Below are 122,728 nucleotides of genomic sequence, written 5' to 3'. Positions count from 1 at the left end.
CTAAAATCTTTGGCTTTTGAAGGGATTATGGTTTCAGAGCTGAAACTTAAAGAAAGTGCAGATCATAAGCTCGTGTTGATAAAGTAAAACTTGTACTGTTGGAGGGGCGAGGTGGTTCAGCGTGCAGTGCTACGTGGAGGAACACCTGTTAAATATTGTTTAATCAGTCTCCCTTATTTATGTAGTAGCACGGTGGGACCAGAGAGAAGTGGTGAGTGAGACTGGTGAGAGGACAGTGGGCAGAGCACAGACGGACATGGACTGAGCACTGTGAAAAATACATAAAAGAACATCGAGCACTGCACAACCGTGTCCGCATCTGATGTTAGGAAGTCACAGCAGTTCTCACCTGTTACAACTCGTAACAAAGTTTCTGCATTACCTGGGAAAAGATAATAACTGCTAATTAGGACCCTTAGCCTAATTTCTAAAAATACTAAATACAACTAACCTAATTTACATTAGGTAGTAACTTAGTTACTAGTTAGCAAAACTTGTCATACCTAGCCCATACCATCTGCTTGGATAAAGTAGTTCTTTTGACTTTAGAAGATTTTTCAGATTTTTTTAGCATTTTGTCAAAATTTGCATGAGTCTTTACTTAGTTGTGTTCAAATATACAGGTAATATTTATGGATACAAATACCAAGAGGTTTTTCCTGTCAGAGGTTTTCTTGGAGTGTGTTTATTTACATGGCACCAGTTGGCCTGGCAGGCAGTCAGACAGACCTTTACTACTGCTGGCTTGCTGCTGAGCTGCTGGAGACCAGCAGGATGCCCACACTAAGACTCCGTGGAACCAAATTTCACCAAAGTGACCTATGATCCTACCCGAAGGTCAAGCGTGTAGCATGCTTCAGATGGATGAATGATGTTTTAATAGATTGCTGTGATCAGCACAACCTTTCAGCCTTCTTTAGCTTAACTTGAATTGCTGACAAATCAGGAGCGGTATCTTGTAGTAATTTCATTCATATCTTGTAGTATTCATTTTTGCACTTCCTTGGCCAGAGATTGAATACAACATGGGGAACATTTTTCATGACTTTAATGTGATGCCCTAATCTATGCCTTTTCAGTTGTGGCTAGCTGCTTGTGCCAGCTATGAGGTTGACAGACTCCTGAAGGTCAAATTCTCACGATTCATTAAGTGTATGAAGGAATTTTGCATTTTGCTGATTAATATTCAGAATTACCACCGGTACTAATGATGCTCGTTCAATTTATGAGTAAAGATGATGAAAGGTGTTATTGATATTTCTGGTGGTACGTGTGCGTATCCAAATCAATTTTCACTTGGACAGAGTTTGGAAAAGTAAACTTAGCACATAGGTGCGTTTCTAAAGTTAAGTGCAGTTTTAGTCAGTTTGTATTTACCTGTAGAATTACAAGAAGCGGCACCATTTAATTTCATCAAGGCTTGACACTTAATAATAATGGACTGGATTTATATAGCGCTTTTCAAGGCACCCAAAGCGCTTTACATTGCCATTATTCATTCACTCTCACATTCATACACTGGTGGAGGCAAGCTACAGTTGTAGCCACAGCTGTCCTGGGGCAGACTGACAGAAGCGAGGCTGCCATATCGCGCCATCGGCCCCTCTGGCCAACACCAGTAGGCGGGAGGGTAAAGTGTCTTGCCCAAGGACACAACGACCAGGGCAGAGAGCCCAGGGATCGAACCGGCGACCTTCCGGTTACAGATGCGCTTCCCAACCCCTTGAGCCACGGTCGCCCCACTGCCAGGCACTTTAGGGGCTCCTCAGGTCTATAAAATGTTCACAAACACTCTCTGGATCACAGCTGTTTAAAGCTTCTCATGTTTAGACCTCAAACCATTTACACAGGATCCCGTGCAGCTTCCACCAGTGGTGTTAGTGTCATTCAGGTCTATAAAACATTAAGGTGTTTATAAACTTGCTTCTGCTTTTGGCTATTTAAAAGACATCTTTTTATGCCCCATACATACCAGTAACACTGAGAGATAGTGATTGCGTTGTTGTGTGTCACAGTATAAATTTAGTTCAACAATAAAATAATGCAAGCGCCGTCCTGCCACGAACAAAGGAATTTACAAGCTGTTGTCAGTGATCGTTGCAGGCTCATTCCTTTTTTAAGCTCGTTTTATGAGGTCATATGTTCTTTGGGTCTCTGGCCAAATGTTGATGACTGATTATAACTTCTAGCCACAAGGGCACCGGCATCTAAACTGTGAGTTCATCCCTTTTTGAAGTCTTTTTAGATGAAAGTGCCTGTAGTCTCTTAACTTTTTGGTGTGCATGTGTTTATGAATGACCTGGATTTGTAAGCCGAGCAGCTTCAGCGCTTAAAAACTCTCCTGCTATACCTTTAAGACCTTTAATTAGGCAGCAACTGTTCTTCACTTGGGGTAATACAAAGCCTTCCGTGGCTGTGTGAATTGGGGGAAAAAAATGGGGGAAAAACATTAATCCGTTGAATCCCAGATAATCACAAATAATTTAAAAAGATATCTTAAACAGCTTCAGTCCAAACCACGATTAGCACTAATGCCCTCTGTGTTTGTGTTTGCTATTTGTGCTAGCTGGTGTGCACGCAGTCAAAGAGATCTGCTGAAATAGATACGTTCTTCTCATTCAACGGCTGTAAGCACATTTGACCTTCAGTGTGCATGTGTGTGTGCCACATGTGGCAGCGAATGAATTTGTGAGCGCTTACTTGTCGCATACTATAGCCTGCTCACATCTGAGTGCAGAGGTCTCGCTGTAATGAGGCCAAAGGTAGAGCAACAGAATGAATTTAATTAAGAGACTAAGTCTACTTAATGGCTTCACACATGTCGGCTTAAATCCTCTGCAAAATAGGCATTCCCTTCTTCATGGGAATGCTCGGCTCCACAGAGGCATTCTCAGCTGCACTGGGAGAATTTTCTGAAAACTGATCGCTTGGAAAGGGAGTTGCTTCTTACTTAGCACTGTATTACTTGGGTATTTCACAAATGGTATGGATGCATATGGTTGTCTTTGTTTCACTAAATTATTGTGTCACAAAACTTAATGGTGATATTGATACGGAGAAGTTGTGGTGCCATTACATTTTCCATCCAGGGAGATTTCTACAAAGGCTAAACCACATGCCTGTTCCATTTATCCCTGTAAAACTAGAGACGCTCTTAGTTTTCTCATGACTGCATGCATGGTAAAATATACTGCTCTGGTTTCAAATCTGCATGTAGAAGTTTGGGGACACATGCTGAAAGGTTAACCTCAGAGTTATCCCTCATGTGTTAAACTCTGGTGCCTCCACACCCAGTCATTTTTTTTTTTACATTTTTCTAGGAAAATGAGAAATAGGTGCAGTGATTTGTTGAAATGTGTAGATATACTTAAAAATACAGTATAAAAGGCAAAAAAAACAGTTCTCACAAGCTTGAAAGTCAGTGTTTGGTATGGCCACTTTTATTCTTCAGCACGGTCTGAACTCTCTTAGGCAAGATTTCTTACTTCAGAAACACTTCTCCAGGTTTATTGAAGGACTTTCGAAGCTCTTCTTTGGATGTTGGCTGTCTTTTGTTCCGTTTCTGCCAAAACACTGCTTCAATATCTGATGTCCAGGCTCTGGGGAGGCTAATCCATGACTGATAGTGTTCCACTGTGTGTCATTACTGCATGGACAGTGTTTTTTGGAACAAAGTCATATACTGAAAAATATCATTGCTAGTCAGATTACATGGTGGATTTAACTCTGACAGTACTTTTCCGTGGTCCTAATTCCATCAATTTTGACAAGATCCCCAAAGCCACCGACTGAAATACAGCCCCAAACCACGACAGAGCCTCCGTCATGTTTCACAGATGGCTGTAGATGCTCATTGTTGCACCTCTCTACCAACCTCCTCTGTAAATATTGACAGTTTTAACCAAAAATTTCAAATCTGGATTCATCACTCCATAAGACATGCTGCCACTGATTTTCAGTTCGGTTCATGTGTAATTTTGCGTACCTCACTCGATGCATCTCTCATCCTTTGAGTTCCCTATTTCTTAAGGACATGAGTTTTAGATACTGATAATCTGGTATGGATATACTGTACCTATATATAATAGCTCTTTGTAAATCACATTGGTGTTGCAAAAATAAAATGTTATCCAGTCAAACTTTGTACTGGGGATTATTTTGTAGATTTAACTAAAGAAACTGGAACAAAATGTGTGTCTTTGTGACAGGCTGCTAGTAAGAAAGCTAAGTTGTCTGCTATGTGTAGACAGACACTGGTTGATCCCTTGAGTTAGGTGCTTTTTTATGCTTGAATGACTCACAGGTCAGTTTAAATTAGCGTAACAGACATAAACACTTTAGTCTGAAAATGATCAGGTACAAGGACTGGACCGAAAATGATTGAAGAAGGAAAAAGTTTGTATTTGTCTGAATATACAGAGCAACAAGTGCAAAACTGGCAGAAAGTAAAACACATTTAATGAGTAACAAATGTGTCCAGAGACAGTTTAGCTTCCTTAACCGCTCTGACTGGTTGATGAGACTCAAAAAGCACCTTTACATATCGCTGTCCATTTGCCATTTTTACCCTGCAAGTGCTGTGAAGTTGTGACTTGGACAGCACTTTGTCACTGATTCGTTCTTTGCGAGGCCTCTTGTTGTCACTCATTATCATCAAAAACGACTTTTCATCACTCGGCTTTCCAACCACAGCTGGCTACACTGAATATGACAGATCACTTGTCACTGTCGTCTCAGTTCACATGACGGTGCTACAGTTAGCTCTTGTATTGGTGAATTGTGGGAAATGTGGTTTTATGCCACACACTGAGATGGATATATTCTGATACCTTTCACCTCACACGATCGTTAAAACCAGAGCGCATTTTTGTATAAAGACTACACACAGACTCACTTAGATGGATAATAGTGAAGTACTTGTTGTATGTGATGTATGTGAAAAGTGATAAGTTATAGTATGTAGGTATTAGTTTTATAAACAGCATTCCCTAAACTGCTCCAGCTGCAGTTTAGTGGCTCTTTGGCTGCAAGTCAAAGTGCCCAACCTAATGTTTTAGTGTGACTACATGTAAGACAAAGTAATAGCAATTAGCCGTTATTTTTTCTGTATTCTAATATTGTTCTTCTGTTGTGTAAAATTCCCTTGATGCATCACAACTGGAATGGATAAGAAAAAAAAAGGAACAAATTTTTTAAATAAAATATAGGTAACTTTAGCTGTCAAGTCTTTTTTACTGTTTTGTTTTGTTTTTTGAAAGATTCAATACAGAATCGATACAGTTTAAATGTATTTCACCTCTCTAACTGCCACGCTTATCATTGAGCCATCCAGGCACACACCATTATAGAAACCACTTCATGCTACAGTGGTATCTGCTTTCTCACAGCGCCAAAAATAAGTGTGGGGGATTGTTATGTAGAGTTGTCACATGCATATATACACACGCGCTTGCACACACGCAACGCATAGCGATAGTTTGTGGTTGTCAGCAAGGTGTGTCAGATATTTTTCAAATTTTGCCATTCATCATTTAAGCAGTCAATGCGAAGATGTGGCATCTCGTGGATGATTAGGAATTGCCTCCTGCTTTTCTGTGATTTATCATTTCAGTCTTGAATATAGAAGACGATTTGACTTGAATTTGATTGCCAGACTGTTTCTGCGCACTACAATTATTTACCATAAACGGCTGATCAGTCAGGAGCAGCTTCCTTGAACAACCATGAGTGTAGCGGGTCTGTTTACGTTTTAGAGTAACGGCTTAGACACAAGCTCCAGCTCCTTATTTTTTCCTCCAGTCTTCATTTTGTACAAGTAGATTTATTAAGCCAAATCCAGATGAGCTATGAAACTCTAATCCACTTGGAAAAGCATATTGTGAAAGCATTTCAATTACTTTGCTGAAAATCTTTATTTCGTGTGCAATCAGATAAAATAGCAGGTGTATCTAAATGATATGTTTGTCTATGGGGAGACATGGTTTAGGTTTCTTTAAACAAACATCATCTCTCAGATTCTCTGACTCATTTCTTGGAAACTTTTTTCTAGGTTTGTCTTCACAACTTAAATCCCCCTGCAAAATTACAATTTCCTTTCCAATCTAAATAAATACCCCAAAATCCAACCACGTAGCACGAGCAAGACCCTGAGGATTGATGTGTTGTCACTCTGTATGAGCCTTTTCTTAATGGTGATTTATTATCAAGCACACCCTACTTTTTGGCTGACAGATGTGAAACCTCAGCCTGTCTGACCATTGCAAAATGTTAATAATCTGACACTGTGTTCCAGGCCTAGAGACTGGATCTCTCCAATGATTCAGCAGCTAAATTGATCCCGACACCTACTGAGTGACTGATGGCATTCCCAGAACCGCAGTGCATCCCTTCATCAGCCAGACTATGCGAGCGTGCGTGTGTCTGTGTTTCTGTGTCAGTGTAGAGGTGATAATCAGCGGTGGCTGGAGAGACTTTCTCGTCCCTGTTGTTGTACCGCGTGGAGCTGTCCTGGGCAGGGACTCCCTTTTAGTCTATTTAACTCACACACCCCCTTATGCGGTCCCCTGAGCCCACCTCTTCTGTTATTCCCTCTTTAACTTCACTCAGTCATCCTCCTGTTTCTCTTTGAGCAGGCGCTACGCTGATTTCCCCATCTCTTGCCCCTGGAGAGAACACAGGAAGTGTAGGGAAGTCTTGGAAGTGTATGTAGCATAGTTTATAGGGAAAGACAGTTGGATAGCCGAGGGTAAAGGGGGCTTTGCTGCCTTTGCTGCTGTCGATCAGGAGTAGCTGAGCAGCAGAGACCCCGCTGAAGTGCTCAGCCCCCAGTCTCTTCCTGCCTGCTGGTATTTCTGTGATCTGGCCGTTCAGTGAAGAGAAAGAAAAAAAAAGACAAAGAAAAGCAGGCTGGAGAAAGTTGCCAAGATCTGGTGTCCTTGGTCTGAGGTGGTTACTTCTGAGGGGGGTGACTGGAAGGGTGTAAAGGCTGGGGGTGGTGCTAGGGAGTTTTGTTTTGCCATGCAGAACGTTTGGGATCGGACAAGCAGCGTTGACAGTGACATAACAGGTCATATAATAATGCTGGGAAAAGGACAAAGCAGTGGATACCCCCCTGAGACAACAAGCAACACCTTACAGAGGTAAGAGCAAAATCTGTAAACCACAGAATCAGACGGGATACAGTACAAACACATGCCAGGTGCTCACGTGGCTCTATGAAAAAAAAATGTCCACAGCACGTTTTTGCAGTGGTATCATGAATATCCTGAAAAAAAAGTTGTGATGTTGGAAAAATGTCTGCATCTGTGCTGCAAGGTCTTCCTGCATGAAATCGAATTTGATAACCTTACAGCTGCCGTCTATAATGTGTCTCAGTGGATATTACTACAGTACTGAGGATTTTATACTCTCCATATATAAAAAAATAACAATATGCAACAATATAAAAAAGTGCTTATTAAAATTTATTAAAAAATATCTGCACTTTAAAAGAACCTTGTAGAGGCTCTAAGGCTCTTTTTTTGGAAAAAGCAATGTAAAATTAAATAAATGGCAAATTGTTCAGTCAGCAGATTTATCTGAATATACTAAGCATTGAGCTAACACATTTTCCCTTTTATCTAAACATATCCAGGATTCATATCAAAAAGCAGAAATCCGGCCTTGCTGTGATTTTTTTCCCTGCATATTCAAATCTGTGGTTGTCTTGTTCAAAATATTAGATGTGTCGAAAACAATCCTACAATTTTTAACATTACACGTTTGCTGCTGCTCCTTAAATAGGAATAAATTATATTTTGTTAACTACTTAACTTTTTAAAACCAAAACAATTAAATTTGGAAAATAAGCTGTTTTCCACATGTACTCTGTACCTAAGACCGCTAAATTCAGTTGATAAACATATCCATTAAATTTGGAAAATTAGATGTAATTTATAAGCCAAACAATGTGCGGTGAAGTCACTGAAAGGCCTTATATTAAATTTGTCAGCAACACAGTATCACTGAGCTCAAGCTCTGCAACCCTACAATAAAACTGTAAAATGTATGCGATCATTTCTGTAACAAATGTTGATTATATATTGATCATATTTTTGTATTTGTTGATGATTTTTCTTTGAATTACTGTACAGTGTGTGAGGACAGAACTGTGCAATTTGTTTTTAAATATTAATATAAATTGGTGGAAATACTATATGCTGGATATTACTGGAGACTTTTATTGGGTAGAGAGTTTCTACTGAATGAATACATGAAAATTGTTGTGTGTGATTGTGTCAGTAGCTACATTTTATTTGGTTAATTGCAAATCAGCAAAGTAAAAGAGTTTGATAGCACTTTAATGGACTTCCATTCTGCTGTTTATTCAAGATCGTCATTCAGTTAATTATTATTAAAGGAAAAGTGTTTAAGGGAAAAAAAGTCTAAATATTCCAAAACCAGAAACAAGCAACGGTAGGATTGTACAAATGTTCAAATCTAATAGATCGTTATGCGCTTTCTTAAACATCGACCAGGGTGTTTTCAGTTACACTGTGACACGCTTCTTGTCTTAAGTGCTATAAATAATTTCTCTAATTTTCAGCCCAGGCATGGATATCATTCATTTAAGCATGTCAGAAAAAATCTTTAAGATATAATAATCTGAATTTTGTTAGATATGAGGAATTTGTACATTTGTACATAAGGCAAACTATTAGCTCAGATTTTTTTCTGCGTAGTCATCACAGACTGAAATAAAATACAAGTTTTTTTACTTTTAGCTCTGGAAATGTCTGAACATGTAATGTAATTATTAATTTTTTTTAATGGAGCAAATTGATTTTCCAGAGCTTAGTGAGTCTATGTGCAGAGTTTTCTCGGTTGCAGTGACTATTACGCATTCGGACCGCTGTGCAAACGTCTGCGAAACAAGAAAAGTACAAAAACAAAAAAAATTCTGCCAGACTTTCTGTGTTTCTGCAACATATTTAAGATCATCACATGAATAAGGCTGTACAAAAAATAAACATGAAAAAAGCAACAATAGGAATGTACAAATATGTACTAAGATCATTATAATGCAGCAAATGAATATGTGCAGTAAGAAAAAATATCTGTTCTTTGGGTAGCAGACTGTAACAAGATTGGTGAGACTTTTTGTTGTTATTGTTAAAAGAGCCATTTTAACTGCTTTCTTAAACACCTACCAGGGTCTTTTCAGTTCTAATGTGACAGATTATCCCAGATATAAGACAGATATAAGGAATTTGTTCCATCAGGAAACGTTTTCTTTTACGTATCATCACAGGCTACAATAAAATAAATGGATTTTCCAGAGCGTAACATGTCCACATATGCAGTTTTCTGACTTGCCGTGAATGTTAGGCATACGGACCACTGTGCAAAGATCTGCACAAAAAATAAGAAAACTGTAAAGTTGTAACATGTTGTTACAAAAACATCCAGCCAGAATTTAGGACAGGACCGAAGGATCTGGGTGACTAGACTGAATGGTAGTTTTGTGTGTTTGTGGTGGTTTAGTGATGAGTAGCCTGTGACGGATTGTCCTGTAACAGATCAGCATGCTTGACATGCTTTGTCACACCATCTATGCATTAGCATTCATACCTTCCCTTATTTTGCCATTTCACTTTCCTCATCTTATGACTCTTTCCCACCTGCCACGGCTCTATATCACTGTGACAGCGCGTCACAGAGGGGAAAGTTAAATGTCTGAGCGAATTTCACCTTGTACCACAGACCGTGCGGCTCCGCATCGGAAGTTGATATGTGAAAATGCAGCAGGAAAGGTAAAAGCCGGTGTTCTTCCATCGATGTGCTCATACTTTTCTTCAGTGCTGTGAAAGCCACATTTCAGGACAAAACTCAAAGGCATTACATGTTGTAATACGTTACGGTCTAAAACTCAGCTTTGTAAAGAACAACTTTGTCTTTAACAAAGTAGTGAATATATTGCATTTGATTTTTGGGTTAGTTGTAAAAAACATTTGCGTTTGGGAGTATCCATGGATTTATAAATGAAGCTATAATCGTGTACTTATATATGTAAAGTATTTATTTGTTTGTCCACTGTCAATCAAAACAGCAATGATATAGTTTATTTTATGCTCCTCTTCTATTTAACGTTACATTGGTACATTGTTAAGCTCATAGTAGTTAGCTTTCTTATCAGGACAGAGAATGTTCTGCATTGATAAACATGTGCAATTATAATATTTATGTGTGTTTTATTTTATTCGTCGACTGATCTGTGATCTTTTTTGCCTGTCTTAATGTCTTTGTTCTCAACCCTTAAATATAATAAATAGCTTTCAGTGGAGGCAGTGTAAGTGTAAGAGGGAAGCCAATTGAGCTGAAGGACCATTTTGCCATGTGCCACGCTCGAGCCTTAGGGAAAGTGTATAGCCACAGCTGTCGAAAGCAAAATATTGAAAATAACTACGTTGTGGTTCAGGGAAACAAAGCATCCTCTAATATCCTCTGGAGATCTAGTTTTTAAAAATTTGAAAATGAAGTTTCACAGATATTTACTCTTTTGATGTCCACCTCTGATGACGTGCTGTTAACATCTTTTTTCTGTTGTTTAAATCTCATAGATTTTAAGCCAGTAAACACAGATGTCTGAAAATTTACAACAATAGAAAACTATTGATGTGTTTTATCAAAGCAAATTCACATCCTTTAGTTTGCTGCCAAGTGTGTCATGTTTAAAAGCGCGCTTTGCACCGAGTCGTCAACTTGAAGTTTCAATCATCCCTGCAATCCCCTGCAAGGTCATTAACGGGAGCTAATTTAGACTTTCCCACACTTTAAATGGATCTGGCCAAATGGCCGTCTGGACAGAGAAGTGTTGAGTGATTGGTGTGGTCGCTTTGCAGATCTGTGATTGTGCGGGATCCCTTTGAAACCCGTGACATTGGTTGGCACAAGGCTGAGCAAATTAAAAATACAGAGTAGTAAATTTTGCACAAAAAGAAACACCAAAAAATGTTTTGAAATAACATTTGATATTAAAATACAGCCATCAGTGTCCCACTTAATATATCTTGTCTCTCCTTAAGGAAGACAGAAAAGTTGACCAAACAGATTAATTCTGTTTGGTCACTTTTTACCAGCAAGGTTTGTCCTTTCTGTTGCTTACAGAAAATCTTAATTTCTAGTGTCACCTATTTGTGTCGCGGGACCATCTACCTCCCCCACCAACACCTCAAGCATGTGTTCACTGCCTTGTTGACACGTGGCAACAACTGTGGCTAATCCTGATGTTAAATGGCTGACAGTTGCATGGCACCGGAGAGAGTCTTCGTAGTTACAACGGCCACGCTGGTGTCCACTTTCAGCCAAGCGTAGGTGCATCGTGTAATTGGATCATTAAATTAGGATGAGGATGTTACCACAAAATGCACCATTAATATCAGCCCAAGGCACAACAAAGAAGTTCCATTCTCTATAACTTTAACATAGCCTCTGTGACTTGTACACAAAGATCAGTGTCTATAATGCAGAGTAACAAAGCATAACAGTAAAAACAAACACGTAACAGTTTATTTGGCTGGGCTTTACCTAATTTAAATGAATTTTAAGCTTGAGTACACCTACTTAAGGATGCTTTTCTAAAGCTCTGCAATATTTCACTTAATTCAGCACTCTTTCTTCTTTCTTTTACAGCACAAGGCCATTGCCAAAACTATTAAATGCACATTCTTCAAGCTAACAGTCTGTGAAAAGGCTTTAGAAAAACATTGTTACAAGCAGGATTTGTGACATGCCACAATGGTGAAAGAAAGTTTAGGTGGTTAACTTTAAATGGCAGACTCCAGCAGTATCTGCTGTAGCTTTAATGGCTGAACCAAACAGTAGATCCAAAGGCTAGATAAAAGTCTCACAGAGCAAAAATCCAAAAGTTCCGACAAGGACATTTTACAGGAAATTGCGAAACAAGTCACAAGAAAATACTGGAAAATGCTGAGATAGTCTGACAGGAAACAAATGGCAGCATGGCTGTATAAATACTGCCTGAGTAATTAAGTCAAGGGAAACAGGTGTTGTGGGCAAACAGAAACCAAAGGAACAAGTACAATAAACTGGTAGAAAGTTTCAAAATAAAACAGGAAATGATCATACAGAGTCTGTGCTGGTTGTGACAGTAAATTCATGTCTGTGGTTCTTCTCCTGCACCACATGGGGTTATGTGCTGGTGGGAAAGGGTTTATAGGCGTTGAGTTGGTAGACTTAGCGAGGCTAACTATTTGGAAGAGTGGGAGTGGTCAGAGTTAAAGGGGTTTAAATGTCTTTACAAATGGTATCCACATTAAAAGACAGCAATGATAAAAGAGCATTGTCAAATATCTGCATCTGTATATATTTACCAATGAGATTTGCACGCAACTTAGACGGGCTTCAGAGGGATCCACCACTTAATCCCGAAATCATCACAGTTTCAGTTTAGTTCTGGTGTCTCTATAAATGAAGCGGTAATATGACGCCGATGCTGTGATGGTCTTCTTAGCTGATGCAGAAAAAAATCACAGACGCAGCTCAAACAATATTAATAAAATGAGAGGCGGTAATTGTTTGTGACGTTTGATTGCAGTTGCTTGGATTCATCAGTAACACAGTATCAGCTGCACATTACTGAGAATCACACAGACTTTTGCTCTTCCAATGGATGGACTGTAATTCTAGCACTGTCCTCTGCAGCATGAGCACAAAACTGAGAAAGATTAGCAGGATCGCCTAGAGAGAGTCATAATGTTAGGATGGTTACAGTTTGTTCGGCGTAGAGCTTAAAGTATCCAGTAGCTGTTTGATGTTTTTACTTTTTTAAAAGTTTGTGACTATTTTTTCTTGAAAATTTTTCAGTTACAGTTACATAGCATAACATTAACATTTTGAGCAGTTAATCCTAGCTCTAATTACAAGAGGCAATCAGTCGTCTTTGGGATCAGCTCTTCATCAGTACCTTTCCAGCTCTTAATGCTTAAATATATGAGCTGGCAGAGTTTAAAGGTCTCCATGTGAACACAATCTAAATTTAAAGGGTTGTTCATTTGAAACGGATGAAGTGTACTTCCCAGCGGGGGCTGCAACATTCTTTTTTTCAGATAAATTCTTCAACGTGTTTGTAAGATTTGCTCCGTGCATTCGAACAGTGACTGCTTTTATATGTTTGTGATGGTGCCTTTGTGGGGTCCCGGATAACGTTTCACTCTCCTAATACAAATAAGCCTTTGTCCATTTCCAAAAAACAAAAATGGGAAGATTATGTGAAAAGTTTAGTAAGGAAACATTCTCGTTATGATCCACTGGCAGCTCATCAAACACCAAACTGGGCACTTTTTATGGGCGATCGTGGCTCAAGAGTTGGGAGTTCGCCTTGTAATCGGAAGGTTGCTGGTTCGAGCCCCGGCTCGGACGGTCTCGGTCGTTGTGTCCTTGGGCAAGACACTTCACCCGTTGCCTACTGGTGGTGGTCAGAGGGCCCGGTGGCGCCAGTGTCCGGCAGCCTCGCCTCTGTCAGTGCGTCCCAGGGTGGCTGTGGCTACAATGTAGCTTGCCATCACCAGTGTGTGAATGGGTGAATGACTGGATATGTAAAGCGCTTTGGGGTCCTTAGGGACTAGTAAAAGCGCTATACAAATACAGGCCATTTAACGCTGACTATAAGGCTTGTTTTCCATCTTTATGAGTCCTTGCATAATCACTGTTATTAAATAAACTATGCATTTTTTTATCAAACCATCTGCTGCTGGACTACACATTCCTACTTGTTCTAACAAATTATGTTGGGAAAACAGCTCTGCGGCTCTTCTGCAGATGTGGGGGTTGCATCATCAAAGTATTGAATACATTTTTTGTATCTTGTGTCCGTGACAGTAATCAAATGACTTTAGTTTTTCATAATTTTGTATTTTGTTGTTCAGGTAGCGCGTAGGTAGTGTGCTGCATGTAAGCTTGGGTACGTGGGCACTTTGCTTGAATTCAGCATAATTAAACCCCACATTGGATTCAATGAGTCATAAATGAGTCAGATACTGTTTTAAGGTCTTGTCAATACTGCTGCTGCTATGCTATTTTCTTCTGACAAGGCTAACACGAGTAGGAGGCCTCTGGTGCTTGTTGTCAATCAGTCGTTTAGTGGTATTTGTTCAAGATATAGTAAAGTGAGGGAAGAGGGAGGATTAAAGGCTGATGCCACAAGCATAGTTTATTTTTTGACACTCTGGCATATAAAAACTTGATTGACAAATTTGCTGCTATCAAAACCATCAGACAGAAAGTTTAATGCTGGATGTGAAAGTTTTTCACAAAGTTAGACGATTTTCCTATTAATGCTGAGCACAATATTGATTTGTTTTCAACTTTTCTCACATGTGGGACCTTGACGGATAAAGAAGTCCCTGTCAAGTTAGCAGGGAGCTTTTCTGTTTGCAGAAACATGTGTGATTGGTGCTTACAGTAACCTGTTTTGCAGGTGGCAAAATTAACATTTTGACTTTAGTAGATAAAATCATATGCCAGTTAAAATGAACATTTGCAGGATTTGTCAGCCAGTTATAGCACTGTTCAGCTGCATTAAAAGCCTTCAATACAAAATATTCTAAATGTCTAAAATCTTGAGAATTAAAATGAATAAGTTTGTCTTTCTCAGCCTTTAAAGCTGTGGTTTAACCTGAAAGTAAGCTATTTTTCGAAACAGGAAAGGTCTGAATAGACTGAATAGGTCTGGGTCTTCTGATTGTCCTAATTAATATAAATAAATGTCACCCTGCAGTGCAGCTACTGTATGTCAGACTTCAGTGCAAGGTCACACATTGCACACACACAGTTAGAGGAAGCAGCTCAGTTCTGAATTTGGAGAATGTACTGAATGCATGTTGCCCTACAGGTTTAACAGAAGGAGAGTACGGGTGTTTAAGTGACACATAAACCCACACAGTATCACACAGCCACTCTGCTTTGCTCTGTTAGGCTGGCATCAACAGCTGAGGCCAGTGGAGATTGTAGCACGTGTGCTCACCCCAAAGGCATCTTCCTTTCATCCACATAGTGAGCAGGCCAGAATCCAGGAAATCAAATTCTCTGTATACTTGTCATGCACAGGTGGAGCTCGCACACACATACACAGACAATACCTGCAGATAAGAACTTTATTTGTTGATTTATCTTTGTTCTATATGAGGACAGTTTCTTTTAAATGTTATGTCACATGTGCACACCAAGATTATGTCACTATGTCATCCGTGGGTTTGCCAAGACAATCTAATCCTTTGTGATGTGTGCTTTAAAGGCATACATACATTTAATCTCTATTTCATATATTTTAAAGATATTTCATATCATATTTTATATCATATCACAGTTTTTTTAGGTGTTGTTTATCTGTTTAGTTGTGTCTACGCACTTGGTGTGTGGGTGTATTTTTGTTTTTTTATGTGTTAGCGTGCTTTTGTTTATGCTGTGTGACTATGTACTACTGTAGCTCATTATATGCTTGTCATTATAGAGCAAAGTAATCTGGCACAACATATTACCAGCAATGGATTTGTTATTGCATGGTGCTAATGTCTTCTAATGCAGTCTCTTTGTATCGTGAAAATAAATAGGCGGCGTTGGACATAGACTGTTTAGCCTAACCTTGTGCTTACGATTTAAAATTAGTTGGTTATGTAAATTAAAAGAGCTAGTCTATTACTGGTTGTTGAATTTGGACTTGAATTCTGTCAGTATCTGGGTAGGGATGAGCAAGTGGCCCCCGTCCCATTACCGGGGTTTGGCTATGTATAGGTCCTTAATAGCAGAAATACCACACTCAGCTTCTCTGCGTTAAAGGAAGGGCTGCTCAGTAGGGAACAGCATGGCGAGCAGAAGAAAGGCAAAAGGTGATAAATACCTTTGTATAATTATTTATAATCACCATATAAATGAACTGCGTGTGAAATTGGATTCATTCATCCTGACCGTCACAGGCAGTGGAGTGGTGCCTGATTGTTTTTGCTGGCTGTTTTTCCACCAAGGAGATGTTTACGTGTCTGGTTGACCACAGAAAGTCAGGTGGTCTAAGCTTAAGTTGTTTTTAATGTTTAATATGATCCAAAGCATACTCATAACTTTGTCAAGTTTTGGTTGAGTATATAGTGAAAGTGCTCTGTGTTTATAAGGTTATATGTCTCCCTAATTTATAAACCATCCATCCATCCATCCATCTTCATCCGCTTTATCCGAGGCCGGGTCGCGGGGGCAGCAGCCTAAGCAGAGAAGCCCAGACCTCCCTCTCCCAACCACCTCCTCCAGCTTATCCGGGGAACACCAATGCGTTCCCAGGCCAGCCGAGATATAATCTCTCCAGCATGTCCTGGGTCTGCCTGGGCCTCCTCCCGGTGGGACATGCCCGAACACCTCACCCAGGAGGCGCCCAGGAGGCATCCTTGTCAGATGCCCGAACCACCTCAACTGGCTCCTTTCGATGTGGAGGAGCAGCGGCTCTACTCTGAGCCCCTCCCGGATGGCGAACTTCTCACCCTATCTCTAAGGGAGAGGCCAGCCACCCTTCGGAGGAAGCTCATTTCTGCCGCTTGTATCCGCGATCTCGTTCTTTCGGTCACTACCCACAGCTCGTGGCCATAGGTGAGGTAGGGACATAGATCGACCGGTAAATTGAGAGCTTCGCTTTTACACTCAGCTCCCTCTTCACCACGACGGACCGGTGCAGCGTCCGCATCACTGCAGCCGCAGCACCAATCCGTCTGTCGATCTCCGGCTCCCTTCTCCCATCACTCGCGAACAAGACCCCGAGATACTTGAACTCCTCCACTTGGGGCAGGAACTCATCCCGACCCGGAGTGGGCACTCCACCCTTTTCCGGCTGAGAACCATGGCCTCAGATTTGGAGGTGCTGATCCTCATTCCCGCTGCTTCACACTCAGCTGCGAACCGTTCCAGTGCGAGCTGGAGGCCTCCACCTGATGAAGCCAACAGAACCACATCATCATCCGCAAAAGCAGAGATGAGATTCTGAGGCCACCCAGGCGAAAGCCCTCCGCCACTTGGCTGCGCCTAGAAATCCTGTCCATAAAATTATGAACAGAACCGGTGACAAAGGGCAGCCCTGGCGGAGCCCATCACCCACCGGAACGAGTCCGACTTATTGCCGGCAATGCGAACCAAACTCTTACAACGGTTGTATAGGGATCGAATGGCCCGTAGCAATGGGCCAGACACCCCATACTCCCGCAACACCTCCCACAGGACACCCCGAGGGACACGGTCGAATGCCTTCTCCAAGTCCACAAAACACATGTAGACTGGTTGGGCAAACTCCCATGCACCCTCGAGTATCCTCGAGAGGATAAAGAGCTGGTCCAGTGTTCCGCGACCAGGACGAAAAACCGCATTGTTCCTCCTGTATCTGAGGTTCGACTAGCGGACGAACTCTCCTTTCCAGCACCCTGGCATAGACTTTCCCAGGGAGGCTGAGGAGTGTGATCCCCTGTAGTTGGAACACACCCTCCGGTCCCCCCTCTTAAAGATGGGGACCACCACCCCGGTCTGCCAATCCAGGGTACTGCCCTGATCTCCACGCAACATTGTAGAGGCGTGTCAACCAGGACAGCCCTACAACGTCCAGAGCCTTCAGGAACTCGGGCGGACCTCATCAACGCCAGGGGCTCTGCCACCAAGGAGTTGTTTAACTGCCTCAGTGACCTCGCCCGGAAATTGGCGGGTCATTCCCTCATCCCCACACTCTGCTTCCTCCTCGGAAAAGCGTGTCAGTGGGATTAAGGAGGTCCTCAGTATTCCTTCCACCGCCTGACAATTTTCTCAGTCGGCGTCAGCAGCGCTCCGCCAGCACTATACACAGTGCAGGTAGAGCACCGCTTTCCCCTCCTGAGACGTCTGACGGTTTGCCAGAATCTCTTCGAGGCAGTCCGAAAGTCTTTTTCCATGGCCTCTCCAAACTCCTCCCACACCCGAGTTTTTGCTTCAGCTACTGCCCGAGCCGCATTCCGCTTGGCCTGTCGATACCTGTCGGCTGCCTCCGGAGTCCCACAGGCTAACCAAGCCCGATAGGACTCCTTCTTCAGCCTGATGGCTCCCTTCACCTCTGGTGTCCACCATTTGGTTGGGGATTACCACCACGGCAGGCACCAACCACCTTGCGGCCGCAGCTCAATGCAGCAGCCGGCGGCGATGGAGACGCTGAACATGGTCCATTCGGACTCAATGTCCCCAGTCTCCCTCGGAATGCTGTTGAAGCTCTGCCGGAGGTGTGCGTTGAAGATCTCGCGGACTGGGGCCTCTGCTAGACATTCCCAGCACACCCTCACTACGCGTTTAGGTGCACCGGGTCTGTCCAGCGTCCTCCCCGCCACCTGATCCAACTCACCACCAGGTGGTGATCAGTTGACAGCTCAGCCCCTCTCTTTACCCAGTGTCCAGAACATATGGTCGCAGGTCTGGTGATACGATTACAAAATCGATCATCGACCTGCGGCCTAGAGCATCCTGGTGCCACGTGCACTTATGGACACTCTTATGTTCGAACAAGGTGTTCGTTATGGCCAAACTGTGATTTGCACAGAAGTCCAATAACAAAACACCGCTCGGATTCAGATCAGGGAGGCCGTTCCTCCCAATCACGCCCCTCCAGGTCTCGCTGTTGTTACCCACGTGAGCATTGAAGTCTCCCAGCAGGACAACAGAGTCTCCAGATGGGGCACCTTCCAGCACCCCCCCCAGGGACTCTAAGAAGGCTGGGTACTCTGAACTGCCACTCGGCGCATAAGCGCAGATGACAGTCAGGACCCGTTCCCCGACCCTAAGGCGCAGGGAACAAACCCTCTCATCCACCGGGAAAAACCCCAACGTACCGGCAGCAAGCCGAGGGGATATTAGAATACCCACCCCAGCCCGCCGCCTCTCACCAGGGGCAACTCCAGACTGAGACAGAGTCCAACCCCTCTCCAGGAGACTGGTTCCAGAGCCCAAGCCATGCGTAGAGGTGAGCCCGACTATATCTAGCCGGTATCTCTCAACCTCACGCACTAACTCAGGCTCCTTCCCCACCAGAGAGGTGACATTCCATGTCCCTATTGCCAGTCTTGGCAGCCGGGGATCAGTCCGCCAGGGCCTCCGCTCCTGGCCGCCGCCCAGCACACAATGCACCCGACCCCTATGGCGCCTCCTGCGGGTGGTGGGCCTGCGGGAGGATGGGCCCATGTCTCCTCTTCGGGCTGTGCCCGGCCGGGCCCCATGGACTAAGGCCCGGCCACCAGACGCTCGCCCTCGGGCACCCTCCCTGGGCCTGGCTCCAGGGCGGGGCCCCGGTAACCCTATCCCGGGCAGGGTAAACTGTTCCCTCGATATTCTCTTCATAAGGGTCTTATTCTCTTCATAAGGGTCTTATTGATAGTGATAGATATTTGGAAATAAATCTATTCACGGCTGATTTTAATGACTAACAGACAAAAACACTCAGTTGGTCTGCAGATCTAGCAATAGAACTGCTTTTTGTAAGAAAGTCATCTGTTTGTGGTTCGCTGGCATTCATGCTGGAGGTTTCTTCCTGTTAAAAGGGAGTTTTTCTTTCCCACTGTCGCCAAAGTGCTTGCTCATAGGGGGTCATATGATTGTTGGGTTTTTCTCTGTATGTATTATTGTAGGGTCTACCTTACAATATAAAACGCCTTGAGGCGACTGTTGTTGTGATTTGGTGCTGTATAAATAAAATTGAATTGAATTTAACTGTAAAAGCTGATATGTTATCAAAGCTCATATTCAAATTCAAAATTTGGCTTTTTCTTTTGTAAATATAACCTGATGAACTTCCACTTGAACTAGTTCATGACCAACGTACTTTGGAAGCTACAGCTCAAAGTCTTTCTGACTACCACCATGTTTTCTTGAACAGTTGACATATTTTCTAATAGTGAAAAGCATTCAAACTAATGGAAGTTTTGAAACTATAACTCAGTTCAATTCAGGTTTATTTATATAGTGAAAAATCACAAATCACAAGGTCCTTTATGCTGTTTTGTAAGGTACAAAACAAAGTGCAGCATTTCATTCAGAGCTGTTTAACTGCCTTTATGTTTATATATCTTCTCTTGTTTGCTGAATTTCACACAGAAGTGGGTTTGCCTTTTTGTTGTAGGCGATTTGTGGCTCTTTGTATTCTCTTTACATCTCTAACTGGACATTTTAGTCTCATCAGATAAAGTTCTCCAAACATTTTTCATTATTAATGTGATTACTAATCTAGTTCTGTTCTCAAGTGTCCAGAAAATACAAAACAAACTTGTACAAAAAAACTTTCTCACTGGAATTTACTCTATCTTTGTATTTTACCATGTGTTTTACCAAATGACAGGACTTTCATCTATAAGGCAACTCAGCACTGTTCACACTCTTTTGACTATATGTGGAAATGAGTGACAGCCTGAAGAAGCTTGATGATTTGTGGTGGTATTAAGATAGAGTTGGACATTTAATAGGGTTGGCTCATGTTGCTTTTTGACCCATTTCTATTTGTTTTCACCCTCACGAGGGGAGCGGGAAAGTTGGGCTGAGGGAGTAGATGACAGAAACTGTTCTCAGTGTGGCACGTTCAGACCCTGGGATATGCGGAGGACACCAGGTGGGCAATATATAAATTATCAGACATGCCAGGAGAGAGGACTCTTATAGTTAGAGCTAATATACAACTTTACAACTCAGCAATTGTAATTGTAGATACAGTCTGCACAAATGTTAATGGGGAAATGCCTGATATCCACTCTGGAGTTTGGCATAGCAGGTGAACAGAACAGCTGATAGAGTATATATGTTAAGAACAGGTTGCTGTGTCAAGAAAAATGATGAATGCTCTTGTATGGAAATGAAGGCAAATGAGAGATGTCAGAAGGCAGTCTTACAATAAATACAGGACTTTGCTTATAACCCGTTTGGGAGAATAATGAAGTTTAGTGGAGTAGTTAGGAACAAAATTGAGCCCTAAAGATGATATAAGGATTAAATAAATTTAACTCATTTGGACAAAAGCTATATTCAAATTTAAATAATTAAACGGTGTTTGATAAGCTCTCCATCACAGAATGGCTTACTGTTTGAGTTTGTGTGTGGCTGAACTGCAGCCAACGACAAACAGGCCTCCAATGTTTCTGTGAATGTGAGAGAGTGAGTAAGCACACGTTATCTGTTTATTATTATCTGTTTAGTAATGTTATCATTACATAAATATTATGTAGTACTATTAAATTATTTATAATATTGTCACAATTTAATTTAAAGGGTAGATCTTTTGTGATTTCGTTATGACGTAACGTTCAGTAAACATTCAATTCTTTTCTGTTAAAGACGTCTATGAATGATTTAATAAAAACATAACTAACTGAAGAATAGTGTCCTTAATGCTATAATTGTAATCAGATCACTTTTAACACGTAAACCTTTACATTAAACCCAACACCCCTGCTAGTTTGGAGTAGTTCTGGAGTACTTAGTATTACATATGCTCAGTACTTATATGTATAAATATTGAGCAGTGAAGTTCTACAAAAAAGTATTTTTGTGACTTTATGAGGCCATTAAAGACTATAAAGTTTCTGTGACCACTTATATATTTAAGCTCCTCACAACTTTATTAATTATTGTCTTTCATCTTAAAATTAAAGGCTACACATGTTTAATGGGTTAACTTGACAACATCAGCACTCTAATTTATCCTTTTTTCAATTATTTTCTATTTTCCTGGAGATTAAAGTCACTTTTTGCCTCCCTTAACTTTAAATAGTGACTTGGTAATTTGTCTACATAATGGAATGGGAGTGTTTCTCATGAGACCACATTACTACTAGTGAGAGCCACTTTATCTGTCATCTAGCCCCCTTTGTGTTATCTTTCATGTAAGCATCAGAAGCATGGCACTTTGCCAGACTCTCGGCACCAGACCAGTAAATGAATATTATTTAAACATACAATTCAAAAACTCAAAGAAGAATGCGTCTAAAGTATATGTATACTATCATCCTAAATATAAAACAATCCAAGTTTTTGGACAAAATTTAGAAAATCCGAAAAATAAAAATAGTTTCTACACTCTGTAAATTAACATCGGAAATAACATTATTTATGCTACCAAGAAATGCTGAAGTCTTTCAGGCCCTTACACCAAGCTTTGAAAAGTTTGTGTCTTGAAGTGAAGTGGAAATTATGGCACTGCTGAAAGGGACAGTACAAGTAATGATGTGTTCACACCAAATGTGAAGAGAAGTTTTAGTTTATTCACATGAGCGCAGCTGCATGACTCGAAGTGTTTGAAACCAACAAATAATCACCCCTAAAAGCCAACGAGGAGTACAACTGAAAGCTAGAACCAAGTTGCAGTAACAGATTTTCAGAAGTTACCATAACTTCCTGCAGTTTTGCTCATATTACTCCAGGCACCAGTGTGTGATTATATATAGTATGAGGAAACTCCAATCTGATGGGTTTTCACATATTAACTATTTTAACTACTGGCATTGGCCCACACAGTTGAGTAGTGTTTGCATGTAATCGCAGCACAAGAAAAGGTACCTTCATGTTTGGTGTAAATGCACAATGTATCTGCTAACTGCTAAGGATAAGTGTCTTGCTTAAGAGCATCCAAAGTGGGGTAGTAAGCAAGGGTATTTCTTTTATGTTACCACATAGATTTTATACTGCAGGACTATATATCATCAACATAAACTTTAAAATCTGTGTATATAAATTTCTGAGGAGGAGAATGCCAGGTCAGAAGCATTATATGGTAAGCTTTAACAATGTGATGCAGAAGCATGAATGACCACCATCCAGATGACCTCTTTTTAGGGGAAGACTTTGCTTATTTTAGTAAGATAATACTGTCATATTCTGCAGAAATTACAAAAGCTTAGCTGTGAAGTCGGTAAATCGGAGTGCTAAACTGGCCTGCAGTTCATTTCTGACATGCATCGGCGCATTATGTTACAAAAAATACATGAGGTCCAAACTGTGGAGCAGATCCTTAATCAGTCACCCAAGAAAGGGAAAACATGTTGAAAACTACTGCAGCTGTGCTCCTCAGGTTCAAAATGCATACAGTGTGTTTGAACAAGGCTTAATCTTTCACCAGGATAAATGGCTCCTTTTCCAACTATTGAAAGGTGCTGCTGGCATCAAATTCAATGTTAGAATAAATTTCCTCATCGTACATGTTTTTGCACTGTGTTCAGACAGATATAGAGTATACCATCCATACCACTCAATGCGAGGATTATGGCACAGCTGCTCCACATTTTTGGTCATTACCGATTTTTATTCATTTTTTATTCATTTTTTAAATATTTCTGTCATGGTTTATCCACCAGTATGTGCATGCTTTCTCAAATGATATAAAAATGTGCATAAAAGTGGGAATTTGGTTCAGATTTTCAAGGGCTGTAGTTTAAATTATTTGCCTGTCATTAACTTTGCTTTTTTGTATTTTTAACAGCATTATTTTTGGTATTGAGGTTTTATCTCTACTTTATAATTCTCTCTTAGTTGTAAGAGTTTGATCAATTATAAAACCTCAGCCTTCTCTTCAAGTTAAGTGCTACCGATTGTCCCAAAGTGTGGAACAGCAGGCATTCAGGACTCACAGTATTTTTGGTGTAGTGTTGAGTCATGGAGAGGTTTTGGGGTCTGGAATGAGTCACTGCCCTGTCTATCAGCACAGACCTTACATAACACTAAAACAGTCTTTTTTTTTATATTCAACTTGGCAAACTAGGTCAGGTCATCGTCACTGTGTTGATGTAACATCTAACTTTTCTTTTTTTTATCGGTGTGGGTTGCATTATTAAAAGGCTTTGAGCTCTTTGGCTTTAATAAGATGCTTATTTTCAACTTTGTAGTTCATCTGTCGTTATCATATGTAGGTTAATGACAAATGAGAAGCTGAAAGCAAAACGATCATCTTCATTTTGTCATTACACTTGACTCATCACTGCTATGTAACTCTTTTGTACACATTCTTTTTGTGCCATCATCTTATCGTCTTTTTAGAAGCACATTTGTGTGTATGTAGATTGACTCACCCACACTAGGTTTAATTACAGCATAGATCTTTGATCATGCCTCTTCTTTACCCTCATCTGAAAGGTTGGCATAATGTTTTTGTATGTTTTCATTTCTTTAGCTTTGCTCTTGGTTTGAAACTTTGTTTGAGAGCGGTGTAAGATGGAGTCTTATTCCAGTCCACTCAACTCTGTGTAAGACCAATGGCTGTCATTATGGGCGTTAGAGAAGACCGTGTATGATCGAGTGGTGATGGTGAGGTAGAATTGCAGCTTGCTTTTTTCATTTCTTTATCTTATTTGCTTTAAAATAAAAAATAATTAACCACATGCACAGTTTTAACACAGACATAGTTTGTGTCTCTTCCTAGAAAATTTGCTAACTCCTTTTTGTGTAATGGCAACTTCGCTTTCAGGTGTTTACAATGTCCAACAATTACTCCACAGTTCTGTGTCCAAGGCAGAAACAATCATACGTCAGGCAGCTATTTCTGGCGTCTGCTATCATCCGCTCTCCATCCCCTATCATCGACTGACAGACAGGGATGATAAAGAGATGTCTGTGTGGATGTCTGGGATGGGGGAGGAAGGTGGCAGTGGTGGTGATGGGAGGTAAACAGTGGCTAAAGCACAGAACAGCCCCAAACAGGAAGAAATAGTGAGATGGGGTGTAGATACATAGCAAGCAGGATTTTGAGTAAGGGATTAGAAATCAAGCATGCTAATGGGCAGTCTAAAATATCCAGTGTCATAAGGAGGAAGTGACCTGGAAGATTTTTGCTTGTCACCACAAGGCCAGTATCCATGCCAAAGAGCTTCCTGTCAATTAACTTCCCAGCTAATCAATTGCACCGCAGGGAGGTGGGAGAGGTGGTGGGCTGACATAATAACTGCACAGTTGGCCATAATGGCACTACTCGTTTTAATTTGTTCTCTCCGTTTTTCATTTGTCTGAGAAACACGGACTGTCAGCGCAGTGCACGAGGAAAAAAAAATAAAGTTACACTGGTGTTTTTGTGTGTGGGTCTGGAACAGCTCAGACACAGCTGTCAGTGACTCATCAGTGTGAAGATAGCAGGGCAGTAACCTTCCTGACTCCCTGTGGTGTGTGGATTTGCCTGTTCCCCTTCGCAGGCAGTAAACTGAAGACAAAACTCCCTCAGACTGCTGAGGCGTTGTGTTCTCAGTAAAAACCTCTCTGGTTTAAATGTATGTTTGTGTGTGTATGTTACACATAATTTCTAACTGCAGTGTGCTGCAATGCAGGCATGCTTTTTCATGTATATTTCTATGAGGGTTCTCTTGAAAAGATGATGATGGTAACATTTTTTTTAAGTTGAAAACACACAGAAATAAAGCTCCTAGTAGGGCTTAACAGCATATGGTTAATCAATTTAAAATTGACCTGCTGTGCTTATTTGCTTATTTTTGTATTTATCACATATTTATCCCGGGAATGGAACTGCAGGTTGGTGCAGCCTCTTACGTCATCATGTGTCTGAACCAAGCAGTTTCAGCTACTCTTGCTTTAAGGACACCTTCTTTCGGTTTTCCGATTGGCTGCCATTCATAAACAAAAATGTTTTGTGAACTATTTTCCAGACGCAACCATATTAAAGAGACCGGCTTTGATATTGTACCGATCCAAGAGAATTATTTGAAACTTTGGTAATGTGAAATATTACAGAAAACAAGGAAAAGCATTAAACTTTCAGTTTGAAGTTTTGGAAAGTTATTGTATATTGTGGCAAAACAAGCTTGTCTAATGTTTGGAAAAACCCAGTAGGCATTTCATAATAATATTTATCATGAGTCCTCCCACAGCTGTTTCTACCAGACTAAGTTTACAGTAGTTTTTGTAGCCTCGTGGCATCTCAGATTGTTTTTGTATTGCAGTTATCGTACCTTATGGTGCTAACCACACACAGACTACCTCAATAACTGCTGCTGATCGAGGCGCATCATCAGCCTTATGCTATCAGATCATTTTGCATTCAAAAATACAGAGATGCGACTTTCTGTACATGCAACTGTATATTGTGCAAATCTGTGAACATATTAAGTCAGTCTTTGTAATAAAGGGATTTTCTTTCATATGACTATACCGTAATTTTCTGCTCCATGACTAATGTGTCAGTTTATAAACACAATTTTTTGTTATTCAATATATGTGTGTGTGTGCATAGCAGTTTTTTCAGAATTTCACACTGAAGCATGTCACAGATGCTGTGTGGATTTTTTTTCTTTGACTTTGATTTAGTTTATGTGACTGAAAGGAAAGACGTGACTCAGCGCTGTGTGTTTGTAGCTATAAAATGATAAAGTACAAGACGAGTAGTCTTAGTTTATCGCTCGAGTTTTATTAGTATGTATTACTCCAATGACCAAGCTCTGCAGAGAAATCCCTCGATGGTCATTACTCCAGGGCATAGCCAACCCATTCTGTCCACTGGCTTTGAGGGGGATTTCTCACTTACACTGGGACGACTGTCTCTTCTTTCCCCTTTGGTTCATTTGTCATTTTAGGGTTTCTGAAGAGCAGCTGTTGGAAAAGGTGGTAAAATCGCTTGCTTTCCCTGTTTAGGCTCATTTCTACTAATGGTTCTTTGAGCAGCCTGAGATGCCAACAGTTTCCTGAGATGAGATATATTAAACCATATGGCAGCAGTGGCCTCTCTATCACTGTCAGCTTTGTGTTATGTCCACCGCTGTTTTACTTTTAGGGTAAAACAGTATGACTGGCTGTTTTATCCTTCTGTCGTCTTCACTTTGACTCTCATCTTTATTGCTGTGCCATGTGGTGTGTGTCTTGACTGTATTTCAATATCACAATGAGACAACCGTGTTAAGCCAATTTTATTGTTAAAATAAAAGATGACTGAACCATTACTCAACATGCAGTTTAGACTGGAATAATATTAGAGCTACAAATAAATAATAAATAACTATTAATAAAACATGAAATTCGTAGCAGATTATCCCTCTTTTTGCATGAGACCAGTATTTCCAGTGAAAGAGAGAAAACAAGAAAAAAAGTCTATGTGTGCAATCACTTTCAATGTCTTTTGTTGAATTCGACTCCCAACCCACTCCCAAGTGAAGCTATTGAATTACCTTGTATTTAAAATACTAGTAAAAATGATATATTTATTCACACTGTGAGAAGTAAAAGAACAGGGGTAGTAGATTTTTAATTGCTTAAAATTTGGGCTGTTTTAGCCCATTTGTAGGTAGTTTGTAGACATTTATAATTCAAATTGGACATAAATGAGATGCTAATGTATTGACATTAAAGTAGTGGATGCTTTAAAAGCATTCATTTTAGCCAATTGCTATGTTTTTGTCAGGCAATGCAATGACTTCATTTTATAGTATGTTTTATTCCACGTTTATGGATGTAAATTACAGATGTTTTTGTTACCAAGTAAAAATTGTTACGTTCCCCTGAGGGGTCTAGGCGGTGAGGGGGAAGTAACAAAAAGTATCCGGGTCAGAAAAAGGAGACAAGAAGGCAAAAGGGTTGAATTAAACAGTTTTATTAAAGTAGCTCAACTAAAAGAGACGGACAAGCCGCTATCACCATTTAGGGAAAACAAACAAAACTCAAGTGTTGGTCAATAAAATAAAAAGTCAAAAAGAGAGCAGCTCACTAGCTGCAAACGCTGCAAACACCCTCAGCTCACAAGCTGTAACCACTCACATGGCACTCTGGCCCAGAGCTCACCATTGCCTGGGCTTAAATCCCTTTAATTACTGACGAGAGTCAGCTGTGTAAAAGAAAAGAGGTGGCACCTCAGGCAGATAGGAGATTGTAGGACACACCCACACAGGCACCTTCAGGAGGAGGCCCTGCTAGGGCCGTAACACCCCCTCCCATAAATACAAACCCGTGGTTTGTCAAATTATTACGATAACCAAAACAAGTCCATAACCGTTTCATCACCAAATTGCAGGCTTTCCACCTACCAAACCCTATAGCAACGGTTAGGCATTTCCTGCGGAAGCTGCCAACCCCATCTCAGTGGGTTCACAACATTGACAGAGAGTGGCCCCAGACCCTCGAAACAGTCTCTCATGTGATAGCCAGGGCTTTGGACCATCACATGTCGAGAACCGAGCAGGCAGCTAGTGGGCCTTCCAGAAACACTTCGCAGACGATTCCTCAAGTCAGGGGTACAAGCATGTTTGTTAGCCAGTGGTGCAGATCTGAGTGGTGGTGCTATACATGACTTGTCCCCCAGTAGGCCATTTTGAGGACCTGGGAAATTGTCAACTAGCATTAGCTTGGGGCCAGCTGACCCCTTACACTGACCACAGGGCGCTACTGAGCAATTATGCTCCAAGTTTAGCCTTTTAGTAGGCCTGGCAGCCTTGTCGGTTTGAGAACTACGACTGACCTTTCTCAAAGCAGGCCCTTTTTGCTTTGAGTGGGCTTCCTGTTTGAGTTCCAACTTCAAACAGTTAGCAACAAGGTGTGCAGGTTTGTGGCAGAAGAAACAGAGCTTCGCTTTGGGTCCCAAAACCACAACTTTTTCAGCCTTGCTAGCTGGCTCCCTCCTAGCTCTCCACAATGTACTATGGTGAGAAGGGATGTCACATTCTACAGCATTTGTTTTATGAGTAAGGGTAAACTCATCTGCCAGTGTGGCAGCCTGCTGTAAAGTGGAAGCCGTAACAAAATGATACAAAGCTTTTATAAGGTGTTATTGGTGCATGAGTGCTAAAACAGGTTTCTTTAGTCTGTTGCTAGGCAGTTGCAGCTGTTTCTGATACAGATAAGAATCTTCAGGGATTGAAGCTCATCCTTTGTACCAAGTTCAGTTGCTGAACTCCTGATTGTGTATGAGGACTGTTATCAATACTCGTAGCTCTCCCACCCCTTTTATTTTATCTTTGTCCAGTTGTGTGCAGTCACCTTCCTGCAGGGAATCCTGTGCATGCTTCACTTGGTTTGCAGTGGTTTTACTGAATTACATTGCTGATTGGACTATTTATCGCCTCTAATGGAATTTATTGAATCATTAATGGTGCATTTCAGCTTGCTTTGAAAAGATGCAATTTTATAATGTAGGTCAGGAAACACTGTGGCTAGTATAAGTGCTACTCACGGGTAGATGGAGTAATTTTAAAAGATGATGGGAGGTGAGAAAGGAGCTGCACTGCCATTGGCTGGGAGGTCAGTGACTGGGATGACACAGCTGGGTGCGATTGATATTTGTGAGGCTGGCAGAAGTGACAGATGGCAAAATGCAATGCTTGCTTTGGAAGGAGATGGAGGAGAGTGGGAGTGAGGTAAGACCGTGGAGAGAGGGTGAAAGGAAGGAAAGAGAGAAGGAATGAAGGAGGGGTTGTAGGAATCATCGCTACATCACGTTGCGCACCAATATAGCTCTGATGTTGCTGACCACAGTCAGGGAAGACTAAACTTACGTGTTCCTTACTGTACCCCGCAGTTTCACATCAACAGAAGTAATCAGTAAGCTTGTGGACATGTTAAGCTTTATTTTTATGTTTACACTGGGAATTTCACGGAGAAACATTAATGTGGTACGGCACAGCAGCTTCCAGTGAAAAGTAAATTTACTGTCTACACCCAGACAGCAGCTATAAATAACTATTTCAGAGCAGCAGAAAAAAATGGCTGGTAAAGCTCAGCTGTCAAAGCCAACACACACCCCCATTCCTCATATTACTTCACCTCTGAGTCTTGTGACAGTTCCTGTGCTTAAATTCCCACATTACAAATATTTGACTAATCCAATTTAGACAGGATTAACTTGCCAAAGAAGAAAAAAATACTATTTGGGCTCACTGTATTTCTTATATAGTATATATCTTTATTTTAATTAAGGGAAATTGATCATTTTTTGTCTAGCTGTTGCTAGTTTATGAAGTTTAGACTTTCCCTATGAGGTTGCCATCCTTCTTTTCGCCAGCAGCAGCTCTGACAAGCCAGCTGGATCGCTGATGTCACTCTGTCCAAAGTCCAAGCAAGCTGACTCACCTGGCCCCCAGCTCTCAGCACCCAGTTTGACACTCAGTGTCAGCAGATCCCAGGTAACCGAAGGGCTTTTCTTAGCTCTTGTCAGCACTGCTGCATCAAAACTAACCACAGAACATCCGATAGACTAGAAAAAATGGACAAGTGTTGATAAAAGTTTGGCATTACAATTCATGGGTTACTTGTGATAGGTTTTTTTTGTAAATTTAGTGAATAGTGAGCACATTTTTTGTAGTAAAAAAATTTTTGCATTCGCTTTAAGCAGGTGTCCCTTTAAAGTCCTTAAGTGGGCACCATGCCATGGGGGCTTTGACAACTAATTGCTGATTTCCTGCTAGGAAACATATTTTTTGGAGGGCTCTTAAAAGTTCACAGTTGGGAGACAGCTGTCAAGTAAGACTTTTGACCTGCATGTTTCTCCATGACTCCAGTATCCTACCAGCCTATGCTTGAAACAAGATCACCTTCAGCTACCGTGTGCATGTGAGAAGGGGAGAAAAATGTTTCTCCTGCATAAGTCTCTCAACGTGTAGTTGCATATCTCCTGTTCACTTTTGGTGTAAGTCATTGATTTAAAGGTTTGTTTGATGCTGATTAGCCTGGGCGGGGTGCATGCGATTGAAGTTGCCCCACAAACTTTAGTTTACATTTTAATACGACTTCATAAAACCCTGTGACTGATCCCCTGCATAAATCTTACCATTTTACAAGCATCACCAGAGAAACATGGTATGGATCAAAGTGATGCCTTTGAGTAGATGTGTCAGCTTTACGGGGGTCGTGATGGGCCAGACCCTATGTCTCTGTGGCCGAGATACCTCACCCGTTGCTAGAGACCTATAAATCAGGAACCATCATCTGTGCCAAATGTGGATGAAGGCAAGCTGACCCCGCTTCCTAACACATATCTCACCATGTGACCGTCTTTCGTTGCTTGATAGGCTGCAGCTATGTGTCTCATTTGTTGAAAAGTTAAATTAAGGTTCTGGAGTGTCAGTAACGATTTTGCCCTATTAGGAAGAGCAGAGGTTACACGTGCTCCTCTTGATTAGTGTCTTGAGTCATGCATTCAGCAGTATCCACGTATACGCATCTCTCCACATTCTGTCTGCATGTCACATCTGTGCAATGGATTGGAAAGCCTTTGTTTCCTATTCCAAGGCTACCATACCACCATCATGGCATTTCATTATGAGTCACACTTTCTAAATCACTGCCTGCAAATGTAAACACTGTATGTCATATTCTAGGAACCTGGTAAGGACCTGCTAATTAAAATGAAAACAGTGCCCTCATATGGCAAAATGATGAATCCTTATCAGACCACCTGGGGCTACTTATGTCGATATGTGGCACCACCTAGTGGACAGCAGAAGTAATGTTTCGTAAGGAACCTACCTTGTAGGTCTTCTTACTAACAGTGTATGGACAAAAATAACGTCCCTTTTTAGTCAAAATTTTGTAAATTATTACATTTTATGGTAAAGATATTGTGTAAGTGGGATTAGGCAAAACAGATGTTCAACTCTGTCGGTTGGTACAGTCATCAGGAAATTAATACAAGTCAGTGAAGCAGTAGAGACATGATTTAATGTGTCTAATCCTAAACTGTTTAAGAAATTTCAAATCAGTAAAACAAAAAAATAGAAGTGACAAAAAACATACTTTAAGTGTAACAAAAATAGTTTTGATAATATGCAGAATAAACATTACATTTACATTTTAATGGAATTAAAATCATCTGTGAATAGAAGAATAAATACCAGTGACAAACTTTTGTGTGATACTTCAGGCTTTCCGTTTACTTCCAGCTACAGTTTATAAGCAAAAAGTCTGATTTTCTAAGTTGTTCCACACTGTAAGAAAACAGCATCACAAGACATTGCAGCTGCAAGTACTTACAGAAAAAGTTCTCAAGCTAAATCAAAAACTAAAGGAGACAAAATAAAAATCTATGTTTAGTATTATTATCAGTTTGCTTTCTTTCTTCACTAACACACAATTTGTTTTTGCATTAGTCTGCTGGATCCAGTCAGAAAATGCAGTTGTTTTAAATATGTTAGAATACAGTACTTGAAAGATATTCTGCAACTTTTTTAGTGGATTTTAACAACAATAATAATACTTTTACTGCTATTAAAAAAATAAGTGTTTTTTTTTCTTGATAGTCATAAAGTGTGGCAGTCAAACAAGCAGCTTGTTCTCTCCCTGCCATCTGGTTGTGACGCTAACAGATGGAGTGACTATAAATCTCTCAAACTGAAGGCTCCTTGGGAGTTGAATGCATGTGTGCTTAGGTAAAGATTTTATTTGCAGCTGTAAAAAAAATTTACTGATAGCACTTTACAGAAAACCCCAATAAAAAAAAGTAGGCTTACATATATTTTTACTTGAAAACTTTATTCAATGAAAATTTATTTGTATTTTAATGTATATGTTTTTTTATAAATTTTATTTTATCTACAGTAGACTGGAGTATAGTGTCGTGTTTTAAACATGTGTTTGTTTTGCCTGACAAGCGAAAGATCCCGGCTTCGATCACGGGAGGACACAGAAACCTCTTTGTGGGTCAGTCAGGAAAAGCATCTAATGTGAAAATCTGTCAAATCAAAGAGACATGACTACCCGTGGTGACTTCTTAGGAAAAAGGAAGCGGACAAAAGTAGCAAAATGCATTATGTAATTCTAATGATCTGGTTTCAACAACATAAATGCATAACAACACAAAAAAAACAAAAAACAAAAAAAGAAGACAAAAAAAAGTAAAAGTTAATCTAAGGAAAAATGTTCTGAAAGTTTTATTCTTTGTACATGCCCAGACAGCACATTTGTTAAATGAAAACTTCTATATAATTTTATAAATATACTTAAATGTGTATCCTTTTTCATAAATAGAGTTAAGTTATATAAATATAAAAACAAATGCAATATTATAGTCAGATGAACAACAAATAATTGTTATTTCACTTTATTTACTTCATAAAATAAAAAAGACAACTTTTGGTGTAGAAATGTAAATGTATTCAATTTTTTCACAGTGTTAATAAATCTTACAACAACAGCTTTTCTGGTTGCCGTGAGTTTCATGCATACTTCACTTGTTTACCTGATAACCGTTGGATAAAGCACAAATTAGAGACAAGTCTTTGCCAATTAGTTTATTTAGGCAAAACAAATTTTTTGTATGTGCACCTTATGCCTTGATCTGTCCACACATTTCAAGAAGCTAATGTTTTTTATTGTTAAAATCACACCACATGCATACCCTTCAGATTGGAGGTATTTGAATATGCATGTTTTGTGGTTTTTTTGTTTTCTTACATTCATGTTTTGCGTCGCAAAACTTCCCGATTATGGTTTTGCTGGTGCGAAACACGCACGAGGTGGTTGGTTGGTAGTCTCGTGACAGCTTTTACTGTTTTTTGTGACTTTGAACCTGACAGTTGACTCCACACCAAGCTTTACAGCTGCCATTGTGGAAGCAACAGATTCAGGATTGCACTGCATTACCCAAATGCCTTCTCTGTAAATACTTTCTCCCTGTGCTGGTCTGCCCTGTCCTCACACACACATGCCGACCACTTGTGACTTTTCATCACACGCGTCTCTGCCTTTCCCATTAACACAGGGAAGCAGCGTCACTCATGCTGGGGTAAAGACCTCTAGCAGTGATGTTATGTTAGTGTACATGTACTAGCATTAGTCAACATGTTAGAGGACAAAGACGCAGTCTCAGCTGCTGGGCAAAGGTCAGACTATGAAGAAGCAGTGCAGAGTTTAGCGTCAGAGGTGTAACTCGGACCTTCACTGTCTAACTTTTCAAGGTTTGTGCATTTCTTCCAGTACGTCAAGGTTTGCTTGTCAGTTTTGGCTTGTTGGGTATTATAGCTGCAAGTGTTGTCAGCTGCACGGAAGCAGGATTTATAGCTAATCGTGAAGATGCAACTGTTTTGGACAATGTTGCATTTTGTTGGATGTTTTACTGGACTCAGCGGATGGCTATTCTTGAACCAAACTGGACCTAAACCCTTCCTCTAATTTGTTACTTCCTCCGATGAGGCTTTGTAGACCGACCGGATCGACGCTTCAGTTTTTGACTATGATGCTGTCTTAGAACTTAGAAATTGTGAGATTTGCAAAGATGTGGTTGTTGTAGTTTGTCATGTGCCCCAAATGACTGTGTTATTATTGTAAGTTTTTAAAATAGAACAGGAAGCAACTATCAGTCAAAGTTGCTTGGTGTTTATGGCAGCTGTTTTTGACTGATTTTTCTGAATCTGCTGCTTTACGTATGCTTCTCAACCTACAGTATGCACGAATGAAGTTTCAGCTGGACATTAGGATGTCGTCTTGTATTTGTATAATACTTTGTTGAGCAGAATTAACAAGGAATCAGCGCTCCAGGTGCAGAATAGCTTACCTGACTGTTTTCTGAATAAGGAAACAGATGGGTGTTTTTCTTTTAACATTCATATGAATGTTTCACTGAAATATAAGACTTAATTAGAAATAATTAGATTCTTGAACTACAGTGAAAATATGGTGGAGGACATCATAATGCACAATGTATGTGCCCCTGTCAACAAGGGGGGGGGAGAAGATATTTTCTTAATAAAAGGGATTCATATTGTTTTGGTTTTGGCATTGTATATTGGTTTATATTATTAGAAACACCATATTTTCTGGTGTTAAGGAATGTTTTTTTCAATTTGATTTTAAAATATGCTGATGACACTCAGCCTTTAATTGTCTGGTGTTTGGGTTGATGAGGGTAAAATGGTTAACCTCTTTTTATTGTCCTTTTTTTTCTTTACCAAAAAGGTCACTATGGATCTTTATTATGTTTATGTGACGGCTTGTGCTTCCCTATCAGAAAAAAATGAATAAGTGAGCATGCATAATTAGCAGCAAATTCACTTGTAAATGATGCAAATCTGATGTATATTCTCTCGAATTATGTATTTTTAAAATTAAACCTTGTGGGACGCAATAGAAATACCACATTTAAACCTGTACATGTATTTATGTGGCTAAGAACACATGAAGCTATTCTGAAGACTGAGCTAATGCTGTCTGCTATGAATCTGTACTGCGACATGACTCTGACTGCGAGAGGCTGTTTTCAGCGTGTCACTCAGAGCAGGGAACTGTAACAAATGCACACCAAAAAACACACTGGCACACTACCTGAAACAAAATAAAAACACATCACAGAGGATGATTCAGATATATTCTATATTTGAATATTCAAATATAGAATAGAAAAGAATAGAATAGCCCTTTGTTTTCATTGTACATGTACAACAAAATTGTGGGACTGGGGGTGCTGTGCAGCTGCATACGTGCCGCCATCTTACATTTATATAATATATAATATCAATATTATATTTGTATTTCATACATTTGTGATGTTTTTATATATGATTTGCAACTGTTTTTTCTTTTGGATACTATAGTACAAGAGTGTATTAGGATTGAAAATTGCACAGGCATGTTTCAAATCTAAGCTCTCTAGTCCCTTTGATAAGTTTGATAAATTGGTTATTTTAAACAGAAATGCATGTTTTTGTTTGCTTTTGCTGTTTTAAATGATTTGTCTTCAGATTAGATTTGTTTGTCACTTTATAACTTCCTATTTACGTTTCCTGTCCATTCCTGTAGTTATTAAATATTCTTGATATTCTTTTCCACTTTTCAATTAAATATAGAAAGTCACATTGAATGTTTAATCTATCTATCTATCTATCTATCTATCTATCTATCTATCTATCTATCTATCTATCTATCTATCTATCTATCTATCTATCTATCTATCTATCTATCTATCTATCTATCTATCTATCTATCTATCTATCTATCTATCTATCTATCTATCTATCTATCTATCTATCTATCATGATATGAGAAAGCTACAGAAACATATACGTATAAATAGTATATGTATACATACATAGTGTTACATAGTGTTAAACCCTTCCCTTCCACAACTGGTTGAGGTTATTTTGACACCTATATTCCCTATCGTCATAACAAGATTAGTTTGAAGTGTCTGGCACACTGTGCCAGGAGCCCAAGAGTCCATATTAGTCTATTAAGGACACTGTGTATCATGATGGCAGAGGGCAACTCTAGTATTTATAGCTTTGAGTCATAAGCTGGAATGGTGTAAGTGTATCTCTCCATCAGCATGCTTGTTCACTTAAGAGTGTGTACAATCGTCAGAAGAACTGGGAGCTGTGAATTGTCCAAAATGAGCAAAATATCATACGCACAGGTATTATAACTCCACAGACTGTGCTAGATTACTTTCCTTTGTATATGTTGCAAATACATAAATTATTTCTTAACAAAGTTCCAAAGAGCTTCACAGACAAAGAACAATCATAAAAACTGTTTACTAAATTATGGTAATAAGCCAAAACACTGAGTATGACCAATAACTGGAAACAGAAAGTTGTATGATGAACTAATTGTGATGTACCACTTTGGACACAAAATAAGTTAAATGAATGGTTTATTATCAGATTTGATTGAACTAGTAATCTTTTTTATGATTTGATGGTGTTATACATCAGCCATTACTCTTATACTGTAGAAAATACACCACCTTTAATACAATATTTCAACACAAAGTGTACTACAATATTCTCAAAGTCCAAAACAAACTCACAAAGTTTCATTTGGAGAGGTGGGATTTTAGGACCACAGTATATACAGCAAGATGATTTATGGCTCATTTGAAGTGTGAGTGATGGCTGTGATATGACAAGTTTATGATGTGGCGATGTAATCACAAGACTGTATCACAACTGAAGAAGCCAACAGGATGACTGACATGAAGGTGATAATCCTCTGCAAGATTCTGTTTCATAAATTAATTTTTGAAAATGCCTTTTGACTTTTGTTTGTTTAGAACAACCAAAATCCATTTTATAATCTCTCACTTCTTATGCACAGTACTACCTTTTATGAAAGAATTACAAATAATCCAGATTCAAACGCTTCATAATTGCTGTAAACAAAGTTTTACGGCTGTCGCTGCTTTGTCTCTGACAGACTGTTTGCACAAATATTGAGGCAGTGGCCAGGCAGGCCGGTGTCAAGGGCTTAACATAGATAATGTGATGAATAGTCAAGTAGACTAAGTTTAGATCTCCTATAAGAGCACTCATCAGAAACTGAAACGGCTGACCAGTTAAACAGGGTCATGGCACCTGTGGGTTGTGTTGTTCTATTACAACAGTTTGTGTTGTAGCAGTCGGTAAACAGATAGCTACTCACGTGCTAACTTTCCTACATCTTTGTAAAAATTCAATGGAATTTGTGTTTTATATGGATGCATAATGTTAAATCTAATATTAATATGCAAATATTATGATTAAAAAACATACAGGACTTAATTGTACATAGCTCATTTCAGTGTTTATGTTTTGTACTTGCGTTTGAACTCTGGCTCCCCAAACTTGCTTTTCCCAGTGCTTTTTCTTTGCATTGTGAGGCTATAATTTCAGGAGGTGGAGCATCGTTTACATAAGTAATCTGCTGATTGAGCTCTACAAAGCCACACTGGAAGATCCCAAATCCTCAATGAGTTAAAGATGATACCCTGTGAATGCAGGGCTGCAGCCAAGATGGAGAGCAAGGTCTAGAAAGTATAACCTCTTTCTTCAGTTTATTTCTTATAGCAGACAAAATTGAGACAGTAGCTGCACTGACTAAGACCCAGAGGGACATTGGGATTGTAGGATCATGTGCTTTACTGAGATATTTTTGCAGGAAAATCTTCCAAACTCATACTCAGCAGTTTTCAGATCTAACAGGCAGACTGGCAAGAGGAAAGGTGTGAGGATTGCAGTACTTGTGATGTAGGATTAACAGATGGTGTTATTCTGGACATGTTAATGTGAACTGCTTGCTGCGAGGCTCCAACCATGTCATTGGTCGAGGGAGTTCACATGTGTTGTTGCTGTTTACATCCCGGTTGGGGCAGATTGAGTATGTGTAAGGCATTAGTTGTATTCAAACGGACAATACCCAACTACTTCAGGAGACACTCATGATACACACTGACCCCGCTTCATTTGCTGTGAGTAGGATGTCACAGGTTGCTAATGGAGGTCTGCAGAGACCTTTTAAGGGTTTTTCTGTGTTCTGTGAGCATGAACATGAAATGAGCTCCCTGGTTAACTGCATAACTGGTCTTAAAAGGTTAAAACATAGTCTGTGTCCGTGTCCATATGCACACTGATTAGCCACAATGTTTATACTGTGTAGGTCCTGAAAAACAACTGTGACCCGTTGGGGTATGGACATGAACCTGGCAGGAGACCTGATAGTTTTGGTTTGGGACCTCTGGGAATTATGTTTGATTCAAGACATTGTTTCAATGCATAAACAGATGGGAATCTGCTTATCAGAAGCAAAATGCTGTGTAATTACATTGTTTGGTTTGCCTTAATCCCAGCAGCAATGACAACAGGCTAATGGCAGTGCTAAACTCTCATTTTCTGGTTTATTGCTTGTAAGATTTTCCATGTGTGCAGATATTAGCTGTGGAGCACATAAGTGTGTAAAAATTTAAAGCTGAAACTTTGAAACTTTAAATCAGCCAATATCAGCAAGAAAAGGAAAAACTGTGAAGTATCTGATAAATCTTTCTTTGTAATACCAGCAATATATGGTATTAGTTAGTGTAATGAAAGCTAACCAAAAATGAGCTGCCGGTGGGCATTTAGCCAAATATAAAATCAGTGCTTATTAAGCTGTTGCAAAGGACTGTGCAAACTGTGCATAATGTGTCATTATTTGGTATCAGTACACAACATTTGCAGAAAAATTTAAAAAATGCTCTGTACACAAGAGCCTATGTTATGCAAACTGTAGAGCCATGGTTGTTACTTATATATAGGTGTGGTAAATAATAAGTGTACACATATCAATCCAGATATTGAGCCAGTATTGTTATCGGAGCAATACTAGCAAGATTGAATCGATGGTTTAGTGAAAGCGGTGTTTTATTGTGTGACCTAAATATTCTGGAAAGTAAAAAATGCTTTAGTGGTCATTAAAATGTGTTCAGAACTTGCAAACTGATGATGATTCATGTCATAAATCATGACACAGCTCTCTGCTCTACATAAGCTGCTTTTTAAGCTAAAGGTATATATATTGGTTCTTGGTATCAGCAAAACTCAGTGTCTTTACTTGGTATTGGATTGCTACCAAACCTTGCAGTATTGCAGATCACTAGTAAATAATTATCAAGCTATAAAAGAAAATGGTTTGAAATTATCATAAAAATCTCAGTACTGGCCACACATTTTATTAGAAATTAAAAATATGTTCACATCCTTTTTGTAGGTGATATTAAGTATAATCACTGTTCTAATGTGTAACTGACACTTTACAGACAGTTGTAGACTAAATCCACATTGTCCCATTTTTAATGAAGAGCAGAGAAAAGATCTGTTCTGTAGCCTATAAATACCAGTTAAATTTGCCCAAATCTTCAGTTCCTGAAAATGTCTGTGATCTTTTGTACCCTGCAGCATCACTCCGGGACCTTTGGACGGTGCTGACAATAAGGGTCTCCAGTTGGGTGTCCAGCTCCCAGGCAGTTCGCAGACAGGTGCTCAGCAGCAAAACCAGCAGCTCCTCTTGACTCCAGCCAGCCTCCAACTCGCTCAGCTCCAGGCCCAGCTTACCCTCCATCGCCTGAAACTGGCTCAGGAAGGCAACACAGCTGCTGCGGCCACTGTTCTTAATCAGGTTCTCTCCAATGTCAACATGTCTCAGCCCTTGTTTAATCAGTTACGGACTTCAACAATGGTTGGAAGTCAACAGAGTGCCTTCCCCACAGGAGTGCTAGGTTTCCCCTCTTCAAATTCAGCCTTGGGAGCCTTGGTCAGTGGGGGATTCAACCAAAATCCAGGCAATGTTAGACTGAACCATCCTTGTGGAGGAGACGCGATGGGTCAACAGGGCAATGAGTATGGGAAAAAGTCTGGGTCGACTTACCCCTCTGACACTGACAGACGACTTCAGTACAGCTTATCTGGAGGGACATCTGCAGCATCAGCCACTGCTGGTAACGGGCTGTCCACAGTGATGAATACTCAGGCAAGCAACATGACCAATGTTGGTCTTCAGCGAGATTTCTATAGGCAGGATATGCAAGTACAACAAGCTGGGTTTAGTGAGCAGAAAATGAATGTTTTTAACTCCATGGGACATAAAGAGCAATGGCAAGGTCACACCAACTTGTCTCACACCGGTATGGTGGATGTGGGTTCTAATCCTCCCCCTGCGTGGACACCGGCTGGACAGCCGGCTCGAGCTAGGACTGAACTATATAACCCAGAGGAGCCAACCCCTGATCCGAAGTTAAACTGCAGTAGTGCAGCAGTTTCCTCTTTTGGTCCAAGTGGCATACAGGCTTTAGGACTCTACCAGCGCCTGCATGGAAAAGAGGAAGCTTTATCGTCAGGTACCAGGACACTTCAGCCTTATCAAGTCAGTGATTACCATGCTGTTACACCCACTCAGCTGCCACACCAGTGTAGCATTTGTGACAAGAAGGTCTACAACCTAAAGGTGAGCAAAGTGATGAGTGTAAATCTTAGCACGTGACCATTATATGAATCTATGCAGTTGTATATTTGAAACAGGAACAGAACAAAGTTATTTTTCTTGAACTAAAACATGAGTTTGTGTGATGCTTAGAGGATTTTACAAAAATTAAACAAGTCCTGACTTTCTGAATGAGCATTAAGCAGATATTAAGAATAGCTAATATACAGTAGTTAAGTATTTTTGTTCGATGGCCTCCAAGTCCACAGTGGTGTCTCTTTAATTGGTTTCAGCCATGAGGTTATACAAGGGGTAGCTAAGAGCCAACATGGGAGGGCAAGTATTGGGCTTCCTGTGTCTAAGCTGTTTGAGTCTACATGTTCAGACAGTGTTTATGTGTGTGCGTGTGTTTAGGACTGGGAACAGCACGTGAAGGGAAAACTACACCTCCAGAATCGAATGTTGTATGCAAATGATGGGTGAGTCATTTACAACTCCAAAAACTCACTGCACAGAGTCTAAATTAGACTATCATTGCAGACTTTCCTCTCCTATTACTTTACCTGTCATTGATGACTGAGGACGTTCAGTAAGCCTGTGTGTTGATGTGATTTGTTGTGGTTTTTGTTTTGCTGAGTTTCAGACTACTATAAGTAGAAGACGTTTTTTATTCTGTATTATTCTTATAGATGACGTAGTTTCTTACCAGTGTTTTTTACACAGCTTTAAAACGATGTCGATCAGTTCAGAGCAAACCTCTTTTAGCAGTTGGAAATATGTTAGTTTCCTTTTCCTTGCTTCTTATGCAGCTGTCTTAATCTTTCTATGAATATGAGCTCTGTCATAAGATATGAGCGAGCAAGGCAGGGGAGAGGCAGCTAAAATCAGCCGTCTCTGATTGTTGCAGTTCAGCGGTGGTATCAGCTGGAGCTACTCACTATGCTGTCGGCAGGCCTTCTGATGGAGGTCTGAACCCCGCAGGAACAAACCCCATAGTCTGTTCTGCTGCGAGTCAAGGTAGGATAACCCACCACCAACACCACCAGCTGTGTATCTCCTTACATTAGTGCAAAGTGTAAAACATCAGTCTTAACTCCTGCTGTAAGAGTGATATTTTACTCATCACTTGATTATGAGAAACGGGGTATTTTTAGGACATGAGGCAGCATGTTTTTATAGTTGAACACCTCTTATTTTAACACATTGAAGTGCTGTGTGCAGTTAGCATGAAGTGTTTTGAAGTCCTAAAACAGTACTGCACTGTGCCAAATCATCTTTTTTTGTACATGCTGGAGGAGTAGCAGTAAACACAACAAAGCCGAAGACTTCTACGCACTGCTTTTCTGACAAACTCTCTTGATCCTATTATATATGCTTCATGCATTCACTTATGTATAATTACTAACTACAAACTGCCAACAAGCCCATACAGCATTAATAATATTTGTGCCTAATTGCCTAACACAATTTTTATTGGATGAGTAATCTGTTAGAAGATCTCGGTCTCAGTATTGAATTCCCATTGCTCGGAAGGGTGGTGAAGAAATGCCTTTAAATAAAATGGAAACAATGTGTTTTGAGCTACCCAAGACTGGGTAGCTGTTTGAACTATGCTAGTACTGTGTGCCAATTTCCAATAGTTCTGAGGTCATTCCATCATAGTTACAGCTCCTATGGCACATTCAACTGATTTTAAATTTAGACTATCTTCTCTTTAGGGTTTAAATAAATCTGAACCTAACATTTGCATATCTATTATGGAGGCACTCTGCACTTAAGATTAAACCATCTGGTTTAAATAGTATTGGAGCTAAAATCCAAGTGATTGGATGGTCCCTTATGAGCAAGTATTTACACAACAATGGGAAGGAAGAGCTCCCATGTAACAAAAAGAGGCCTCTGGCAGAACCAGGCTCAGCGAAGTTCAGCCATCTGCTGCAACTGGCTGGAGCATGAGGGGAAAGAGACAAGAAAACATAATCACCACGAGTTAGCTAGGACTAATGCCTGCGCGATTCTCACATCGGCCAAAATGGCAGAAATCTGCTTAATCAGACACCATGTGAACCTTGTGGTGCAGAGAAAACAGCAGAATGAAGACTCTAATCTGACTCATCAAACATTTGCATTCTCAGCTGCATCTCCATCTGGTAATATCTATAAAGCTACAGGGCTTGTGTGAAAATGGGTTATGCGTATGAAACTGCAACTACATCTGCATCACAGTGGAGCATCATTACTTTTTTCCAGATGTTTCTCAAGAGTTTGGCAAAGCCTTTTCTTCCAGCTAGGTGCTGATTGGGAAAAAAGACTTTGAACAAAGAGGAAATTAAGAAAAAGCAACAATAAAAAAAATATATAAAAAATTTTGAACAAAATATTTAACAGTTTGAAAATTTACTTTACTAAAGCAAAGTTGTTCCCTCGCACTGGGTTTACTGTTTCAGGACAGTTGTAAGTTCCCATGTCAAATTGTTTCCACAGATGTATCCTCAGGAGCCAGTATGTCATACTTGCCAGCTACAGCCATGAAGACTTACCCCACGCCAGACACAGGATTTGCCTCACACCAGCCAGAGTCAAAGGTCAGACAAATGTTTGGGTTTTTTGGACTGGATACATGGTTCTTCGTTAGAGTTTGCCCAGAGCACATAAATCAAATTTTAAGATAAGTTGGAAAGAATGCTAGTGACAAAGAAGCAGCTGAAATTCTTGATTTTTCACTCCCTATAAAAAAAAGATTATATATTATGGTTCAAATTAGATTTTTTTAAATTACATTTGAACATCCAACGGGATGTTCAAAAGGCTCTTGTACCTTTGAGATGATCTCTTCATTTAGTTTTTCTGAGCATTTATTCTGCTACACTTCTTTCATGTGACATCTAAACATGAAGAAAGAGTGAATAAGTAAGAATCAACACTGAATGTGTGCTGCTTAATGAATGGATTCAGATCACCTTGTTGACAGATGCTCGGGCCCAACACCAGGTTTCATGTTGGCGCTCTTCCACTGAACTTTAATAGTTAGAAGACTACTTCCAAATTTATCAAGCGCATGAATTACGAAAGCTCTAGGTTTAAAGACCACAACAGCAATAAATACTGGGAACATTTATCCAGATTTACTCAAGAATATATTTATATTTTAAGAATAAGAGATTTTTTGTAATTGCTTGAACACTTTTTCTTTTACTTCTGTTTTCTGGTTATGCCCCCTAATTTGTAAAGACACTTAGATTTAACCACCTGATGACACTGAAGGATTCAAACATAATTAATATCAGCAATGTAGAGGGTTACCAAATGTGTTGCGAAAGCAAAAACTAATCCTAACACTGATTTTAAAGTATTTCTAAGAGATGAAGGATAGTTGTCCTAACTGTGGTCCTGCAGTGAGTTTGCCTGACTTAAAGAGTCTGTGTTTAAATGGGGTTAAAAAAAACAGCAGCTGTTGATAGGCGTCCATCATGAAGGCAGGTCTCTTGAAAAGCACAGTGCAGATGATGAGTGAAGAGAAAGGACACCAAAATTAGACCCGGCAAACCTTCGGAAAGCCTACACTTATGACTAGCATGCAGCTTTCAACAGTCTGCGGGCATCAACACACACCCAGTGCAGGGACACATACATTGGATATGTGTTAATATGGTTACACAAACACACTATATGGACTCGTGCGGTCTATACTTTATTTTAGCTTCAGTTTTTCATAATGCATAAAGCAAGGCATACAACTCCTTAGATTATATTTCCTCACTTTCTATAATTTCCCTTAAATTCTGAAGTTAAGTTATTTTTGAAAATACATCATCCGGCATTTGCCTGATGTCTTTAAAGCCACTTGCGGTTTATTAGCTGTATCTTTAACCCTTTAAAGTCTCAAACATTCATTAATAATTGCAAGAAAAGTGTTTTTTTATTTTTATTTAGTGTTTATTGAACATTCTGACAAAAAAATCGAATATTAATTCGAGTATATGACTTTGAATTTGTCACAAATTCAAAGTCAAATTCAAAGACAAGACAAGCTGATCCAGAGCTGGATGCCTTAGTGTTTAAACTAGATTCCTTCTCCTCTAAAGCCGCTGTTTGTTCTTTGTTGCCAGGGTAACTGTATAACAGGAGGCTGAAGTTAGTGATTGAACAAGCCGTGTGCGTCTTTGGTTGGTTATTGACAAAGGATTTTATTAGCATGGAAGTATTTATAGGGTGTGCTACATGAGCTAATGTTGGTTGCAATAAACACACACCTGTCCAAGCCTAACATGTGAGGTTTTATTGTTTTTAAAGCCCTGTGAGATCCCAGGGATCACACAAATGCACACACGCATGCAAGTTTTGATATTTTTTGTAGTTTTTAGTTGTTACATGTGCACAGAAAAAAAATAAAAAGTTAAATAAATTGTTGTTCTTAATTTCACTAACTGAAACTAAACTAAATAAAAAAATTGTAGGGGTTGCAGTTAACTGAAATAAAAATAAAAACTACACCTAAGTAAGTGAATAAAGTTCATTTTTAGAGCGCTTTTCACAGACAAGAAGTCACAAAACAAAAATGCAAAAGTGCTGCAATACAAAATAAATAAGAAAATTAAGTACCGTAATCAAAAGAAAATCAAAGTAAGACACAGATAAAGTAAACAGGTAGTTTAAAAGTGAATTAAAATCAACAAAACCCTGATTAAAAAATGTTTAACTCCTTTATAAGAGTCCACAGAGTCGGCCAAATGTACCTACAGTGGGAGACTGCTCCGAAGTTCTGGTGTCATGGGCTGAAAGGCTCTGCCCCCCTATTGTTTGATCTTGTGCAAGCAACAGCTAACAAACTCTGAAACTACAAGCATCAGTGTGTTTAATAAGATGCTGGGATAGATAGTCTGGAGCCTGGTCGGTTAATGCTTTGTATCTAAGTACAGCAATTTTAAAATGAATCCAAAAATCTACTTCAAGCCAGTTTAAGAATATAAAGGAGGAGTAATGTGAACTTGCTTACTAGAACGTGTTAATAGTCTGGCTGCAGGATTTTGTAATGCTTGATTTAGTTAGCCGGTAATCGAAGTGCGATGACAAAAATCCACAAACAATTTTCTCAGAGTCACTGGCCTTTATAGGTGGTCTTGTAATATCTATTCTATTATTACATGAGACATCTGACTAAAACTGTCCATATTAAGACAAAAACTACAATAAAAACTAAGCAAAACGAAACATTTAGAAGTATCAAAAATTAAGCTGATATGGTCGCTTTAAAAGCAAACGGGAGTTAAACTGAAATGTGAGCAAAGTTTAATTAAAACTGAAAAATAAAAACTACAATAACTCAGATACAAACCAAACTACAAGGAAAAATTTTTTTACCAGTATAAAGACGAAAGCTACTTTCAGCTGCTCTGTATTCAAAAGGGGTTTTAGGTAGCACCAAATGTTGGATTTGGCACATTTTCACCAAAGTCCCTCCAGACACAGCCCTGTCCAAGGCTCAAACCAGGGATCTTTTGCTTGTGAGGGAATTTGTAAACCACTACACTATGAAGACACTACAACCGCTACAACAATGCTAGCATATGTTCCCCTGGGTTCATACATAAATTAGAAGCATGCACAACTATTGTTCTTCTGCACTGCAGTGTCAGCTGTCCAGCCTGAAGTAACACAGTAGCTTCTTTCGACAGAACTCGAACAGAGATAAACACAGGATTACAGCTAACTGCTGTGTGGAGCACAGACCTAAAGACCCCAGGGTCACACCCCCCAGGCAGCAGTGTTAAGTTTCAGACTGGTGAGAGACTGGTAAAGTGATCTGAGGAATCGGCTTGTGAGCACTCTGCGTAGGAACGTGGGGAGAAACTGTGAAACCAAACTGACCATCTCCTGGATCTTGCAGCATGAACCCTGATTTGTACAAATAAGCAGACGTATCCTCAGAAGAGATTCCACCGCAATTTACTGAACACATTGCAAAGCTATAGTTTTAGGACTGTTTCCTTTCGCTGAATTGTAAGAAACTGTAAGGAACTCGCAAGGGTTTAATTAAACTATTTCAGTCAGGGTTGATTGCCAGTTCAGTTAGAAGATTATTTGGAGTTCTTCCTTTCCTGTTCTTTATGAATTTGTGCTTTTTAATTGTTGATAATTAAGTTTTAGTGAACATTGAACATAACCAAACGTCTTCTGTCATTTATCCAAATTATTTTTTTTTATAAATAAACCACATTAAGGAGGTCCAGGCTGTGTGTAAAGTGTCTCCTTGTGAGTAGCCAATGACACGGCATAACTCTGCACTTCTGGTTTGCGGTCCACAGAAACGGCTACTGTTCAAAGCCTGAGCCAACCTTGAAAGTGATCTTAATGCTGTGGTCAAACTGTCTGGCCTATCAGACACAGGCCTGACTTTTACAGGTCACACATTTGTGACTAAAGCAAGCAGCGACTGAGCCTCTTGTTCTCACTAATATTCCAAGGACATAAACAGCCTATTCCTGGATCTGTTTATTGAGCCCATCCTGAATCGACCTTTATGTGTTCTGGTGGTGGAACTGGCATGGGGCTGTTAATAGAATTATCATAATTGCATCTGAAGTTGTTAATGTCACTATGCTGGCCAGAAACTATTAAGTTATAATATCTTTTTTTTTTAATTAGCATTATCAAATGTTTTTTTTGTCTAAAATATAGTCACATGGCGCATGTTGTGTTTGGGCTGTTTGTGTATGCACAGAATATGCACCAAACTGACATGTAAATTTTAAAAGTTATGTGTGTACAAAGGTATAAAGGTTAGATTGTATAAATGTCTTCATAAGACATTTATACACTCTAGATTTAAGCGAAGTAAAGTCTTTGTTATTGTTGGGCTTTCCTTGGACAAAATTCTAAGAATAAAACTAAGATGCTCCGGGTCGAATCAAGACCCTGGTCTGGCCAACACATAAGATAAAAGATAAAGATAAAGATAAAGATGACCTTTATTAGTCCCACAGGTGGGAAATTTGTTTTGTTACAGCAAAAGTGCAAAGTTATATAGCAGAAATTAGAAAACACTGGAATGCAATAAAATAAAATAAAATAAAATACTGTATACAATAGAATAAAAATAGAATAATATATACAATAGAATAAAATAGAACACAATAGAAAAAAATAGAACACAAATACTATATACAACTGAGTAAGAAAATACAAAAGTACAACTTTGTCAGAGAAAGAATTGCACATGTAGCAGTCTTATTGCACGTGTGAGGGTTTGATCAGCTGCCAAAGTCTTTGTTGTGGAGTCTGACAGCAGTGGGGAGGAAAGACCTGCGAAATCTCTCCGTCCCACACCGTGGGTGCCGCAGCCTGCCACTGAAGGAGCTGCTCAGTGCTGTCAGAGTCTCCTGCATGGGGTGGGAGATGTTGTCCAACAGGGATGACAGCTTATCCACCATTCTCCTGTCACTCACCACCTCCACTGGGTCCAGAGGGCATCCTAGAACAGAGCTGGCCCTTCGGATCAGCCTGTTCAGTCTCTTCCTGTCCCCAGCAGAGATGCTGCCGCCCAGCAGACCACACCATAAAAGATGGCTGAGGCCACCACAGAGTCATAGAAGGTCTTCAGGAGTGGGCCCTCCACCCAAGCGACCTGAGTCTCTGCAGCAGGTACAGCCTGCTCTGCCCTTTCCTGTAGAGGCGTCTGAATTATGAGTCCAGTCCAGTTTGTTGTTCAGATGAACACCAAGGTACCTGTAGCTGTCCACAGCCTCGATGTCCATACCTTGGATGTTCAGTGGTTGCAGTGGAGGATGTTTGTGCCTGCGGAAGTCTACCACCAGCTCCTTGGTTTTACTGGCGTTGATCTGGAGGTAGTTCAGCTGGCACCAGTCCACAAAGTCCTGAGTCAGTCCTCTGTACTCCTTGTCGTCCCCATCAGTGATGAGGCCGACTATTGCAGAGTCATCAGAGAACTTCTGCAGGAAGCACTGGGTGGAGTTGTGGGAGAAGTCTGCAGTGTAGATGGTGAAGAGGAACGGAGCCAGAACCGTTCCCTGTGGGGCCCCGTTACTGCAGGCGACCCTGTCCGACACACAGCCCTGAGTCCTCACATACTGTGGTGGGTCGGTGAGGTAGTCCAGAATCCAGGTAGTGAGGTGATGGTCCACTCCAGAGTTCTCCAGCTTGTCCTTCAGAACCGAGGGAAGAATAGTGTTGAAGGCACTGGAGAAATCAAAGAACATGATTCTCACAGTGCTCCCAGCGGTCTCCAGGTGAGCGAGGGAATGATGTAGGAGGTGAATGACGGCATCATCCGCTCCAATGCCAGGCTGGTAGGCAAACTGAAGTGGGTCCAGTGATGAGCTCACCAGGCGCTGAAGCTGAGCCAGGACCAACCGCTCCAGGGTCTTCATCAGGTGGGATGTCAGAGCCACCGGCCTGTAGCTGTTGAGGTTCTTGGGGCGTGAAGTCTTTGGCACTGGAACAACACAGGAGGTTTTCCAGAACTGTGGGACTCTTCCCAGCCTCAGGCTCAGGTTGAAGAGGTGCTCCATCACACCACACAGTTGGTCAGCGCAGGACCTGACAACCCTCGAGCTGATGCTCCTCAGTTCCCTCCTAACCTGGGTGGTTGAGAGAGACAGGCTGGAGCCTTGTGTTGATTGTGTATTGGATGCTGTTGTTGGGGGTGGGGAGGAGTGAGCAGGGTGAATAGAGGAGGTGTGAAGTGTCTGAGGTGTCAGAGGTGGAACAGCAGCAGTGGGGGTGGAACTGTCTGTCGGGTTTGTCAGCCAGAGACGCAGAAAGAGGAGAAGGGGTGCTGGAAAAGTTGCAGTTGCAGCACAATGGTTGCAGAAATAAGACTCTGTGATATAACAAGTTGAATTTATAACCGCTTTCTGCATTGATGTCAAAGGAACATGAGGTGTCAAACGGCGTGTCAACCAGCTAGTCTGATGATGAATATAGCGCTTCGCATTTGCAAGATGCAATACGCAGGAGATGGACCACTAAAAGGGGGTTCACTCTTCTCCGTCACAGTAAAGAAAGTGCATAAGAGTTGCAGGTATCTGAATTATCAATTACAATATCCCTTGTGTGGTTTTAATACTAAAGTTATACATGCTATAAAACTCTATTTGACGAGTTTATCAAACAGTAAGTATGTGAGAATTACTAAAGGTAGCACTTTAGCTTCCGCTTGTCAGGCTCTATCATGAGAAAAATAAGGTTCAGCATACCCTGTGATATCACATTGGCCACATGCAGAGGACAAAAACATACATCTTCCTTCTCCAGCTTTATATCGGAGAGAGCACGTTCTCACAGCCCTATCAGCCACTCTCTAAGTCCTTATTCCCACAGCCCCAGTTTTACCTCGTGCAGCCCAGAGCACCCAAGGGGCGCCATGCAGGGGTCCAGACAGAGGCTCCGATGGCCTTCATTCCCACCGACACTCATGGGAGTGGTCGTCACACTTAAGAAGGGGTGAGGATGAAAGGGAGAGGGATGATCCGTGGAGGAATGGGGGCAGCGTGGCTGATGATTGACCTAATGCTGGACATTACAGAGCATACAATATATCCCTGTGGGACACCAGATGATCCGCATAAGGGATTAGATTTATAATGACATAGGATTGTATAGCATCTAAAGACAAAACAAATAGTTTAACCTCATCTGTATTGTTCCTGCAGTCTAGTTTCTAGTGTTTTTCCATGACAAAAGAATGTATTGTGCCTCTGTATTACCCCCTCTCAGTTCAGATTTTAAAAAAGGAATTACAAGTGGGTGTTGAGCAGTGCAGGTCACAATACTTGACAGCCTGGAGAGATGTGTGTCAAATGTCCACACCTAGTAAACTGCCATGTCTCTAATGCCTTAAAAATAACAAAATTTCATTTTTACTGCTGGATGGCTCCCAAGGATGCGCTGAGGTGGGCTGTATGTAGGGAAATTGTTTTGAAGATATGTTTTTGTTATCAACCAAAATTAGATGATAAGATCGATAACAATTCCTAAGCCTAGCTTCACATAATTCCTGAAGGAAGGAAAAAAACTTCTTGCTAAGATTTGTCAAAGGGGAAATTGAAAATTCTCCCTCAAAGCTGTGAAATGTCATGTGATATCTTTTATATTTACCTTTGAGATGCTGGGTAACTGAATTCCATGGTTGACACCTGTGTTCAGTGGCTGCATTCCGCATTTGGGAAGTCGTGTGCTCATTGTGGGACACACTAAAATTGACACATAAACACAACTCTCTGTATCCTGGTCATGGTTACAAGTGCTGCAAATAGGATAAACTGATAAACTATTTTAAAGTTTGAAGATCTAAATAGAGATGAGATAAATTATTTAAAGTTGCTCAAAGATTGCATTTTTTTTTCATATTTGCAGCCATTTCCGATCAGAAAGACCTCTGTCGGTCGAGTCGTCCACATATGCAACCTCCCTGAGGGCAGCTGCACTGAGACTGATGTCATCAACCTGGGAATACCCTTTGGCAAAGTTACCAATTACATTCTCATGCGGTCGACACATCAGGTAAAACAAAATGATTATTTATCAGTGAATAGTAACTTGTTGTTCATGTTTATCAGAAACGGTTTAGGTCTCAATTACACGTCTATATAAAAAGTAAATTATACTTTTGGACATCGCTCATTCAGATCAGTAAATTCTTTGCTTACATTAGTATAAAAAGGTAACTTCTGTGCTTAAAATGTGCACCATGCAGCATACATGGTTACAGTTTTCTTTATTTTAGCATTTAATGATGCACTGTTGCAGCTGCTTGTCAGACATACAGTTGACCGATGGGGTTTTAATACCAGTGGCAGGGTGTTTAATTACACCCCGAACTTAACTTTAAAATATATGAAGCGTCTTGCTATGTTTGCACAGATTTCTGTAGTGGTTACCTCCAGAAAAGTTGTGGATTGGATGATTACCTTTATATGGAGCACATGTGTAAAATACAAATGACCTTTTTTTCTTTTTTATTATCTGCATCTTCTTTTCTGCCACGGCTGTTATACGATACCAAACACTTTGTCATAACTTACTGGCTGTTTAACTACCAGTACTTGACAGCTCACTTAGGCTCCAGGGTTTCATTTAACAGACCTGCAGCATTCATATCACCCCTATCAAATTTAAAGCATTCACTCTAAAATCACCGTATTAGTTGCAAAGATGAAAGAAAATGTTTCCGTGAATTATTACGTTAATGAAATTCGATACTCGAGGATGATGGTGTTCAGATTTTCTTCCATCTACTCTGTCATCTGAAACGTATATATGTTTGAGAAGATTAGCCCTGAAAAAAGAACCTCTCGTAACAGGGTTCATGATTATTGCAACTTTCTAACATTTTATTCCTCCACCAGGCCTTTCTAGAAATGGCATATGTAGAGGCAGCTCATGCCATGGTTCAGTACTACCAACTTACTCCAGCTATGATTAACAACCAAAAACTTCTAATACGAATGTCTAAGAGGTACAAGGAGCTGCAACTCAAGGTAAAACTAAAGAGCAACATTTTAAAAAATCAGTTATACACTATGTTGGGCATTTACTAAACCCATAAGTCTTTTTCATTTAGAAACCAGGTAAAGATGTTCAATCGATCATCCAGGATATTACCTCACAGCGGGAAAGGGATGAGATGCAACAACATGAACAGTAAGAAAACTCAAATGTTTGTTTTCATGCAGCCAACTTCTTTGAGTTGCTAATGGATAAAATGCAATCTCAAAAACGTACATCTTCTTTTTCCAGCTTTGTAGCAGAGCGAGCACGTTCTCGCAGCCCTATCAGCCACTCTCTAAGTCCTCATTCCCACAGCCCCAGTTTTACATCATGCAGCTCAGCCCACAGCCCCCAAGGGCCACAATGCAGGGGTCCAGAGAGAGGCTCAGACGGTATGGGCCCCCACCGGGGCTCATGGGAGTGGTCGTCACACTTAAGAAGGGGTGAGGACGAAAGGGAGAGGGATGATCCGTGGAGGAATGGGGGCAGCGTGGATGATGATCGGCCTAATGGTGGACGGGCGCCTGACCGTCGAAAGACCTACCAAAAATCCTTAGATCATCTTAGTTTCAGATCTACAGATGAGCGAGGAGGTGGAGGAGAAGGGATGAGGGGCAGAGACTGGCACCCACGAGGAAGCCCTCAAGGCTCATCCTATAATTCGTACAGGAACATCGAAGATGATTTCTACAAGGAACAAGTGTACAAGTCAGACAAGCCGCTCAGACCTCCATACCAGCGACATGACACAAAGCCAAAGAGGAGGGATGGTGATGACTACCACTCAAGGTCCAGGCATTCAGAATTTGAGATGGCTGATCAGACACTTTGCAGAACACCTGAAAATAAGAGGCAGAGTTCACCAGACAGGGGCAGGAGTAAGAAAACAAGCAGAAGGTACACGGCTGCAGAGAAAAAAGAGAGAGAAAATAAAACTGAAAATACTGTGAGTAACTTCTGTAAGTGTACATTGTTTATTTACATCTGCCAAATATTTCTTGTAACTAAAGAGATTTCCTTTTTCAGGACCGCCAGTCAAAAGAAAAATCAGTTTCACCTCAGCAAATCAGTAAGACAAAAGAAACTTCTGAAGGTGGTAAAGACAGGGATGCTGTAAGTAAACATGATGTTTATGACACCTTTTAAACTCTGGTTGTAGCTGGAAGCAGGAAGTAGTGAATTAAAAACAATTTTCTTGACCCGTTTTCTTAGGAGAAGGATCGGGAAAGTTGTGACGACACAGATGAAGAGTGTTGGTATCCTAAGAACATGGAGGAACTGGTCACTGTAGATGAAGTGGGAGGAGAAGATGATTCCATTATTGAGCCAGACCTTTCTGAGCTGGAAGAGTTTGCATCCTGCCCCAAAGACTCAGCAGGGGAGCCATCAGTAGAGGAGTCTATATTGCCGTCTTCCTCATCCTTGGAGGCGGAGCCAACATCTAATGAGAAATCTCCAGAGATTGAAAAGTCTTGTGGGGATGCTGGAGACCAGGCAGCAACAACTGTAACTGAGAAACAAGAGAATGCTACAACTTCAGCCAAACCGGAAGACCAGAAAATGAATCCAGTGACTTCTGAGTTACCAGTTGCTAACCTTAGTGAATTCCCCAGTGAGGAGTTTAAAGCTGCATTGAAGGAGACATGCTTTGAAGGTAGTGAAGGAGCCAACAATGGGCCACCAGGAGAGACTGTGGAAAATCATATCTGTGTATTAGAGGACAGCAAGACCCCAGAAGTAGGACAGGTCATGGAAGTAGTCAAGAATGGAGTGCAACACCAGGATGATGTTCAGAAAAAAGGTACTGCTTACAAGAGAACATTAATGTTCATTAAAAAAACAAGTGTAGCTGTTCAGCTTGTTTTTTAAACTTATACAGTTTTGTTAATCATTTGCTTCTAGCTAGTGTGAGACCTGTGAAATTATTCCTCTTTCTGTGCCTCATTAGAATAAGTCAACAAAATGATCTCAAATGACAGTGCAGGTTATAAATGTAATTAGAGCTACGTGATGGATAAGCTGAGAAGATTTTTTCTACAAGTGTCTTATTTAGTTGTCTGAAGCCAGATACAAAAAAATAACAAAAAGTAAGTACGTTTCTTTCTCATAACTCATATGCCTTTCATAGACTTTGAGGCCTGCTCACCATCTCGTGAACAAGATAGAGCCGTCAGTGAACACGGCATTCCTTTGGGTAAGCATAACACATTTTTGTTACCATGACTGTTGAGCTAATAAAATCACTAAAAGCGAGTGGTACTCTGAAAAATCAGCTTACATCGCAGGTTAAATGTAAGCTTGTGAAACTTGTGAGGCCTGATAGATAAAGTTTTTCCAACCATTTGGAATAAAGTCCACAACCTAAAAAGTCACCAGTAGAAGACTGGATGTGGTAGATAACCCACTAAGTTATGCAGTATCAAAGTAAAAAGTAACACCTTTTTTCTAATCTAGTCTAGACTTCTTACGCGTGACATTCTGATTAAATTAAAAAACTTTTTATGAGAGTCTGCTGCTCAGATAAAACACACAACAGGGTATAGTCAGCTTCAGATCCATATGCACTACTGGAAATACTTTAGGTTTAGGTGAGGGAGACTGCACAGAGCATGCAGGAAATAGGATTTTGTACTATTGAGCTGGCAATTTAAAAATTGTTTACTATCAGATTTCATTGCATTAGAAATTCACAAGCTCACACACACCTCCTCTGAGTTAACGAGTTTGTTAATAATTAACAAGCTCATTCTGATCAACTGCACAATTGTTTGTAAAAGATTTACATTTAATTTAACCTGGTTGTATGTTAGAGGCCAGTTAACACCTGTTGCTGTTAAAAAAATGTATATCCTGATGGTCAGAGTATAAGGTTTGAAACAGAAGTCTCAGTTTGCATCCTCATGCTTTTGTCTGCTCTCAGTTCTGAAAATTCTTTAGTCCATATATTTCAAAGCAGTGTGCTTAAAACCTGCTTATCACGGCTATATTTAATCATTATCGTGGACAAAAGCTGAGGGAGTCTTGAGCCCATAATCTTAGTCCCAAAGATAACGTATTATCTGTTCACCATTAGTAAGGGCACTGACAGTCTGTTGCATTAGCACTCTAATGGCCTGGAACTGCTTGGCCACTTGCTGACCTATTTCTGTGAGCAGGTTGTGAAATGCACCCCTGAGGGTTCAGTATTTATATTATCATTAGAGCTAGAATGACGCAGCAAAGCACATGGCCAGTTTTCAGCCTGCGGTGCAGAGACTTACTGTACGTAAGCCCTGGAGTGGCACAACAACAACAGAGCTCAGTGCACAGTGCACACACGGAAGCATTGTGCAGCTATTTCTGTTGCATGTCTGTCCAGAAAAAAACTGTGTGCATTAACACCAATGGAATACTGATAAGTCTTCTGATTGTTTCCATCTTGTTCGTTTTTTACCAGCCTGAAAGTGAAAATAGGTGTGTGCGCTGGATGTGTTTGTAATTCGGTTTGGCTCCTGTTAGTTTCCAGCTTTTACCTTTTGTTTTTTTAGGGTTTTTCTTATGTGTAATAAATGTGGATCATTGTGGAACCATTGTCAGGAACAAATTTACAAAGTTTTCTGAGTCACTGTCATGTAAAAACCCTGTTTAAATATGTAGCAAAGTCTCAAACAACAATTTAGAACATTTTTAATACATTTAGCTTTTAGTTATTTAAGAGCACAGTATCATTGCACTTTTGTTTTATTTATGTCCAGCAGTCATTTTATTCCTGCTAACTAAAATTGTTTTTCTAATTTTAGCTCTTAAGAAATATTTATAACCTTTAGAGCTTGAAAAGAAGGCGACTGGACTTCTTTCAAAGTCCAGAACTGAAGAAGCCTCATGAATGAGAGGTGAAACATCTTTAAGTCCAGTCACCTTCTCTGCAAGCTCTTAAGACTACCATGACCTGGATGACTGAGAACCTACACAGATATGTTATACATAATTAATCCTGCTATTAAAAATAGGGATTTGGCGTGTCTTCGAGTCTGAAATGAATGCAGTGGGCAGAGTATAAGAACTCACTGCCAGCAGGGTATGATCGCTTTTATTGTTAGATAATATAATCCCATTCTTTCAATTGAATTTAACCACACAAAATCAGATTGTGATTTTATTACATTACCCTATGGAAATCTATCATCAAATGTCCAGTAGAGTTATATTGGACATTAAACAGCTGTTGCCTTGCCAGCTCCATTCAGTCTGTGTGATGTCTGATTGTGCCCACGTGCAAATAGCTCGGATAATTGCCCGGTGGAGTCAGAACAAATGAGTAGATGTCACGTGTCCTGCTCCATACACTTGATCCAGGTTCTCCCTCGGCTAAATCAAGCAACCTGATTCCCCTGACATTGTTCATGAGTGAAAACTACTATAGTTTCTGTGTTTTGTTTATTATAAGACATTTTGCAATGAGAGTTTAAAGTTCCGTAATTCCACTGAATTCATATATTTTAGGATATAATTGTTTACAACTGACATATAACATATTCAAGCAACTGTTAAGGTCTCCACCTACCCCATCCCTCCCAGTGTGCTTTATTCAGTGCTCATTGGTCCAACCATGCTTAATTTTTAACTAAGCCTCTGTTTACCCTCAGCTGCAACCCCTCTGGTGCCCTTAAATCTGGTACTATAACCTATGCAGACTGGGGAAAAATAATAGAACAAATAATGGAAAGCAGAAAAAAGCCAAACACGTATGGACAGGATACATTTGGATTAAAATACAATAAATTTTAAAAATTCGTGATGTTTGTTAGAATAAAGAATACTATGTATTGTCTATGGATAAAAAAAAGAAAGGATGATGGAGACTATTAGTTGAAAGAAGTCAGTACAGGAAAAAAACATTTACAATTAAAGTTAGTTCAAAGTTAATTTGGTATCAGGGCACCCGGGGGAGAGAGAAGAAAATGTGTAATCTGAGACCAGCAGCATGATGGTTTCAGTCAGCCGCAAAACCCACGAGCCAGTCCCAGTAGAGTAGTTAATTTACGTTTGATAACTGACCTTCTATAATTGTGTTTTTTTTAATTATTATCTAGCCATAATGTATGCAAATTTGTGAGTACAATGACTCAAATTAGTGGGATGAGGCTTGACTGTGATTCTGGATCAAAATCCTTCTAAAAAAGGTTTCATTAATAAATACCATGCGAGTCCCGTCTTTTGTCAGGGATTAAATTTTAATTATTGTTTTCGCTCTCTGATAGGAGTGGAGTTTGTTGTGCCGAGAAGCGGCTTCTACTGTAAGCTCTGCGGACTTTTCTACACCAGTGAGGAAACTGCAAAGACCACTCACTGCCGCAGCACGGTCCATTACAGGAACCTGCAGGTACAAACTGCACGACGGCACACACCTCCTTTCTTTTATCCAGTAATTATATGAACACATCAAACTTTTATGGCGGGAGATAGTGTATCTGACATAAACCCGTGTTTGCTGGCATTCCCGCATGCCCATAAAGTCGATCTGTGTGACGCACACTCCTTACTGAGGGATTCATTAGGCCACATCAACTGTGGCCTTAACGAAAGATTACACCAGCTGTTTTCAGCCTAGTGAGTAATCTCTTTGTTCCACAGTCAGCACGTGCATATTATATTAATTTGCCTTGCCTTTCTTCACATGAGGCTAAAACTTACTTTTCATTTTTTTTTATTAAGTATGATTCTGTTCTCCAAACAGGTTCAAAATGATAAAAATGAATGATCTTCATATTTTAATTTAGCACTAACCCCACTGCAGAGGCTGTGTTACCGATTAATGCACTGAGCAAATGATTCATTAACACCTGCGACTACATTATTTGAAATAATCTTTTTGAAAAACAGACTTCATTGCTCTCAGAAAGATGTTCTTCACAAAATTTTGTTTGGCAGACATAACAGATATTAAATAATCACATAGCACAAAGACACTTTTGGCAATAAATAACTCTATAGTTTGTTTATTACGAGAAAGTTTGCTAATCCGAGTTCCTGAAATGTGAGGATTTACTTTTCTAATGGGCGTTAGTGGCTTGACTAATCGTTTAACCCATTTTCTAAGTTTTCATATCATAATAGCTCAAATTTAAATTACAAAAAAAAAGTTTTTAACAAATTCAACAGATCATAATCATAAATTGGAATCTAACATAAATATACAGCTTGCTGTCACGTCCTAGTGCGCACACATACGCACGAACATAGGCATCGCATGTAAACTTGCGACTGTATTAGGTTTCCCGTTATTGGCCAGTCAGCACCGACCCATCTTACATTTCCCTCGTCCTTTGCAGCACAGCTGAAGCGAGGTCGGGGAGCGTGTTTCCTTCACATTTGATGCATTACATTCCAAGGAGGAAAAAAAACAGTTTTAAACAGTTGTGCTGTCTGTCAAAGCTCCGTGTGTTTAGTAGTTTGTTTTGTTTGATTTTGTTTTGATTCATGTTTTACTCTTCTCATCTCCAGACAGTACAAAATAAATGATTTAAGCCATCGTGCTGACACTTCTCAGAATGAGGCTGGATTTTTCTATCTGCATGTAGATTACTTTAATTTTAATGACTATAATGTGTCCCTTCATAAAGTATTTGGACCACCTGGGATTATATCAATCAATTGTGAAGTGCTTTCCTGTAAAGGGTGTCTGAAGAAAAAAAAGCATGGATGGGTGTTAGGGTGCTGGGGGATGTTCTGGAGCAAGACTGACCCATGAGACGACTATCACACAACTTGCAGAGATTAAGCAGGTATCTGCTTTGATTTTTTTTTTTTAACAGAAATACCTTTCCCAGCTGGCAGAGGTCAGTCTATCGAGCGTGCTGACCGAACCTCCAGCTGCACAGTGACGATACCTCGACCTCTCACCTGCTGCAAAACGAACATCAGAGGAAGGATTTCCTAAACGATCCTAAAGCAGGGATAATGTATTACATGGAACATGCGGACAAATACAAGAATGCTGATGTTTATGGGAGAGCAATGTTTGAATGGCGCAGGCAATAGAGGCTTTCAGGTTTGTACATACATTAAGTGAAATGTATAGTAAGGTTTTAAAATTTAATTTCAATTTGATCATTTTTCTTACAGTTTTACTTTAATGGTTTGTGTGAAATGAAATTAAGTTATATTGTTGGAATAAAAGTGCATTTACATTTATCTTAAATTACCTAGAAAAAAGTCTTTTACAGTTTGTGTTTTGAATTTTGTCTCGTCATCACTGAAACAACCCGGACAGATTTACGTCTGCTAAATTACTTGAATATGTTGGGTATTAAGTTTATGATTTTTTTTTTTGTTACAGAGCCTGAGAGCTATGTGTATTTAAGAAAACTAGACAATAACAAAAAAACATTTGTGGCATTTGGTTTTTTCACTTGTGACATCATTAGTGAGGATGTTTTCTTCATCTGCTTGTGTTTTATCTTCTCATACGTCTTTGCGACGTGAGCTCTCAGGGCCACTATTTTTTCCCTCAGTTTAAAGACTGAGGCAGATTCTCAGGTTTATTGTTCTTGTTAAACAAATTTCACTGTATAAATAATAAAATTAACATTTTTATTTATATCTGAGGCTGTTTTGAGGGTTTTTTTCCCCCTTTCCCCACATGCGATTGTGAACTTCAGTATCCGTCAAGGAAAACTATACGTCCTTTAGATTAATAATGTTTCAGTGATACAAAAGTGATTTTCTCTTTTATGTTGAATGTAATTCATAGGACAATCCCAGTCATATTTGCCAAGACATGTAATGCCTTAGATATGAAACTTCAACTGGACCATGTGTTTAACTTAAACATGAACTGTTTCATGTTACGACAATTTGTTACGGAGGGATTATCAAGCTCACACTCTGTTTTTGTATACTGTGAATACTGATCCTGTGACTTCAGCAATAGTATTGTTTTTCTTTGACAAACTTTTCATGATTTTTTGATGGAAAACACTTGAATAAACATTGTGAATGTCTCAAATTAGCTATCTTTCTTTCTTGAACAAAAAACAGATTTGATCATTTTGCTTTAACAGCTTTTTGTGTGTGTAATAACCTTGAAAGGCAGTGCTGTGAAAGAGCTCCACCAAGTGTTGAGGCAAAAAAATCCCACTACATCCATGTAATTCTGCAATAAATCTACTGCTGTAAACAGAAATGTAAAACTCAGAGTAAGTTTTTAAATGCAGATGCACGTTTTTTATTTCATCATTATTTGTTTATTGTCATAAATTTGAATCTGCTGATTACTCACAATATGCAAAAAATGTGTCAGGATTGCAATACTTTTGATTGACCTTATCATGAAAATGTTGTAATGATAAAATGAGTTTATTCACATACAAGGTTTTCAGAATTTTAGTCATTCACTTAAAATACCAATTTTAAACATGGAAGATGGGTTATGTACCCCACTTTTCAACTACATTTATTATTATTTTTTAAACATTAAGTGAAATTATAATTAAATTAAATGTCAGCCTTCCCAGTGTAACTGGTGTTAACATACAAAACTTTTTCTTTAAGTAATGCATCATCCCTTTATATCAATAGGTCTGGAACTAGAAACTGGAAGTGAGATATACAGTACGTAATAAATTTATTAGACCACCTGACATTAAAAAACCCCAATAAAAACCAAAACACATTTTTAGAAATCTGTCACAGTCTTGTTTAAAACTAAAAATTATATTGTTATTTATTAGCCATATAAAATGAATTCATGTTTCTACACCCAAATTTGAGCCAGAACAAGTATAACATTTAATCACTAGAACAAATGTTTATGTTCAGGAATGAAAGTAAAAAACTGTAATATCCTCATCAAAAAGTTATCAACATGCTTTAACGATTTTTCTGCTTTTTTTAAATGTAAATTTGAAAATCCATGGATAACAACAATACTTATATTTGAGCATTAAAAATATAATTTCAGTTAAAGCATTTGTGCACACTGGTGGACTAACCTTTATAGAAAGATAAAAACATGATTTTGGTTATTACCAGTACTGTTAATTTAGGGTAGCTGGGTGGTAGTCCATTAACTTCATAAGCACTGTAACTTGCTGGCTTTTAAGTCTTGCTGCTGAATTCTAACTTTACTCTCAGCAAACTATAATTTGTCTTTTACTGATTCTGATATTCAAGCATTTCAACACACATATTATGTCACTAAGATCAGTCTTACCAAAATCAGTCCTACATTCAGTCCATTTGATTAACAGAGTAAATGTTTTGTTTTGTTATACAAGCTCATGACAAATATAAATATCAGAGATCGAAAATGTAAACACTAAATATAAAATAGAATGCACTCAAAGTGTAATGTTAAATTAAAATAAAAGTATTAAACTTAAAACATTGTATAGAGAGGAATTATAAAGGAGGAATTATAAATGGGAATTATAAAGTTTGGTGGTCACATTTTACTGAATGTGCGAAGGACTCTCCAATACTGACTGTAACTTGGATAGCTTCCTCCTTTCTGAAGCCTCTGTCAGACAGTCAAGCTCCACACCCAAGACGGTACTGGCATTCGGATTAGTTTACTGAATCTGTTATCTTCCACCACATTCAGCCTAATGCCCCAGCACACAACAGCACAGAGCAGTGGTTCCCAAAGTGTTTTTGCCAGGCCCCCCTTTGTTTTACAAGAAAAATGTTCGAATGGCAGATAGAGACAAAATACTGTTACTGTTAATCTGACTATCTTCAGGTTTTACACGCTTACATACACACGCAGTTACTGTCCCTCCATTTAGAAAGGCAGAGGCGTCACGGTGTAATTATTTTACATATAGTTGGGTTTTTTTTCCTGTGTAATAATATTCAACATTGCTGTCAATACATTTTTCAAAAAATGCCTCTCTGTGCAAAATGGGTTCAAAAACAAAAACAGCTGTGGGATACTGTTCGTCCGTGATTTGAACCGGGGGGAACAAATTACGGAAGGATCAGCCTGATATTATTTGAATCCCACTGTAACTGCATAAAGAGCTAACATGTCCAAAAATGTCAGGAGTAGTTTTTACAAGAAGTGTTTGTGAACTAAAAATCAAGAATGTGGGATACTGTTTGTCCGTGATTTGGAGAGCCCAGCGCGTGCTCCCGACGCAGGGAAAACTAATTTTGCAGAGGACACCTACCTTGGCACTTGTGCAGGTGAAGCCAAAGGGAAGATGCTTCACCATATTTTCTAGTCTTTGGAAGGAAGTTGGTTTGGAAACATATTTGGCGATGCTTCATCTCCTGCTTTGCGTTTGTGTGGGAGCCCCGTCAAAAACCTGTCTATTATGCTAGCAGTGTCCAAGCTTTCTTGTTTTGTTTTGTTTTTCTTTTCATACTGCGCCCCCCCCTCCCCGCAATGACTCTGCGCCTCCCCTAGGGGGCGGGCCCCACACTTTGGGAACCTCTGGCATAGAGCATGGTACTGTCCAGCACAAACTCATAAAAGATCCTGAACAGCTGTAAAAGGAGCTCAGTCATCTCTGAAAATAGAAACAGAGGCCTTCTGTGTTTTTAATGAAGTCCAGTTTATTGTCATGAACATCACAGTACTTGTAATCATTTACTTTCTCCACAAAGGTGTTCGTGTCTACCACATCCACAACCACTTTTAGTGTTTGCCACATTCAGCTGCAGATGGTTTTGCTCACACCTTGTGACCAAGTTGTCCACCACAGCCTAATGCTCTTTTTCATCACTCTCTCTGATACATAGTGAGGTTGATGAGGAAGAAGGGCCATTTAACGGTAGAGAATTTATGTATATTTTTCCTGTCAAAAATAAAGATTAAGGGTGTTGGTGGGGAAGGTGCAGTGGATGAATGCTTAGGTTTTGCTTAAAATGCAGTGATTTGTTTTAGAAAGTGTGTCATTAGTGTTACTAATAGTAAGACACAGTGGTCGATAATTAGCATAAAAAGTGAAATTGAATAAAGGAATGCTTTTGATTTGATTGAAGATATGTGGGAGTTATTTTGTTAAAATTGGCCTTATATGTCATACTTTACATATGCCTACATGCTGGTTTAGCAATTAGTGATGGAATAAGCAAAGGTTTTAGCACCAGCATTTCAATATTCTTCCTCCATTATTGATTTTAGAGGATTTTGGTGCAAATAAAATACCTTTTTAAAAAAAATACATTTAGACATATATTTTAATCTTTATTTTAGAAAATACAAATATAAATGTATAAAGTACCCCACAAAGAGTTTATATTTTAATATATATAATGTCTTGTCCTAGGCTATCGATAATGTAACATCAATAAAACCATCCCTTTATTATTATTTTTAGAAACCTGGATGTTGCAGCTGCCAGTACATGCCATTTTTGCCAATAAAGGACTTCTCTGCATAGAAAGTGCAGCTCCGCGACATCGCCGACAGAGGGCAGCACTTAATAAGGCACACGGACCTCACAGAAATTGCGAGAAGGACATCCGTGTTGAATGCTGATTGGCTCTTCCTTTAAAAAACCTTCCCCCCAGCCAATCAGCAAAGGAAAAACATTGGCCTAAGTGCCAGCGTTTCCTGTAAGTAAAACAAAAACAACAGTGTTCGTGTTAGAGTTTGGAGCTTGGACACAGCAGACGGTCGGGGATTTTTCTGTTGTTTTTTTTTCTACTGCAGTGATTTATATGACAGCGTAGATAAAGATATTAGGATTTTATAAATGTATTTCAAGATGGAGACCGAGCTCGCTGACTGTGCAATTTAATATTATGTTTAATTGACGTTCGGGCTTCGAGAAGAAGAGCTAGACAACAGTTAGCGATGCATGAAACGCCTACAAAAGTGCGGATATTGGACGGTGTGGGAGTTTTATTCGTTGATACGCGCACTGAGATAGATTTTTCTCTGTTTATTTAAAGTAGTTACATCTCCTAGTCGTGAATATTTAAGCTAATGTAGCGTTAGGCATTGTTTATCAACAGTGCGACTTTGAATGAACGGGGGGGAGGCGTGGTGTTACTGAATCTTGTCTGGGCATGTTAGCGACACATAAGGTGACAGTTTCTTGTTCATTATTGCAGGTATCGTTTGAAATTCTGTTTTTGCGCTGTTCTGCCGCAAAAGCCTCTTTTCTACTGTAAATCATGGCAGCTGACTGCGAGGCCTGGCTGAACGCAAACCCCGTGGGTAAGTGTGAGCATTCAGAGCCCTTTAAGTATTGTGCTTCATCAGCTGGATAGGATGTGGGGCAGTGGGGTTTTTTTTTTTCATGCGGAAGTGGGTGAAAGTATGTTATCTTGCACTGTGTACAGATTCGGTGACTTTTCCCCCTCCTCCTCAGCTGTATTCTGTGTTTATGTGCAGATAGAAATTAACGGCACGCATGCATATTGTCAATCAAATCAAACCAAACACGAACTCACCACAATTTTCTCTTCTAAACCAACAGAGGAGGTTGGAGACCTGAGTGACTCTATTGTATCTGGGGAGGAAGACAATGGCGGTTTCATTATCTCTAATAAAAATATTAACAACGAGATCAATGGCAACTGGGTGGCCTCCTCTAGCAACAGCATCCATGAGGCACGTCTGAAGGCCAAGGCCAAGCGGAGGCTGAGGAAGAACTCCTCCAGGGACTCTGGCAGGGGGGACTCGCTCAGCGATAATGGAGATGTGGTTAGGGGAACTTCAGTGGCACCCACAAGTCCCAAGAGCAAGCTGCTGGACAGAAAGTCCCGGCTCGGGAAGGGCAGAGGCCTCCCAAAGAAAGGTAAGAGCATATTATTAAATAAAGAAGGTAGCACAGTTGTAACCAAAGCACGGCCGTTATCAAAGGCATGTGAATGTTTATCAAAGAGTCATTTGTATTTCAGATTCCACGACTTCAAAGGGAAGGTGCTACATCCACACATTCATGTAGTGCTATCATCCATTCTTGTTTTTTTTTTTTTTTTTTTTTTATGGAAGCCATAAACCAATTAACAAGTAAACAAATGGCTCAGACTCACTTAAATGCATCCTTTTCCCCCCCCTTACCATCTGCTCAGCCAAGCCTTTCTGGAAATTTCCAGGCTACTTTACAGCATGGTGAATGCCCCCCTTCCCCAAAAAGAGCATTGTAACATAATCGTTCGTTGTATCTAGTTTTGTTGATAGGTGGTCTAATTTTTTTCAACAATCTAACAATTTTGTTGTGAAAAGGTTAAAATAAAAACAATCCTGGTACGATTTTGTGTATAACGTACCACAAACTGCTTTTGTTGTTGATATTAACGCACAGGATGTGATATGAATAGTCCATCTTTAAGATGACTATTGGATGCACAGGTGCTGTTTAAAGGAGTCAAACTCGAAGTTACAGTCACAAGGCTTATGGAGCATCTGATTTCCTGTGTTTTTGTGGGGGTGTCAAGCAACATTAACGCTATAGATAATTATGCTGTTGAAAATATCATTTTTCAATCAGCTGGAAATGTTGCATAATGGCTTCTCTGACCTGCCAACTCTTTGCCTCTTGTATAGGTTGTATAGATAATTGTTGATATATAAGTAGATGAGAGTTTAGCAAAGTGTCAGCATTTTCCAATCCTCCGGCCACCTCTCGCTGCAGATCTTCAGTGATGTCAGCATACAGTTCTCGGTTACAGTCTGCGTCCCTGCAGACTGCAGTACAGTTCAGGCACTTGACTCTGCCCATGGGCATGTCTAGTTTCTCCCAGTGCAGCGTCTGCTCTCCTTTGTTTCTTTTCTTTTTTTTTTTTTTTAATCTCGATTGCGTAACAGAACTGCCACACTATCAGAGCCTGGCAATTTGAGCTTGTAGCCTTCCTGCATGAAAATTTTATGCATTTAAGGTTTGAAAAACATTGAAGAGGGTGTACGCAAGTGTAATATTTAAATGCTAAAGCTTGGCGGTTTTCACAAGCAAGGTGGACTCTGCTAAATATAATGACATGTCACATGCCACATACTGGGTGGGAGACTAATGGAGGTTTTAAGGGATGTCTCACAAGCTGCTTTGGCATTCAGCTTCTTAAACTGTCTGCAATCTGCCAGTGCTGACCTCAGACCTGGCAGATGTTTGCTGCTTGTGTCTACACAGAAAATGTAGCCTGGGCAGCATGTTGGCAGCAGCTTCAGTTCTCTGCATGTAACTGCATAGGCAGTATTTAGCGAGTAGAAGCCCATATACAAACACTATGATGCATGTAAAATACAGGAACTTGACTTTAAAGTGGAGTGACATGATTTTTGGATTGATACAAATTAGGCAGACAGATGGATTAAATTTAGACTAAATGCTAATAGAAAAACAAAAGTATTTTCCCTTTTTTATCACTAGATCCCCATTTCTTAAAGGAGGTTTGTACTCTATGACCAAAGCAAGTGAGGAAGCGAATATGGATTCAGGAAACATGCAGTAAATGAAGTATCAACAGCTGTTTTAGTTCAAAGTAGAGCACCAAATGCATTTGACGCTTTAATCTTATGACTAAATTCAGTCCTGTTGTCAAACCTGTTTGTACACTTGATAAAGAAACAATGAGATTTGCCACTACATGGCTTAAAGGAACTAGTCTGGCTGTCTCAAATGATGACAAATCACTGGTGCGATAACAGTCTTACAGCTTGTGTAGTGTGGATTTAATTAGACCAATGGTTAAAAATGCTAAATCAGATTTCAGATAAGCAGTTGAAGCTCTTATCATTTGTGAATGATAAGATAAGATACCTTTATTAGTCCCACGAGTGGGAAATTTCATGTTAAGGCTGCCAACCTATTGCACGCCGTCTTACACTCCGACCATACATACATTACACAAAAACATCACATGGGGAAGACAGGTCAGAGAGGTCACGCTCAGTAGCTCTCATTACCCTGCCCCTCTTATGGCTACTTTGATTTTTTTTTTTTTTTTATTAAAGATGCTATGTTTCAGCACAGTGCCTTTAAACACTGCTCATTAACTTTGTTTCAGTGGGCACCATGAATTGAGACTCATTCAATAAAGCTCAATAGAAATACAAGTTCCAGGTAGTCGAGATGTGGGTCACTAAAGCTTTTAAAAAAGAAAAAGAAAGCACTTTGACAATGTCACGCATCACAATTCACATTGTCACTGCCCTTTGTCTCCAGGTGGGGCTGGAGGAAAAGGTGTATGGGGCAGATCTGGTGAAGTTTATGAACCAGAGGCAGTAGATGAAAGAGACCCCAACTATGATGAAGATCAGGTAATTGTTGTGCTGACATCACCTGGATTATTATTATTACCACAGGCTCTTCTGCAAATGTAAAAAAATTATACATGTTCCACAAACAAGTGTTACTGAAGTGCGATTCTGCTTCGTCAGGAAAACTGTGTGTATGAGACGGTGGTCCCCCCGTTGGATGAAAGGGACTTCGAGAAGACGGTTACCCCCATAGTGCAAGAGTATTTTGAACATGGAGACACAAATGAAGTAGCGGTGAGTGTTACCAAGTTAATGTAGATGCATACTGGCAGTTGAGGTGAGCTACTCTATTACAGAAGCTGACATCAACACACTATAAGAAAAAAAATAAATAACTGATATTAACACAACCATGAAGTCTAAGACAAGTTGGTGTCCTTTTCCATTTCCAGGAGCTGCTTGCAGAGCTGAACCTGGGGCCTATGCGGAGCGTGGTGCCCTCACTGGCTGTGGCACTGGCCCTGGAGGCCAAAGCCAGCCACCGAGAGCTCACCTCCAGGCTGCTGGCTGACCTTTGTGGGCCTGTTTTGTCCCATAGCGACATGGAAAAGTCATTTGACAAACTCCTCAGAGAGTTGCCCGATTTGGTCCTAGACACACCTGGGGCTGCTCAGGTGAGTGTTGGGAGACAAATGTTTGCGTACATATTCCCCAAATAGCAACTTATTCTGTTTGTGTGTTTTCTAGTTATTTGTTTCTTGAGGACATGAGTCCAAACTAGGTCTGTGCCATTAATAAAACTAACTTCCATTACAATTTTGGCTTTCAGTGATAATTAGAGCAAGATAATTAAGATAAAACAAGTGGTAAAGGACATTTAACAAACTGACTTCCTGAAGCAGAATTTTTCAAGTCAGTCCCTTTAAAGAAGATAACAGTTTTAACACTTGTCAGCTAGAAGTATGCTTTTCGTTTGAAGTGTTAACATAGCTTGTGGTTGAGCACAGGGGAACAACGCTGTGGGGTTTTTTCTTTTCTTTTTTTTCTCGTGTGTTGGTGTGCGAGAGAGAGCCGGTGTGTGTTTTTTTTTTTTTTTTTTTTTTTTTTTTTTAGAGCTCTTTCCCTTTCGGCCTGCACAGACATGAGATCTGTGGCTATTGTCTAAATGCACTCGCAAAAAGCAAGCTCAGCAAAGGACACTAAAAGGGTTATTCTGCGTCCTTCCCCCTCTCACCCCTCCTCTCACCATCTCATTGGGTCTCACTGGTCATTTCTGTCCCACTCTCCCAATTCTCATTGGGTTTAAAGGGGCATTATCGTAGCGCCCTGCCCCCACTTCCTTCCCTTCACGCTTTCGCTCTCTCAGTTTCAAACACAAGTGCGCACACGCCCCCTTTCTCCTCATATGCCTGTCGGTCTAGACACAGCAGTGGGTCAGCTGAGATGTAACTGCCTCCTGTCTGTACAGGAACAATGAGTAACAGTGAGCCCTGGCTTTGTGGAGGCCAGAAGAGCAAAGCCAGCTCTTTCACGTGCTCACACTACTGTAAACAAAGAGACACGTGCAACTGAAGCAACAGTCAGTCATCTGTCCAGTCAGTGTTTTTGTGGGGCCTCCAAACTGAAGCTTGTAAACTATGAATAATCTTATTGTTGCAGGCTGTTGAAAGCCAACTTTATTCAGGCTGAAAATATATGACCAGTCAATCATATCTCCTGATTTAGTGGGTGTGCAGCTCTAAGAAACAGGAACATGGTGCAAGAGTGTTTTAGATTATTTATGTTTTTTTCCCTTCTTTATATCTCTTTTTTAGTTGGTGGGTCAATTCATTGCACGAGCTGTAAGTGACCAAATATTGTCCAAGACCTACATCGAAGGCTACAAAGGAAAAGTTGACTGTGAATATGCAAGGTATGTCGTTCTTGGACTCCACCAGAATAGCTTAGCATGATTCACAGTTCCAGATAATGCTGTCTGAAACAAGGAGTTTTTAGCCTTTCTCCCTTTAAATTATCTCTTCCAATTTGCTAGCGATAGCAAACAGGTTTGTGGCAGTAGGTAGGTGGGGAGCTGTTGGCCTGGTATTACCACATTAGGACCACATTCTCTGCCATCAGAAACAGAGTGATTAATCTGGCGAGCCTGAAGCTTTTGGCTCACAGGGATTACTTGTACATACACTGACCTCATTATTTTAAACGTTGAGCATGTTAAATATGAGCACCCAACTATAAATAATAATGAGAAGCATAATAATTTCTGTTGAAAGGATCAGGGTAGAAGTTAAGTTTGTATTTTAGCTATAGTCATATGTACTTAAATAATGAAAACTGTATAGAAAATCTGTATTTCAGATTTTGGTTGTCTCAAAGTAAATATTTTACAAATAATTTCTTTGGGTTTTGCCCTTGAGCTCGAATAAAATGATATCAAAAAGGATTCAATTTTTTCTGTCTCAGAAAATTTGTATAAATTTCTTGAAACTCATAATATTTGCATGTTGTAGCCTATGTAGGATAATAGTTAGGATGGACCGTTGGATTTATTTATTTATTTATTTTTTCCTTAAATAGAACAAAGATGTCCAAATCATAAACTTTGTTTTTAAAAAGTTCATGGAGTCAAAAAGGAATAAAATTTTCTTTTGTGTTTATCACAGAAATTAAAGATGTCCTCATATAGTCAAATCCTTTAGCAATAAAATGATTTCAATCCCAGAATACGCTGCTTTTATTATATTGCTTTAATGGTTAGTTACATGTTTCTCTGCACCATTTGCATTTTGAGAGATCGGGGTAATTATAGCTGTTGGAATAATGCAATAAGTCAATGTGATTCATGAGAAAAGAGGATTTAGTTTAGCCTTGTGATCAGCTGTTCTTGTTGTCCTCAAATTGGAGAGCAGCAGGTTAATACCAACAGTATTGTTTGAAATGTTTTTGCCAGTGATCTGAGGATGCTTTCAAAAACATTGCCATTTATATTGTTTATCTAGAAACTGAATAAAAATGTGCATTTATAAAAAAAAGGAAAACAAAAAAATATCTAATCAAAAATAAAATGTTGGGATCATAGTTTGCTTTTGAAAGTGCACCAGTTCTCACAGTGTACAAGGTGTTTGGGGCAGGTTGGTTGAATGAAGCCTGTCTCAGTGCCCGTGTTTGTATGTAATCCCAGACTGACTCCTGGTTTTTGTGATCAGGGCTCTGTTGGGATTAGAGCATCTGTTGCATGACTCCTTTCCCTTAAAAGTTTGTGCTACATATTGCCTGTCCAAGTTATATCTAAGAATGCAAATGTCCAATTTTCCTTGCTAGCTTGCTGTTTGGATAAAAATAGATGGAGAGTAGAGCATTTAAAGTTCCCAGTGAGGAAGTGTGCATCATGTGCGTTGCCTCTAGCATGCTCTACTCGGGCACCACCTCTCTTAAACATTACAAGCAACTCTCCACAACAAGGAGAGAGAGTTTAGGTTAAAGTTTTATAAACCTTGTGTGTATCGCTTTCTTCTCAGGGCGGCTCTAGACCGAGGAGCCGTGCTGCTGAAGATGAGTATGGGTGGGCTTCGCATAGATAGCCAGTGGGGGACAGGTGGAGGCCAGCAACCAGTCATACAGCTCATCAAAGAGGTAGGTTATGTAAAGCAGAATCCAGTACACTCTGAAATGAAAGCAGTTTTTCTGAATTGTAATTGGTTCTTATTATAAAGCTTGAATGAAAGTGAAGCAGCACTGTACAGTCTTCAGCATCTATTGGGAGGGGGAGTTTGCAGAACTTCTTCCTCAAACGCAAACCGTGCCATGTTGATGAACCGGTCCTGCCTGGTCTCATTGTTTTCAAAATAGCAGTCATGTGTTCGAGAAACGTTAAGAGGTCTAAAAGGAAGGAACTGTTGAAGTAAAAGTATCAAAAACAAAACCCTTTTTAGAACTTTTGAGCAGTTGTGTGTAAAATATTTCGGTTTTCATCACTTTCAAGTGAAATTGGATAATGCTTCAAAATAACAGATCATACTTTCATGATGGTAGTAGACCTGCTTTTTTTTTTTTTTTCTTTGTGCAGCTCTTTTTTGCAGTATGGATATTGCCATAACAAAAATTCTCATTTGTATTCTGTCATGCCAGATGAACCTTCTTCTGAAGGAGTACATCCTATCTGGTGACAGCAAGGAGGCTGAGCGATGCCTCAGGGATCTTGAGGTTCCCCATTTCCATCACGAGTTTGTCTATGAGGTAAATTCATGGCTACGCTTGATGTAGTAGCAGACACGTTAAATGCAGTCTAAATGTAAAATGTTATAAAACTACTGAAACATTTTATCTGTTTGGAGGGGATTTCTTCAGCTTTACACCCTTACTGTTGTATTGTGTGGTCTTCAGTCAAACTGCTCCTGGTACTCCGAGTATTAACACAAGATTGCAAATTTTTCTATCTCTGTGTATCGCAGGCGATAGTGATGGTGTTGGAGTCTAATGGAGAGAAAACTTTCAAAATGGTTCTGCAGCTACTCAAGTCACTCTCTGTGTCCTCCATCATTACTGTGGACCAAATGAGAAGGGTATGGTGCCACCTGGTGTCTGAATTATGCACTACTCTTTGTTGTTTTTTTGTTGGGTTTTTTTTTTTTGTAGCCAAAGGGTTTTCTTTTTCTTGTAGGGCTACCAAAGAGTTTACATGGACATCGCTGAAATTAACATCGATGTCCCTCGTGCATACTTTATCCTGGAGCAGTTTGTTGACAAGAGCTTCGGCATGGGAATCATTGATGTAAAGTTGAGGGATCTCTGTCCCTGTCGGTAAGCGCACTGGTTTTCACACACATCTGACACTTGCCTCCAGAGATTCGCTTCTGTTTTTCTTAATCATGTTGTTGCTCTGATCTTCTCTCAGGGGCCGTAAGAGATATGTCAGCGAGGGAGACGGTGGTGTTGTCAAACTTGAAAGCTACTGAGAAGACTTTCTGTGTGCCAGATTACCCCAAAAAACATAAAGCTACTTTTTTACTTGCATATTTTTCAAAGTACCTGAAAATGGTTTTTCTCCTTTCTAATGGTCAAAAGAAGGTACATTTCCAAAACTGAGGTGAGGGTAATTTAAAAAAAAATGCACTTGTGATTGAAACTAAAGTAGATCACTCTCTCCAAGGTGTTTCAATATAAACATTTACATAAGCTAGCTCTTAAAGTGCCACACCTCTCCGTGTCAGTCATTCCATATTGTTTTGTACAGTATTTTCTTGGTTTCACTGCCACTCCTTTTGTGTTTTCTAGAAAGCAGTGTTTGTATCGACATGACTGGTTTGTGTCAAGAGCTTTATAAAAATGTATTAAAAATAAAATAAAATAAAAGGGAGTTTGTTGGTTCAATGCAATACTGGCTTCCTAACTAGCTGCTGTTTCTATGCTGTGCTAGGTTTTCAGTCTTTAATCACACACACATCCGTGGCATGAGTTCTGTGCAAAAATGAATACCGATCAGGTAACTTCACAAAGTGGTGTGTTAAAAGTGTTTATTTTTATATTTGGGGAATAAGGAGTGTGAGAGACACACCCTGATGCTCCTTGATTGTTGATTAAATCACTATGAAATCATTTCATCTGTTTTTGTCTGTTTAACACACAGTACTAACTGCATACTGCAACTTAAATAAGCAGTTATCTGAAAGATATAATCATAATAATATAACACTTTATAGTACATAAGTAGCTCACTACCCCTACTGGCAAGTAACAGATGTAATCTTTGCTAATTACATGTCGTAGATCATTCAATAATAACTACAGAACAGCAAGACTTTCAAAAGGGAGAAGGAGGGATTAAACACACTGTTTTTAAAACTCTGTAAAGCCAGATTGCCTCCAAGTCCATACAAATACATTCCAGTGCTTGGAATCAGTGCGTTTGCTTGATCCATCTGAAGGATTTTTTCCAGTTTAGGCATTTCTGTTTTTTCCAATCCTCCACTGGGTATCTACTGTAGTTGCTCCTTCATTGCCAGTTCCTGTTGTTTAACTGCCTCTTGAGCCTCCATTTGCATTTTCTCCAGTTTCTCAAGGGTGACTGATTTGAGTGGGAGCAGCTTTGGCTTACACAAAACCATAGTAGGGACATCTTCCATGGAGAGCTGTCCTGTGAGGTGGGGGGGATTAAAACAATCCACAAATGATTAAATCTTAATTAATTTAAGCATAAATGAAAATATAATGTAAAAACCTAGCATGTGTGGTATTTCTCACAAAAGTCTGCAGCACATTAGCTGTGAGAAATGTTCTCTTTACACTTTAACCTTTATAGTACTGCAAACAGAGCTACTGTTCTATTTAAAGGCGTTTCAAATATACGATGCTACATCTATAAACTTCTTACATCTTTTCAACCACTCCGGATGAATTCAACAATATTTTTGATATCTGGTCAACTAGTTACCAATCTGGCATCTTACACATCTGATTGTGAGCCACTGAACAGCTTGTTCTTACTAACAAGCAGTACACCTTTAACTAAAGAAATGCAATATTGTCCCAAATGTTGACCCCAATTATATTTTTAAGCCAGAAAAGACTTTCAGGAGAGACCACAGAGCGTATCTTGATTAAATCTCCAAGGTATTGTGAAATTTCAGTTCAGTTCACGTGTTGTCTTGAGAGCCACAAACAAACTTTTGTAACTACTGCTGTCCACATAGCTTTGGTACAAACCTTGTTTAGGAAGAACTTCTCTGAATATTGATTTGACCTCTGGCATGGTGTCCTCTGAGTGCTCGCTGAAAGGTAAGCATATTTGGACATTTCACTTTCTCAACTCAACTTTTTGACACATATTCATAAATTCCGAGTAGTTTTAGCATCATTAAATGCTCTCCGCTCGAGATTGAATGCAAAATTCAAGGAGCCTGTTAGTTTTATAGTGGGTATTACATAGTTTATAATAAACTGGTCAGCGGTTAGCCACAGGTCAGTACACAGTCGCAATAGCAGCAGCTACTCTGTGATGCATTTATAAAATCTGGCTATTGCAATATGCTACATTTTCACCTTTATTCAGTGTTGTGCTTCAGGGTACTTTGCACCTAATGAACAACGTCGGCCACTTTTATATAGAAACTTTTGTTCCTTGGCTTCAAAGGCATAAATGTCTGAAAATGTACAAAAACAACACACTGCGTATGCTAGCTACACAAGCTCAGCTCCAGCTAAACTAACGATACCTTTGCTTTTAGCGAACGCACTCTAATCCAAAGACACTATGTCTCACCAATGCACAACAGTAGAAACAAATCAATACTATTCACCCACACGGGCATATGTAAAATGGAAATCTTTTTCTCACCTTCAGCACCAGGTAAAGATTACAGTTGTCAAGCCAACGCGTCCGCAAGAATCACGTGATTTTCTTCCGTTGTCTATTTAATTTGAACAGTGTTTTACTGGCACCTACAGGCAGCTAGCAGAATAGCAAAACTCAATAACTTTAATAATGTTTGACCCTATGAAGCAGGCATTATAGGGTCATTGAGCGTCTCACGCTTCACTTTTTTTGTACTTTTATTTTTGGACAGAACATGTGTGACAGTGTAGCTGCAAGGAGCAGAGGTAGTTGAGTTTAAGCATATTGGAGACAAAGTTAGAGAGACAAGACTGCTGCCAGACAGGAGGAAAGAAAAGAAGACCAAAAGGGGAAGACCAGAAGATTTGTTGATGTAGTGAGGGAGGACATAATTGGTGTGACAGAAGATGATGCTAGGCATGATGATCCACTAGTGAACCATAAAGAGACCAGCCAGAAGAAGGAAAATAATTATTTGCAGTGCACTTATTGCACTGATATAGGTTGGTAATGTCTCTGTATATGTAGAGAGATGGCTTCTGGTTGGCTTGCAAATAACTGAAAGTGTGTGTTGCGTACTCACATTTTTAAACAAAAAATATTAGATCTGTCGGGGGAAATTACTGCAGATGAAAAGCATTATTTCACCTTCAGAGTAATTTATATATGTTTCAGTGGGATATAAAAAATGAGTACCTTAAAATACAATTTTGAATGAATACTTGACAGCATTATTAGTTTGTAGTATAACCACTCTCAAGTACGGATGTCATGGTTGCAACAAATATATAGGTGATTTTGTCCGTGCATAATCTCTTTCTTCTTATTTCCACTGATATAATCTAATATTGTTATAGGGTTTTTTTTTTTATTGCCACAATGATCATGAAGTGAAAATATGATCTAGAATGATCTACTCTCACTTAGGATCTATGCGAAACTAAAAATATTTCTAGAGCTTAACAAGTTGTTTGTTATATAAAACACAAAAACTCAACACAAAAAATGTTTGGGATCTTTTATACACTGCTCAAAAAATATGAGGGGAACACTAAAACAACACAATGTAACTCCAACTCAGTCACACTTCAATGAAATCAAACTGTCCACTTAGGAAGCAACACTGATTGACAATCAATTTCTCATGATGCTGTGCAAATGGAATAGACAACAGGTTGAAATTATAGGCAATTAGCAAGACATCCCCAATAAAGGAGTGGTTCTGCAGGTGGTGACCACAGACCACTTCCCAGTAGCTATGCTTTCTGGCTGATGTTTTGGTCACTTTTGAATGCTGATGCTGATGGTGATTTCACTCTAGTGGTAGCATGAGATGGAGTCTACAACCCACACAAGTTGCTCAGGTAGTGCAGCTCATCCAGGATGGCACATCAATGTGAGCTGTGGCAAGAAGGTTTGCTGTGTCTGTCAGCGTAGTCTCCAGAGCATGGAGGCTCTACCAGGAGACAGGCTAGTACATCAGGAGACGAGGAGAAGGCCGTAGGAGGGTAAAAACCCAGCAGCAGGACTGCTACCTCTGCCTTTGTGCAAGGAGGAAAAGGAGGAGCACCCTGCAAAATAACCTCCAGCAGGCCACAAATGTGCATATGTCTGCTCAAACGGTCAGAAACAGACTCTATGAGGGTGGTACGAGGGTCTGACATCCACAGGTGGGGGTTGTGCTTACAGCCCAACACCGTGCAGGACGTTTGGCATTTGCCAGAGAAAACCAAGATTGGCATCTTCATCACTGGCGCCCTGTGCTCTTCACAGATGAAAGCAGGTTCACACTGAGCACATGTGACAGACGTGACAGAGTTTGGAGATGCCGTGGAGAACGCTCTGCTGCCTGCAACATCCTCTAGGATGACCATTTTGGCAGTGAGTCAGTAATGGTGTGGGTTGGCATTTCTTTTGGGGATGGCGCACAGCCCTTCATGTGCTCGCCAGAGGTAGCCTGACTGCCATTTGGTACCGAGATGAGATCCTCAGACCCCTTATGAGACTATATGCTGGGGCAGTTGGCCCTGGGTTCCTCCTAATGCAAGACCATGCTAGACCTCATGTGGCTGGAGTGTGTCAGCAGTTCCTGCAAGATGAAGGCATTTACGCTATCGACTGGCATGCCCATCCCCCAGACCTGAATCCAATTGAGCACATTTGGGACATGATGTCTCATTCCATCCACCAATACCACGTTGCACCACAGACTGTCCAGCAGTTGGCAAATGCTTTAGTCCAGGTCTGGGAGGAGATCCCTTAGGAGACCATCCCCCATCTCATCAGGCGCATGCCCAGGCATTGTAGGGAGGTCATACAGGCAGGTGGAGTCCACACACACTGAGGCTCATTTTGACTTGTCATAAGGACATTACATCAAAGTTGGATCAGCCTGTAGTGTGTTTTTCCTCTTTAATTTTTGGTGTGACTCCAAGTCCAGACCTCCATGGGTTGCTCAACTTGATTTCCATTGATAATTTTTGTGTGATAATGTTGTCAGCACATTCAACTTTGTAAAGAAAAAAAGTATTTAATAGAAATATTCATTCATTCAGATCTGGGATGTCTTATTTTTGTGTTCCCTTTATTTTTTTTTATTTTTTTTTATTTTTTGAGCAGTATATTTCCACTGTCATCTGTAAATTGTATTCACTGTAAATTGAATGTGTAAAAATAACACACTGTATATAAAACATAGACATGACCACTGGTTTTTGTACTCCCCATTATGAAAGCTAGCATAAGTATTTTGTCTGCTGCCATGTTATTTTTTGGAGCCAGAAGTTATCATATAGAATGAAAGGGTGGCATTAACAGTCCCATCCATAACTGTGTGGCCTCTGCCCCCTCGCATCACCAGTAAGTTATTGCAGAAACAATCACACTCATGTTAATTATTTGGTTAAAAGTAGCTCCGTAGTGGATCTACAGCAATTGCATTAGAAATGGTTTTGTAGTGCATGGGCTTATGCAATTCACAGTGTTTGGAGTAACCCCCATATGTCTAAATGAGACTAAAAAAAGAGGCCATTTTTTTTTAGCTTGCGCAACAAGGTTTAAAAGCATGATCTCAGTCAAAGGTTGCAAAACAAACTGAAATGCGCTGATATATTCTGGACTCACAAGTATCCTAGTGTTTGGTGAGTTCATTAATCCTTTTCTGCATCTAGAGAGAGTCTCTCCTATATTGTGCACTATGCCATAAATGCAGATATTTTTGCACCTTTATAGCTTTATGACTATATTTCTCTGTGATCGTACCATGCTTGTATTGTTGATTATGCAGATGGGTTCATGATGTGGTTTAAATTAGGTTGCTGATGCTTGAATCTGTCTTGTATTTGTAAAGGTGGCCCAGTGTATAGGTTACAATTATAGAACTGCCTCTTGTAGTACTGTTTTAAATGTACATTGAACTCTTTTATTTATTCGTTTGATTTTATTTTGCATCTGTTTTGCAAGTCTAAACATTTTGCTGTGTGTATTTTAACATGGGATTGAATAACTTTTGGACCCAGCCCCAAGTGGCCACAAACCCCAAGTGGCTGCAGGTTTTTTTTACACTTATGAGGGGGCGTTTTCGGCTCCAGGAGAGGGCGTTTTCAGGAGCTGAAAACTCAGAAAACTTTCATAAGTGTAAAAAAAAGAGACGTAACATAAATTTAAAACAAAAATCCGCTCAGTTTTTTTAAGAACAGTCATCTGTGTTTAGTTGTTTTGAGAATGTATTTGCACACTTTTACAATTAATAAAAGTCAGAGACTTGTATGAGTTGGTTTTCTTTTTTAATTTTCTTTTCAATACATTATTTTAATGCTCCGGTTTGTAATCAATCATTATTATTATCTCAGATTGATTTTCACAGATAAATGTTTGTAAAATAATGGACGTTTGATTGCATTTCAAAGTCTCGTGATAACATTGGTTAGGCGTGTGAATGACGCAGTTTGGTGACCGGGGGAGGGAGGGGAGCAGAGCAGCAGTGTAGGAAAAGAGGAGGAAGCAGCAAGGATGGCGGAGTCACACCTCTGAAGGTAAAGCAGTTATTTTATTACATTAATAGTGGACGTTTTTATCCCCACAGCACGGTAACGCATTGCTCTAGAGCTAACGTACTTATCAACCTCTCGTTAAGGCGTGTGTAACGCCGATGTGTCATTTTGCGGTGGCGAGTACGAACGCACTCTTTTGTTCAGCTTCGGAATGGCCGCTGTTTTTCACTGTTTTCTTTTTTCTCGGCTCATATTCACAACGGGAACGGCGCTTAGATTCAGCGTTACAGGTTGTCGGCTCTTCGGTGTCCTTGCGTGGCTGCTCGGGTCGGGATATCAGCTGCCTTCACACCTTCACAGGATGTTCTCTTTGGGTATCTGCTACCCGTATGCACTCAGCTGGCTACAGCAGAGATTTCCCCCCCTTCGGTCGGGTCGGTCTGCGTCCGACAGCCGCTCGGCTCGGGCCTGCGTTACACACACACACACACACACATCTCTGCTAATGATTAAGCTAAGCGCTGGGTGTGAGTATTAGGGCAAATCTCGACACTCTCTCTGCACGGTCTAGCAAACACACACCAATGGTCCTTTATTGCATTATGTGCTAATGACAGCTGTTTTGATTTTCCTTGTTTGGAAAAAAAAGTACCGTTAGCTTGTAAGCTAAGTTGCTCGCTAGCTGACGGTAGCAATTTAGCAGTCTGGCATAACTGACGTTTGCCGTGCCGTTGACGCTCAGCTTAGCTGTTTTTATTTCCTGCCTTGTTGTCAGTCGTCTTAGCAGGCTGATGTTTCTCACAGTTTAAGAAAAGACTTTGCGACCTGTATTGTGTATTTTAGTTTCATGAGTGGCTTAGCTAACATAAGACATTTTAGCCTACTCGAGTTGGTTTACGACAAATAGTTGTCTTGCTTGTGGTGTTAGGTTAACAGTCACAACGTAGCATTATTAACGTCAAGGTGTTACATTCACATTACTGATAATACCCTGTCATACCCATATTAGGTGTTCATATCATGGAAATTGGATTATATTGAAATGCGACTTGACTTCTCGACCTGGTAGCTACCGTTTGTGTCGGTAGTCTGTTTCCAGGGGTTTGCCATTTGCACACGTAGCCACCAACCTAGTGGGGTCATGTGGAGTTCTGTTTAGTGGCAACAGCGATAGCTGCCACCTCACCCCTGTTGTGCAATTTTGCGTCCATCTATCATACGGAGATTCTATATTGACAGGCCTCAACTTACTGTGAAGTACCAGCAAGCAAATGACTGAATATTTCTTGAATCTGACTATGAAGCATTTCTTTGCTTCAGACGTGCTTTATTGCATTCTCTAATTAGCTGATATATCGGCACATGTATCATCTGATCCTAAAGGGATTATAATGGACAAACAAGGGAGAACAGTTCCACTCATGCCCAAATGTACTGACATTAGCAGATGGGCCCAAGATATCCTTAATGGATAACTTCATTAGTCCATGTGGGAAGTTCAAATAGCACTTTATGGTGGTGTTGTGGTTGTGTTGATGGACAAATGCATTAGCTTTTTCTGCAAAACCGTGCTTGAGTTCAGCCTCATATTTACATTGGCTAAACAAGTAGTTTCAGCTTACACACATTCACACATGAGCATGTCAGTCAGTTGTGAAGGGTGATATAAAGGCTCATCCATAATTTACCATCCTGATCAGACAGGTTTGGCTGAGTAGTTGCATAATTTCACATAAAGTTATGACTGTCCTTTGTTGACTAATTAGGTTTTCCAGTCATATGTATCCAGTTAAAATTGTCTTTCTTTTGTGGATTTTGTAGGGTTTAGCTAAGTAGTTGAATGATTGCTTAGGTGGGGTTGTAGGCTTACTGCAATGTTAACACCCACTGGGCCATGTTTGCGTAGCAGGAGCAAGTTGGTTTGCGTTTATCCTTAGTACACTAGACTTTCTTGGTCTGACTAAGCACACCCAGTACCACAGCATTAACAGTATCCTAGTTCTGACAACTGACCAAACCTTTTCCGTATGTGTGTGCTGTCTTTAGGTTGAACAGTCCCCCCCAAAATTATGTTGTCATTGTACATGTTTTATGGCTTTTTCTTAGACCTCAGTATGTGTAGCGCATGTTTAGACTGAGGTGTAAAATAATAACGATAATCTTGGTGTGTACTATAGCCTCGGGGTTTACAGATGAGCCAAGTAAGGTTTCACTATGAGGATTAAGCCTGGGATATAGAACCTTTTGGTTACACATAACTCAGACCACATAACATATTAATTGCTGACCTGGTTATGATTTGTCTGTTTTCAGTGTCTGCTAACTGAATATGAATGCACCTTTTTCCTGTTTTTTAAGAACAAATGAACCCTCATCCAAGTCTTTTTAGAAAGAGATTGGCTGCTGTAATGTGTTTTATATTAACACAAAGGTACCATAGCGAGCCATGGGGTAGCAGATGCAAAAAAAGCTAGCTAGCTTATTGCTAACTCCTGACCGGGAAATTATGCCTCAGCAGGAAATCTACTCTGTAGCTACATCATAACCACAAACCCTTCTGAAACTCTACACCATAACCTGACGTGTAGCTTCCTAGAAATGTAACTACACTTTGTGTCGACGCAGCAATATCTCTTGTGCATTTCTGGCTACTTTTTCACTGCAGATTTTATATTTAGCATTGAGAGAATAACAATCATTGTCTCAGTAATAACAAATAATAACCATAACATCAATATAAGGAGTCACAGATGTCAGCAAATTGCTGGATGTAGACTACTGAAACTATAAGAACTGATGTGAGGGAATGTTCAAAGTGCAAAACTAGAGTGATGCACATAGAGAAGAAAAGGTACACTGATCATTCTACATGGTGTCTGAGTTTCTTTACTTTTAGGAGCACTTTGGGGAAACTGTTGTTGTGACTTGGGGAGAGGCACTATATAAATAAAATTGTGTTGACTTGGATTAGATAGGACATTAAATTACATGCTAAACCAGCTGAAAACCTACTCTAATATTAGTTTCCAGTGGTGTATTTTAATGTATGTAATATTTATTGTAATAAGCCTTAATAATATCTATATAAGTTCTTCTGAGAGATGAGTTTAAAATGTTATTTGTTGAGAAAGTTTATGTTGAGAAAAAGTTTTCAAGTAGTAGCAGTTTTCTGTAGAGATCAATGCTCTTTTTTCATTCAATAAGATGACCTTATTTTATAAGTTATTTTTCTTTTTGGTGCGAAATGATTTTTTTCAGGCATATCAACGCTGCCATAAATGTTATCTTAAGGTGGAGTCAGTTTGCCATCAGTTTATGATTCAAATGGTTCAAGTTGGCAATTGCATGCAATCTGTTTATGATAACACAATAATTATCTGTGATAAATGGTCAAAAATCAAATATCTATTGCTATCATATATTTGTATAATTTATCAGAAATTCATATTAAACTACTACATTTGCACCCAGCAACTTTCCTAATAAAAAGGAGTATAACCAGAATACATCCAGCTGGAAACCAGCTGAGTCAAGTCTCCTGGAATTGTGCTCATTCACAATAACGCATTCAGACTGATGGCAACATATTGGCAATTTGTCTGCATTTATAGCTTAGATAAAAATTATTTGCAAACCTTTAGCAGTCTCACTTGAGTGATTGCAGTGAGTTTAACTAAGACTGTGACTATTTGCAGAAAGGTTGCCTCCTATCTGGCCACCTGTACAGTCACCTTGCGATCAAAAGTGGTTGTGATTGTGAAACACTCAAAATCTGAGCAATCATTCAGACACCACAGCATGCGAAAAAATTTGATGCCATCACCAATTTTTGTAGATGCAACGAGGTTGCTGTCCTATTTTTATTTGTGTGAGTGAGCTGTTAGCTTGTTCTGAATTAGGAGGTATCTTTGTCAAGCTGAGTGTGTTCAGATTTTTTTTTTCCCTTGTAATTTCCTTGCAACAAAATGTTTGTTGGGCTAACATTATCTCAGGATTGGTGGTGCACAAGAGTATTTTAATTTCCGTAATACATTATTGATATTTGGTGTCCCTGTATCGATAGGGTACTGGCAGTCGAGGTATCAAAATCTCTAATATTTGTGTCAGTTTTTCTCTCACCCGTACTGGCTATAGCATATCCCCACTCGAAAGGTTGGTGTCACATGTTGTCAGTCTTTAGCATTTGAATATATGTATTGCTGTTAGATTCTATTTATTATCATTTGTCATTGTGCAGCAACCTAGCAAAGTGAGGGGCTTTTGGATGCTGCCTGCTGGAGCAAATGTTAAAATGATCCAAATTGAGCAGGACTCCAGTATTTATAGCCAATCATTACATTCATGCAAGTGGGGACTTGTCTTAACCTAGTTAGAGATGGAAAAGTGGCTGAATATCTTGAATCTGTAGTTGTTCAACAGCCCTCTTACCTGTTGGTGCTTCTTCTTAATGTTTTCTGCTATTATCCTTCTGAAATGAGAATTTATTTGCTCATTTAAATATTAAAGCACTTACTGATTTTATAGAAACCACTGCATTTATTTGAGAGATACAAGTCACAATACCCTTGTTTTGCTTAGGGAAATGTTTTACTGTCATTGCTATTGACAATGATGATATGATAATCACAAATTCAGGGTTTATCCTGCATACAAAGAATTTTGGTCCCACCGAGAGGTTTTGGTCACTCCCAAAGGAAATGTTCCAGGATTTTAATAAAAGTATTTTTGACCATTTCATTCATTGAAGCATAAAATGCATTCTAGTTTATCAGATTGCCATAAATGACACACAGAGTCTTTGCCTTATCTATGAGGCAACTGTTCTTTGGTGCTTAGTCCCAAGGACAAATTAAGCAGGATACCCATGAAATAACAGTATATTTCTCATTAGTTGACTGTATTCGGGTAAAATCAAGTGGAGCAAAGCTCAAAGGGAGGGGACAATATTGCTTTTCTCTCTTGGCTTCATTTTTAAATGTATGTATGTAAATGTATGTAGCCTAAATGTTGGTCTTATGGAGCCAGGAGTTGCCTTAATCTGTTTTCTTGTGCTTCAACTATATCAGCAAGAGAACAGCCAGTGCCTCAGACACGACTAACTCCACTATCAGTAGAAGAGCTTGTAGCATTCTGACCTTTGTCATCATATTCAGGATTGTTTTGGCAGCTGTCTTACTTCCAAAAATTTGGCGTTGATATTGGTTCATTTTTGGATTAAGGAGCATCCACAGTTGTTTAAGAACTTGAATTTCATTTCCAGTAATGTGACAAGTTGCCTTAAACTCTTTCTTTACCAGCACACATATGGTGAACTAAAAAAAGCAAAGGAGTGGAGAAAAATCAGAGAAAGTTGATTCCATTCATTTGGATGTAGCATGACTTATTCAGTCTCAGTTCACATTAGGTTTCTCTAACCTTATAAACAGTACTTTTGCATAATGACCAAAACTAGCACCACTGACTAACAGTGAGCCATGAGCTCAGTTTCACGATCATTACTATGCAAATAGTCGTGACCATTGATCAATGATCATGTCTACCATTCACAGAGAGGAGAGAAACTTGCAGATTTAAAAGACAGCAGAATGCATTGGACTCTTAACTGCACTGAATTGAAATCAATGTGCATATTGGGTGCATAACATACAATGACTCTTATAAGTCTATAACTGCATTCAAATCTATACAGATGTTTTTTTTTTTTTTTTTTTTTTTTACTTGCAGTTTGTTATAGCCAGAATGAAGTAAAAGGACAGGGACGGAGAGTACAGCCATAAAAGGAAGTTGCTTACACAGTTTGGTTTACATTGCTCCAGTAGTTGGACTGGCCTGGGTATTCTCATTTTCTTTAAATAATTATTTAGTACACACTAGCCTGTTAGAAACAGCGTTAGCTGTTTAACTTATTTATGACAGACAAAAAGAGCAGTGGATACTTCATTTTATTATTTACAGAAACACACTACAAGGCTTTCTGTCATGTAAGGGGTGCTACTATTGACCAAACATTTCTTTTACCCAAAAGGTCATATGACCTGTTGTTGTGGGAACTTCATGCTTTGAAAGCCACTTCTAAAGATTACTCTCAGCAGTCCTAACCTTTTCACTTAGCTCTGATCCTGAGCCAAACCTGCCTCTCTTTTTGCCACAGCTTAGCCTGTACTAGTCCTGGAGAGCTTTACACAGTCATCAAGGTGCACCAGCAAGAGGCTAAACAGAGACGGCTGCCAGAGAGAGGCTGCCTTGGTTTGCCACATAAAGATCCAAAGGACCGTGTTTTGTCTGGGAGTATTTGAGACAAGTACCACGCATGTATATTCTTTAAGATCCCTTCTTGTCTGCTCTAGACATCTAGGGCATAAGTATTGGCTCAGAAGTCAATATGATCATTTTGTTGTAAATTTTGTATGGGGTGGTTAAGTGGAGTGTTAGACTTAGAGCAATGCAGTGTTTGTTTTGTAGTTGGTGTGAGGTTATGCTCGAGTGTATTAAACAGATTTCTTGATGTGGCAGAGCACACTCAATACCTAATATCCTAATTATAATGACAGCACATGAAACCTGTTAAATTAGGAGTTTTTTTTTTTTTTTTTTTTTTTTTTAAAGAAAGAATAAGGAAGAATATTGTCAGGGTATCTTGTTTAAATGCCAGTGAAACACAATAAGCGAAACATGTTCCAGCAGTTTTCCAGCAATGTCGCATGTTCAGTACAACAATGAGTGTACTGTAAGTAGTTAACTTAAGTGGGTGGATATCAGCTGAACAGCTAAAACAGTATAAAGTCAACATTTGCTGACTCTTGACTTGTTAACCGTAGACCTGTAGTAGCATCCATCATCCTTTCCCCCCCCCTTGTATGAAACGGTTTACCTATCTTACCCATCTCGCCTGATCTCTATACCATGCCCTTTTCACACAGCTGAGTTTTTCACTGACAGAAAAACCAGATGAAGAAAAAAGTCACAGCCCTAGTCACATAACTTGAGAGACTGGTCCGCGATCTGATAGTAACCAATTATGTCTGGTAAAAGATACGGAGGAGGCAGGTGGGGGATTGCTCAACCGGTTTTGACTGGTTGCCTGAGGTTGCTGGGAAATTGACTTAAAAATTCCTTACCAACTGGCAAGTGGTTTCAGGAGGCTGCTTGCTGCTGTCGCAAAGAGATATACGCTGCTGCACTGAAACCCTCCTTCCAATTTCTTTGGTCAGTAGGTTGCTGTGGTCACTTGTTGGTATTGAATACGCAAATATGTCTGAAAACATTTGCTGACCTTCGAGCGGTTGTGAAAGTGTGATACAAACTCGAAATGGACAGTTTTCTTTTCATTTAAAATAAAAGTTAGTCCTTAACACTCAAACCACCACGTTTCAAAAAAGTGCAACTATTTACTATGAAGGTTAGTGGTCTGAATTTCCTATTTGTATCACACTCGTTAACAGCGGCAACCTGCTAGTGATCAAATCAATCACCCTCTTTTCAGTTCTTGCAAATTCACACACTGGCAGCCAGCAGCCTGCTGTCAAACGGTCCGGGAATACACGCTTCTCCCTAGCAGCCAGATGTTTTCAGGGAATCACTGCCTGGTTTCTAGACCAAGGTGACTAAGGCCTAATGAGATAATATAGAAGAGTATCTCAGTAGTCACATTAAGCTCTAATTCAAAAATCAGTACAGTCAGAAATAGCCTCCTGTTTTCTGTCAGTTGATGATGATGATGGTTCACTACAGCTACTCCACTCACATTAATTTCGTGCCTTTGCAAACCCAGACATCTCTGTGTTGCAAGTGTTGATTCTATGTGGAGAAACGATAGTGAAGGCAGATCCAATGTATTAAACTCTCATAATGATGATGATGATAATAATGATTTTACGCATTAAAGAGGAAATGAGATAAAAAATTACCTTTATTGGCAAGCTATTGCTGCTCATTTTGACAATCTTTGATCTCGGCATTGTCATATATCAGCACAACTCTAAGAAGCATGTTTACATTTTATTCTCATCGTTTTTGTCAGTTTTCCTATACACATTTTCTGATCTTTGCCCACTACAAGAGGACTAAAGATTTATTGTAAATGGTAATGAGAACCGCATTCTTTTAGTAGGAAACACTTTTAGGATTCATCATCAGAGTAGAAAATATTTCTAAACATTTTGTTCTTAGAAGTCCTTTCAGAATAGGGTTGTTCTTTTTTGTCAGAACTGCCAGGAAAGAGTTAAAAGAAGAAAAAAAAAATGTAGCAGAAAGTGACAGACAGCAAGTTGAAATTTACTGTCAAAATCCAAAGTGTTATATTTGTAAAGTGTGAAAATAAAATTGCAAATTTAAACAAAATTTCTGTTTTTCTCCCACAGCAAATGTCGGAGGAATTTAAAAGAAAAAAAAATAACCCTCATTGACCTTTGCAACGGGAAAGAACTTCCATCCGAAGGTCCTGGGATTGTGTGCTGTTCAAACACTTAAGCATGTGGCCTATGGATGCCACAGTCCAGCTACTTCAAAGGATTTTTTCTCACATGGCATTTTAACAAAGGGACAAAGTATCATAAGTATCCAAAAAGTCTTTGGATCCAAAGGCCTTTAGTCCAAGGGTAATTATAAATGTGTGGGCCTGCACAGGAATGTGTTTTTTAAAAGCCTCTTTGGCTGTCTGTCCTGTTTTTTTGGAATAAGTAACCTGACAAGAGAGACTCCCATGAGCAATCTTGTAGGTTCCCCGATAACGTCGACATGAGTAGTACTTTAGGTAAAGATAAAGAAACGAAAGAAAAGGACCCCAAAGGTGGTCCGGCCGGCTTAGTGAAGGATGGGGGCAAAGACCCGAAGACCAAAGGGAAAGATGCCAAAGAAGGAAAGAAGGACACCAGCAGCTCAACACCAGGTGTTGCCTTCTCCGTTGACAATACGATAAAGCGGCCAAACCCGGCAACAGGTACACGCAAGAAGTCCAGTAATGCAGAGGTGATCAAAGAGCTTAACAAATGTCGGGAGGAGAATTCGACGAGACTGGATCTGTCCAAGCGGTCCATTCACACTCTGCCCACTTCCATTAAGGAGTTGACACAGTTGACTGAACTCTACCTATACAGCAATAAGCTGCAGAGCCTGCCAGCTGAGGTGGGTTGCCTATCAGGCCTGGTCACTTTGGCCCTCAGTGAGAACTCACTGACCAGTTTGCCTGACTCCCTGGACTCCCTGAAGAAGCTTCGAATGCTTGACCTCCGACATAACAAGCTAAGAGAGATACCACCAGTCGTCTATCGCTTGACATCTTTGACAACGCTGTACTTGCGCTTCAATCGCATTACAACAGTGGAGAAGGACATCCGAAACCTATCCAAGCTCACCATGCTCAGCATTCGTGAGAACAAGATCAAACAGCTACCTGCTGAGATAGGTGAGTAAAATGGAAATGAACTCTTCAGATGAAGGAAGGACAAAAGACAGCCTTTTTCTCATTGGCTGTAAGAAGATTCCAGTGTAAGGGAGTGATTGACCATGGGTTTGAAATATTTAGCTGTATTAATTTTCAATTGGGGTGTATAGCCATTTTTTTTTAATGTATACAATTCTACAACATCCCTATACACAGTCTCCTTCAGCTCCAGCAGTACTACATAGACCATTACTATAGTCCAAAATCACAAACTAATAACAGCATTGCAATTGTCGATGTTCTCTCTAACGTACTGTAATCCCGTGCATTTAAAAGTTATTGCTGTTAACTTGGCTGTTCCAATTTGGGGAAAAAAAATCAGTTCTGCACACTTGAATCTGTATTTTAATCTCTTTATGTGGAATGAAACATAAGGCTTAGAAGTTGTCAGTGAGGCCAGTGTATAATATTGAAAACACTCTTGTTGAATTAGTAGTTTTTGTATTTTGTGTGCATCTTCCTGCAGGGGAGCTATGCAGCCTCATTACTCTGGACGTTGCCCATAACCAGTTGGAACACCTACCGAAGGAGATTGGACATTGCACACAGATAACTAACCTCGACTTGCAGCACAATGAGCTCTTGGACCTCCCAGAGACTATAGGTAATATAACTACATCATTTGTATTCATCAGTTTGTATTTTTGTGAAAGCTTTTTTTTATTTGTTTTGTTTTCCCCCAAACCTTGTGAATGCAGCTACATTTATTAATGATACAAGAAAAACCTGTAAAAATGTTTTTGGTTACTGTTTCAGGAAACTTGGCAAGCATAAATCGCTTAGGTCTGAGGTACAATAGATTGTCAGCTATTCCCAGATCTTTAGCGCAATGTCGAGAACTGGAGGAGCTAAATCTTGAAAACAACAACATTTCAGTGTTGCCAGAGGTAGGTAGACCATGGATTTTTTTATCACAAATGTAATATGATGTGTTTGTGGTCTGCTCGTGAATATATCCAGTGTAAAAACCAACTGCATACACCAACAGCTGTGACCTGCTCATATGATTCCTGCCATGCTACTGTTTCTGTATTTGGTCAGGGTCTGCTGTCAAGTTTGGTCAATCTGACGAGTTTAACACTGGCAAGAAACTGCTTCCAGTCGTACCCTGTGGGTGGGCCATCCCAGTTCTCAACCATTTACTCTCTCAACATGGAGCACAACCGTATCAACAAGATCCCCTTTGGCATCTTCTCCAGGGCAAAAGTGTTAAGCAAGCTTAACATGAAGGTATAGTTACACATTTGTAATACAGTATACAAATAATATCTTTTGGATAAATTATCTCCATTTTGTCTGCTGTCTTATTTTTGCCAAAGTCTGGTGGTAGTAAGGTATCACAAGATGATAAAACGGGTGAATATTAAGCCTGGTTTTTACCGCAGACATATTTGACTTGTCGTAAAAAGAAAGGTCCAGGTGGACAATGGCTCTGTTATAGTCAAGTGTTCCAGTAAGCTGTGACTGTGAGCCAGCATGAGCAATACTAGGAGGCTGAAACTGGGGGAACTAAATTTAATTCAAACATCATTATTGAATCTGTGCTGTGACATGTTAAAATATCTTCAGAGAAGAAAAACCACAGGAACATCAGGTATTGAACTGAAGCTTTGTTATACCTGAGCAATACTGAGTGACATACAAAAAGTTATGCACTCATGTGAATTCATAGAAAATTTAGATATACTGACTGAGCAGGGATACTGATGATGACATACGGTAGTAAAAGTTATGCACTCATGTGAATTCATAGAAAATTTAGATATTTAAAAAAGCAACAAATCTGACATGAGAATTTCTGATCTGTGATACTTGGTCATCAACATTCTGCGAGAAACGTGTTTGATTTGCGAAAGTTTGTGCCTTTACACCCGGAGTTCTAATAAAACCTGAAGGTAGAGTCCTGGCCCTAGCCCTGTCAGTGTAGCAGACATGATGACGGATGATGATGGCAGCAGCAGCCGTTCTCCTCTGCGTGAGTAGCTTAATGTTGTTCGTGTGTAATTAACGTTGAGTAGGCTAACCACAATTACATTAATGCATGTAAGGTAGTTACATGCGGCTGTTTTCTTGTTTGATGGCAGATACTCCTTCACCCTGGCCAAAAAGGCTAAAATGACCAAAAGAAAAAGTGGAAAACAGTTAAACATGAGAGGTTTTGGACAAAGTTTGTGTTTTTCCATTGTTTAAGCACTGCTTCCAGCCAAGAGTGAGAACATATATGCCCTAAAGCTGCAGAAAAGGCTAACATTGAAAAAGTCAAATACCGGTTTGGCACTGGTATCGGATAAAACCTAAACGGGGAAAAACTGTTGTACATACTGGTGTACACGTTGGGTCTTCTTAAAGTGTCATTTCAAAATATATGTTTTATTTTAAGAAGCATATCTAATGTAATCCATCAGTCTGCTCACCCCATGTAGTTGACCGACTGAATTGTCAGTTATATTGCTAATAACGCTATTCCTTTGTCTTCGCTCAGGACAACCAGTTAACAGCACTGCCTTTGGATTTTGGTACATGGACTAGCATGGTTGAACTTAACCTGGCCACCAATCAGCTGACTAAGATCCCAGAGGACATCTGTGGTCTTGCTTCTCTGGAGGTGAGTCTTTCATGTAGTGTGATTGATTTTTTGTTTTTGTTTTTTTTGTTTTTTTTTTCCCCTCAGCACAATATCCAAGAGATGATATTTGGTACAGATTCATAATAAATTGGGAACTTATCTTTGAGGCTAGTGATTTATTAAATAAACGCATATCAGCTGCTGTTGCTTTTTTTGGGTTTATTTTTTGGTTTATTTGTGACGTTTAATTGCTTAATTCTGTGAATCATTATATTTAATAGTGCCAAGCTGTCTGGTAGGGCTGCACGATTAATCGTTAGAAAATCGCGATCTCGATTCATACTTATGTGCGATCTCATTTCCAAATGACAATGATTTAAAAAAAAAAAAAAGACGACGACGACGATTGCACCGCATTTTGATCCGGGATGTAATCTGCATGAAAACAAGCGCTCCCTCTTCCTGCTCAACAAATGACAAGGGCGGAGCCTTATACCACCTGATACAGAAGCTGTGCCGTGATGCTCAAATTGGCAGGGGAAAAAACAACGGAGAACACGTCAGGGATGACGAGAAAGTGACAGGAGAAAATCCATCCCGGCCAACCACCCAAACATCAATAACGGGAACCTTATACAGCGCTTCCCTACACATCGAACTCCCGCAGGCACAAAGAAATTACGGAGGCTATTACTTATCACCTGACCAAAGATATATCAACACTGTGCAAAACGAGGGATTTAGGAAAATGATCAACACCCTAGACAAACGCTACACTGTGCCGTCCCGCAACTATTTTTCTATTGTTGCACTACCTGCTCTATACATGCAGTGTCGAGCAACGGTGGAGACGGAATTTCAAGCAGTACAACATTTTGCGGCAACCACAAAATGTGAGGCATTTATTGTTTTTATGTTTATTTATTGTTTTTGTGTTCAGTTTCAACTGTTACGAAGTTGATGTGCAGTTAATAAGTGCAATAAATATTTATATTGGAAAAGAAAATCGTGAGAGAATCGTGATCTCAATTCTAAGCAAAAAAATCGCGATTCTCATTTTATGCAAAATCGCGCAGCCCTACTGTCTGGTTTTGTTCCTTATTTTAAAAAAAAGATCTCATTGTCTTCACAGGTGTTAATATTGTCCAATAATCTTCTCAAGAAGTTACCACATGGTATTGGGAATTTGAGAAAGTTAAGGGAGCTTGACTTGGAGGAAAACAAGTTGGAATGTCTACCTAATGAAATCGCTTATCTTAAAGATTTACAGGTAAGCCTTCCATTGCTAAAATTGTCTGGTTGCTCTGATTTTTGTTGTATATAAAGGTTTAAGCAGAACCAGGAAGTTTTCACATGTAATATTTAAATTTTTTAAAGATTTTTTGTTGTTTCAACAATTTTAAAAACTAAGATCCTAATCCTTTATCATAGAAATCACTTTAGTTTTAAGGAGCAGATTACAGGACAGCCTGTCTACACATTAGATAATCATCCACAGTTGGTCTCCAGCTGGTAAATGCTGTGGCATACAGTGGAATCAGAAGCCTTTGTACAGTTTCATTGTGCTACCTTCGTTTCAGAAACTGGTGTTGACAAATAATCAGCTGACTATGTTACCCAGAGGAATCGGCCACCTCCTCAACCTGACTCATCTGGGTTTGGGGGAGAACCAGCTGCAACACCTTCCTGAGGAGATTGGTCAGTACTCCTCTTATACCCGTTCTGAAAATCTCCTTTATGACAAAGCAAATACATTTAACCATTATTTTTTCCATAAAAGCTAAGTGTAACCATTAGGGTTTAAGAGCTTAACAGTCCACAGTATGTCCCACCTCTGACCCTTCCTCCCAGTGACTGGACCAACCTGGATAGCTTTGTTACTGTTGCGTTAAGCCAGAGATTAAAATGAGTGGGGAAAGAAGCTAAAGGTTAGTGTATTTATAGAGTGTTTAGGCAGAGAGAAGAAGTAGGTTATAGATGTGGTATAGAGGTATTTGGATTTTCTTTTGAAGCAGTAACAGTGCAACATTTATGGTTTGTAAGACTTGAAATTTGTATAGCTAATGAAAATTGGAGATTTGCCCATAGTGTAGCAGTCTTTCCTTCCCCTCTTAATAGCCATTAATGATTTTTTTCTGAGCTTGGTTTAATTTGGTCTTTCTAATATGAATGAATTGCGTTGTTGCCCTTCAATTTCACTAACATATGAAGGCTTTCAAAAGGACACTAACTGGCAGTTTGTATTATTACTAGTTGCAGCCTTAGGTATCATGATCAGTAAAGTTTATTGCAAAACATTAAAAGGAAACCTCTTGCAATATAAATAAAATACTTTTATTCTTGAAGTGGTAGTTACTACAGCAGCTTTGCACAGTTTAATTCTTAATAATCCTTAAATATCTTTAACTTCACTTTGGTGCGCCCCATCCACTAACTAGACAGACCTATTTTAGGTCCCCTGCTTTTAGCCCAAGTTTATTCTCATTGGCTGTCTCTTTGAACAATAGGTTGGTGAGGCCGTTTTGCTCAGAGCCAGAGGTGTCTAACAGAGATGACCGGAACCTAGTCTGACCTGAGCTTTTTGGCTCGCTGGAATTATTTGCACTTATGCTTACCTCATTTGCTATTTCATGTGTGCTTAAAGTGCATCAAAATTAATATCACACTAGATAAAGGAGCTATCATTGAAAAATTGTATTTTATTGACACAGTTTCCCTGGATGACAGTATACGCTTCAACTAACACTGCATAATGTCTGTCCTCAGGCACACTGGAGAATTTGGAGGAACTGTACCTCAACGACAACCCCAACCTGCACAGCCTTCCATTTGAGCTGGCCCTCTGCAGTAAACTGTCCATCATGAGCATAGAGAACTGTCCCCTCACCCACCTGCCACCCCAGATTGTCGCAGGAGGCCCTTCCTTCATCATTCAGTTCCTCAAGATGCAGGGACCATACCGTGCCATGGTCTGAGCCAAGAGCAGCTCAATGCCAGTCCTGATTAACTGCAAACCCTCCACTTGCTCTGCAGCCTTTTGCCTGCCCACCCTCATTATGTGTATCATACACTGTAAAGAAAACACACTCGTCACAACAGGTGTCGGTGGGGCAAATAAAAAGAGGATACTGAGGAGGAAAATGTTTCTTTTTATCATCCTTGGGCAGAAGCAAAGCAAACCTTTGGAGACTTGACTTCTGTGTTTCTCCAGTTTATCACGGTCATTTTAGGACGCCAGTCCATCACCCGTAACTCGTCTTTCATTCCGAATCATACAAGAGGAATTATTTCCATCTATTTGCCAAAACTGAAGATATATAAAGTTATATATATTGAGTAACTGTGAGCTAAGTGGCAAGTCTTTCAACCATATAAACCATGCTCCCATTGCCAATGTATTTACGGTAATTACAAGCATCTATTATGTGAGCAAGGATACAATTGTATGCAAAAACAAACAAAAAAAGTCTTTGGAACTTTTAATTTACTGCTGCTGCCGTGATTTTTAACGTTGTCATCTTGTTATATATTCTTTTGACTCTCCCATTTTTAAAACATCTTTTTAAACATCATCTTCCCTTGACATAAATTGTGTTAATTGCTTCTTGACTATAGAGAACAAAGGTCTAATGATGGTGTTCTTTTTTTGGTATTTTGTTTTCTTTTTTTTAACCTTTTTTTTTTTTTTTAAATGTGCCTATGTTTAGAGTGAACCAGTGGTTTATTTCTAAACACAGTTGACCACAAGAGTACAAAGACATAAATTATTTCGATAACTTTTTTTTAAATTACTGCTGTTACTTTTTGTTTTTACTTTTTTAGGGTCTTTTTTTAAATAAATAGCAGCAGGAGATAATAAATGCATACATAGAGAAATGCCAATCACACATGCTTGAAAAACAGAAGCAACTTGGACTTTTCTCCAAAACAGGCGGTGCTGTGGGCCCTGTCTATATTGATTTTGTGTTACAAAAAGGTATTGAGAAACATCAGAACATACATAGGTGATGGGATAAATGATGTTTTTATATATTAATACAAATACTGGTTGTTGCCTTGAGTGCAATTTTTAGTTATGTTTACTTGTTTGATATTATCTTCAGTGTTGGGTTGCATAGCTGTCATCCAGTTGATCATTGACCAACATATCAAGCGTTTTTAAAGACGTTTTGAGCTTCTGGAGCAAGTGGTGAGTGTATGAGAGTTTAAAAGAAGAAGAAGGAGAAGAAAAACATTTATAATAAAACATTGGCCGGTAACTTCTTTAAAGTTCTTTCTTTTTTCTTTTTTTAAAAATATCTTTAATTTTCTGTAGTTTGTTTTCACAGGGTCGAGTTAAGAATCTTAATAGCATCATGCAAACTATTCCCTTGATTTGTATTGATTTGTAACTTAATTTTTTTTAAAGATATCTTTGTTGTCCCACACTGTCCCAGCAATGCTGCTGCTTGTATGCACTTTTTATTTGCATTCTCTATATTAAGACAAAAAAAAAAAAATCAGTAGTCTCTCATTGATTATTTTGAATGGGGGCATTTTGTTTCAGAAGTATTTTATTTGTTAAACGGTTGTAAATTTGTATCAATTAAATATAAATGCTGAGTTTCACTGGCTCAAAATAAATGGTAACTTTCTTTGGGGAAGGTTTTCCTTTCAGTCGCAAAGGAACCTGCTCTCTTGAACTGTAAAAAAAAGGGTCTCTCTGGGTGTGAGACAGTTTTAATATTCACATATCCTGCTTTCTCCGTTGCAAGCATAACTGCTAACTGCAGTTCAAATGAGCCCAGTTTATTTTAAATCAATTTGTTTTGGGGTTTTTTGTTTCAAAATGATAAAATGTGCTTTCAGTTAGTATTATTTCCTGTGACTGTGCATTTTAAAAAACCCAACAAAAGGTAATCAAACCAAACTTTTTTTTTTTTTCTTTAAGATGTTTTGCATCCCAATTCTATATTCAATCATGGATCTGTTTTTGTATTGACATGTGTGGGCCTACTTTCTCTGCAGCAGCTTGGTGTGTTTTAGTGGGTTGTGTTGGCCACTCTTCTCAACAGGAAGCCCAAGTGACGTAAGCACCACAGCTCACATTGGGGTTGGGTCGGGGTCAGGGTCGGGGGAACAATGAAACGCTGCTTCTAATTTACCAGCAGAACCTGTTGCTGCTTTTCATGGACTTAAACATATGCTGTTCCGAGACAGAGGGAGCCGAGTAGGGCAGGAGAAGGGAAAACGATCCACTCCCAAGAACGATAGAGACTTCACTCGAAAACCTGACAAGGGACAAATCCACTGACCTTTTCGGTTAAGCATCAGGCCCGGTGGTTTTCACACAGATCAAATCGTTTGGACACAACGATGAGACAACACAAGGTGCATATTTGAGCTTAACGCAGTTACAGTACAAGACTGTCGGAAAAAGACAAAAAAATTGTAAAAAGGGCTTTCTGTGTTCACGCTCAACAACACACCGGAGGCATTGCATTCCTGGGTTTTATATAAAAGCTTTGGAAGTTTCTTTTGTTTTGTGTGTGTATTTACTTTTAGCTGTAAACAATTGTGTGAAAAATGCCTTCAACGAGTACTCAAAAGTGAGATGTGCATTAGGTATGCAGCGTGAGCGCTGTGACCCATTTTTACATTCAGTCTCTCTGTTTTACTTTATTCATGTGCCATTTTGCAAGGCTGAGAATGCCAGGGTATGAAGAGACGAGATGATGGGAGGTGAGGCATGAACTGAGCAGGGCTGATCGGCTGGAGAGCATTTATCAGATCGTGGAATGTAGTTTTAATGTTCTGAGGAGGAGATGGAGATCACCGACCGGTCCATTCAGTTCCAGGTGCTGACCTGTTGCTGCAGGTGGTGATGATGTATTGCGTACTGGTGCATCCAAAATAATTGGAGTATTTTGTTTATTTTTCTATCGTTTGTGATTTTAGGCCATCGAGAGCATCACAGAATCAGTCATTTTGCTCCTTTTGCTTTTTTGTTTCTGGATCATACGAATCGTCATTTTCTTGCCTTGTTATTTTGTACAGGAAACAAGCATGTTGAACACATATTTGACATGATTTGTCTGGGTCAGAATCGGGCGTTTTTGCATAGAAGATTTCGATTTAGTGGCTATTTGGTGTATCTGCAAATGCTCCCTTTTTGTATATTGCAAAGGGTGTCGAAGCATTGTGTGGCAATGCTTATCCTACTTAATCTACATTGACAAGCAGCCTTAATGGTCTTTTTTATGTGTTTGTTTGGCTATTCCTTGTGTCTATGGCCACTGACTGTACTTGATGACAAGCAACTGGTTGTTACAATGTAAATTTGGGTCTAGTTTCTTCTGTCTTATTTTTCCTTTTACTCTGTACAGTAATCTGACGTTATGGTAGGCTCAGTATTACAAAATCTGTAATGTGATGAGTTTTTCAAGAAAACAGAGCGCAATGGAAGATGATGCCATTATGCTACCAAGTGGATGTGCATTAGCTTACGTCTCCCTTGTCTTTGGCATTAAAGGGGAATTCCACCAACACTGACTTGCATTGTTATTTTGCGAAGAACAACGTATTTATTTTTTTAATATCTTATTCTCTGCAGTTATATCAGGTTTAATTCAGGAGTTTTGCAGAGGGACTAAACTTCATTTGTTGAGAATAAATCTATATTGAGATTAGGTAGTTTTGGACATGTTTTCAGAAACAAGACAAACAATTTTCAGGTTTGTTTCCACACGAGGGCACATGGATTCATAATTACTCATCTTTTTTGTATATAAACCAAGTCAGCTTTGGTGGAATGGCCCTTTAATGTGAAGCTGTCCACTCTTTCCCAGTGCATACTTATCTAAATCGCACCCAGCCACTGACACATCCTCCTGTAGTATCTCCATACATTTACTTGACTGCCTTACGTGCACCAAGCAAAACCTTTATGACCGCTTGATTTAATCCACAAAGACAGTCATTTTTCTTTTATTTCCTTTTTACGCCAGTAAAGAGATGCGGGTCCTTGGACATAACAGATTTTGGATGAGTTGTTTCTTGACTGGACGAGCAGACGCAGACATGACTACCTCTATGTGAGTCTTCATTGCTAACCACGGTGACCAAGATCCAGTCTGAGGTGTTTCCACCTGTGTACAGCTGTGTGTTTGAAACAGGAAATCTGGACCAGCAATTAAACAACAGTCTGTTTTACTAAGCACCCCAACGCCCCCCCCGATGTTTTATTTGTTTGGATATATATGCCTTTATTAAGCATTATTTGGCAATTGGAAAAGAAGAGAAATACACTGACTCTTGTGCTTGGTTGTAAACTTAATCAATGCCGCCCCATTGTAAGAAAATTATTCTGATACCAACTAGCTGCAGAGTGCTACTTTGCAAATGAGTGAAAATGACCATGTTTGGTGATGTTCTGTATGTACATACATCTTTTTAACTGTAATAAACTGATAAATATTTACAAATTCATGTGCTTGTATTTAAATTTCACATTTTTTTTTAAAGTCAGGATTTTTTCCCCCCATTTTTCTGTCGTTTTGTTTCCATTTTGTATTCCAGACAGACATCACAGCATGGGAATATTAAATTAATATTAACGTTTCACTAATGTTCCACGGTAACAGTAATCAGAATTTAAAAGAGACTTGAAATTAATAAGCTGTTTTTTTTCCCACCATGATGAAAAAAATGAGAACAGATCCAAAACACCTGAATGATTTATTAAAAGAAAGTGCTAGTAAAAACTGCCAAAAACATCATTGGTCATCATGCTCAATCATCATCAATCATCATGCTCTGAAAATCAAAACTGTAACCACAGTGGCAATTTTAAGAGGTGGTTGTGCTGTTAAGATGTGGCAACAGCAAGCAGCTGTACAGAGAAACTGTTCCAGTTAGTGGAACATGCACTGGGGCTTCATCACTGGTGGTGTGGGACTTTGCCTTGATAAGAAACTTTTGTAAGAGCTAGTAGTTTCTTCAATAACAAATCATTAAGATTTATTGTAGCCCAAAATGCAATCAGTCTAAAAATACAAAGAACGAAAAATCTATTTATCCATTTGTAATAAAAGTACACTCTTCTAATGTCCTAAATGAAATAAATAAACAAACAAATGTTTTTCCACTGGTTCCACTTAAGCAGTGGAAGCAGTCTTTGTTTGTCACCCCCGGGGACAAGTTCAGCACTCACTACACAACACATTTCCTGTTTGTTTTGCATCGCTGCTGACCTGTGCCAGAGCTGAGCCTATTCTCGTTCACAGCTCATCTTGGAAGTGCTGATGTGATTCATTATTCACCTGTGCAGAGAATACAGCTGCAAACGCCACTGATGATGACGGAAAGAAATAGGTTGCTCTAATCTTAAGTATTGCCCGCGGTTTATATGTCTGCATCCAGCATTTCTCACTTGTCAGGTTGATGACATGCAGCATTGCCACAGATGTTCTCACCATCTATCTGTAATTCACTTTCAGATTGGCTATTTTCACCTTGCCTTTGGGGTTAATACAGTTTCATTTATGCTACATAATGTGTAACGAAAGATGGTAAAAGAGTAGCAGGTGCATTTTAAACAATGTTTGTTTGTTATATTCTTTTAAGTAATCACAGTCTCTCTAATGGCCTGAAGCTGTATCGGTCAGTCCAGTGCAACACCGCCCCCTGCTGGAGAGATGAAATTGTATTATAACTTAAGCTCGAAACGGGGTTTTCTTCTTTTTTTCTTTTCTTCATTTCATCTTTTTAAATAAATCTATAATAATACTCACATGATGTCACCATGAAGCTACCACCACCATCTGAAAATCAGCCCGATCAACCGAGTTCATCATCTCGTCTAGTTACGCTCAAGTATGTACTGTGGGAGAGTGCTTTCTCCCACATGTGTGTCTTCAGCAAAGGAAATCATAAACTTGGGGGAAAAAAACACTGAGCTCATTGACCTCCTCCACTTCCTCATCCTCTGTGTTGCCCATAAATATCTTTTTTCCCACGGAGCTGTCCTCCCGGAGCTGGGAGGCTCTTGCTGGAGACGACAGGTGTCACTGTATCCTTGCGCTTTGTGCGCGCCCTCATGCATCAACCGGCGCCACGAGACAATGTTTACCCAAAAACAGTCAGCCAGTTCCCTGTACGGCTGCTATCATTTCACCAGCCAGGACAGACAAGAGTTGGATTGTCAGGCTTTTTTGTGGGTCCTGCCTGTGAGCAGCGATTCGCAGGTGGGCACTTTGAATATTCACTGACTTCCCGTTAAAAGCCTTCCGCACATTTATCGGATAGTTTGTGGTTTATGGCTTCAACAGAAGGCAATCACAGAGCAAACAGAATTTCTAATAATCCATTAAGCTATCGGGTTACATGTTTTCAATAAAATTCATGTCAATTATCTCTTCCGCATCCTTTTGCTCCAGTTTTGGAGTGAACAGGGTCAACCACACACTTCCGTTTCCGAGAGAACAGGTGTGAGTGACGTCACTCGGCTCAGGTTAGGCACTTGTCTTACACACAGAGAGAGACAAAGACAGGAGGAAAGGTTTATCTCACACTAAGGGTAAAGAATGACAATATAAAACTAGAGGAAATGTGAAGCTTTTTGAAGACATGACTTTCCATAAAAGTGATATAAATATAGATATTTTATTATTTATGGAAGCATTATCCTGTATTTATGTCTGCTGACAGCTTTTGCATGCTAGAGTGACATGGGGTCATTTGAGCATGCAAAAGTCTGTTTTTGCTTGAGTTTTACCAGCCCCAAACAGGCCTTCTACGCCTTAGAAAAAGTGCTTAAAAAAAGGGTATTTTTAGGAAATGTGCCAAAGGGTTTTTAGTTATAGACCTGTTAATTCATGCATTCACGCTTTGCTAAACTGGAAGTGCAATTTAAGCGGGACCTTTTAAAAAAGTCGAATTTATACTATGCTCCATTAAAGTCAATTCAATTATGATTAGATAGAAAATTCCATTGAAAACTCTTCCACATATTTATCAGACAGTTTGTGATTTATGGCTTCTACAGAAGTTCTTCGCAGAGTAAACAGAATTTCTAATAATCCATTAAGCTATTGGGTTACATGTTTCTGACTAAAATCATGTCAATTTTCTCTTTCACATCTTGTTGCTCCTGCTTTGGAGTGAACAGGGTCAATGTTGATCACTTCTGTTTCTGTGATCAAAATCATCAAATTAAGGGTGAATAGAAAACAAAAGATTCCTGGAAAAAACATCAGAAAATTAGACACTACATGTAAGCACGTGACTGTAAAAATCAGTGTATTATTAGCTAAAATTGCAAACTAAAATATGGTTGGTTCATAATTAGAGCTGTAGTTTTATCCTCTCTACAGCATAGACACCAACAGGGCGTTAAACACAGTGAAGTCACCATTAACTGTTGCAGCTTTAGTTTGTTTGTGAGAGACGAGCACAACTGAAGTCAAGATTATCACGACACTTTTTTTCAGTGTGTCTGCTGACTCCTGCATTCTGAGTGCGCCCGGCACACACTGATGATAAGCAGGGTACTCTGTGTCCTCCCGCAGCTCTTCAAGATTTCCCTCCTTCGAGTCACCCTGCTGGAGTGATTTTTTTTAGTGGAACACAAACAATGCATTCAGCACAGTTTCTGTGGTAAGAAAGAATTTCTGGGAAGACTCTGGGAGTTTGGACCATAATGAATCCCCCAGTGGATGAAATCTAAAGAAATGCTAAAAGTGTCCAAACCAAACAAAAGCGTAGGCTTCTCCAGCTATAAATTGTACACATAAAAAGAGGGGATTTGCATTTGTAATGTTTTTTGATGTAATGTCAGAGGAATACTGCCCACACTGTATGTGTCAGAGTTAGAAAAACAGCTACTTTCTAGTAAACTTAAGTAATACTTAAAACTGACTCTTCATTACTCTCTTTTTTAACGTTCCCTTGCTGTCTTAGATTTATGAAAAACATTTTCCAGCTTTGGCCCACTGTTGGTTTAATTTATCGTTCAGTAAAGATCCAGTGTTTATCCTTTTTTCATACTGATAAATGTGTTTTTTAGTGTTAAATTGTTGCAGCTGTTGTGTGATTACCTGGCACATCCTTAATCTATGGACACAATGCATGTATCATATGACAGGTAAATATAGTCTAAGTAAACTGGACTGGGCAGAGTAATGCAAGCATCAGGTGAAGTTAAATATTTGAATTCAAACATCAGGTGAACTGCTGAACAGAGTTCATGACATGTAAAGAGACAAAGGGTTTCTATTCATAGTTATAGTCAAATTTCTGAGTGTTTGGGTGGGATTCGGAGTGACTGTTAATTAGGAGGTTGAGAGATAAGGTTTGTCACGATGAGGATCCAGTCAGGGTGCTGAAAAGGAATATTTGGGCAGGTTTATTTCAGGTCACTGGGTAACTTTTTTATCATTTTGTTTTTATCATTTTGTTGTAAGGCAATTTGCAGGATTTATCTTCAAGGATGGGAAAAATTTATTGATTGCTCCAAGTAGTTGGCAGCCTTCTAAATTTGTCTGTTAGCCATTTAGCTTCAAATCATTTTAAATATCAATAAGTCATTGATTAAGCTAACAAACACATGATAAAAAGTTATTAGTAACATAACCAGCCCTGTAATAGACTGGTGACTTGTTCAGGGTGTGCCCCACCTCTTTCTCAGGGACAGGAGGAATAGACTAGTTTAAAAACAAATAGTGAAAGGGAGTCTGTGTTATTTCACTCACGAGACAAAAAGAATCTACAGTACAGTGACTCCGAATAGGCTAGATTGTGATACATTTCCCACTATACAACTTTGTCAACAAGAAACTGTTTTTGATTGGCAAGACAGTCACATAGGACAGATTACAAACCAAAAAAATAGAAAGGCAAAAATATGTTTGATATTTATTTAATTTGAACCATGTTTTAATTTAATTTTTAGCTTCTTTCATCATTATCCACTTTTAATGCCCTGTAAGTCAGCAGCCACCATGAGATTGCACTGAAGAAGAAAACCACCTGGATGTTTGAAGAAAAATATTACTTGGCAGCAGTCTGTTTATATCACAAGATACTGATAAGATAGTCTGTGGCAACAGAAAAAAAATGTTCTGCTAATCATTGAATTTGCTTCAATAAGTGGCCACACAGAAACACACACAGAGAGAGAGGACTCCTTATAAAAGAGGCTGCTTTTTTTTTTTTTAGATTCGGTTGGGAATACATGGCTAATACTCTACATCTGCCTGAGCCTCTGCTACCAGTTCATATTTGTGGCCACTTTGTCATATGTATCCTTCAGGCAAACAGGCCTGTGAGGTCTGCTCCCGACAAAGTTTGGGGACTCCCTTGTGTGTTCTACATGAAAGGTGTGAAAGGTGGCCAAATAAATTAGGTTTGGTGGGTAATAAAATGCTTCTCTGATATCCACGTGGTGTGTCCATGGCAGCTGCTTAGCAACAGAGTCTAGCAGATGTACTGCAAAAAATGTCTGTCCCAACACGGCCTGTACTTTACGCTTTCAATAGTCTCTTTTTGAAGCAAAAAGAACTGCAAAAATGTGGTTTAGCTCATGGTTTTCTCGGGGAATTTTCTTACTCAGTGAACTGAATTAAAACCTCCACAACTTTGCTACAAAAAAGCGTTCTTTCTCTTGCAGTAATTCTCCTTTTAGTATCTATTTGCTCTGGCTGTTTTTTGTTTTAAAAAAAATCAGGATCACGAGGCATCATGTCAAACACCTGGAGCATTAATTCTTGGAGGGGAACAAATTAAATTAAACAAAAATTTAACAACATCGCATGATCCAAATATACCTGTTTTTGTTCAGAAGTTGCACCGCAGTTGTGTGTTTCTTTTCTTTTCTTTTCCATCTCCGCCTCATTTAATACTTTTCCGATGCACTAAACTTGCAGACCGTATTTTGTGTTAAGTGCGATATGTTGCCAGATAAACATGGCATGGCAAAACGCCAGTGTTGACACTCCGCGGAAGCACAGTGGCCCGGTGATGGGGACACTTTTTGCAGCGTGCGGAATATAAAGAGAGGGAGTGGCGCACTGGTTAACACTGAGGAGAGAAACTCCACACGCAGACAGAAGCACGGCAGCGCCCGGGATAACGTGATTAGCGCTCTATTAGGTCCGCTACTGAGCACAGCTAGATGCAGCACAGAGATCACTGTGTGAGGAGAGAGAGAGGAGACGCAGAGGAAACGCTTCATCTGCCACATGGAGCCTCTTTTCTTTCAAACGGTCTGCCTAAAGAAGTTACCCACTGACAGTTTTTTAATGCCTGTGCCTCTCATGCACTGGACACGTTGTGCCACTGCCCCTCATCTCAGGTAAGGCTGCTCCGCTCTTTTTTACGCTCTTTTCTCAGTGTTACTCAGGTTCAACTGCTCACCTAATGTCTCAGACAGGTAATATGAGTGCATAAGTCATGTCATAGTTAAGTGAGAACAGAATTATTAGCACTGAAGGATCTGATATTTTTTCTTTATGTTGCCTCATATTTTCAGATGAACTGGCAGCCTTATAAATAATAAGGGCTAATTCTTGGAGGAGGCAGTGCACAATGAAAGAGAAAAAACTGAGGAAAGCCCTTGAGGAGTGATTCATTTGCTTCTTTTCCTCATCCCTGCTGTGAGCTACAAGCTCTGTCCTTCCTGGTGGATGATATTTGTTAACCTCAGGTGAACTCAGATAGGCAGTGGGTCAACCTGCTCCAATGGAGTGTGCCATGGAGACCAACCAGACAGACATGAAAGTTTACACCCTCCAGATTGCCCTGCCACTCACAGTGCTGGTGGCGATCATGATCCTGTTGATAGTGTTTGGTAATGTCCTGGTGGTCATAGCTGTGTTTACAAGCCGGGCCCTGCGGGCTCCCCAGAACTTATTCTTGGTGTCTCTGGCATCAGCAGACATTTTGGTGGCTACCCTTGTGATGCCTTTCTCCTTGGCCAATGAGCTCATGGGATACTGGTACTTCGGTGGAGTGTGGTGTGAGATCTATCTTGCGCTTGATGTTCTCTTCTGCACTGCCTCCATTGCCCACCTTTGTGCTATCAGCTTAGACCGCTACTGGTCCATCACCCAGGCCATCGAGTACAACCTGAAAAGGACACCGCGTCGCATCAAATGCATCATCTTCATTGTGTGGGTTATTGCAGCAGTTATATCCTTCCCACCTCTAATCACCATGAAGAAAGACAAGAATACTGAAAATGATTATAACAACAATAACAATTTTACTAATGTTACTAAACCTTCGTGTAGGATCAATGATGAGAAATGGTATGTCATCTCCTCCTGCATCGGGTCTTTCTTCCTCCCTTGCATCATCATGGTTCTGGTCTATATTCGGATCTACCAGATTGCCAAAAAGAGGACGCGAGCACCACCCGGAGACAGAAAGCGAAAGGATCTGCCAAAGGCTGCCACCGTCGCTGCTTCCAACCAGAAGCAGAACGGCCTGGGGGATGCTGAGGATCATGACAAGCTGAATGGCGAACAGGCCATCAAACTGAAGGAGGAAGTGAAACGAGATGGTGGTGCAGAGGATGAGAAAGGGGAGGCCAACGGGGTGGACATTGAGGACTCATCCTCCTCTGATCATCATATGAACAATCCATGCTCAATTAAAAAAAAATCGACCAAGGGGAAACCCAGACTGAGTCAAATCAAACCAGGGGAAGATGATGTCAGAAAGCGCGAGCCGAGCACCAAGGGCAGCCGCTGGAAAGGCCGTCAGAACCGAGAGAAACGCTTCACTTTCGTCCTGGCAGTGGTCATTGGAGCATTTGTGATCTGCTGGTTTCCCTTTTTCTTTACATACATGCTGAAGACACTGTGTCTGTCCTGCTGTGTCCCTGAAAAACTGTTTAAGTTTTTCTTCTGGTTCGGCTATTGCAACAGTGCACTGAACCCCATCATTTACACCATCTTCAACAATGACTTCCGGAGGTCATTCAAAAAGATTCTGTGCAGGAGGGACACTAGGAGATATGTATGATGGATTTGATCGTGTACATACGTTCTGTTTTGCCATCTTGTACATAAATTGTAAAAGACATTGATCTTTGTGCATGGATCACCAGTTTGCGATCGCTCTAGGTGTTACTGCTTGGAAAAGCTTTGCCAGGATGAGCTTCCTGTGCACTATTGGGAAAAGTTTGCCTTTCGAACTTTCTGGCAGAAAATCTTGTTTTCTTTTATGCATGTCTAGGTTTGAGCAACACAAATATTTGGAAAAATTTCAGAAAGATTGTTGTTTGGGTTAAGAAACATTCTCTGAAATACAGCAGGAAGAACTGAAGGCTAACTTCTCTCATGTCTTGCAGCATCTATTCGAAACGTCTGCCACCCACAGCCTCAACATTGACCAAGTTCACACAAAAAAGAGGCTTAAAGTACCGAACACCACAGTGAGAACATGTTTTATTGTAACTGCTCTTTGTATTTTTATAAAAGAAACAAACACAGTGAAGTCCATGATATGTATTGTATTTTATGAAAGTGTATTGTACAAAATGATCTGTCTGAATATTTGTCTCTATTTTTGTTGTTATGGATACAGTATTGTGCAATTTTTTTTATGATATGATGTTGATGACGATGATGGTTAAGATGATGATGATGATGGCGGTGTGGGAAAAAATGCAGACCCTTTTAAAGAGTAAATAAAGGCCATTTCCTGAAAGCAGTCTCAAGGAGCCATATAAAACTTCAGACTGGTGATGACATGTTATAATTTACAGTATGTTACTGTGTGTTTACTTATTCACACAAAACACACTTAGAGGCGTGTAATAAAATGGCACAAAGGCAGCACGAACAAAAGAAAACGTCTGAATTTGTTCTCAGAAAATGATCACGGGTTAAAGAAGAGTTCCCAAAGGAGAAAATAAAGCACGTGTCACCCGTGTAAGGGTGTGAAAACCTTCTTGTACAGTGAATTGGATACTCCAACAGAAAAGTGCAAATACGCAGGTCTGTTGAATCTGACCTTTGCAAGAGATTAACAAAGAGCTTAGCTCTTAATGAGCCTGAACAGAACATGTGCAAATGTTCTTTTGCTCTTTGAATTAAGAAAGATTGTGATAAGATGCTTGACTTTTTTTCTTTTTTGTAAGATGTCAAATTAAATTACCCTTCTAATCTTTTTTTCCCATCCCAAGTCTGTCTAGTGGAGCTTTAGATATCAGAGTTCGTCTTGGATGATAAATACAGTTGTAATGCAAGGCACGGGAAGCACAGAAGTAGCGGTTCATTTGCTGTCTTGTGCTACCACAGTATGCGTCATTAAATAAAGACATGCAGCCTGTCAAACCAGATCCTGATTGACTGGTTCATCTCTCTCTCTCTCTCTTTTCACTGTCTTCCCTCCATCAGACTTCGAAGAACGGGTGAAAAAAACAATTGAGTAACTATAATCTCTGCATTGAATACAGAGAGCATAGCTTTTCCCCGCAGAGGAGGAGTATGTAAATGGATTCCTTTTGACTGTCAGCAAGGCAGTTTAGCAGCACAGTCCTCAGAAAGCTAAATGGTCTTTTGGGAGTTTTTCTGTGTATCCACCTTATCCAACACAGCCTGATGTACACTTATATTTAGCCCAGGGAGTGTTTCTCTGCACGTTTACAACATGTATAAGTGTGGTGAGTCTGTGAGAAAAAGGCAGTGCATGTGTGTGAGAATGTGCAAGTGTATTTGCAGCACATATAAACACAGGGGGTGAGCTCCCACTGGACAGACAAGTTTGCAGTCGTGCTGATACTCCATGCTCATTTTGAATGTGAGGAGAAATTTTCTGGGAGATTTTGTTATGTTGTAGAAAAGAAAAGAGAAAAGAAAAGTTAGGTGATTTTTCAATAAAGGTTACAGAACTAATACATCAAAGTCAAAGTCTTCTCAAATTCTGGTCACTTGTTTCGAAATGGACAGGAAAGCCAAGCTTTTGCTGTCAGTCTATTTGTCATAAAATCTCTTGGGGTGCTGTGTCCTAATTAATGCCAGTCACAAACTATGACCTAAATCAACATGTTTGTTGTTACTTTTTTACAACACCCAGAGCAGAGAGTTTTCATTGATTCCCCAGAGCCTGATTTAAGTCCTTCTACTTCCTGTGAGGTTGCAGGTTGAGAACATAAGCTCTTCATATGTTTTTTGCTGGAGAATTCTCATAATAGAAAGATAGACATTGATATTTGTTGTGAAATATCCATTGTCAAGAAAGAGTAGCCATAAGATTAAACATCAAGTTAAAACTAAACTGAACTTATTTAGGAAGTTTAGATGTTTTGTATCCTTACAAAAGTGAAGTATCACTACTTACTTTTTGAAGTATTTCATAATAAAATACGCATATTCACAGAACTTGACAGTACATTAACAGAGTTCCGGGTTAGATTTAAAAAATTTACCATCTCATTCCTCCTCTCGGCCCCAACTGTTAAAGTGAGTTTCTGTTAAAAGGGAGTTTTTCCTTCCCACTATCACCAAGTGCTTGCTCATAGGGGGTTTCTTGATTGTTGGGGTTTTCTCTGTATTGTATTGATGAGTCTCTACCTTACAGTATAAAGCACCTTGCGGTGACTATTATTGTGATTTGGCCCTATATAAATAAAATTGAACTAAATTGAACTGAACCATGCTTTTTTTTTGCTTCTTCTTATAATTAACATAATATTGATTCTTATAAATACTGCATACTGTTGCTGGTGTATATGGCCAGTGTGCATACTGCTATATAAACATATATACAGTATATACACTGATGTGGTGTGACCAGCACATAAGTGTGCTAATATTAATAGCACACAATATTAATAGATAAACAATCCTGCGTAACTAGAGTCATTTTGCTTAACATAAACATTAATTAAATTTCTAAACTGGCAATTACTGACATTAATAAGGGGGAAGGTCAAAACAAAACCAACATATTGCCCTGTAAATTGATATGGCAACCCCTTTAGTTGCTTATTTATGCAAACGGCAGCTGTGTGACAAGAACATTATGATTCAATTGAAGCTGGGTTGCTGAACAGCTGATGAACGTAATCCAATATTTACTGTCATTTTTGCTCTGTTTGTGGATTCTAGCTAACTCCTGAGAGAAATATGACTAGTTACAGTATCCATCTGCTTTTTGGCGCTGAGCAGATTGCAGTGCTTTTGTATTGTCACTTTATAGTATTATATCAATTATAGCTGATTTAAATGTATGTGTCGTCGTGATATCCTCTTCCTTTGAGACAGATCTGAAATATTGCACAACAGGTCACAGGGGTTTGTGAATGGATACTAACTGATATATATGTGTTGTGTGTTTACCTCGTCTCATCCTCCTGTTCCTCTCTGTCTCTCCCTCTGTACCTTTCACATCGACGAGCAGTAGTGATATCATTAGGCGGATGTACTCGCTGACTGCCTATTGGAGGAAGCCAGCTGTTGAAGTCAGCAGACCCTCTACACACATACACACACACAGACATAGACACACACAAACATTTAGCCTCTGGGAATCAGGGCATGGATCATCAGGTTAGAGTGCACATCCGTCTCTAAAGGCAAAGCGTGGTTCAGTGCAGCTACCACTCAAAATGACAGGAACAAAATGTCAGTATGCTTCGAAAATCATACAGGACAAATAATCAGTGATAGATGGAGGATGCATGTGGGGATAAAGTTGCATTTTACTTGGCTGCTTTGTTTTGAGATGAGTGCTTATAAGTGGCCGTGGGAGGATGGGTGTGTCTGTGTTGTGCACATATGCTGTAGGTGGCCGGGGTGAAGAGGTCATGATGACGATGAATGTTGGCTGAGGCACCCACGTACTACAACCTGTACAGCTTTTTTTCAGAGTGACATCCGCCTATTTGAGGTGGCTTTAATATACATGGTTATTCACAGTGTTACTGATGACTCACTGTGTTTTTTTCCTCCTACTTTGATTTGCCTGCTTTCCTTTTTGTGATTTCACAGGAGGCCTGTACTTGTCATCTAAACTACGATTTACACCAAGAACATATGACTAGAGAAGGATCATATTTCCTAGCAGTCTTAGCTGGCTATCAGCTCCTCTTTGAGGAAAGAGAGAATTTCACAGGTGTCATTTAAAATGAAATTCCAGTCTCATTAACGGCAAGCTGATTATCTGTCAGACCTCTGGTCTGACTGGAGAAACAAAACAAAGCAGGGCGATGTATATTTCCCTTGAAGAATAATTTGTTGCGACAAATCTATTTTCCAGGAGCTCATTATGATTGAGTGCAATCAGCTCTCATCGTCCCAGAGCCCACACAGCATTACGCAACGTGGTTATTAAACTTGTGAGGTACTTTGGTCTGTGTGGAGAAAGGATAGCATGGAGGATTTAGTGTTCTAGTCATGTTCATAAAAATGTTGGCGCAGTGGACTGGTGGACTGGGAATATGCAATCAAGGAAAGAAAAGCACAAAAACAGTTTTTAAACATTTATACGCTTAAGCTTCTACCATTTAAGAATCATACTGATCCAGAGTGCACAAGTGTACACATGCATCATCTCACTTTTAACAGCTGTGTGCAATTTTTAGCAACAGCATCAAAACATGCGTTTCTATTTTTTGCCAGTCAAACCCAGTTTTAGTAACAGTGAAATACAGCACGTAGAAAACCCCTCCTCACAAAACAAAACAAAACAAAACAAAACAAAACAAAACAAAACAAAACAAAACAAAACAAAACAAAACAAAATCCTCAAAAAAAAATAAAACCCAGAAAAATCATCCAATCATCCATTTATTATATAATAATCTAGACTACACAACATCCCATGCTCTCTGATACACACTAATATCATCTTATCTTACACTTTGTTTTTAATTTAATTTAATTTAATCTTTGTTTGTTTTTTGTTTTTTTACACTTTTGTAACACATTAAATTTGATATTTTGTTATAATGTGCACCCTGTATATTCATTTCATCTCACGTGACTGGAGCCTAAACATAGACGAAGATGTTGTATTGTGATGCACACAGATAGTACAGGAGTTTTATTAACATAAATCAAGTTCCTTTACTTTGGTTTTTAAGTAAATAGAATAAGAAATAATTAATGTATTAAAAATTATAATTGAGACAGAATAAATTGCCACAAGTTACAGAATATATGTCAGAGATGCATCATTACATCAGGGATGAAACTAGTTTAAAAAAATCCATACATATTCTTATTCATATAAATGCAATACAAAAGTAGATATTAGGCATTTTTATGTTTATATACATTTATATTATATTCTAAAGAAAAACCTCTTCCCTTCAGCAAGGTTTTTAATGTTGTGCAGTTCAACTTCCTCAACCCCGGAAAGGGACATTTCATTCTGTAAGTAGTTATGCTGTTATGTCACATACACTATTACAACGGTGTATGCTCAAGGTAAACATAACCAACATTTTAAATAATTAGGTTCAGGCTTCAGAATGCTCTAAATACTTGATTTCTGGAATTTCTTTCTACTCATGGACCTGTGTGACCTGTCTAGGTTGTAGCCCCCCTTTTGCCCCATGACAGCTGGAATAGTCTTTGTTCTTATATGAACAAAAAATAAAACAAAATCTAATGTTCCTCGTGATATTCATAAGACATCACCATGCACCCTATACTATGCTGAAAACCATCAAGCACAGAAGTGCTTACATTTGTGAACAGCAGAAGATAAAAACAGAAACTTCTGAACTACTGAGAGCATGCACTGTTAGACATTTTATTGTATTTTTACAGTAACTTACTGGCAACACTATTGCCAGTAAGTTACTGTAATTACTGATCTACAGTATCTTTACTGTTGTGATGTTTTACAGTTCAACCACTTTACTGTAAACATATATTACAGTATAACAGCTTTACTGTAAATGTTGTTTGTGGTAATGCAGCGTTACTGTAAACGTGGTTTACAGTTAGAAAGACTTACCGTGATTAAGTTTTATAGTATCACTGTACTGCAAATGTGGTTTATGGTATAACACTGTAATTGTGTACAGTATAATTTGTTTAGACTGTAATTGTGTTTTACAGCATATAAAATAATATTAACATTCATATTCAATATAAGAACATTTACAAAAAACAATATAATTGAATAAAGTAGTCTCAGAATAGTGAATTAAACCAACATTTATTGTTGATAATTTTTTTTAACAAGAAAAACATTTTTCAACTGAATAAAAACAATGTCAATAACCAAAATAAATAGAAGCGTACATGAAAACTACACAGTCCTTCACCTTTCTGTGTCTGATTTTTTTAAGGAAAACAGTTTTTCATTCCACTAAAAACAGGACAAACCCACCAGCATGAACATTAAATAAACTATTACAATTGTAAAACAAAAATCATTTACAAAATGTAATAATTATCAGTGGGTCTCAGGAAATAGAAAGTGACATGGGATTTAGATTTCCGTTACCAGGATGGTAGTCAGCGTAGTCTTCATCACCACCTGTCAAAGACACATCATCAATATTCATGTTTGCTCAGGTTATTCACTTTTTCACATCTGTCTGAGATCATTCATACTGTTGTATGGATGTGTGTACAGTATGTACAGTTAAGCCCATAATTATTCATACCCCTGGCAAATTTTGACTTAAAGTTACTTTTATTCAACTAGCAAGTTATTTTTTGACTGGAAATGACACAGGCATCTCACAAAAGATAATAAGATGATGTACAAGACGCATCATTATGAAAAAAATATTTCTCAGCTTTTATTTACATTTGAGCAAAAAGTATCATGTCCAGAATTATTCATACCCTTTACAAACTGTCACAGTCTCTAGGAAAATCCAAAGTTCCATCCATTCCAAATAGTCAAAGCTGTTCTAAAGCATCCTAATTAACCTGATTAATTGGAAATAGCTGTTTTGATCAACTATACAGGTGAAAAACAGCAGCTCTCTGCAGGTGGTTTGTGGACAGTCATGGCTAAGACAAAGGAACTCAGTGAGGACCTGCAGCTGTGCATTGTGGCTGCTCACAAGTGAGGAATGGGCTACAAGGCCATATCCAAATGTTTTCAAGTTCCAGTGGCTACAGTGCAAAGTATTATTAAAACATACAAGATGTTCCGCACTGTGGAAAATCTCAGAGGACGTTGTCGGAAGCCAAAAGTGAAACCTGTGCTGGCCAGGAGAATAGTGAGAGAGGTGAAAAAGAATCCAAGGATCACCACCAAGGCCATTCTGGTGAATCTGGGCTCTGCTGGTGGCAATGTCTCAAGGCAGACAGTCCAACGGACACTGCTGGGTTCCACGGATGCAGACCAAGGAAAACGCCACTTCTCCAGGCACTTCTAAGGCATGCAAAAGCTCATTTGGCCTTTGCAAATGCTCATCTGGACAAAGAAGAAGGTTTCTGGTCTTCAGTGTTATGGTCAGATGAAACAAAATTGAATTATTTGGTCACAATGATGTTGCCTTCATTTGGCATAAAAATGGAGAAGCTTCAACCCAAAGAACACCATCCCCACTGTCAAACATGGTGGTGGGAACCTAATGCTTTGGGGTGTTTTTTAGCCAATGGACCAGGGAACCTAATCACAGTAAACAGCACCATGAAAAAGAGCAATACATGAAGATTCTCAACAACAACATCAGGCAGTCTGCAGAAAAACTTGGCCTTGGGAACCAGTGGACATTTTAGCACGACAATGACCCAAAACATACAGCAAACGTGGTGAAGAAATGGTTAGCAGACAACAACATTAACGTTTTGCAGTGGCCTAGCCAGAGTCCTGACTTGAATCCAATTGAGAATCTGTGGAGGGGAGCTAAAGATCAGGGTGATGGCAAGAAGACCTCCAACCTGAAAGATCTGGAGCTCATTGCTAAAGATGAATGGGCAAAAATGCCTGTGGAGACATGCAAAAAGCTGGTCTGCAATTATAGGAAGCGTTTGATTGCTGTAATAGCCAATAAAGGCTTTTTTCTATTGATTATTGAAAAGGGTATGAATAATTCTGGACATGATACTTTTTGCTAAAATATAAATAAAACCTGAGAAATATTTTTTTCCACAATGCCTCTTGTACATCGTCTTATTATCTTTGGGGAGACACCTGTGTCATTTCTGCTCAAAAAATAACTTGCTTGTTGAACAAAAGTAATTTTAAGTCAAAATTTGGCAGGGGTATGAATAATTATGGGCTTAACTGTATATAATTATCAGCTATGTAAAAGATATTATCATCTCTGTATTCTTACCTAGTTGGAAGTCCTCCAGAGAGCCGCTGGAGGAAGGTGGTGATCCGAGGGCTGATGCTTGTAACCTTCCTCTTTACGACACGACCTGTCTTGCGGCTTGTACCAAGTTTTGCAGGGCATTTTGTTCCCATGTCTGGATCCTCACAAAGAACCTTTTAACGGAAAAAAGGCTGCTTTAATTTCAAAATTAAAACATACATTACAGCAATCACCTACATGTTTCTGCAACTGTAGTCAAGCTATCACATATATTTCATTCTTAAATGGTGTAAGCTTTAATGGTGTAAAGTATTTACCTCTGTATCATCTCCAGTGTGATGGACGCTGACTCCTGATACTCAAGGTTGAAAACGTAGTATGACGCAAAGAAGACAGCAAGGGTGCTGCCAAAGTCGTGCATCTGCTCAGGCTCATAAAATATCTTGCCCTCCAAACTGATCATCCAGCGGCTTGCAGACATAAAATTATTCCCTAAAAACAGACAAGAGTCCAATAAGACAATGTGCTCACCCTTACAAATAAGGTTTCCACAAGAATGCTGGATAGCAGGCCTCACACTGTACAAAAATAGAATCCACACGGTTTGCTCCTATTTCTCTTATTATTTATTATGTAATGAAAATTATGATCAATTACAGGAAAAAACTGCCTAATGTTTTGGCATTTTGGCCTGTGCTGAAATGTTAGGCTGTTTTTTCCTGTTGGTCATTGTGTATAATAAATAATAAGAGGAACAGCAGCAAACTGTGTGTATTCTATTTTTATACAATATAAAACAGACAAACCCCTGTTAATTAGCTGTGTGCTGATGTTTCTTCATATGATAACAAAATTGTCTTAATTCTGAACTACAAACACCACAAAATTTACACCTGTACATGGCTGCATGTGTGTGAATTTGACTTAACTTTTAATTTGCAAAGAGCATGGCAACAACACAACAGTGACTGAAAAACATCTCAATCTATTATCTGTTTGTTGTATTATTAAAGAAGGGATCTACATTGCTTGGGTTGTATCAAAAATGGGAAAAAGTTAAAAGAAAAACTATCTATAGATCAATGTTATTAACTTAAACCATGCAGACCCTGAAACACTGGAGGAAAAATTTTGGAGGGTCTGTCAAGCTGACGTTAAACCCTGAACAATGGCACTGCGACTAACTGCGACTAATTTACAGACCACTACACTGTCTTGCTTTTTAAATGGAACCTATGAAACAATAAACCACAGTTGAGATTAGAGCAGGCTAACCTGCATGAGAAACTTCAAAACTGGGTTAGATTGTTTTAGCAGTCTTTAAATTTCCAAAAAAATGTTGTCTAACTTTATTCTCACTAAATATGTCTTTTTACCTGCTGTTTTGTCTTGTCTCTCAAAGAACTGAGGCTACATCACAATGTCAGCCTTGCCAGCAAGGGCAGGAGGACAGCAATGCACCACACTGGGCGGGAAAAGACAGAGAGACAATTGTTAATTTAATGTTGCATTTCTTTAACCCTTGAAAAATATATTTACATAAGTAAATAAAAGAAAAAAAAACACACAACCCATCTTTTCCAGAATAATTCATCTAATTGCTCTTTTGACCAGCCTAACACAGACGTTACATGGATTTCCTATGAAAAAGACCCTGGAAGACGTTGTATTAAAGGAAAAAAAACATGCTCCCCTTCCCACTTAAAAAAAAATAATAAATATTAAACTTAGGTTGGAGTTCCTCACGCCACCAACATAATGTTATATTAACTATTTAATGTTGTGTACTGCAGCCCACACAAAATTAGATAAAGCAGGCTAACCTACATGAGCAAGCTCAAAACTGGATAAGATTGTTTTAGCAGTCTCTAAATTTCCCAAAAAAAAGTTGTCTTTCTTTATTCTCATTAAATGTGTATTTTTACCTGCTGCTTTGTCTTGTCTTCCAAAGAGCTGAAGCTAAATGTGCCACTGTTAGCATGGCCAGCTTCTCAATAGTCATAGAACAGAAGCGCAGGAGGACAATGCACCACACTCGGCGTGGGAAAAAGACAAAGACTGTGTTGCGCCTGTGTTCTCGCCTCTCCCCGTGGAAAATATATATCTAAATATATATTTAAATAAGAAAAGAAAAAAACACACACAACCTATTTTTTCCAGAATAATTCAGCTAATGTGCTATTTCGACCAAGCTAACACCGAGTTTAAGCCCCCCACACACACAAAAATATATATGCTCTTAAAATGAATAAACAAGTATGTTAGGTAGGAGAGTCGTTTGCATTACCTTATGACGTCCGTTTGCAGTTTCCACACAGAGGTCCAACAATAACGAGGTGCAAAATCTTTTGTCCTCTCGAGCATATCCTAACGAACAGCTAACAAAGTTGGCCTGTCTTTCCTCTCCTGTCAATCACTGGATCACAGGTCATGTCAGTCAGGATATGGAGTGGTGGTTGGTAGAGGTAGGTAGGTGGGTGGGTGGGCGGGGCCAGCATGCATTCAGTGTGTGTTTCACTAAGTTGGGTTGACTAGTTCCCAGAAGAGTTCTGTACATGTTGCACGTTCAGTAAATGAGCAATTCAGTTACTGCTCGACTGAGAAGCCTCCGCCAAATTATTACAATATTCTTCACTACTTGTCACAAGTACAAAATTAAACAAAACAGACAGCAGCAACAGCCTAAGTGAAATCAAGTCCCCTAAAAAGTCAAAACCATAATACTTTCACTGGTATCATACTGACAAATGGCATAGGTTGGAGGAAAATCTGGAAATGGTTAGCAGTGAAAGAGTTAAAATGTAATGCACTATTGCAACCAACCACTGAAAGAGTAAAAATACACAAACAGTATGATGAACCATTCAAATCACATAATACAGTAGCACTACTGCTAATGTGTTAACGGTAGGTATAACTACTACCGCAATTTTAAAAAATACAGTAAGTTACTGTAAATAACCTTAATATACCCATAATGCATAGCAAATTACAGTAATTAACTGTAGAAATGTTTTCAGGTAAGTTACTGGGCATTTTGTGGTATTTTACTGTGAAAAATACAGCAAAGGTTAACAGTGTGTGATCATGTGACATTATCTGATGTGATCTTTGCGCAAACTCAAAAGGGTAAATTAAGTTCAAACACTACAAAAACTACACCCCATGGACACCAGTGCATTACATTAAAAACATCCTTAACGTCCTAACAGCCAAATGTGTCATGATTGTGTGGAGCGAAGAGTGGTGAGGACCAAAAGCAGACGCAGGGAGACAAGGGAGTCGTTTTATTGTGGCTGAGTAAAGATGCAAATACAAGGGAAAAGGAGACCAAGACACTGCTAACAAACAAGGTGAAACTAAACACTGAAGTGGAATAGAATAGAATAGAATAGAATAGAATAGAATAGAATAGAATAGAATAGAATAATCCTTTAATTGTCCCACAAGGGGGAAATTTGGTTGTAACAGCAGCCAGAAAGACACATATACAAACAAACAGTACACAGGACACAGAACAGAAACATACACAATTCTTTTCTTACATATTTACATTAAGGACAATGGTTACTATAAACAGAGTACTGTACAGTTATTAAATTAAATAAAATTAACTACAGATAAGAGGCAAACCCAGGTTGTGGTGCGAATCGGTTGATTAAATTATACAACCGATACATAAGAAACATGAAAAACCTGAGACTCAGAACATAGATAAATGGTAAATGGTTAATGGCCTGTATTTGTATAGCGCTTTCTAGTCCCTAAGGACCCCAAAGCGCTTTACACAACCTGTCATCCACCCATTCACACACTGGTGATGGCAAGCTACATTGTAGCCACAGCCACCCTGGGGCGCACTGACAGAGGCGAGGCTGCCGAACACTGGCTCCACCGGGCCCTCTGACCACCACCAGTAGGCAACGGGTGAAGTGTCTTGCCCAAGGACACAACGACCGAGACTGTCCAAGCCGGGGCTCGAACCGGCAACCGGAGGACGACAAACCAACAAAAGTGGAAACACATGGGTACACAGCTGCAACAAATAGACATAACGGGGGAAGCAAAACTGAACACGCTGAACACAGGACTGTTAAAATAAAACAGGAAACACATCGAGGCGGAGACTAAGACACACAAGCTTGGCACTGGGACTGAGGGAGAAACAGACAAGACACAAGATAGAAAAGGAACACCAAACATGGAGACGAGAGATAAAACATGAAGTCAAGAGTCACTAAACATGAAGTGTGGAACGCAGGGGATGCATGGTAACAGAAACCAAATACAAACTAGAGTAATAAATAAAATAATAGAATAAACCAGAATCCAAAGAGTCAAAACCCCCAAAACACAAAGAGACTGTGTTAAGCACCCAAGGCCATGACAAAATGAAACAAGTAGCTGTTTAAATTTGTTTTTTCTAGTTGGGTATTTCTGTATTTGTAATTGATTTCCTGTGTAATCCATTCAACACTCTCCGCCCCGTCTCTGTCCATGTGCATGTGTATACTGTCTGTCCAAGCAGAGCTTCCTGTTGAAGAGCTATTTAACCTGATGGATACTCCACACGCACCTGTCACACATCAATCACAAGAGAACCAGCTGATAAGTGAGAGTAACGTTTTGAAGGAATGATGGCTGAAAAAGCTTCATGAAAGAGTGTTTAACAGAGGTGGAAGATTAAAAAAACAACCAATACTTTTCCAGCCCCGCGCGAACTGTGTGGCTCGCTAATTATCACAGACAAAAGCAACAAATAGCTGATCTCTCCCTCACCATTATTTAAGGTCTTTGTGCTGGAAATTCCCATCTCTCCATGAGTGATTGACAGCCGAGAAGAATATCTGTATGGTGACACGGGAACAGTAGAGTGAATGGGAGGCAGAGAGGGCATTTGAAGTAGGTTGCTGTAGTGTCTATAATGACTGTCTAGTGTGTACTGATGGACAGGCCAGTGGGCGTTTGAAGGAGATTATACCTGAGCACTCTGCTGTTTCATTGCTGCAGGCCTTAATAACGATGACTTAATGAAAGCAGTCGGTTCATGAATAGCAGCTTTTTATGTGCGGTATAAATTTGGACATGTTTGATCTTTTTTTTTCATGGTACTATGAATGTAAGTTAATAGCATGTGTTTTAGGCAGCTTTTATAATCACAATAATTGGAAAGGAAACATGGATGAACATTTTCTTATTTTGAAGTTACAGCACAATTACTTTATAGTGTTGATGAAAGAAGTTCAGGTTGCAAATGCAATCAGTCTTTTTAGCTTGTTCTCACTCTGAGGGTAACAAATGTTGTCACTTAACTGTTTTAATAGAAAGCATTTCAACCTTTGTATGTTAAAGTAAAAACTAGCTACAAAAGTGCTTTAGAGAAGTATCAATAAAAAACAAATTTTCCAAGGACAAAATGAACGCACATGAACCACACACACACACACACACACACACACACACACACACACACACACACACACACACACACACACACACACACACACACACACACACACACACACACACACACACACACACACACACACACACACACACATCTCTGAACAAATGACTTTTAAGCTGTTTTTTTTAAGGTGTGAGAGGAGAGGAGAGGGTGGTTAGCTGTTCTTTAGTTTTGGAGCCAAGTCACATGATTATTTTACTATTTCCTTAGAAAGATACAGTTTAAACATAGATTGGATATAAATGTAGGTGCTGAGAAGTCACACATTGGCAGATTGTGCAACACACAGACGCGAAGAGCTGCCAGTTCGTACAGGTTAGTAAAATAACAGAATTTCGCTGATCAGAACCAAACATAGACTTCCTGGATGGGCTTCTTCTGATTGCAAGTTGTAATATTTGTGAGTTTATGATACCTTCAAGCTTGCTTCATTTTTGCAACAGGGCTGTAAACTGTACCCATGGGTTTCTTTGAACCCAGTATCTATGCTGTGGTTCAATTGAAATTTCAATTATTGAAGTTTAACATTTGGTAGATTTATGCAGCAAAGAGCATTTTTACTAAAAAGAAAAAACTAAAGTAGTAGCCCCTACTGGTGCATCATCCTTTCTCTTTATCAATGAATGCTAGGGCTTCTAACTCCAATTAGAGTTAAATCTGAATCCACAACTTGTCTCATAAAGCAGTGTGAGAATAATGACACAAGGAATAACGCAATGAACCTAAATCCGCAGCTTCCCTAAATCTCATTAGTTTTCAGATCCAGAAGGCAGCTATTTTCTCTGGACCTGCTTTAAAACCCTTCTGTCCAGTAACTTCTTATTGCCACAAGGCTGAGAGACACATTTGGCAACAAGACGTTGAGAAAAACTGGAAGGGTTATCAGTATAAAATCCAGATATTTCCCTTAGAAGTTGGTAGAGACCGAAAACTGAGCGTAAATTTGACATTCAGACAGAAACATGTCTTTAAGTCAGTGACACATGCTTCACATCCAACATGTACTGGATGTTAGTTATCATTGTTTTATTGAACAGATTGTGTTAGTTAATGTGGTTTTATCATAACTGACTGACATAAAGAGACAGTCCTTCCACTATAATAAAGTTTTTATGCAAAAGTGGCAAAAATCCATCCATCCATCCGTCCGTCCGTCCGTCCGTCCGTCCGTCCGTCCGTCCGTCCGTCCGTCCATCCATCCATCTTCTTCCGCTTATCCGCTCTTTCACAGCATGTCTCTGTCCTGTCTCAATCCACTCACCCCCAACCCGTCGTGACAAATACCCGTCCATCCCTGAGAATGGCTCTGCTGGAAGTTTCTTCCTGTTAAAGGGAAGTTTTTTTTCTTTCCACTGTCACCAAAGCACTTGCTCATAGGGGCTCATCTGATTGCTGGGGTTTTCTTTCTTTTCTCTGTATTATTGTAAGTTCTTTACCTCACAATACAAAGTGTGATGAAGCAACTGTTGTGTGCTATATAAATAAAATTGAATTGAACTCATTCTTTGACTCACCCATTCTTACCCACCTATATCCATGCCTGTAAAACTCAAACTGTGTTTCTCCATAGGTGCTCTCAGGAAATACAGTCCAGAGAATAGGAGCCATGCTAGTGCGTGGTAATTATGAGTAATTCAGAAGCATGGCATTTTATGTGCGGTTTAAGCAGGAAGCTTGCAAATCCCAGAAAAAGAACCACATTATAGGCAATTATCAGAAAAAAGGGCTGTGCCAGTGAGCATGTATCCAAATGATGTAGATGATCTGATATGTGGGTGTTACGACCTAGATCTCATTTGCTTCGTGTGAGACAGGTGGAAGAAAATATAATGAGGATAAGAAAAAAGACAAAAGAGCAATAAAAGCGAGCAAGTAAACTCCCAAGATTATTAGAAATTATGAAAATAAACAGGTAACAGAGATCAGAGCCAAAGGTTTACACACAGAAGGTATATGTTATATGTATTTAGGGAACTGGCAAAAGGAGACTTCATAGAGAGAAAAGGAGAGAGGTGAGTACACAGGGTACCTTGATGGGAGCACAAAGTCCATCTCATCTACATGCCAAAACCTCCTGCTCTGCTTTGTACAAGACGATCTTCAGATCTCTACAATAAAAGCTCTGCGCTTCTTGCATTCTGCCCAAACTGTATTCAGGCTGCCATCTTCTCATACGACTGCCTTTTTTTTGTCTAAGCAGATGTGATTCTGCCTCTTCCCATCAATGAGAATAATCCTATTTCCCTGAGACAAAAGGCTCATCTTTCATATCAATGCCAGTGGTAAATTAGTCTGAGGCTCAGGCATGGAAAATGGACATGATAGCCCATATTTATAGGTGAATTGGGTTATGTAGCTGGCAAACACAAATGGAAGAAAACCACCGGTATTCTCTCTGGAACATTCCCAGCAAATGAGAAGGCCGCAGTGTATACATTAAACAGTGGATTAGTCAGGGAATATGGGTCTGGAACCCCTGGGACACAGTACAAAATTGAAAAAGTCATGACATAAACAGCTGTATATTGAAACATCCCATAATAGAGCAGCAGCAAATCACACTGACTGATTGCCTTCATCTTTTCCCTTCAACCCAAACATAGTGAATCTCAGGCTGTGTCCCTGCAAACTTTTAGAAAAAAAATCCCTCTCTCATTCCCACAGCATGGCTTCTTTCTTGCTTGGCCTACTCACAAGCCAAGCTTTAAAGTCCCCCAGTAAATATTTGTTATGTGAAATATGAAACATAATTAGTCAAGAAAAATCATGTAAGAGATACATATTCCTTTGTTGTATTAAGGTAAATGTGGTGGCAACGGCTGGACTTTGCTACCATGTAGACATTGTTCCTTTAAATGAAGTGATAAGACAGGCTTGTTGCAGCACTTTAGATTGCACTGTACACTTGAAATAACAGGCTATTATTTATCAAAGAGAGCACAAGGGATTGCTCAGAAAACCTGATATATTCACTGTAAGTAGTGCTGCTGTAAAAGGAGACAGCTTTCTATTACACAACAGTCTTTTAACCTGACAGAGAAAAACAACACTGACAAAACAAAACAAAACAAAACCACTGACGCAACTAAATTTCAGTAATTTTCCTCTATGATCGCTGCTATGGTTGACTTACACCTGAAAGGCTTTTTAAACCGTGTCACTGAATTCATAGCCTCCTTTCCCAACAAAGGTCAGTCTTAAAATTGCTCCCTGAACAAATCAGCAGGGAGCCACATAACAACCATTTGCATCTTGTAAGTCTGTCTGTTTGTTTGGCAAAAGCTGGTGCTGGAGACATCTACTTTGCAGGATCTATTATTCATAAGTACCAGATTAACATTTTGGGAAGAGATCAGTGTGACTGCAAGACAAATTTCAGTGGACCCAAAGCTATTTCTAGCTGGAAACAGCTGTAATAAAAAATAATTATAATGAAT

The 122,728-nt window shown here is 39.5% G+C and overlaps 5 protein-coding genes and 1 long non-coding RNA gene across 8 annotated transcripts; 4 read left to right on the top strand and 2 right to left on the bottom strand.

The window, feature by feature from the left end:
* Positions 1-7,065: 7,065 nt before the first annotated feature.
* On the top strand, positions 7,066-60,233 carry rbm20 (RNA binding motif protein 20). 2 transcript variants are annotated; one of them, XM_039613091.1, is made up of 14 exons: positions 7,066-7,139; positions 39,612-40,656; positions 41,047-41,111; positions 41,540-41,649; positions 43,117-43,217; positions 51,007-51,153; positions 51,999-52,130; positions 52,214-52,293; positions 52,390-53,086; positions 53,167-53,253; positions 53,353-53,941; positions 54,269-54,334; positions 57,381-57,502; positions 58,935-60,233. In XM_039613091.1, the coding sequence occupies exons 1-14, from the start codon at positions 7,078-7,080 to the stop codon at positions 59,001-59,003; spliced, it is 3,372 nt and encodes a 1,123-aa protein (XP_039469025.1). In that variant the 5' UTR covers positions 7,066-7,077; the 3' UTR covers positions 59,004-60,233. The 2 variants fall into 2 exon arrangements, with proteins under 2 accessions (XP_039469025.1, XP_039469026.1); XM_039613092.1 differs by lacking the exon at positions 7,066-7,139 and adding an exon at positions 29,280-29,354 and having other exon boundaries at positions 58,935-60,232.
* A 3,427-nt stretch (positions 60,234-63,660) lies between these two features.
* On the top strand, positions 63,661-72,868 carry pdcd4b (programmed cell death 4b). 2 transcript variants are annotated; one of them, XM_031727448.2, is made up of 12 exons: positions 63,661-63,744; positions 64,186-64,291; positions 64,554-64,874; positions 67,242-67,336; positions 67,457-67,570; positions 67,729-67,950; positions 69,091-69,188; positions 70,792-70,906; positions 71,402-71,509; positions 71,725-71,835; positions 71,934-72,073; positions 72,168-72,868. In XM_031727448.2, exons 2-12 carry the CDS (start codon positions 64,249-64,251, stop codon positions 72,226-72,228), a joined length of 1,428 nt encoding a protein of 475 aa, XP_031583308.1. In that variant the 5' UTR covers positions 63,661-63,744; positions 64,186-64,248; the 3' UTR covers positions 72,229-72,868. The 2 variants fall into 2 exon arrangements, with proteins under 2 accessions (XP_031583308.1, XP_039469736.1); XM_039613802.1 differs by lacking the exon at positions 63,661-63,744 and adding an exon at positions 63,939-63,962.
* On the bottom strand, positions 72,773-74,675 carry bbip1 (BBSome interacting protein 1). The gene is made up of 3 exons (XM_031727450.2): positions 74,607-74,675; positions 73,976-74,040; positions 72,773-73,406 (listed from the first exon to the last, which is right to left on the bottom strand). Exons 2-3 carry the CDS (start codon positions 74,019-74,021, stop codon positions 73,249-73,251), a joined length of 204 nt encoding a protein of 67 aa, XP_031583310.1. The 5' UTR covers positions 74,022-74,040; positions 74,607-74,675; the 3' UTR covers positions 72,773-73,248.
* Positions 74,676-78,539: 3,864 nt separating this feature from the next.
* shoc2 (SHOC2 leucine rich repeat scaffold protein) lies at positions 78,540-97,128 on the top strand. The gene is made up of 9 exons (XM_031727446.2): positions 78,540-78,637; positions 86,956-87,998; positions 88,504-88,641; positions 88,794-88,924; positions 89,079-89,267; positions 90,520-90,642; positions 91,736-91,873; positions 92,184-92,301; positions 93,370-97,128. The coding sequence occupies exons 2-9, from the start codon at positions 87,332-87,334 to the stop codon at positions 93,576-93,578; spliced, it is 1,713 nt and encodes a 570-aa protein (XP_031583306.1). The 5' UTR covers positions 78,540-78,637; positions 86,956-87,331; the 3' UTR covers positions 93,579-97,128.
* Positions 97,129-103,679: 6,551 nt separating this feature from the next.
* adra2a (adrenoceptor alpha 2A) lies at positions 103,680-106,927 on the top strand. The gene is made up of 2 exons (XM_031727445.2): positions 103,680-103,933; positions 104,111-106,927. Exon 2 carries the CDS (start codon positions 104,320-104,322, stop codon positions 105,604-105,606), a length of 1,287 nt encoding a protein of 428 aa, XP_031583305.1. The 5' UTR covers positions 103,680-103,933; positions 104,111-104,319; the 3' UTR covers positions 105,607-106,927.
* Positions 106,928-111,742: 4,815 nt separating this feature from the next.
* On the bottom strand, positions 111,743-115,252 carry LOC120440564. The gene is made up of 4 exons (XR_005613338.1): positions 115,201-115,252; positions 114,142-114,316; positions 113,846-113,997; positions 111,743-112,083 (listed from the first exon to the last, which is right to left on the bottom strand). It is a non-coding gene; the product is annotated as an uncharacterized LOC120440564 (long non-coding RNA).
* Positions 115,253-122,728: the final 7,476 nt, after the last annotated feature.

This window comes from Oreochromis aureus, linkage group 6 (genome assembly GCF_013358895.1).
Source record: "Oreochromis aureus strain Israel breed Guangdong linkage group 6, ZZ_aureus, whole genome shotgun sequence".
NCBI classification, from domain to species: domain Eukaryota; kingdom Metazoa; phylum Chordata; class Actinopteri; order Cichliformes; family Cichlidae; genus Oreochromis; species Oreochromis aureus.
This window is presented reverse-complemented; position numbering and strand designations above follow the sequence as displayed.

Excerpts from the sequence above, each read along its gene's own strand:
- adra2a (XM_031727445.2), top strand. The coding sequence starts at position 104,320 with ATGGAGTGTGCCATGGAGACCAACCAGACAGACATGAAAGTTTACACC.
- bbip1 (XM_031727450.2), bottom strand. The coding sequence starts at position 74,021 with ATGCCAGAGGTCAAATCAATATTCAGAGAAGTTCTTCCTAAACAAG. Across the intron at positions 73,407-73,975 it reads AGAAGTTCTTCCTAAACAAG|GACAGCTCTCCATGGAAGAT; the intron begins GTTTGTACCAAA and ends CCCACCTCACAG.
- rbm20 (XM_039613091.1), top strand. The coding sequence starts at position 7,078 with ATGCTGGGAAAAGGACAAAGCAGTGGATACCCCCCTGAGACAACAAGC. Across the intron at positions 41,112-41,539 it reads ATGTTGTATGCAAATGATGG|TTCAGCGGTGGTATCAGCTG; the intron begins GTGAGTCATTTA and ends TGATTGTTGCAG. Across the intron at positions 41,650-43,116 it reads CTGTTCTGCTGCGAGTCAAG|ATGTATCCTCAGGAGCCAGT; the intron begins GTAGGATAACCC and ends TTGTTTCCACAG.
- pdcd4b (XM_031727448.2), top strand. The coding sequence starts at position 64,249 with ATGGCAGCTGACTGCGAGGCCTGGCTGAACGCAAACCCCGTGG. Across the intron at positions 64,292-64,553 it reads GCTGAACGCAAACCCCGTGG|AGGAGGTTGGAGACCTGAGT; the intron begins GTAAGTGTGAGC and ends CTAAACCAACAG. Across the intron at positions 70,907-71,401 it reads TCATACAGCTCATCAAAGAG|ATGAACCTTCTTCTGAAGGA; the intron begins GTAGGTTATGTA and ends CTGTCATGCCAG.
- shoc2 (XM_031727446.2), top strand. The coding sequence starts at position 87,332 with ATGAGTAGTACTTTAGGTAAAGATAAAGAAACGAAAGAAAAGGACCCC. Across the intron at positions 89,268-90,519 it reads TAAGCAAGCTTAACATGAAG|GACAACCAGTTAACAGCACT; the intron begins GTATAGTTACAC and ends GTCTTCGCTCAG. Across the intron at positions 92,302-93,369 it reads ACACCTTCCTGAGGAGATTG|GCACACTGGAGAATTTGGAG; the intron begins GTCAGTACTCCT and ends GTCTGTCCTCAG.